At 44.2% G+C, this 125,417-nt stretch overlaps 3 protein-coding genes across 5 annotated transcripts in view; 2 read left to right on the forward strand and 1 right to left on the reverse strand.

The window, feature by feature from the left end:
- The window catches only part of LOC143293376 (BTB/POZ domain-containing protein 16-like), a 51,323-nt gene extending 35,874 nt beyond the window's left edge, over positions 1-15,449 (reverse strand). For both annotated transcript variants that reach the window (XM_076604187.1, XM_076604186.1), the window contains exons 1-3: positions 15,340-15,449; positions 12,121-12,187; positions 4,084-4,240 (exon numbers count right to left, since the gene is read on the reverse strand). In XM_076604187.1, coding sequence (XP_076460302.1) covers positions 4,084-4,240; positions 12,121-12,187; positions 15,340-15,440 — 325 coding nt within the window. In that variant the 5' untranslated portion in view covers positions 15,441-15,449. The remainder of the gene's footprint in view (positions 1-4,083; positions 4,241-12,120; positions 12,188-15,339) is intronic.
- A 3,236-nt stretch (positions 15,450-18,685) lies between these two features.
- Positions 18,686-38,405, forward strand: LOC143293379 (hydroxyacylglutathione hydrolase, mitochondrial-like). Of its 2 annotated transcripts, none has more exons than XM_076604189.1 (9): positions 18,686-19,128; positions 22,655-22,827; positions 24,218-24,282; positions 25,902-26,019; positions 27,949-28,054; positions 28,854-28,957; positions 31,016-31,117; positions 35,589-35,668; positions 37,194-38,405. In XM_076604189.1, the coding sequence occupies exons 2-9, from the start codon at positions 22,723-22,725 to the stop codon at positions 37,285-37,287; spliced, it is 774 nt and encodes a 257-aa protein (XP_076460304.1). In that variant the 5' UTR covers positions 18,686-19,128; positions 22,655-22,722; the 3' UTR covers positions 37,288-38,405. The 2 variants fall into 2 exon arrangements, with proteins under 2 accessions (XP_076460304.1, XP_076460303.1); XM_076604188.1 differs by having other exon boundaries at positions 18,709-18,792.
- A 7,168-nt stretch (positions 38,406-45,573) lies between these two features.
- On the forward strand, positions 45,574-116,421 carry LOC143293380 (cilia- and flagella-associated protein 43-like). Its single transcript, XM_076604190.1, has 39 exons — positions 45,574-45,731; positions 46,839-47,089; positions 47,794-47,887; positions 48,862-49,029; positions 49,528-49,789; positions 50,505-50,619; positions 51,890-51,972; positions 52,879-53,010; positions 53,504-53,620; positions 56,524-56,604; positions 57,975-58,123; positions 61,045-61,148; positions 62,176-62,319; positions 63,221-63,405; positions 67,560-67,709; positions 68,895-69,022; positions 69,624-69,807; positions 77,006-77,116; positions 77,777-77,854; positions 80,532-80,657; positions 82,853-82,957; positions 84,988-85,104; positions 85,609-85,656; positions 87,017-87,086; positions 88,924-89,015; positions 92,286-92,492; positions 96,821-96,991; positions 98,021-98,149; positions 99,107-99,226; positions 99,890-99,997; positions 102,190-102,365; positions 102,794-103,019; positions 104,089-104,201; positions 107,528-107,687; positions 108,451-108,524; positions 111,130-111,220; positions 111,812-111,892; positions 113,019-113,172; positions 114,638-116,421. The coding sequence occupies exons 1-39, from the start codon at positions 45,703-45,705 to the stop codon at positions 114,805-114,807; spliced, it is 5,103 nt and encodes a 1,700-aa protein (XP_076460305.1). The 5' UTR covers positions 45,574-45,702; the 3' UTR covers positions 114,808-116,421.
- The last annotated feature ends 8,996 nt before the right edge of the window (positions 116,422-125,417 follow it).

Below are 125,417 nucleotides of genomic sequence, written 5' to 3' on the forward strand. Positions count from 1 at the left end.
TACATTGATTTGGAATGTAATAGTCACTGATAGGTTTACATTGATTTGGAATGTAATAGTCACTGATAGGTTTACATTGATTTGGAATGTAATAGTCACTGATAGGTTTACATTGATTTGGAATGTAATAGTCACTGATAGGTTTACATTGATTTGGAATGTAATAGTCACTGATAGGTTTACATTGATTTGAAATGTAACAACCCATCAGGTACAAAGTTATATTCATTTGGAATGTAACAGTCAATTACAGGTTCACAATCATTTGAAATGTTCAAGTCAGTCAGTTACATGTTTACATTCATTTGGAATGTAACAGTCAGTCAGTTACATGTTTACATTCATTTGGAATGTAACAGTCACTCTGTTACATGTTTACATTCATTTGGAATGTAACAGTCACTCTGTTACATGTTTACATTCATTTGGAATGTAACAGTCAGTCAGTTACATGTTTACATTCATTTGGAATGTAACAGTCAGTCAGTCAGTTACATGTTTACATTCATTTGGAATGTAACAGTCAAACTACTGTGAGAATCTGCATGTCTTTTGCATTTGTTTGTTGCTTTACGGTCTTTGACTTGTGTTTGAGTTGACATCACTATGCAAGAATCTTTACAACCTCACAACCTGTGCTCTCCTGCGTGAGTTCTGTGGATTCATTATCTTTCAGTATCCTGCATGGGTTCATCGCCTTTCAGTTTCCTCCATGGATTCATTATCCCTTATTATCCTCCATGGATTCATAATCCCTCATTATCCTCTGTGGATTCATTATATTTCATTATCTCCATGGATTATCCTCTATGGATTCATTATCCCTTATTATCTCCATGGATTCATTATCTTTCATTATCCTTCATGGATTTTTATCTTCTGTTGTCAACAGACATTAAGAGAGGTAATTTATTCTTTCACATTATAAACACAATGTGATGTGGTGCAGTCTGTAAGATTTGTAAGAACTTATCCAACAATAACAGACTGCTGGAAAGAAACAAACCAAGCCAAAACCGCCACAACCAAAGCAACAGTAAAAACAAAACAAAATTTAAAAAAAAAAAAAAAAAAAAAAAAAAAAAAAAAAACAATCCAGTGTTTGCCAAACGCTTTGTGTTAGAGAACTAGAGAAGATTTAGCATCACACAGGCCAACTGTTATACACAAAACCACACAGCATTTTTCTGGTTATACACACAGTAGTTTATTTCCCCTCATTACAAACACCTTTCTGCAGCTGCACAGATACTGATAGCATAACTACTCCGATAACAAAATGTCACCCATTAAAGGCATGGTTGACATAACAACTGCATACAACAGCAGCGCATGTATTGCATAATATAAACTTTCTTTCCATAAAGTCTAAAGGTGTATCTTCAATTTTACTGATAAACATCCATTATACAAACTGATTTGAGATGATAAAGAGATTCTGAAAATAAATGATTCCATAACACATACAATGCTATCTTACATCATTCACAGTTGTCTTGAGTACATGACTTCTGTTTTCAACATACACTCTATGATCTACATATAGATTATAGCACTCCTAGTATGGTTTTGCATGTGTATCAAAAGTGTTTGAAAAGTGCCCAATGGATAAAAAGCGACAAAAAGAGAGAAACTAACCCACCTACACGCTACTGACATGTAAGAACTGGTAATGATCACTTGTGTGTGTGTGTGTGTGTGTGTGTGTGTGTATTTGTGTGTGTGTGTGTGTGTGTGTGTGTGTGTGTGTACGTCTGTGTGTATGTACATCTGTGTGTGTGTCTCTGTGTGTTGTTCTTGTTCTTGTTTTTGTTGTTGTGAAGTGCCTATTACCCTATTTAAAGAATAGGTGCTATATAAATTCACATTATTATCACTATCATTATGATTGTAAATATCCAAAAATAAACTATTGTAGCGGTCTGCATGAAGACAGATGAGTTTCCACCACATGTTTGACATCTAGAAAATGTACATGTCAAGTTAAATTGTTTCATGATATTGCAAACATTTTGTATTTCAGAAAGAAAAAAAAATACCTTGTAAGCATGATTTCATTTTTAAAGAAAGAAAAGAAGAAGAAGAAAAAAAAAAGAATCTGAATGTTTGATTAGCCACTGGCAGGTTGAGTTCTCTAGCACCACACAGCACAGCAATCTCCAGTGTTAAACACACCATGAGGGAATCTAGCACCAAGCTACCATGGGAACAGTGGGTTAGCAATAAGACTGGCACAACTGAGTCAAGGCACCTCACCATGCAGAATGGTGGTCACACACACACACACACACACACACACACACACACACACACTCACACACACACACACACACACACACACACACACACACACACACACACACAAAGGTCAGTCACTTCACACAGCTGGACTCACATCACACAGACAACTAGCAGAGACAGTTCCTCTCACACAGCGAAGTTCTATCACACACACACCTCACATCACTTTTTTCCCCTTTCACGCCAAGGACTGCATGTGAATAAAGCTTTACTGGAATGGTGACCAAGTGCTGATGTGTCCGCCTAAGGACCAAGAGAATCTTAGTGCACTGGTTCCAATCCCACACTCGCCAGTATTTGCTCTCCCTCCACTGGATCTGGAGTGGTGGTCTGGATGCCAGCCATTTAGATGAGATGATAAACTGAGGTCCCATGTATTGCATGCACATAGTGCACTTAAAAGAACCCATGCATGGCAACAAAAGGGTTGTCCCTGGCAAAATTATGTTAAAAAAAAATCCATTTTGATAGCAAAGCAAATACACTTGCAGGGAGGAAAAAAAAAAAAAAGGTTTCGCTCTCACTGTAGCAAGACGCTCTCCCTATTAAGAGCAGCCTGAATTTCACACTGAGAAATGTGCTGTGACAAGAGTGATACGATACAACCCAGTGCAAAACTTTGCTTATCTGTTACCCTGGTTAACAAGGAGTTGTGTTCTCTTGTCCACCAGCCCACATCTGACACAGCTGATGAGTTACTACAGTCTGTGATAAAAACTGACCTTCCAGGCCAGGGTGTCAGTCACCATTCTGTATCTGGACTTATTCTCTTTGGACTGCATGCCTTTTGTTCTGCAAGATCAGTCACACCACTTCTTCTTCTTCTTCTGCGTTCGTGGGCTGCAACTCCCACGTTCACTTGTATATACACGAGTGGGCTTTTACGTGTATGACCGTTTTTAACCCGCCATGTAGGCAGCCATACTCTGCTCTCAGGGGTGTGCATGCTGGGTATATTCTTGTTTCCATAACCCACCGAACGCTGACATGGATTACAGGATTTTTAACATGCGTATTTGATCTTCTGCTTGCGTATACACACGAAGGGGGTTCAGGCACTGGCAGGTCTGCACATATGTTGACCTGGGAGATAGGAAAAATCTCCACCCTTTACCCACCAGGCGCTGTCACCATGATTCGAACCCGGGACCCTCAGATTGAAAGTCCAACACTTTAACCACTCGGCTATTGCGCCCGTCGTCACACCACTTCAAAGTACACACAAAGTAGTGAAGGCACTTCAGATTGATGCCACATGGATCTTGCTTCACCAAACTCCAGCAGTTAGGGGGTTAAAAGAAGGGTGAAGCTAAACCACATGGCAGTACCATCAGTCAATAAATCATAAAAATAAACTTCTAACAAAATTTTTAAATCATAATTAAAGACAGAAGCAAAAGATAAAGAAGATGATGTGAACTTGTTTTCACAGTGTACTGATGTTAAAGCACACAAAATCACCATCCCAATCACCACACCTCCCCAGAACACCACTAACTCCCCCACCCCCACCCCCCCACCCCCACAGACAGGGTCATGTCTATACATACAACAGACAGTAAAGGAGGAAGGGGGAGGTGGAGGCATCGAGGGTTAGGTGGGGGGAGGAGGGAGGAGGTACCTAACACCCACTCCTCCCCACCACCCCGCCCACATGCACTGCGGTGGCCGCCGCCTCAGCGATGACCCCCGTGTAGCCCCGCCTGGAGGGGGTGGGTGGTGGTGGGTGTGGGGGCGTGATGGGGGGCAGGGACCAGGCTGGGGGGTGTGGGGGTTGCGTACCGGTGATGATGCGGACCATGGAGGGGTTGTAGGGCATGTGCAGGGCCTTCAGCGCCTGGGCGTTCCCCAGCAGGTCGCTGTACAGCGACTCAGGCAACCTCCACCGGTTCGTGCCCCCCACCTGGTGTCGCTCCCGGCAACGTGGCAACACTGGGTGCTGAACACACACACACACACATACGCATGCATTTTCATGTCTTGGCTTCACAAACAAAAAATTAGGAAGGGGTATGTCCACGTCTGCTGCAGACTTGCTGGTGGCTAACAAGGCCAGTTGTGGACAGGCATGTCCGTCTGCAGTGGCTGCAATGGAAAGTGTGTTCTGGGTTGGTTGCTTTGACGTCACAGGTTTTTCTCTTTTTCCTTTTTCCTCCAGCCAGTATCTGTGTGTGTCCTCATGCATGAACAGACACACACACACACACACACACACACATTTACATATATGCACACACACACACACACATACAAATGTGCATACATGCACACATACACATTTACATAACACATACACAAACACACATACAAATGTACATACATGCACACTTACACATGTACATAACACATACACAAACACACACACACATACAAATGTACATACATGCACACATACACATGTACATAACACATACACAAACACATACAAATGTACATACATGCACACATACACATGTACATAACACATACACAAACACACACACATACAAATGTACATACATGCACACATACACATGTACATAACACATACACAAACACACACACATACAAATGTACATACATGCACACATACACATGTACATAACACATACACAGACTTAGTTTTAAGTTCCAGTCAAGGAGGTTTAAATGCATGCAGACTGATCTATGTATGCTACACCAACTACATCTGCTGTTGAAAAAAAAAGAAAGAAAAAAAGAAAAAGGAAGTATATGCCAAATCTGCATATAAACCCAACACACTGATCAGCCCTTAATAAGAGACATACATATTTATATATACATACAAATATGCGCATACAAACACATATACATGCATACATAATCACACATACAGACACACACATACACATACATACACAAATACATACATATAAACATACATACACACACAAATAAATATATACACACACGCAAACACACAGAGACCTACAGACAAAAATAAACACACACGCTTACACACACACACACGCGCGCGCGCGCGCACACACACACACACACATTTCAAGTTACACTAATACTTTAACTACTACTATTGCATGGAGGATTCCAGCAAACAACATGCCCCTCTCATAAACATGTGCAAACAGCAAAATGTTGCCCGACAGTAATTAAATAATACTTCCCAACCTTATAAGTGCGCTTAGCTTCAATGTCTATATCATTACATGTTTGAAAAGATATTAAATGAAAGCATTACCACTTCTCTCTCTCTCTCTCTCTCTCTGTCTCTCTCACACACACACACATACATACACACACACACTAAACAAATGAGAGGGATTTATACCCAATATGTTAATAGGAGACAGTCCTGAGACGGCCTATATACTTGACACAATACAGTGCATGTACCGAAATGTGTTACTTTCCATGTGCTAATCCCCATGATTTTTTTTTTAATGCAAACCACTTAAGTGCCCACACTCATATCCACTCCCTGTGTGTTAATCCCCATACATGGCCTATATGTGTGTGTGTAAGTGTGTATATTCCACTTCAGATTGCTTCCTTGGGGGTGTGACGGGCCCTCTAGTGTGCACAGCAACACATGATTAGCTTTGCCGGCATGTTTCTCTTTGTTGTTCACAGCATAGCCCACCACACACAGGGCTCAACAAGTGAATGTCAGTCTACACAACCTGAAAAAGAAAGGCGCAAATACACTGTATTACACAGTCATATTCATGCACTTAAACCTAGGACACTGTATTGTGTTGTGTTGTGTTGTATTGTGTTGTGTTATATTGTATTGTGTTGTATTGTATTGTGTTGTGTTGTGTTGTGTTGTATTGTGTTGTATTGTATTACCGGTACTCATTTGTCACAACAGACTTCTCAATGTGGAAATCAGGCCACTCTCCCCAGTTGCTATTTGTTTTCCTATCAAAGTGGATTTTCTACCAAATTTTGCCAGGGACAACCCTTTTGCTGCCGTGGGTTCTTTTACATGCACAAAGTGCATACTGCACACAAGACCTCGATTTATTGTCTGATCTGAATCACTAGCATCCAAACCACCATTGGAGGGGGAGAAAAACTGGCGACTGTAGGATTTGAACCAGTGCGCTCAGATTCTCTCACTTCCTGGGCGGATGTGTTACCACCAGCCCAACGCTCCATTCCACATGCCTCTGATGGTGCCCTAGTGACCCTCTACAGAGTAAAGGGAGGATGAGAAGAAGAAGAAAGAAGAAGATGTCAATTTTTCCACCAGAGGATTGAAAAAAAACCAACCTAACTTGACATAAAAAGTAATTATACATTATACACAAAAATATATATAATAACTTAGCATTGAAAACCAAAAATAGTCAGCCAGTGGCACTTCAAATGTCCCAGGATGAAAAAAAAAGAGATAGGGCATAGTAAAAATGCCCATTTAATCAAGTCCAGAAAAAGAAAAAAAAAAGTATTTAAGGCTTTCAAGAAAAAATATAGCAGAATGAACTAGTAAAGCAGAAAGAAGATATAGAAGAGAGAAAATAAAGGAAAAGGCCATAAACAAAGGGAGCGACAGAAGAAAGAAAATTTGGGGGCATTATTTTAACGAGGTGTTCACTGGCCATTGCTGCCATAGGTTCTTTTACATGCGCTACATGCCTGCTGCACACAGGACCATGACAGTCAACAAGCACTCAGTTTCGGTTTCTGCATTCAGACAAACCCATATAAACTGCATCACATCTGCTAGGCAGATACCTGACAGCAGCATCACCCAACTCGTTCAGTCAGGCCTTGAGGGCATGCATATACATTAGTGGGTTTCTTTTGAACAATTTTGCCACAAGACAACACTTTCGTTGACATGGGTTCTTTTTCAGTGTGCCAAGTGCATGCTGCACATGGGACCTCAATTTGTTGTCTCATTCCAAATGACTAGACTCTCAATTTGAATTTCCAGCAAAACACGGGAGAAAGGGAAAGAGCGGGAATCAAAACCACACCCTCCCAGACACTGTACTGGCAGCTGAGCATCTTACCCATTCTGCCACCTTCCTTCAGCAAGCATTCAACATTAAAACACTGACTGCCGTTGTGTTGTATTGTATTGTATTGTATTGTATTGTATTGTATTTATTACACTTTGTCACAGCACAGCTGTGCTGACAGTACACTGCTTGTACTTATTGTATTGCATAGTATTGTATTGATCACACTTTGTCACAGTACAGCTGGGCTGACATTACACTGCTCAGGTGTGCTGATTGAGGCACCAACCACCTTGTTTCCACCTGACACAATACACCCTAGCCTGTCTCCCCTCCTCTCCCGCTCCCCTCCCCTCCACCACCCCTCTGGTTATTCTTACCCCCAGGACTGGATTGGATTACTCTGATGGTGTCATCTGCACTGGTGCTTTGCTTTTTCTCCGACATGGTATCAGGTGACTGTGTTGGTGAGTGTTCCTCTGTGTCCTTTCATTTCTCTCAGGCCTGGTCTCATCTCTCTCACACTTCAGTCACACACCTGCTCTCTCTGCTGTTGTTCATTTGCGCTGTGGCTGCATTCACACACACACACACACACACACACACACACACACACACACACACACACACTTATTCATTTACATACATGATTAGAGACTTTTTCCATCCCAAGCAAAATTTTTCTACCTATCCTCATCTAATATCACTTATAAAGTTACAGTGAAAAGACTATGAACTAAAGACTGAACACACACACACACACACACACACACACACACACACCCAGTGAGACAATATATGGAGAATAATACTAATACATTAATTTTCAACAAACTTTCTAATTCATTTGCTGATTTTCAATTCACCATCTCAGATCTCTTAAACATACAAAATATCATTCCATTCACTCCATATGTAACCGGGTGAGATGTAAAGCTTGTTTGTCAATATGTATGTGTGTGTGTGTGCACATGCATGTACATGTGAGTATGAGTGTGCACATTTGTGCACGTCAAAGTGTGCACATGCCTGTACACAAAAGTGTACAAATGTGTGAGAAATCATCATTTCTTCTCAGTCTGACACATATAAACCAAGTAATCTCTCAACAGTGCTGTTGACAACAATCACCCAAACATCTCATGCATGAAACTCCAGCCACTACTGCAAAGGGAGACAACGAAGGGATGTGTGTGGTGGGGGCTGGGGATGGTGGTGGTGACCATGCTTCTGAGTGGTGACAGTCCCCATCCTCCCCACACCCCCTCCCTCCAGAGTTAACCAGGAAGGTGGCAGAATGGTTAAGACGCTCGTCTGCCAATACAGACAGTCCCTGAAGGTCTGGGTTTGAATCCAGCTCTTGCCCTCTCACCTGACTGCCAGTGCCCTTCATGTGGTACTTCACACATCCACCTCTCCCCCCACACCCCTCCTCCCACCTGACTGTCAGTGCCCTTTATGTGGTACTTCACACATCCACCTCTCCCCCCACACCCCTCCTCCCACCTGACTGTCAGTGCCCTTCATGTGGTACTTCACACATCCACCTCTCCCCCCACACCCCTCCTCCCACCTGACTGTCAGTGCCCTTCATGTGGTACTTCACACATCCACCTCTCCCCCCACACCCCTCCTCCCACCCCCGTCCAAATCCACTGACGCCATGGGAAGTGTTCTCAATGATTTCAGTTCTGTTTCAGTTTAAGATTCTCAAGGAGGTGTTTCTGCATTTAGACATATCCATCTATGCTACACCGCATCTGCTAAGCAGATGCCTGACCAGCAGCATAACCAAACACACTGGTCAGGCCTTGAGTGCATGCATCACATATATATTTGTGTACTGTATAATTGTGTCAGAATGGATTTCTATTAATAAATTGTATCACAGAATTTTTGCCAGAGGACAACACTAATGTTGCTGTGGGTTCTTTTTCAGTGTGTCAAGTGTATGCTACATACAGGACCTTGGTTTATCATTTCATCCAGATGACTAGATGCAAAGTTTGTTTTTCCAAAAAGGACAGGACTGGGACTCCAACCTACACCCTCACACTCACAGACACTGTGTTGGTAGATACATTTGATAAGTGTCTTAACCATTGTCACCTTCAATGACTGTCAACAACTGACTATGTGGGTAAGGCTTGCTGTGTTCAGCACTGACCCACACAGCAACAGCAGACAGTTCTGCAAACAGTTTCACGCAGGAAGCAATCTGTGCACATTTTGTGTTTGCCAGTGTTGACAGGTATCATTCTTCAGGCAGTGTTTTTCATACAGTTCTTGAAAACTACTGGCGAAAAAAAAAAAGAAGGAATGAATCAAGGAGTGTGTGTGGGGGTGGGTGGGAGTGAGTGTGTGTCACTGACAGGGAACAAACCCAGCTGAACAAACTGACAACCAGCACTGGTACAGCGACATGACTCCAACCTTCCACACAATGACCCTGCTCCTGCCACCTCCTGTAAGTTGGAGTTTGATCAGAATTCTACCTATCATAAGTGTGCCCTGAAATAATTACGGTCCCACCCTTTGTTCCAACAAATACAACCCACCTTGTCATTATATATGTTTCTAAAAGACAGGATATGAAAGGTTCAAGACTGACTGACCCAGACAACTACTATGCACTCAAACCATTATTTTTTCTCAGGGCAAACTTCTATAGGGTAGAACTCCAATCAAACTTCAACATACAGGTACGTCTGGTTTAATCTTTCAGTTCTCTGAGTTGGGGTCTGCAGGAACAGCAATCTCTTTGTTGTCGCAGTATCAGGTAACACACACTCGCACCCCACCACATACTTGCAGGTCACAGAGAAACAGTTTGATTATAAGAAACGGAATGGCTGACACAGGGACAGACAGACTGGCAGACAGGCATTGCAACAGGGATGGAGACAGGCACAAAGGCAAATAAAGAAAAGTATGCACATACTTGACTGTGTGAGAGTGTGTTTATGTTTGAGTGTATACTAATCTAAATTAGTGTTCATGCATACATACATGTATGAATGTGTGAAAGACTGTGTGAGTGCATGCATGCATGTGCGCACATGTGTGTGTGTGTGTGTGTGTGTGTGTGTGTGTGTGTGTGTGTGTGTGTGTGAATGTGAAAAACCAAAATACAGAATAAAAAAAAATACTGTGATACAATGAGAGGGAGTGGAGAAAGAGTGAAGACAGAAGACAGACAGCCAGACAGACAGACAGGGGAGTTGGAAGTTGGGAGAATGGGCTGGAGGGTGTGTGGGGGGTGTGGGGGGGGTGGGGGTGTTCTGGGTTGAAGTGAGGGGGATGTAATTAATAGGGTCATTGATAGAGTGGTAAGGCAGTGGACAGGTGATAAATGGTTGTAGTGGGCATTGATCGCCTAATCTCCCCACAAGGAGGTCTCCCCTTTCTGCTGGCACTGCTTCTGTGGCCACCAGTCCCAGCCTCTCTCCCCCCTCCCCCCCCCCCACCCCCCGCCTCGCTTCTCCCTGCCCCCTCCTCACCCTCACCCCCACACCCTGCCAACAGTGCTACCTCAAAGTTCCTGTATGCACGCTGCCTGGAGACAATGCTCCAGCCGGCTTCCTGCCAAGTCAACAACTATGTAAAGGTCTGAACACGACTTTTCTCCACAGCCTGAATGGAGAGAGGTTTTGTGTTGACACAGGGTGGGGAGGGGGGGGGGGGGCAGGTTTCAATGAGGCCTGTATTATTTGTGACGCTGTGTTTCTCCACTATGACTGCACACATTATCCGTGTGACTGGTCGTGGTATAAGTGGGGGCATGGTTATGAAGTGTGTGTATGTTTCTTTTTGTGTGTGCGTGTTTTTTTGTTTTTTTGTCTGTGCTTTTTTTCTTTTTCTTTGTGTGTGTGTGCGTGTGTGCGTGCGTGCATGTCTGTGTGTCTGTGTGTGTCTGTGTCTGTGACTGTATGTGGTGTGTGGTGTATGTGTGTTAACAACTGTCTGTGTGTGGCATGTGGTTTGTGTGTGAGTGTGTGTGTGTGTGAGTGTGAGTGTGTGTGTGAGTGTGTGTAGAGAACTGTCCCTGACAGGACATGACTGACACAGCACATGAATTTCTCTTATTGAGATAATAAAGTAATCTGTATTTTGTATTCTGTGTGTGTTTGTTTGTGTGTCTGTGTGCGTGTGTGTTTGTGTCTGTGTCTGTATGTGTATCTCTGTGTGTGTCTGTGTGGTGTATGTGTCTGTGTGTTGTATGTGTCTGTGTGTTGTGTGTGTGTTGTGTTGTGTTGTGTTGTGTGTGTGTGTGTGTGTGTGTGTGTGTGTGTGTGTGTGTGTGTGTGTGTGTGTGTGTGTGGTTATGTGTCTGTGTGGTGTGTGTTCAGGTATAATACAGCCCAGAGTGAGAGGGAGGAAGAGAGACTGACAAACAGAGAGAGAGAGAGAGAGAGAGAGAGAGAGAGAGAGAGAGAGAGAGAAAGACAAAAAGATAATAAATACACAGAATTTTTGCTCAAGCTTGCAATTCTTTTCTTCCCCCCCCCCCCCCAACCCCCCCCCCCTCCCCCACCCCCACCCCACCCCAAATGTCCTACACTTACAGTAACAAGTTGTAGCTGCTGGGATCTTCAAATAATACAATTTCTTTTGACACGACAAGAGCACAGTGACATTCCACACACACTCCCCTCCCCCCTCTCAGTCGAAAATTTCTAGCACAGGGTTTCCAGAAGGTGTGGACACTATATTAGTATATACTGAAAGAGCCCCACCCCACCCCTGCACTCCATCCCCACGGCATTCCCAGTGGGGAAGACACCCTCTGAGCCAATAAGAAAAGACGTTCAGCTGAACACTGCCGTCACCAGCACCACAAGAGACAGTGAGACAGGACAGACTGACACAGCACAACTGACACACTCACTCTCTCTGGAGTCCGCCCATCCTTGACCACTCCAACCAGAGCTGAATATGGCGCCTCCTGGAGAGACCTGCACACCCATTACGACACCACCATCATCACTGGTCAGGATATCATGTAATCATATATGATGCATGAATAAATCATATGAACACATGGAACACACAAAAAAGTGCAAAGAGACAGACAATGAAACAAATCTAAAACATCTAAAACACTCACAACTGTGCAAGAACAAATGGTTATTGTACATTCATAACTTTGCACATTCATAATTATGATATAGTAAGAGAGAGTGTGAGACAGAGTCAGAGACAAAGAAAGAAGAGAGAGAGGGAGGGAGAGAGACAGAGACACAAAGAGTTAGAGAGAGAGACACAGAGAGAGAGAGAGAGTAACAAAGAAAAGCAGAAAGAAAATTAAACTTGTAAAACAACCCACTGAAATCAATGAAACATCCAACCAGGTCCAAAACAAAATGTAAATGAATGGAGCATCAGCCTGCTGGACAGAGCAGTGAAGTTCATGGGTTCAATTTTCTCAAGGACTTGAGCATAAATTCCCCTTCAGTTCTACATTAAGTGGTGATCTGGATGCTAGTTCTTCTGGGGAAATGATGTGATGAGGTCTTGTGGGTAGCACACATCAATTTAAAAAAAACAAACAAAAAAACAACACAACTCCTATCAAGTAGAGAACTGTCCCTGACAAATTTCTAGAAAAATATTCACTTGGATAAGAAACACACACACACACACACACACACACACACACACACTCATTCCAAGCGGACATGATTCAAACCCCCAAATAATGCTCCACTCTATCAACATTTTCTTCCTTGGAAGTGCAACCTAAAAACACAGAAATCTAAAGTAATAAATAATATAATTTACAATGTAATACAATATAAATACTATGCTGTACAATGCAATATAACACAATATAATTATGTATCATATTCTTTATAAATAAAAAGTACAATGGAAAACAAAAGTATATCACGAATTGCATACCATTTATAAATTATCAAATGTGCATATATATATATATTCAAACATTGTAAATTTTCAAGAGAGAAAGGGGAAAGAGTAGAAAGCGAAAAAAAAATCTTGAACAACGACAGAAAGAGAAGGGAGGGAAGAGAAGGTGTTTTTTTGTTGGTTTTTTTAACACACACACACACACACACACACACACACACACACACACACATATATACACAGAGAGAGAGAGAGAGAGTTTGGGAAGACAGAGTCAGTGACAGAGATAGAGAAAGAGACAGACAGGCAGGCAGACTGACATAAGATAGAATCAGAGACAGAGACAGACAGGCAGACAGATTGACACAAGACAGAATCAGAGACAGAGACAGACATACTGACATATGATAGAATCAGAGACAGAGACAGGCAGACAGACAGACATAAGATAGAATCAGAGACAGAGACAGACAGACTGACATAAGATAGAATCAGAGACAGACAGACTGACATAAGATAGAATCAGAGACAGAGACAGACAGACTGACATAAGATAGAATCTGAGACAGAGACAGACATACTGACATATGATAGAATCAACGACAGAGATAGGCAGACAGACAGACATAAGATAGAATCAGAGACAGAGACAGACAGACTGACATAAGATAGAATCAGAGACAGAGACAGACAGACTGACATAAGATAGAATCAGAGACAGTGACAGGCAGGTAGACAGACTGACATAAGATAGAATCAAAGACAGATATGAGAGGGAACAACAGGAAGATAGAATCAGAGACAGAGACACACAGACTGACATAAGATAGAATCAGAGACAGAGACAGACAGACAGACATAAGACAGAATCAGAGACAGATATGAGAGGGAGCCACAGAACGAGAACTTCATGCAAGAGAGTCAGAGAAAAGCATATGAGGGAAGTGAGCAGCAAGACATAAGTGTGACAGATATACTCTTCATTGAACTTTGATCACAATAAATAAATATGTTATAAACTGAACTGGATAAATGCAGTTAAGTAGAATGATATGATAAGAGAGAGAGTGAGAAAGAGAGACAGACAGTTTCAGACTTTACACATGATACAAACAGCACATGAAGTGGACAACTACATGTGTCAAACACTAAAAGGACAGAGACAGAGAGGGAGGAAAGGAAAGAGGGACAGACAGATAGGCAGACAGACAGAGACAGCAAAAAAAAAAGAACATTTCATTTTCAGATGTTAAGTTATAAGAACAGAATGTTTTGTTTAAACAGTTGCTTATTTCAACATCCCGACAATGGAGACAAAGCAATTGTGCAAACAAACAAATAAAACAATAAGATATGTTCACAACAGCAAAACATACATAATAATAAGCAATCACATAACATGATTTAAATTATATATGCATTTATGAATGAACAAGCCACAAGTAAACAATAATGGGGAAGAAAGATGAGATACAGAAAAAGCAAAAATGGGTGAGAGGAACTGAAGTACAATGAGAAATGCGGGAGAATAAGACAGATCGACAGGCAAACTGACTGACTCACAGACCCAGATAGAGACAGAGACAAGGAGAGAGGTGCAAACACATAGCTGAATTTCAATAAATACAGCATGGCTATTTATGAATTAGTATAATCACAGAATTTCTTAGAATGAAATAGGCATGCGCGCTATGAGTTTTCAATAACAGCTACGGATGCTGACAGAAACAAAGAGAGACAGACAGACAGAAAGAAAGAGAACACAAACTGAACATGTTGAATGTGGAAAGCAAAATAAGCACATACGCTTCTTTGCATTCAACCCTTGGGGCATAGAGGAGAATACACACTTATAATACAAGCACAAAAGTTAAAACATATGTGTGTGTGTGTGTGTGTGTGTGTGTGTGTGTGTGTGTGTGTGTGTGTGTGTGTGTGTGCATGCTGTACATTCATGATTCAATGTTGCATGCATTATAATTATGTGCATAGCCTAATGTGTTGATGTAGAGAGAGAGAGAGAGAGAGAGAGAGAGAGAGAGAGAGAGAGAGAGAGAGAGAGAGAGAAGTTTAAAACTTTTCTTGAGTTCTGGCCTTCATGCACTTTTCTGGAGTTCTAGCCAATCACTATCAGTTGTCAGTATTCAGCAGGCCTATTGCATATGACAAGGCTCAAAGAATTAAAAATTCAATAAACACCTCATTCAAAAATACAATAAACACACAAATAATTGTTCACCTTGAATATGATGATGTTGCCTTAGGAGGCTTTGGCGGCGATGTCGGAATATACGAGTTGGAAACACGCAGCTGAGGGAACAGATTTGACACATCCGCCATCTTTCCAATCTCCACAGATGGCGATTTGCAACTTGTTTGTCAGCGCCGTCGCCAAGTAGTTCTTTGAATGACAGCCACTGACACCTACGAAACTGAGGTGACTGAGGCAAAATGTTGTCTGCATTCTTAGATCTACTTCATCATGCCTCCTTTTAAATAATCCTATAGCTATTGATTTAAAAACAGGATTTTGTGGATGAACACACAGTTGCTAGGCAGCAAAAGTCGTCTGCTACAGGGTAGCGCGTGTTTCGAATGAGATATGAATCTGGAATCTGGAACGATACGTTTCAGGAACCCTTGCACATTATCGTCGCAACGGGTAATGGGAGCACATGGCTTGATTAGTCTATGAATTTAATCATTTTAGTGTGTATTAAGCTCAAATTATCCTCATCTATATTTACTTTACTAAGTTGACTTTATATATATATATATATATTATAACTATTTTAAACTTTATATTCTGCTCCAACTGTCACAGTTTTTCTCCAAGATGTCCTGGTTCAGCACTGTGTCTCCCTGGCTGAGGGTCGGCTGGGGTGGGGGTGGGGGGGTCTACTGCTCCAACGCCGGTACACCGACCCCGAGTATTTCGACGATATCAATAAATAGCAAAAGGAGAGGTGAGAATGCAAAATCTTCCAAGGTACGAGCAACAGTCGAATTTAAAATCATCTCTGGTTCTCATATTCCATCACAACAGTCAGAGACGTGAGTCATCTTAAGCACTGAGCAGTGTACTGTTGAATGCTGGGCTTATGTGCTCGCCGTGTGGGGATATCTACATCATTTGTATAATGCATTCGTGTGCCTGCAGCTCAAACAGTTTCAGTTTCAGTTTCAGTTGCTCAAGGAGGCGTCACTGCGCTCGGACAAACCATATACGCTACACCACATCTGCCAAGCAGATGCCTGACCAGCAGCGTAACCCAACGCGCTTAGTCAGGCCTTGAAAAAAAAAAAAAAAAAAAGGGGGGGGGGGGGGAATAAATAATAGATAAGCTTACATGAATAAATAAATAAATAAATAAATAAATAATAATTATAATATAGAAAAAGGTAGTAGTAATAATAATAGTAATACTAATAAAATGATAATAATAAAAAATAAATAAATAAATAAATAAGACAACAATGGTGATAATTAAGCTCAAACAACACACGCGACGTACACTACCAGATCCAGACCAGATCCAGATCCACACACACACACACACACACACACACACACACACAACTGTGACACCCGACAACACACACACTCACACACACACACACACACACACACACACACACACACACATACACACTATCATAAGGCATACTTGCATACTCGCATGCCACATCAGTACTCGCATGCCACGTCTAATGTCACTTAAATTGAAAAAGTGAGATGCAAAAGAGCTGATGATTAGAATAATGATATTCGAAAATAGTTGGGCATCGGCCTTTTTTTCTTTCTTTTCCCTATCGGAGTCAATGAAAATAACCGTAACTGACCACCTGTTGAAATACGGGCACAGTTATGTCCCTTATAAGGGACGGGCTTTTCGTCTTTTTTCAGTTCTTCTTCTTCTCCTCAGTGTTCTTTTTTTTCTTTCTTTCTTTTTCTTCTTTCTTTCTTTCTTTTTTTAAATTTTTTAAATCCAGTCCTGCCCTGAGCAGGGTCTACTCTCCACAATACAAGATAAAATAATAGGTATGGTGATTTTAAGATAAATAGGAAAAAAAACAAAAAAACACACCGTCACAAACACACTGTGACGCGCGCGCGCGCACGCACGCACACATACACACACACAACACATTGCCACACAGTGTGTGTGTGTGTGTGTGGGGGGGGGGGGGGGGGGGGGGGGGGGGGGGGGAGAGAGAGAGGATGCGCACTGTGTGTGTGTGTTTCATATGTATACATTATATATATATATATGTGTGTGTGTGTGTGTGTGTGTGTGTGTGTGTGTGTGTGTGTATTCAGTACATAAATATACTTTATGCAGGCCTACAACAATGGGTAACCGTATAGACTTACCATACAAGTCCTAAGGGTTATACAGTTTCGACCATCGTATGTCAGTTGTGTACGAAGCTCTGGAATGCATGTTTAAATCGTCAGTCCTGACGTGCGTGGAGCTGACCGCTGAACCGGCGTGTCACGTGTGCAGAAAAGTGTCGTGTGTGTGTGTGTGTGTGTGTGTGTGTGCGTGTGTGTGTGTATGCGCGCGCGTGTGTGTGAGTTCGGATCTGTTTATCTAAAGTAACTGCATAATTATGGCGATTTCTAAAAACAAAAACAAAAAAAAAAAAAAAAAAAAAAAAAAGGATAGGAGATAGGGGTAGGTATATTATCATGATGTACTGAAAGGTGTGAGGATTAATGGGTTGCTGGTGTGCCGTGTGTGTGTGTGTGTCAGTGGAGGGGGGGGGGGTAGGGGGGGGGGGGCGGAGGGGGGCGGGGGACTGGCGACTGAGGGAATCAGATTTGGAACTTGAAGCCTTCCGGCAGCCGTGAGGGTAGGGCTAACAAGGCCAACCTCAGCAGGAAGGCTGTTCCAATCGGATATTGTCCTGGCTGGGAAGAAGGCCAGTTCTGTCTGTAGGCTATAGAGTCCTGCAGTTCAGTTGGGGGGATGATACCGGTTGCTGGATGCGACCGTCGGGTTCCTTTGGGTGCAGAGGGGTTTTGGGAGGGTTTGTGGCACGTGTTGATGACGAGGCTTCCGTTGTGGATTTTGTAAAATTTCATCAGCCGCGTCCTTCTCCTTCGCTCTATGAGGGGGGGACCACTGTCTCCAGCGTATATTGTACTCTGATCTGGTCACTAGTGCATTTTCACGCACACGGATACACTGACTCACCATGCATGACAAAAAAGCTGTTTGTTTTGTAACTGATCAGTTCGAACGATTTCTCACTGGTGAGGTCAATCTCACAAACTCAGTGAAAATAAATCTACAAAAGAAGTCGTCAGTGCACAGGCTGCACTGACCCAAATGAGGGCGTGGGGTCAGGGGTGGGGTGGTCCTTCGGCGATACAACAGCGACTGATGCCGCCCAGAATATTTCCTGTATTACTGTGAAACTAAACGATATTGTCTGTGTGTGCTTCCAAGTTCTCGGAGCAGATAACTATGTGTTCCTCACACAACACATTCGATGCACATAAAAATAGCCGGGACGAACTTGTTACACCAATCGAGATCAAGGGAGAAAACTGCACGATGTGCGAAAGTTAAAAACGGAAGTTGCATATTGCTGCAGAACAAATTCTGTCTGCTTCGAACTTCTGCAATCCATACTTCGTTGATGTGGAACTTGCAAGGAGCCGCTTCCCGCATTGCTGTCATCGGTGCAATTTTAAAATCAGATACAGGCCCACGTACTCTATTTCGAGACGTGCCTTCCAAACGATGGCTTAAAATGCTGGATATATCAATGTTACATTTTTAGTGTAGATGGATCAAAAGGTAAAATTGCTGATTCATTGAGGTCACGTTTTGGGTTGAGAAATCGGCGTTATCCATGACGGACTGAGTTCGCAAGTTGAGTTAAGTTCTGTTACTCAAGGAGGTGGCAGTGCGACAAGTCCATATACGCGCAACACCATATCTGCCAAGCAGACGCCTGACCAGCAGCGTAACCCTGGTAACCAAGTAACTACAGACCAGATAGTCTTACATCTGTGGTATGTAAAACTTGCGAAGGTATTATCAGAGATAGGCTGAATAAGCATTTAATTGAGACTAATCTTTTAGCAAATTACCAGTTTGGATTTACATCTGTCATCGGTGCAATTTTAAAATCGGGTACAAGACCACGTACTCTATTTTCGAGACGCGCCTTCCAAACTATGGCTTAAAATGCAAGATACATCAAATTTACATTTTTAGTGTAGATGGATCCAAAGGTAAAATCGCTGATTCATTCAAGTCATGTATAGGGTTGAGAAATCGGCGTTATCCAGATACTTTACATCCAGATTTTTACATATATCCTCTGATAAAGTTTCGTTGCAGTAACCATAAGCTGCAGATCGAAATAGGAAGAAGAGAAGGCGAAAACAGAGAAAACATAATTTGCAAGGAATGTAATATGGGTACTGTTGGGGATGAATTTCATTTTGTTTTAGAATGCCCCCAAAATACTGTAATTCGACATAAATTGATACCACATGAATATAAATCACATATGTCAATGTTAGGTTTAGCTATGCAATTTATTCAGTGCTGGGGAAAAAAGACAATCTTAGTAAATTCATAAAACTTGGAAGGTTGTGTAACTTTTGTTACATCTAAAACATACTTCAACATATGTTTAAGTTTGATTTGTTTTGTTGCAAATCATCATTAGAGTGTGTGTGTGCGTGCGTGCGCTTTTGCGAGTTTTGGAGACATTGTTGGACTGAAGATGTGATCCATTGAGTATGTGTTGTTATTATATCCTCCACAAACCAAAAGGGGCAAAAAGATTCCATTTCTTTGAATCTTTGGAAGGTCTTGTGTTACACCATTATTAGATACTATTCAAGACTGGATGATTATGATAAACAACAATATGCCTATAGACAATTTATACCTTGACATTTAAAAGGCCTTTGATAAGGTTCCACATAAACGACTGATACACAAAATGGAGGGCTATGGTATAAGGGGTAGTTTACTTGGTTGGATAGAAGACTTTTTACATAACAGAAACCAGTATGTAAGCATTTCAGATGAGAGGTCAGACACATCAAATGTAACCATGCAGTGGAGTTGCTCAGGGACGTGTTATGAGGCCAACATTATTCATTTAGTGATTTACTTTATTAATGAGATGACAGATGTGTTGGAATGTTTTGTAAAAATATTTGCTGATGACACAAAGGCTCACTGTGGAATGAATAACTTAGAAAAACAAATTCTGCTCCAAGAAAGTATAGATAAACTACTCAAATGGACAGAGACATGGAAAATTAAGTTTAACAATGAAAAATGTAAAGTACTTCACATTGGTAAAGATTACCCAAAATATATTTATCATATGAACTCTGATGATATAGAATAAACTGAGTTAGAAAAGGATTTGGGAATTTTGGTGGATAAAAATTGAACTTTTGAACAGCATATTAATGCTACAGTAAAAAAAAAAAGAAAAAAAGAAAAAAAAAAGAGCAAATAAAATAGCAGGCATGATCACCCATTTTATCCAGTATAAAAATAATGATGTGATGGTGTCATTATTCAAAGCATTAGTAAAGCCTATACTGGAATATGGTAATGTGGTATGGTCCCCTTACCTTAGAAAACATATTGACTTGATTGAAAATGTACATAGAAGATTTACCAAACAAATTATAGGGATAGGTAGTATGTCCTATGAAGAGAGACTAACTAGTTTGAAACTCCCAACCCTGGAATATTGGGTGATAAGGGGTGATATTGAGACATATAAGATTCTACATGGACATCGTGATAAGAGCACTACACGAAACCTTTTCACTCTAAAGGACAGTAATCATGCCAGGGGACACCCACTAAAACTAATGAAGACATTCACCAAATCAAACCTTTTTTCACACTTTTTTACTGACAGGGTTGTTAACTTCTGGAATAATCAGCCTAGTAGCATTCTCACTGCAGGAATACTTAACAGTTTTAAGAATTAATTAGATAAACACTGGAAGGGTTATGGATTCCAAGTTAATTTCTCCATAGGAAGCTAGCCATAACATTAGTAATTGCGCACTCATATAAAGTATGAAAAAAAGATTTTTTTTTAAAGTCCTAATTGATCAGGCAAAAGGCTGATAAAGGTCTAAAAGCTTTGACACTTGATATATGATATGATAACAGGAAGAGTGGAGGAGGTTCCCCATTTAAACCCCCCAAATTTTTAAACTTATGAGAAATGACATGCTGTGTGCAATCGACAATTCTAATCAAGATTTTGACTTAATACATCTTAAAATAGCCCATAACATGAACCCGAACCAACTCTTGTCTCAAGCAGTCTCTTTGTAGTTTGCAGGCCGAGTTTTTTTTAAAATGTTGATAAAGGAAATAAAGATGAGAATAATAACATGATTGATAATATAAATAAATAAATAATGAATTAGATATACAAGACCAGAAACAATAAGAGTAAGATGGCACCACATTAGTTTACGAGTGAACCTGCATCAAAATTGAGTAAAATAACCCTCAAAATAGAATTAAAAACCACAGAAAATGGGTAACAACATCTACAAATGGTAACATCATTTTATCAATGCACGGAACTTCCTGAAAATGAATACCACATATAGTGATATACACAACGTGTCTGGTCAGGCACACTCAAAGGATTCATGGCGATTTACGTATGTTTAAAATTAAATAAAAATACATGCACATGTGCATTCAAGTGTGTACACACATAGACACACACACACACACACACACACACACACACACACACACATACACACTTATGGAAGGTTACAAATAATGTATGTGCATGTGTGCACAAAATACATAATACCTGCGCACACACACACCATTTCTGTTGAAAACTCACTAGAACTGACCATATGGATGTGAAAAAAAAGCAAAAGATATGTTTAGAACCCATTCTGTTAGCCATTGAATGAGCATTCTTCTATGTCCCAAGACTGAAACTTTGCTATTATTATAAGGTGTAAGCGTTTGCATGCATATGAGTGCAAGAGTGCATGCATGCATGTGCCATAGTGTGTTACACAGAACCACAGTTCATTGTCTGATCCAAAATACTAGCATCCAGACCAGTTCTCAAGGTCAAGTGGAGGGAAGAGTAAAAATCCTTGTCCATGCATACGGGAGTAGAAACTAGTTGGGTGCATTACCACAAGGCTACCTCTCCACTATGAAATGAACAGGACCATCTTTCTTGATAGGATGGTAAACTTACCTTTGTCAGTTGTGTTTTGTGACTGTCAACAATAATGTCAGAGACAACTCTTTGGTAAGGTTGGGCAAAGAGAGATGGATACATTTAGCGTACATTAAAGGAAAAAAGCTGAAACAACAGTGTCATTGAATCTAGCCAGTGTCAAGTGATGTGGCCATGAACAAGACATAACTCTGAATTATAGTATTGACTGTTTTTATTTTTTAAGGTAAAAGAGAGCATGTTCATAAAAAACGTGGAAGTTACAAATGCAATAGTTGTAAATCAAACATCTGTTTCACAGTTTTCTGCTGTGTGTTCAGGGGCTCTGTCAAGACTGCTTCAGGTGAACCACTGCCATTCGTCACAGAGTCTGACCAGACACATCGACATGCGTGTGAAGCTTCTCCCTGCGCTGGAAGACAATTACATGTACCTCCTCATTGATGAGGAGACCAAGGAGTGTGCCGCAGTTGATCCTGTAGAGCCTGAGAAGGTATTTCTCCAAGTGGTTAGAGCACTGTACGCGCAGTACTAGAGTCCTGGATTTGAATCTCAGTTGTGTTTGGTTGGTGAGGGGTGGAGATTTTTCCCCTCTCACATGTCAGCATATGTGCAGATACGCTTGTGTCTGAATCCCCTTTGCACATAAATGCTTGCTGAAGATCATGCACGTTTAAGATCCCATGATCCTTGTTGATGCTTGGTAGATTATGGAAACACAAACATACCCAGCTTGCACACCGCCACAAATGAAGTATGGCTGCCAAAATGGTCAGGTAAAAATGGCCATACACATCCCATTTGTCAATATGAGTGAATGTGGCATTTGCAGCCTATGAACAGGCTAAAAACCAAAAAGCTTCATTGCTATCTGAGGAATATAGTTTCATGGTGGTATGATCCAGTTTCCAAGGCACACTTATGCAGAGAAATGTGTGTGTGCCAGTGGATCTCTTCTTCTTCGTTGGTGGGCTGCAACTCCCATGTTCACTCATATGAATACGAGTGGGCTTTTTACGTGTATGACCGTTTTTACCCCGCCATGTAGGCAGCCATACTCCATTTTCAGAGGGTGCGCATACAGGGTATGTTCTTGTTTCCATAACCCACTGAACGCTGACATGGATTACAGGATCTTTAACGTGCGTATTTGATCTTCTGCTTGCGTATACACACGAAGGGGGTTCAGGCACTAGCAGGTCTGCACATATGTTGACCTGGGAGATCGAAAAAATCTCCACCCTTTACCCACCAGGTGTCATTAGTGAGATTCGAACCCAGGACCCTCAGATTCAAAGTCCAACGCTTTAACCACTCGGCTATTGCGCCTGTCTGCCAGTGGATCAACAATAACTGATTCAGTGAAGGGGACATGGGGTGTCACTGGATACAGCTGCATGATATGCTGTGCCGTGTCTGCAGTATTGGTGTGTCCGAATTACTGGGAGATAAAAAGCAGTTCAGAAAGGTGGCCTAATGTCTAATTGTTTGTTCTTCTACTGATAATTGGATTCTTTGTGTTCCATTTACCAGAACAGAATCCTTTGGTCAACATGTTCTTTCTTTTCTTTTTTTCTTTCTGTTTTTGTGAATTTGTTTTTATAAGCATTGGTTTTAAGTGGAGGATTCCAGTGTATATCAATACAAATCTATGGGTTTGAATATTTACATATTTTACAGACTTTCGTTCCAGCATTTTGGTTATTTTTTCTGTTTTATTTCTTTGTTTTACATTGTTTTAGTATTTAGACACACTTCAGTTAAGAGTTCCTTGACCCCAGTTGTAAATTTTTGAGTATCATTAAGATGGTAACTCCTACCCATGTAAGTCAGTGAATACTCAGTGTCGTTACTCTGTGTTTGTCCCCTGATTGCGGTGACAGGTTGTGAAGGCAGTTGAAGAAGAGGGAGTCAAACTGACATCTGTTCTCACCACGCACCATCACTGGTAAGCATCAGGTGTGACAACATCAACAGCAATGAAAACAATACTTATATAGATATGTTCACTCACAGCTATCCATTTAACATACACCTTTAGCTTTGCTTTTCCATTCCCCTGCAAACACACTTTTTTACTCTTTAACACTCAGGTGTGAACAGATTAGGAAGTGTGATTACTCAGGTGTGAACAGATTAGGAAGTGTGATTGTATAATCATGCACATTTAGTTGTGTGTGTGTTCATTTTGTGTGCAGCTATAATTTATACTAAGGTAATATTACTTGGAGAATCCATCAAATGGAATATAACAGAGGGAGGAGGGTTGGGGGGTGGGGGAGGTGGGGGGAAGAAGGAGGGGGCAGAAGACAATCATTGAAGTTTGGAAAAGCCTTACTAAGTTATACACACAGCAAAAGGTGTTTTTTTTCTGATTTGTTAAAAGTTTAACCAGTTAAGAAAAGTCAGGTATAGACTGATCTAATACAACATTATATTGTAAATGGCCACTTCATTGGCAGGTTCATTGTTCTGCCCTCCGGTAACAGAATTTCATTTCTAATAAATCCTTGAACAGAGTATGATATGATATTTTATGGGACTACAACTAGTACAGGGCACTTTGGATTATAAGGCTTACCCTCAAATGTTGTTCCCAAACTCCAATTTTAGTGATACAAAAGGCATAGCATGTTATTAGATACATATCAAAATGATGAAGATCAAAACTGAAAGAGCGGTTGATGGTTGGTCACTGTCACAGCCATGTTTGCTGCTTGTCAATCAGCCTCCACTTTCTTGAATCAGTGTGTGCTTGTTGTTATGGAAACTTGCCAGCATTTGTGAAAGAACATTCCCCTCCAGATATCAACCATGTTGTAAGTGCAGTTTTATTCATCATCACTCATGTCATACTTCGGGTTTGGAGGTTGACTGCATTAAGATTCTGATTCATTACATCATTTTTACAGATTTTAACCATACATTAGGCACACAGAATTATAAATGGCATGAGTGAAATTTGAGGGGAAAAAGAAGTGTCACCTTAGAGTCCATAAAATTCTATATAACAATGCACCTAAGTTGACATGGAGTGGGGGGAGGAGGTGTGGGGGGGAATATCACCTTCCTTATAGTCTGCAGACTTGGCATAAGATAAGATAAGATAAGAATAACTTTATTATCTCCAACTGGAGAAATTTGGTCAGGTGCATTATCACAACATAGACAAGTAAACAACATGGGGACCATAACTGTAAAAGTCAACAACAGCTTTTACGAATATTACGAAGATACAAATGTAAAAAAATATCACATACACCATTTCATACATACATCCACACACTTCAAGTAATAACTAGTATTCTAAATGTAAAAACAGAAAGAATTAAGAAACATTATTTGAATATAATTATAAGCATAGCCTAGTATACTGCACATTGATTATAATAGACAGATAAGATAAGAATAAAGATAAATTGTGGAAAACCGCAACCAGATAATCAGCACGCATCCGCACCCACCCACCCCACACACACGGATTACTTGATTAAACAAGAGTAATAAACATATGTTCTCGAATAAAATCATTTCACATATTCGCTTTTAAAACATTGCATGTTTCAGGGATCATGCTGGTGGGAATGAAAAGCTGGCAGGGCTGGTGGAAAAACTGACCGTGTACGGAGGAGATGAGAGGATTGGAGCACTGACCAACAAAGTCACACATGGTGATGTGCTTCACGTAAGTGATTGCTGGATGGCTGTGGAAGTTTGCAATTGTTTCAGAATTTTAAAAGATACAATGCAATACAGTGAACACAACATAATAACAATACATTTTTATTCATCCTACTGAAAGTTAATTGTACATCCACAGGCATGTCACTCATGCCAAACAATATCTCGGCCCACAGCGGAATCAGACACACACAAGACGTGGTAAAGCTTGGGCCAGAAGATCAAAAAGAAAAACATATCAAGCTAAATGCACACAAGCAAGAAATAACACACTGGTTTGATTTGTGGCCCCCCCTCCTCACACACACACACACACACACACACACACAAAAGTCTGTTGAATACGGTAAATTAATAATGCTGATAGTAATGATAATGATAATTTTAATGATAACAGTAATAGCAGCAGTAATAATGATACAATAATAACGATAATAATAAACATGTGTGTTAAGGAACAGAATTTCAGAATTAGAATTATCCTGATAAATTGTTAAATGGCAGATTCAGATATCAAAAAAAAAATTTTTAAGCATTCCAGCATGCAGTAAAGAGATCTGTTTTATGCTAACAAGGACATTAAAATAAACTGTACCTGGATAAGAAACTCTGTCAAAGATTGATCGTTTTAGATTAAATTCTTATATTGCTAGCATGATAGTTATGATGATGTAGAACAAGCATATAAACATCCACTTTTGTAATCTCCAAAGATCCACAACTACACACTGATTATGACAATGTTTGTGACATAATAAGGATGATGGTTAAGATGATTGTTGGATGGCTGTAGATGTTTCTGATTGTAAACAAATTTAAGAAATACACTACAAATGACAATGTTATGATATAGTGATGGTGATGGTGGTTGTGTGTTGAATGGCTGCACAGATGTTATGATATAGTGAGGGTGATGGTGATGGTGGTTGTGTGTTGAATGGCTGCACAGATGTTATGATATAGTGATGGTGATGGTGATGGTGGTTGTGTGTTGAATGGCTGCATAGATGTTATGATATAGTGAGGGTGATGGTGGTTGTGTGTTGAATGGCTGCATAGATGTTATGATATAGTGAGGGTGATGGTGATGGTGGTTGTGTGTTGAATGGCTGCACAGATGTTATGATATAGTGAGGGTGATGGTGATGGTGGTTGTGTGTTGAATGGCTGCACAGATGTTATGATATAGTGATGGTGATGGTGATGGTGGTTGTGTGTTGAATGGCTGCATAGATGTTATGATATAGTGATGGTGATGGTGGTTGTGTGTTGAATGGCTGCACAGATGTTATGATATAGTGATGGTGATGGTGGTTGTGTGTTGAATGGCTGCATAGATGTTATGATATAGTGAGGGTGATGGTGATGGTGGTTGTGTGTTGAATGGCTGCACAGATGTTATGATATAGTGATGGTGATGGTGATGGTGGTTGTGTGTTGAATGGCTGCATAGATGTTATGATATAGTGAGGGTGATGGTGGTTGTGTGTTGAATGGCTGCACAGATGTTATGATATAGTGATGGTGATGGTGGTTGTGTGTTGAATGGCTGCATAGATGTTATGATATAGTGATGGTGATGGTGATGGTGGTTGTGTGTTGAATGGCTGCACAGATGTTATGATATAGTGATGGTGATGGTGATGGTGGTTGTGTGTTGAATGGCTGCATAGATGTTATGATATAGTGAGGGTGATGGTGGTTGTGTGTTGAATGGCTGCATAGATGTTATGATATAGTGATGGTGATGGTGGTTGTGTGTTGAATGGCTGCACAGATGTTATGATATAGTGATGGTGATGGTGGTTGTGTGTTGAATGGCTGCATAGATGTTATGATATAGTGAGGGTGATGGTGGTTGTGTGTTGAATGGCTGCATAGATGTTATGATATAGTGAGGGTGATGGTGGTTGTGTGATGAATGGCTACACAGATTGGAAAGCTGCAAGTGAAGTGCATGTTCACCCCCTGTCACACCAAGGGGCACATCTGTTACTTCATCACTGGAGGCCCTGGGGAGGACCCGGCGGTCTTCACTGGTCAGTGTTTAGCATCAGTGCTCTTGATAGATGGCGGTTAGTGTGCTGATAGCTGCTTGTGTGTTTGTGAGAACACAGGCATTTATATCCACACTTAGGTTTGAAAATGGCTTAAGTTTTGTATGTGTTGTATATCCATTACTGCCAAAACTGTAAACTGAATCAGTGTCATGTGGTTCAGTGTTGTGCATGTATATCATAAACAGAACTAGATTTGTTTTTTCAGTGTGATGTTTTGGAAACGGCTTAATCATAGTATTTACTGCAGTAGGTAGTAGTAGTAATAGTAGCAGCAGTAGTAGTAATGAATTAACTTTCATATAGTCATTACAGCAGTAGTTAGTAGTAGTAATAGTAGCAGCAGTAGTAGTAGTAAATTAACTTTCATATAGGTATAGTATGTTAACTTTATTCAGAAAGTTGAGATTTTCTCTCAAGATATCTACTTCAGTTATTGGATGGTTGTGAGAAAGGTTTGTGCTTGTTTTCCTCTTCTCTGTGTGCATGCATGTTTCTGTGAGTGCTTAGGGATGTGTGTGTGTGTGTGTGTGTGTGTGTGTGTGTGTGTGTGTGTGCATGTGCGCGCGTGTGTAATTGTGCATATGAGCATCTATATCAATACCAGTGTCTGTACTGTCCTTAGGTTGTGGTTTTATGTGGGTCTGCTTATAATGTTTCTGTTAGAATGCATATGTATGGTGAATGTTCCAGGATGAGTGACAGTCAAGTCATTCATCACCATCTGTGTCACTAATATCCAGGAGTTATGAAGGAAGAAAGTAATGTGTGTCTGTTTTAGGTGACACATTGTTCTTGGGTGGATGTGGCAAGTTCTTTGAAGGAGGTCCTCAAGATATGTATAAAGCACTGGTTGAGATTTTGGGCTCTTTGCCTGGCAATACGGTAGGTTTGAAAGTTGTATTATTCATATTGTGTGTTCCTGTGTATGTTTGCTATTGCTCATGTGTGTGTGTGTGTGTGTGGATGCGCACACTTGTACTTGTTTTTGTGCATGCATGTGAAATGATTAAGGTGTTATTTGCATGCTTCCAATTCACTTTTGACTCAAGAAACAGGAATTTTCTTATTCAGAATGTAGTACAGATGTTTGAATATTTGAAACCTTGCAAACTTTTTAGCACAATTCCTCATTTGGTGAAGGTCATGAAACATCAAAGAAAATAGTTTGTGAAAAGAAAATGCTTTGATAGGATTAGCTTGGAAAACAAACAACTTTTCTCTGTGTTGTGAACTTACTAGATACCTTATTTTCTTCGTTTGATTGCCATGCGACTGCAGAAAAATTGACTGAAGACGGTAATGTGGACATTACTTCTGAACTAACCTGAGTGGTCGGAGACATTGTCAGAGGTGGTGGAGGCGGGGGTGGTGGTGGGGGAAAGTAGGAGGGGGGAGCAGAAATGACGCTTGTTGTGGCTGAAAGAGCTGGACCTGTGTGCCCCCCATGTCGAGATTGATCTGGGCTTCATTTTCGCCCGATTGCCTAAACAAGTGATGTAGTCTTGTGACCTGTTGGAAGTCATGATAATATGCCAAGCAAGAATGTCAAAAGTATTGATAGATAGAAAATGCAAAAAGACTTAGCCACTTGGAAGCACAGGACTGGGATGGAACGTGGCTGCCAGGAGAAGAGGGCGCTCTAGAGGCATGCACAGGGGAGGTAACCTATAAGGGGCAGGTAACTAGCTGTTTTTTCTCCCTTTCTCAGGGGTAGTAGTTTGCACAGGACAGGGAATCAGGCCCCTGCTGGAGTCTGCACCAGTGGGTCACGGCATGTTAGAACAAATGTAATTTTAGGAAGAAATTTTCCTGTTTGACTTATTTTATATTTTCAGTTGAAGCGATACCAGACATGTAATATTGAAGGCTATTTCTTTTTCAGTATAATGCTTGCTCCCATAAAATGTTGACTGGATGAAAAAAACAACAACAGATACTGCTTTGAAAGGGTTGGGTTGTGAATATGAAACCAATGTCTCACCAGTGTGAATATTTGGGGAGGGGGCAAATTTAGATAGTAAAATGATAGACATTTATTCACTAACAGTCACAGATGTTTTTATTGCCTTTGTTTGATTGTTGTTGATTTTTGGGGGGAGGGATGTTGGGGGTGGGAAGGGGGAGTGGAGGAGGAGATTCCTTGAAGTTTTCTTCAAAAAACACATTGCACAAAAATTTAACAACTGTTACTTGAGAAAAAAATGAAATCTCCAGGCACTGCAACTGCAGTTCACATTTTACTTGAAATATATTCTCAGAAGGTGTGGGTGTGGGTGGCAGGGAGGGTGTGAGATTGATGGTGTGAGTGTGGGTGGCAGGGAGGGTGTGGGATTGATGGTGTGAGTGTGGGTGGCAGGGAGGGTGTGGGATTGATGGTGTGAGTGTGGGTGGCACGGAGGGTGTGGGATTGATGGTGTGGGTGGCAGGGAGGGTGTGGGATTGAAGGTGTGAGTGTGGGTGGCAGGGAGGGTGTGGGATTGATGGTGTGGGTGGCAGGGGGGGGGGGTGTGGGATTGATGGTGTGGGTGGCACGGAGGGTGTGGGATTGATGGTGTGGGTGGCAGGGAGGGTGTGGGATTGAAGGTGTGAGTGTGGGTGGCAGGGAGGGTGTGGGATTGAAGGTGTGAGTGTGGGTGGCAGGGAGGGTGTGGGATTGAAGTTGTGAGTGTGGGTGGCAGGGAGGGTGTGGGATTGATGGTGTGAGTGTGGGTGGCAGGGAGGGTGTGGGATTGATGGTGTGAGTGTGGGTGGCAGGGAGGGTGTGGGATTGATGGTGTGGGTGGCAGGGAAGGTGTGGGATTGATGGTGTGGGTGGCAGGGGTGGTGTGGGATTGATGGGGTTGTGTATTGTATGTATGCATGCAGCTGTGTGTGTTTACATAAGTGCATGCAAGAGAATGACTCTTCCTTACTTTGTTTTATATGTATGTTTGTGAGCAGAAAGTATACTGTGGCCATGAGTACACTGTCAAGAACCTGAAGTACGCCCTGCATGTGGAACCAGTATCAGCAGATGTGAAAAACAAGCTTGAATGGGCAGTGGTAGGGGATTTACTTTCTGCTTTCACACACCTCTTCCCACACCAAACATTCCTTGTGACATGAGTGTATATTCACCAGGAAAGGTTGATTGATTTACTTTCTGCTTTCACACATTTCATCCCACACCAAACATTCCTTGTGACATGAGTGTATATTCACCAGGAAAGGTTGATTGATTGGCTTATCCTTCATTCTTTCTTTCTTTCTTTTGCGTTCGACAGCTACGCAGTCAGGGTCGAAGTCCGAGGGATGCCACAAACTCGGACGTCCGGCGAAGATTGGATACCGTCCCCCAGAGCTTGGTGTTGAGGTCAGCACCCCCAGGCCAGGACTGCTGCCACATCTTCTCATACGGGGGGCAGTCTTGGAGAATATGGGATGAGGTCTGGTCAGCCTGGCCGCAATCACATAGGGATGTGGCTGCCACTCCAATCCTCTTCAGGTGTGCTCGGAGGCCGCAGTGTCCTGTGCGAAGGCGGTAGATGGTAGTCTGGTGTCTCCTCTCCAGTGTCCTGATGGGATCCTGGTGTGCCTGGTAGCCTCCGTTCAGGGTGACCCAGCCTCTTCGGAATCTGCTGCGGAGGAGAGTTTTTGCTTCCTCATACGTGGCAGGAACGGTTGGCTGTGTGAGCTGGCTTCCTTCCTTAGCAAGGTGGTCTGCACGCTCGTTGCCTGGGAGGCCTACATGGGCAGGCACCCACTGGAGGGTCGTTGGAGCTGTTAGGGTAAAGGTTGCGAGGGAGGCCTTAAGGGACTGGATCAGTGGACCAAGATCAGGGGAGTCAAGGGCCTGGAGTGTGGACATGGAGTCAGTGAAGATGGAGATGCTGCCAAGGGGCTTTCCACAGGAGGAGAGGAATTCTGCTGCTGTTTTAATGGCCAGGACTTCAGCTCTGAAATTGGAATAGAGCTTTCCTCCAGGGAGTGCAATGCTGCTGTGCTCTCCATCGGGAAATCTGACGTAGACACCACTGCCTCTGTTGTATGTGGTTTCCTCCGCTGATCCGTCCGTGTATACATGGGTCCAGGAGCTGGCTGGGTAGGACTCCTCTATCATGGCCAGAGTCAGGATCTTGAAAGTAGCTGGTTGCTGGTCTTTGGTGGTGATGCCAGGAACTCTGAGGCTGATGGTGGCCTCTATCTCTTGGTTGAGCCTCCAGTCAGGCAAGGCAAGGTCAGTGCAAGACTCCCATTTTGCCGCCAGAACATCGCTGTGCTGTGCTCTGAGTGCTTTGTACTGGTGGTTGAGGCTCTGACGTTTGAGACGGTTCTTGGTGGGCTGCTCCAGTCTGTGGTGTAGGTGATGTGAGGGCAGTCTTCTGAGCTTCTCTCCCTGCATCAGGACTTTCAGGTCGCGTCTTCTCTCCAGGGGCTGAACGTTAGCAGTTTTCTCCATGTCATGGATCGGCGTGGACCTCATGGCTCCAAGTATGAGGCGTAGTCCCATATTTTGGACTTTGTCGAGCCGGCTCTTGTTGGTCTTGGAGGCTGTGTCCCACGAGGTTGAGGCGTACTCCATGGTGGGTCTGACTGCTCTCATGTAGACCCTGGTGAGAAGCCTGCTGTCTGCTCCCCAAGTCGTCCTGGCCAGCTTCTTCAGCAGGGCTAGCTTGCGGATGCCTCTCCTCTCCATCTCCTCAATCTGGGGCCTCCAGGTCAGGCGGGTGTCCAACTTGACTCCAAGGAATGTTGGTGTATCTGTCTGGGGCAAGACCTGTCCCTGGAGCTTCAGCTTGACTTGCTAGTTGGCGGTGGAGAGAGAGAAGAGTGTTGCGTTGGTTTTTGTGGTGTTGAGCTCAAGACCCCAGTCTTCTGTCCATGTAGTGATATTGCTGTCGACTTTCTGAAGCTGGTAGGAGGCCGTGCTGGTGTGTTCAGCGGATGTCCATACTGCCAGGTCGTCTGCGTGCAGACTGTTGGAGACGTGCTTCGTGATGTTGTCTCTGATGTCATTGATATACAACAGAAACAATGTTGGGGAAAGCTCTCCTCCCTGGGGGACACCCTCATGTAGCTTGACCTTTCTACTGTGGAAGCCGTCTAGTTTGACCCTTGCGGTCCTGCCGAAGAGGTAGTGTTGGATCCACATGTACATCTTGCTACGTACGCCGGCTTGGAGAAGTTTCAGGATGAGGCCCTCCTTCCGCACTTCGTCAAATGCTCTCGACAGGTCAAAAAAAACAGCCAGTGTCTTCTTCTTCTCCTGAAAAGAGTTTTCAATGTCCTGGACAAGGAGGGCAAGTTGATCTTCTGTGTTTCGGAATTTTCTGTAGCCAGTCTGGGTAGGTGAAAGGATGTTCTGTGTTTCCAGGCGGAAGGTGAGGCGGCGGTTGACCATCCTTTCCAGCAGCTTGCCAACACAGCTCAGAAGGCTGATTGGTCTGTAGCTGTGGGGGTCCTTCTTGTTCTTTCCCTTCTTTAGGATCAAGATGATCTCTGCCTCTTTCCAGATGGAAGGCACAACTCCTGCTTTCCAGCTGTTATTGAAGATCTGAAGCAGCACTGTTCTGGATGCTGGTCCCAGGTGCTTCAGCATGTCGCCAGTGACACCATCAAGCCCCAGAGCTTTCTTGGGCTTCAGCTTGCGAATGCCTTGTTTCAGCTCCTTATGGTGAATGGTTCGCTCGTACAGCTGTCATCTATGCCATGTGGGCATGTCTTGTCTTGCCAACTCTTGCGTGTTGCTTGCAGTTTTTCCTTTATGAACGCAGCTTTTCGCTCTGTTGGGTGTCTCTACATTTTCGCCAGTGGGGGAGCTCTCCATCGTGTCCCTGGCTTCACTGAGGGTCTTGTGCAGAGTGTCGAGCTCAGGTGTCCAGTAGGGACGGTAGTTCCTGCGTTTGCCTCGTGGAATAGCTGCCTGCGCCGCGTCTAATACTGCCTTATTAAAAATCTTGGCATTTTCGTTGATGTTGTGGTGCGACAGTGTCAGCGCAGAAGTCCTCTTGTCTGCCTCATGCTTGAACGGGTCCCATTTTGCCTTCTTGTAATTCCAGCTTGCTGGGAGCCTGGTGGGATGGGTTTCAAAATGTCTCTGTACTGTAATGATCACTGGCCTGTTGTCGCTGCCTCTAAGCTGGGGCGACACCTCCCTTTGGGTGTTGTCTGTCATGAAGGCCAGGTCAGGAGTGCTTGTGGTCCTCCATGCTCGTGAGTAGCACGTAGGTGGATCTTCTGGACTGTTGATGAGGATCAGCTGGTTACTGATTGCCCAGTTTTCCACATCTTCTCCCTTCTTGTTGAGATCTTGGTAGCCCCAGCTGGGTGAGTGGCTGTTAAAGTCTCCTGTGATGATCCAGCTGTGGGAGTCAACGAGGATAGAGTCAAGCTGTATTTGGTTTGTAGGTGAGTAGACATTGAGGACTGTCACTGACGTGCCTGGCAACACCAACTTGACTCCCAGAAATTCTGTGTCGAGATCAGCTTGACCAGAACTCTGGGTCTCTGCTGCTGGGATGTTGTTTCTTACCAGGGTGATGAGGCCTCCCTTTGGTCTGTTCTCTCGGTCTTGTCTAAACAACTCGTAACCTCTTATGAAAAAGCGGTGAGTGTTCTTGAGGTGAGTCTCTTGGATGCAACATACATCGATTGCATTTTCACACAGAAACCGCTGGAGTTCAACCTTCTTGCGCTGTACTCCTTCCGCATTCCAGTGGACGATACGAAGTGCTGCTTGCCCATGTGCTCCAATCTGTTCTCTCCAAAGAGTCTGGGAAGCATGGTGTCCGTGGTCGGTAGTAGTGGATGGGCCCCTTTGAGGCTGAGGGCCCGGCACCGTCTCCCCCCGGCCATGGTCCAGGAAGACGACACCACATCGGTCTAACGTTGTCTGCGTAGCCATGTGTCATAGAGTGCGTGCACAGCCAGTTTTGACTAGATCACACCCCTTAGAGAGGCCACTGTGGCGCCATCTTCGGTGATCTGTTCTGGTAACGGTTTACATTTGGCCAGGTTTTCTCTTGGGAGTTTTCCTTCTCTTGGAAGGACTGCCTGCTGAGGCTATCAGACTCCATCTGCCCGGGTTTGAAATCAGAGTTGTCCTTCTCCTAGACTATGTGGGTCCATGGCACCTTGTTCCATATCATTTGGTGCAACCCCCAAAGGAAGGGCTCCCCCATCCGCCACCTGGGGGACGCGCCCCTATGCCGTATAGTCCCAGCGCGAGGATCCTTCATTAATGTTCTTGTAAACAGTATTTTGCACATGGAAAAAATTTACCAAACACTTCGTCTTTTTTGTGTGATCATTAGCTTGCATCAGATCTCTTTAATTACTACTCAAAGATCATTTGGAGACAAAAGACAAACACAGTTAATGACTTCTTTCATAATGTAGATCTGAAATGGTTTTCATTTTTATATCATCATTTCCATGCTATTGGATATGACGAATAGACATGATGATGTGGATGTTAAATCATTTTATGAGCGAGTGAAGTTTTTGTGTGAACCCATTCTTGTTCTGTCATCAGAAACAGCGTTCCATTCATAAACCAACAGTACCATCCACCATCCAGGAGGAGAAAAAATACAACCCTTTTATGAGAGTTCGGTAATGTATACATGTGTTTGTGTGAGTGTGTGTTTGAGAGAAGTTGGTGTTTAATTTGTTTTATCTTGTGCATGTGTGTTTGTATAGTGTGTGAGTTGGTTTCTATACATGTGCAGCACATGTTCGTGAACGTGTGCTTGTGTTTGTCAGCAAGTGTCTCAGACCTGTACTGACATGCTGTCTCTCACACACACACTAGTTCACCAGTGATCATGCAGCAAACAACAGTTCCATTTGTTCCCATTTGTATTGCCTGTTGACTGGCAGTGTGACTGGGGTGATACATCTACACTTCAGACCTATGACCAAATATTTGTTGGTTTGTGTCATTACTGCTCACCATGAGGTCTTTGTCAAGTCGGTTTACGTCAAGCAACACATTCCCTGAAGTGCATTTCTGTGTAATTTCTCTGCAGTTTCCTTTCAAGAAGGTGTCAAAGCATGCAGGCTGATCCATGTACACAAAACATCTGCTGTGTTTAAACATTAAAAAACAAGAGAGGCAAGGCCTTCAAGACTCACTTCTGATACACTGAAAAAAAAATCCAAGCTTTTTATGTATTGAGTATAATTTCAGAATGTAATGTTTAACATGAGAAAGATCAGTTTAAAGCAAATTAAGTCCCCTAGCATTAATTACAGAGTAATTTCCCTTTTTTACCAGCTGCACCAAAACGTTTGCAAAATAAATAAAACTTCCATGCTTAGCAAAAGAAGTTCCTGTTTGAACAAAAAATGATAATAATGACTGCTCTTGTTGTTGGGTCAGAATATCAGATCAAAGTGCCAAGTTTAGAGAATACAAAAAATATAAATATAACAGTAAATGCCGTTTTGCATATAATTAGGCTTCATTTTTTTTTTTTTTGTGCCCATCCCAGAGGTGCAATATTGTTTTAAACAAGATGACTGGAAAGAACTGAATTTTTCCTATTTTTATGCCTAATTTGGTGTCAACTGACAAAGTATTTGCAGAGAAAATGTCAATGTTAAAGTTTACCACGGACACACAGACACACACACACACACACACAACCGAACACCGGGTTAAAACATAGACTCACTTTGTTTACACAAGTGAGTCAAAAATGAAGGAGCAGATGCCCACCTTTTACAAAAATCCAACATTGGTCAGGCCTTGGGTCTGCTGATCTTTAGAGAACCGTCATGAAGTCCATTGCTGCATGATCTGATTACTTTCACTTGTGGTCTCTCTCTTTTTTGTTGTTGTTGTTGATAAGATTCCTGGAAGGCTAGTCTGTGGTTTTGGAGAATATTAGTTGGACAGGTGTTTGGTATAATTTCTATACAGGTTGTTTTTATTAAACTAAAATATTGGACAGGCCCGGCGCTTCCTTTCTTAAGGAAGTGTCTGGGTTTGTTCCAATGTATCTTTTATTTACCTGTGTGCTAGCTGATTCGGTAGCGTAAGCATCACTGACTTGAAGTTGTGTACCTTGTGTAATGGAGAGAGTTACCACTCTTTGCTATTTGTTAGTCATGCTTGGCATGAATTGTGTTACAGAGAGATGGCTGTGCGAAAGCATACCGGGGAAGAGGAACCAGTCCAAGTGATGGGGTTTCTGCGAGAAGAGAAAAACAATTTCAATCCAAAGTAACATGTGCACAGAAAAACAGACTTGCATGTGCACACATACAGATACACACAGACATACCTGCAAGGCTGGACACACACACATACATACATGCATGCACACATAGCTGGCAGGCAGGCACTCAAGCATGCACAAATACACACATGCACACAAACGCACGCATATGCACACACACACACACACATACGCAATGAAGTATCACCCAGAACGCTTGCAATCTGAATTGGTTACTGCCTTTCTGTAGGAGTTGAGTTTGTTCCTTAAATCCAAGAGTCTCACCTGACTGCTGAGGTTCATGTGTGTCTCCAGAGAGCTGCAAATAATGTCTTGAAAAGAAAGGAAGGAAACAGGAAGTCAAAATGATTGTGAGTTTGTCAAAGAAGAAAAGCCTTTTCCACGAAATATGATAAAAGAGATCATATCCTTTAGGATACGTGGATGGCATTGCAAATGTTGAATTCAGATGTATGCAGATCTGCCAGTTGCTAATAAGACATAAGAGTAGCCTTTTCATTATTATGAGTGTCCTTTTTGTGAGAGTTGCAGCACTAATAATCAGTAACAGTTACACTGGCTTTCCATAAAAAGAAAGACTGAAAATGTTGCCACTTTTCCCATTTAACGCGAGAGGTTTTCACATGTCATAAAACTTCATTTCAGCAGTGTGACACTTTGAAGTCATGTTGACGCACAGGCCGAAAAGCGTGGTTTGAATTCAGTTATTCAGATATTCTTAGCTGTAAGCTTTGCAGTAACACTGTGTGCATGCTTCTTTCTTTGCTGTTGAGGTCAGTTCTTCGCTGGCTTTGCTTTCACACACGTTTTTTTTTTCTCTTTCTTTCTAACAAGATGGAGTGTTGGAGGAAATTGAGCACCAGAAGGGAATGAGAGCTTGGGGAACATCTTCAGGATGATGAGTGTGTGTTACATCAGAAAGATTTTTGTTTTTGCTCTTTCCAGATGTCTGTCTTTGCTTGCAGATTGATGAGGGAATTGCTTAGTTTTTATTTAAAAAGTTAATGAACTGAATAACATGTCTTCTTTCCTTTGTAATTTTTATTGATGACCTCAATGTTTTTTTAATTTTGTATATGAGAAAAAATAAAATATATCAGATTTGATTCAAATATTTTTGTTGTTTTTAATTTCATTCTTTTGGATAATGTGCCATCTGAAAGAGGATTTCATCTCATGCCGTTTTGTTGTTTGAGTTTGTGTGTGTGTGTGTGTGTGTGTGTGTGTGTGTGTGTGTGTGTGTGTGTGTGTGTGTGTTTCCTTCCTCTTTATTTGATAGCAGCAACTCAGATATTCATTTGTTGTTGTTTTTTTTAAGTGATTTTTTCGTGGATGACCATTTTTATACCGTTTTTTAGGCAGCATGCTACATTTTATGTTTTCATGGGTAAGTACGTGGTGGATTTCTTTGTGTTTCCATTCCTCATAAAATGCTGCCAAGGATCTTGAGTTTTCTTGTGCATATTTAACCTTCTGTGTGCCTATGGACAGGAAATTTAAACAAAACTCCCAAAGATGCATCCATGAAGTGGATGATCAACTATGTGGTACCAGTCTTCCCATTTGAACCCATGGCATACTCAGGTCTGGGTAGGAGCACCTCTGCTGGTGCTTGAAAATTTGCACTCAGTTGTCAGTCCTATTTCTGTAAGTTTCTTTATTTAAGCTCTACTTTCCCCTACCCATACATAGCATTCTGATCACACCATGCTGTTTCATACCGAGGAAGAGCATGCGTAACTACTTTGCTGAGGCAACAAAAGCTTTCAGTCTCACATTCAGCCGGATAAAAAGTGGCCATTGGTGTTCCCCCTCCTCATGAGACCTAAGCACTCCTCTGAGCAGTGTCGGTGGCATTCGTCTCAATGGAGATTGGATTTTACTTCCAAATTTGCCTGCTTTTTAACGGTCTGGCCAACTTAAAATCCTATTGAAAGTTTGACTGTTTGTCCTGTGTCACCTGTCGGCCATTCCAGTTTCACTTGTTCAGCCTCCTGCTTTCTCAAACACGTGCTCCCATGCACACACACACATACACACACAAACACACACACACACATTGGCCTGTGTTGCCAATCCGCCATTCCTATTTCGGCTGTTCAGCATCCCTTTCTCTTAACACTTGCACCCCATGCACTCTCTCTCTCTCTCTCTCTCTCTCTCTCTCTCTCTCCGTACTGGCATGGATGAGTGTTGAAATATAATATGTACATGTCACCAGCAGGAAAAAATAGGTGTGCATATGGATACAATTATGATCCTTCGGATCACCATTTCATATTAGCGGAAACAGGCAAATTGGGAAAACACCATCTGAATCCACTGATCAAATACATCGCTACTTCTTCTTCGTTCGTGGATTGCAACTCCCATGTTCACTCATATGTATGTACATGAGTGGGCTTTTACGTGTATGACCGTTTTTATCCCGCCATGTAGGCAGCCATACTCTGCTTTCGGGGCTAAACGTGACACAAATCCTGGTAACTGATAAAGTGACAACCACTGCTTATATGGACCGAACCAATCGCCCCACAGCTGAGGCCAAGCAGCCGCTATGTCAGTGTTCCCGTGCCCCATGTGCTGGCAGTGCAGCAAACGTGTGTGCAGGCACACACACACGCATTTGTATGTCTGTGTATGTGTATTCTGCTGAAGTTCAGAGGTGAAGTTAACAAAGTGAGTGCTGTCCACTACGTAACAGGCCTGTTATGACTTCCCTTACTTCAGTCTTTGATCATGGTGGCGTCGAAGCCGCCTCTGCCTGTGTGTGTGTGTGAGAGAGAGACCACATAATTAACAAGCCTGTTTATGACTTCCCTTATCTCAATCTTTGATCATGGTGGCGTGGAAGCCACCTCTGCCTCTGTGGGTGTGTGTGTTCGTCTCTCTGCATCTTCAAAAGCCTTTGTTTCAGTCGCTCAAGCTGTTTATGGGTAAATCTAAAAGAGGTAGAGAATTAAGAGAGAAAAAATCAGCTCAAGAAATTGCAAGTGCGTCCATGCATACACACATTTGCTTGTAGTGTGCAGACAAATACGCACACAAACACGGCATTCATGCAGACACATACACATGTGCGTACATTCGAGCATGATAGTGAAAATACATTTTTTCTTGCAATGCACAATATACTTTTATTTATAGAATAAGTGGTCATTTTTATCTTCTCTTACAAACATTTCTCTCGTCTCGGAAGGTTATATTTATGTGAAGAGAAAAGTGCACGCACACACATACACACATTTATACAGAGATATATATATATATATATTATACAGAACAGTGGGGCACAAAATGACATACAATGTGGTGTGTTTGTGCGCGCGCGCGCGTGTGTGTGTGTGTGCGTGCATGCCAGAATGGAAAACCCTAGCCCTCGAAGCTTCAATAGATCACTTGGATATGGAACGTTGGGAAAACTGATCATAAAAGAAAACAAATATTGCTATGGCTAGTTTTCCAATGCTGAAGGATTTTCAATAACTGGACCGGAAGTAACATTTTTCTTCTCTAAATCTTTTAGACAGATCCGTGATCAAGGTATTTCCTGCATAGAAGGATTTTGTTCTATAAATTAATTAAGTTGATTAATTTGTATGAATTCTGCTAAATTCCTATCTGTTTTATGACCAAAGAATACAGACAGGGAATGCTGTTTTTTAATTTGAATTAGTGGTCAATAAAAGAGTACATAGCATACTTTTTGCTTGAAAAAATGAACGTTTTCTTTCTTGTGAGGAATTTAAACGTGAAATATAGTTGACATAAATTTTATTGCTTTTTCTTCTTCTTTTTTTAAAGTCAGCAATAAAAGTGGCCTGCCGGAATGCAACCGTGATTTTCTTTTTTAAGCATCATTTGGAAACTGAAAAATGTTGGAAATGACCGGGCTGTGTCTCCAGTCTTAACAGGTACAGTATATTGGTTTAACTCGCTCAGTACGGCCAGTCCTCTCTTCTCCTCTACACAGCCACCTCGGATGTCCAGTGGGTGTCAGAATGACCCAACTTTTAGCTTCCGTCGTAAGAATTGTGGTATTCTTTGTCAACATTCACCTCTTCAGTATAAGAGCCTTCCTCTTGCAATATTTTGATGATGGTAATTGGGGTGAAACGCTGTTAACGTCGTCTCTTTCGCCGTTCGTATGGAGAGAGTTAACACACGTTGTGTGACTGACATGGAGAAGAGGAAAACAATCACAACATGCACAGGATCGACTCTCAACACATCCACACTAATGCCACCTCTTCCTGCTATATCAATCACTCGTTCTCGGTGTGACTGACTTCGGACTTGGGCTAACAACATCGTCTCAAAGCAGCCTCGTAAAATTAGAAAGAGTTCAAAATGAAGCTATGAGGCTGATCCTTGGAACAACAAAAGACACACCTACGGAAACCTGTGATACCTGCTTCAGTGCAGGCCAGAAACAAGTTAGAACAGGTTAAGACCTGCTTCAGAGCATTAGAAAGCCCTCAAAACCCACTGCATAACGCAGTCAAGGAACCAAAAGGCAGCCGTCTAGGACAAGGAAGATCATGGATGGGGCTAGCAGAAGACAATGCAGTTAGTATGCCGACTACAAGACCTGAAAGAAACAAAAGAATGGGAGGAAAACCCCGAAAACCTCAATCATCTATTCAACACAACCGTTTCACCCACTCTAGGAAGACATTGTCGCCGGGGAATGGCGGGAGGGCAAAACTGATGCGGAAGTGAAGCTACTCATAGAAGAGAACAGTAAAGAAGAGGACATCATCATATATACAGATGGCTCGGTCATCACAGGCCAGTCCGGTTGGGGATTCACAGCGAAACAAAATGGAAAAACAAGTAGGGAAGAGAATGCTGCCTACAAAGTCGATCACAACCTCCAGTTTAACGATGGAAGTTGAAGCTGTGACACATGCTCTCCTGTGGCTGCCATCTATTCATATGCCTGGAAACCAACATGCCATGATTCTAACGGGCTCAATGAACCTCATACAGAAAACTGAAAATGGAATGGGAAGTCCAGAGTGGCATGAGGCAATGCGCAACTTTCAGATTCAAAAACTTACATGGTCATATATACTGCCCGGGACATGCAGGTGTTAAGGAAAATGAGCGAGCTGACAGACTTGCTGGTAACGCAACAACAAGCGGCCTACATCAAGGAAAATGGGAAATCCTCAGAAAAGTCAAAGAATGCCAAAAAGAACAGGTACAAGGCCATCACACCATTGATCGTCTCAATGAAGTAAAGGTAGAGAGAGGAAACAGTCTAAGTCTAACATGAAAGAGCACGATGCTTTGCAAATCAAACGAACCGGCATAATTTCCAAACCAACATTGCGCAGATTTCTTGGAAACGGAACAGAGTCTCTCTCGGCTTTTCCAGAGTCTCTCTTGGACTGAGCAACATGCTACATCAGAGATCAGAGATCTTTTCCCACCGCTCTTGCGGCCAATCATCAGTGCACGGCAGCCTCTCAATGTGCGTGCATGTGGGTGTACGTGTCTCCTGAGTGTGTTTGTGTGTGTGTGTGCGAGTGTGTAAGTGTACACATGTGTCAGGAGAGCTGTGTGTGTGTGTGTGTGTGTGTGTGTGTGTGTGTGTGTGTGTGTGTGTGTGTTATCTTCAGTTTCATGTCTATTCACTTTTAGTGTTTTTAGACGTGTGTGTGTGTGTGTGTGTGTGTGTGTGTGTGTGTGTGTGTGTGTGTGTGTGTGTGTGTGTGTGTGTGTGTGTGTGGAGGATGAGGTACGATGTGTGTGTATGCATGTCTGTACTGCCGGTGGGAGCAACGGAGTATGATTGGAACGTGTGGGTGTGCATATATATATTTGTATATATGTGTGTGTGGTGGGTGGGTGGGAGTGGGGGATATATATGGGCGTATGTGTGTGTGCTTGTACAATTAAGTAAGTGTGCGTGCGCGCGCGCGCGCGTGTGTGTGTGTGCACTGCATGTTCGAGTTGTTACCATCCGCTGTTGTGCATGTGTGTAGTGTGTGTATGTGTGAATGTCCGTCTGCATGTTTTACATTTATTTGCTTATTTATCATCATTATTGCGGTCATTTTATTTTATTTTCATTTATTTTTTTATTTTATCAGGGTTTTTTTTTTTTCTCAAGGCCTGACTAAGCGCGTTAGGTTACGCTGCTGGTCACCGTGGCACATCTGCTTGGCAGATGTGGTGTAGCGCCACGTACGGTACTATATCGCATTTTTCCGAACGCAGTGACGCCTCTTTGATCGAGCTACCGATACCGATACCGTTACCACACTACTGTAAAAGAAATTAAGATGCAACAACCATGTTTAGTTCCAATGTAAAACTCGTCTGAAATAAATCATCACATCTTCTTTTTGTATATATACACTTATTGTATAGTAAACCTCAACACAAGAACTCTCTCTCTCGCTCTCTCTCCCTCTCTCTCTCTATCTCTCTCGAGCTCTCTCTGTGTGTGTGAGTCAAAAGGCCACTGCACCAATTTCTTTCTGTGCCGTTTAGTGATGATGTATGAATGGAAGTGTACTTTATTTATTTATTTTTTAATCCTATTTACAGCACATTTAATTTTGACACACTGAAACTAATCGTGATTTATATTGCAAAACAGGAACAGAAAAAGCTTTCGAGGGTAGAAAACAGACAAAAAACTGAGCTTGCGGTCACAGCTACGGGGGCTTAGAACGCAGAAAAATGTATTAATGAATAAAATGGATAAAGTGTGCGATGAACTGATATTTGGAAACGAGTTGATGTGTTTAAAAAAAAAGAAGAAAAAATAAATAAATAAAAGAGAGAATATTTAAACAGACACAAATACAAAAACGTCCTGTCTGTTGCCCCCTTGCACTTATGTATCAGTCCGCACACTTTGTCGCCTGTATGTGTGGGTCTGTGTTTTTGAGTGCGTTTATGCATGCGTGAGAGTGTAAGTGTACACAAGTGTCAGGAGAGTTCTGTGCATGTGCATGTGTGTGTGTGTGTGTGTGTGTGTGTGGGTGGGTGGGTGGCCGGGGTGTGAGGGGGAGGTGGGGGTGCGGGGAGGAGGTGGGGTAGAGGATGATTTATGTGAGTGTATGCATGCCTACACTGTGGGAGCAACAGGATACTGGAACGTATATATTATATATATATGTGTGTAGGGTTGGGGGTGGGAAATATGGGCGTGTGTGTGTGTGCTTGTACAAGCGTTTGTGTGTGTGTGTGTGTGTGTGTGTGTGTGTGTGTGTGTGTGTGTGTGTGTGTGTGTGCCGTGGAAGCTGCGATACATAGACCAGAAATGAGTATGTGGAGGAGGGGGGTAGAGGAGGTGCAGGGTAATATGTGTGTGTGTGTGTGTGTGTGTGTGTGTGTGTGTGTGTGTGTTGCAGCTCATGTACGTTTATATGTATTTGACTGTGCTTTCATAACTGTGAAACTGCATGTTTGGTGCATATCTGTTATGCATGTGTGGGTGCCAGTGTATGTGTGAATGTGTGTCTTCATGTTTTACATTTATTTGCTCAGAATATTTATCATCATTGTTGTCTTATTCATTTATTTATTTTTTTATTATTATTATTTTATTATTATTACCATTACTACTACCTTTTTTTTATATCATAATTATTATTTATTTATTTACTTATTTATTTATGTAAGCGTATCTATCAAGTTATTTATTCACCTTTTTTTTTTCTCAAGGCCTGACCAAGCGCGTTGGGTTACGCTGCTGGTCAGGCATCTGCTTGGCAGATGTGGTGTAGCGTATATGGATTTGTCCGAACGCAGTGACGCCTCCTTGAGCTACTGAAACTGAAACTGAAACTGTCGTCTCCTTGAACATAAAACTGAAACTGGTTCTGAGCAAACCATGCACGGCTTGCGATCTTTGCTGCCAGGTTCATGCGTACCAGTGTCTTGTACATTTGAGCCATTGTCATTCTAAGATTTATTTATTATGTTGTTTATTGCAGGAGCCCCAAGGAAAAATGTTAATTCTTCATAGATACTATCTACCAACACTGAGACGAATGCTTGCTGTGAAAAAGAATTAAAACTCAGAACTGGATGGAACTGTTTCAGTGCGCGGGCACAAGGCGATCGGACTCGGAAAAAACTAACCCAGACAGTATGAGAACAAGAGACAGCAATTTAGTAAAACTGTCTATTATTGATTAATCTCTTTGTATTTGTTAATCTGCAGCAAAAGTATACCAACAAAACAGATTTTATGCAAGACGCATAATCCAGCGAAAATGTATGTGTGTGCGAATTCTATTTTTGTCGTTCACGCCATGTATCGCGGGATTTGAAATCATAGCAACAACATAGACAATATGGCGTAGCGTTGTGTCTTCGATCGTGAAAACTGAAGTTGTGTCACGTTTGCAGTTTTTGATTCCGGAAAACAAGTGCAAAATGGATCAGTTTGGAAGCCTTGATCTTGCGTAAGGAGTGTTTTTATTTTGTATAACAACAGGTATTTTTGTAATAGAATTCGAAGACAGATCAAGCAGATGCTTTTCCGCCCAGGAGACGACGTTGCTACAAAACGATTCAGTTATTTATTGATTTCACCTCCCTTTAAAAGTAGATCAGCAACAGTAAGATTACACAGGAGAAGAAGCAGAATAATATATATATATATAAATCAACCTTGATAGGTATCCTCCAATATCTTTCTTTGGGTTTATGCAGCTAACCGTCATCGAGTTGACAAAGTTCTGGTTATGAAGTTTGAAATTCATTATGGTCGCAGTTGTAGTTTCAGTGCAAAGTGATGGGATTAATATCCATGATTCTTCCCACCACCTCCCGTTGATTTATACAGCATTTGTACCCCTTTAGATTAATGATTGGTTTGGCTTGTAACATCAACACCTGATGATGTTATGATTTGAATACACTCTACATTTCTCAAGATAAAATGAAAGACACCTTGAAACTGTTCATGTAACTTACAAAGTTACTGAGACATACATTTGGTCATTGATATTTGTTCAGTGTAGTTAAATGCAAGATACATTTATACGAACCCAGGCAGTGCATTTTTCCTCTTGCATTCTGACCAACAGCTATTTACTGATGTATATTTTTATGGAGTGCTTTTGTGTGTCTGTGACCCATCAAAGTCTGAGATGGATAACAGGGTCTTTAATGTGTATATTTAAACTTCTCTATACACGCTATACATTAAGGGAGTACCATAGAGCTTGTTAATCAAGGAATTCAAGCATTTGGTTTTGTTTGAGAGCTGATTAAATAAAAGTGAAATTTTCAAAAAACGTTTTTCACATGTGTGGACACTATACCTATCTCTCTCAGTCCTCCTTCCCTACTCTGCGGAGAAAGAGGGAAAAGACAAGCAGCAGAACAAAATGATAAACAAATCATTTGTTAGTGATATGATAATCTTTTCATATTTCATCTGCAGCTATGTATAGTAACCATATTAAAATGCTAAAATTTATTCATTTATTTGTTTATTTATTTATTTATTCAATGATTTATCGAATATCATATTACCATTACATATTTGTTTTTTAAACCACCAGATGGAGTCAAGGATACAATGGACAGAAACTGTTCTACATCGACAATGATGTGATCTGCTACCAGTGTGGAAGGAATGTGAAGTTCCTCAATGAAAATGGCGCACAGACAGTGTTTGCCTTTCGTGGGAGAGGAGTGGGACCATTTGCAGCTCATAAGATCAACAAGAGGTTTGCCATTGCTGAGCGCTGCATCAATCCCAAGATTTTCATCTACAGCTTTCCTGCTTTGGAGGAATCTGTTGTTTTAGAAGGTAAGTTAATTTTTGTGTGTACCTGTGAAGATTTTGAATCAGTACTTGAACTTCTGTTTACCTTTAAAGTAGTCAGATGATGCTAGAATTAGATGCTTAGAATTTTTACAAAAAGAAAATCTGTAGTTAATGTGTGTATGTTGTGTGTATGTGTGTATGTATGTATGTGTGTGTGTGTGTGTGTGTTCGTGGAATGTGTGTGTGTGTTTTGTGTGTGTGTGTGTGAGTGTGTTTGTGTGTGTGTGTGTGTGTGTGTGTGTGTGTGTGTGTGTGTGATCATTTTAATTGCTGTAGACAGATGTTTCTGTAATGTGTGTGTGTGTGTGTGTGTGTGTGTGTATGTGTGTGTGTGTGTGTGTGTGTGTTATCATTTTAATTGCTGTAGACAGATGTTTCTGTAAAGTCCTAAAAACTTAGGTTCCGCCAAAAATAATAATTATTCTTAAGTGTGTGTGTGTGTGCATGCGTGTGCACACGTGCACACGTGCACATTCGCAAGTGTTCGGTTGGTGTGTGTTTGTGCATGCTTTTGTGTTTAAGTTTTATGGAGCATTGTTTCATTGTTGTTTTTGTCAGTTTTTATACTTGTATCTTTTAATTGTCTTACTGTCATTGTTAACTGCGTAGTGCTCTATAGTCACGCTCTGCAGAAATACCCTTTAATAGTAATAAAGGATGTTCCCATGAATTTTTGCTGACTCCAGGTGGTGCCCAGATCCAATTCCAGACTCTGGTGTTTTCTGCAAGCAACTATCTGCTGAGTCTTTCCACGCTGCCAGAATATGAACTGGTCTTGTGGTGAGTATGATAACAAGGTTGGTGTTACAAGGTTTGTTCATTGCATCCACAGACTGACAGAGAACACCGGTTGGACTTTAATACATTTCATTCTGTTCAGCTTTAGACTACAGTACAGAGGGGTCTTTACACACAGAGATTCAGGATGGATGTGCTGTGAGGGGTCATTACATGCAAGGAACGGAGCAGAGAGCAGGGACAAAGAGACTGCTGGTACAGTGTGGGAAACAATGTTTTTCTTACAGTCCTTGACCAGTATTGCCAGTCATTTTTAGGGTTGCTGCAATCCTTGAGTTGGCCAAACTCTATAGTTAACTGTTAGACAAAACTGCAGTGAGTTGTGGCTGTCAGCACATTGTTGTCCGTGTGTCAGGGAATTTTCCTTCTAGGTTCATCTCTGAAATGGTATGCCAGCTTTGGCTCGGCATTATGATTGCAGCTGCCTCATCTACTGTTTGCTGCACTGAATGCTGATCATAAGATGATTATCTAGAGTTGAGTAGTGACCAATAGTTTAAAGGGAATATCATTTTTGGATGAAGAATGATTCTTTTCTGAAGTTTGTTTTTAGTTTATGAAAGATTTTTCACCACTGGAGAGCATGAGAAAAGAACCTTCATGCTGGATGTCATTCCAGAGATCAAGCAAACAAGATGGCACTGGATAGGACGTCATCCTTCAAACACCACCAGATGCTTTTCCAAGAGTAGCCTTTTGATGAACAACTCATAGAAAAGGAGCATGAAGAGGACCAAAGGAGAGGTGGTGCAGAACAGGTGAAAAAGAACTGAAGGAGAAGAGATATACCTTGGGGAAACTAAGTCAGCACAAAACAGATGACAGTGGAAATCTCTGATGACAGCTTTTTGTGCCACAGTGAACAGATTACTGTTTGATGAAAAATAATTCTTTGTCCAAAGTTGTTATTGAGAGTCATGAATAATGTGCTTCTGCTGTGTGCCTCTGTGGACCAGGGACTATGTGAAGGGAGAGAAGCTGACGTCAGTCAACTTGCCTCCCGAGGCACCGACCAGCATCGCCTTCAATCCGGCCAACTGGCGACAGATCTGCGTCACCACCAAGTCATCTCTCACCGTGTGGAACACAGAGCAGAGCAACAACAAGTTCATTCTTTTGCCTCAGTAGGTGCACTGGTGCTCTCACCACACATGGCACTGTGTTTGTTTGTTCATTTCTGTGATTGTTCTTTTTCTTGGTTAGTTTGTTTGTGTTTTAAGAATTTTTCACTTTTTGTTTCCATTTTCAAGATTAAAAAAAAAAAAGAGTTTCATGAATGTAAAATCTGATTATTTTGAAAAGTTTGATATAGTATTTTGAAAGGTTTGATATAGAAGAGATAAAGTGAAGAAGAAAGAGAAAGAAAAAAGTACATTTGTACTTATGAACACATGAACAATTCATCTAATCAGAAAACATACACACACATTTCAGGCATAGAACAACTGTAAATGATGCTAGCTGTAATTAGAAATACCTTTACATCAGCCACAGATAGTTTTGTAGTAAGAAGACTGAGAACAAAACAACAAAACAAATCCGGACATGAAGTGTTGTAGTTTACAGAAAAAGTTACATATTTTAGGTATGGCTAAATTTTTGACAATCTCTTGTGATTGCAGGAAAGTTCAGCTCCCTCCAGAAGAAAAATCAGTGTTCGTTGAAGACGAGAAAGAGCGTGACATGGCTGGCACACGATGCTCCACCCGCATGTCAAAGTTCACTGTCAAGGTGCCACGCACAGCCATTGCGGGGCTGACGGGCGAGATGGCCGACCGTCTGGGTGAGATTCAGGACACAACGGTACGGGCCTCGCCTGTCGCTCAGACCTGGACTCCCACAGGGGACCTGTATGTCAGCAGCTCCAAAGGCCACCTGATGAAGGTCAGCGTCTGTTGGGAGGAGATGTTGATGATGATTATGATGATGATATTCCTTGTGACCCTGGTACACTTGGTAATAAAGACATATTCTATTCTATTCTATAATAATGATAGGAAGGGGTAAATGATGGGCTAAAGCTGTGCTGGTCTGGATGATCCCCAGGGAACACTTCACTAGAGGTCTGAAGAAAAGAAGGCTACCTTTATATATATATATATTTTTTTTTAAATATTTTTTTTATAACTTGCACAATGTCCACACCCAAATCAGGTGGATGGAGTGTCTGAGCAGGAAGATTGCATGACTACTAGATTGAAGGTTGGAATAATGCTACTACTATTAATGATACTTATAATAATGATAATAATAATGTTAATAACAATAGTACAGTATTATTATTGATAATAGTAGCAGTAAAAATGATAATTTTGTTCTTGTCACAAGTAGCTCACATGCCATTAGGGCTAATAAGCCTGTTTGTTAGTTCAAAGTTCTCTCTTTTTGCCTGCCTGCCTCGTGCGTGCATGCGTGTGTGTGTGTATGTGTGTGTGTAAATATATGTAGATAATAGATATATTTAATCACACACACACACACACACACACACACACACACACACATTCATGAACACACACACACACACACATGCTCTCCCCTCAGCCCTCTTTCTTTCAACTCTATTTTTCATTAAAACAACAACAACATTGTACCCCAGGTTGACGGGGAGAGCTACAAGGCGGGCGTGATCTACTACCCGTCCACCTCTGACAGCTTCAGCAGCAGGGTGATGAGCAGTATGTCACGTCGTGACACCGACATGCCGCCCACAGGTCCGTACTGATGGCTGTGCGTGTGTATGTGTGTGTGAATGTGTGTGTGTGTGTGTGTGTGTGTGTGTGTGTGTGTGTGTGAGTGTGTGTGTGTGTGAGTGTGTGTGTGTGTGTGTGTGTGTGTGTGTGTGTGTTTGTGAGTGTGTGTGTGTGAATGTGTGTGTGTGTGTGAGTGTGTGTGTGAATGTGTGTGTGTGTGTGTGTGTGTGTATGTTGTCATTGTTATTCTTTTTTACATCATTAAAAAAATTCTTTATCTATTTACTTACTTATTTTTATTTTATTTTAAAATTTATTTATTTATCTATTCATTTATCTTATTTATTCATTAATATGGTGAATTATCCTTTGTTTTGTTTTGTTTTTTTCTCAGTGCCTGACTGATCATGTTGGGTTACGCTGCTGGTCAGGCATCTGCTTAGCAGTTGTGGTGTCGTGTATATGGATTTGTCCGTATACTGTGTGCCTCATTGAGTAACTGAACTGATGTCTGTGTCCACAAAGCTTGATTCAGGGCATACACAGTGATCCCTCAGTGCATTCCAGAGTCTCTCTCTTCTCTCTCTGTAAACTGCATCCCCCTCTTCAGGAAGTTCTTTGTGAGAAATGTCTTCTTTTTGTCGTGCTGTCATTGTTTCTAGACTTTTCCTTTTCTCTCTGTTGTTGCTTCCATTCATATTTCCTGCCTTGCTGGTCCATTCACCTATATGCTTAGAAAGCCTTCAATATGTTAAATAGTATCATCAGTGTTTTGTCAGCAAGTCATATGGTAGATGGTTGTGTTTGATGGTCAGTGTGTGTGTGTGTGTGTGTGTGTGCTGGATGAGGGCGAGATGAGAAAGACATTTGTGTTGTGAGTGATTTTACACTTTTTTTAAAAGAGTACTTTTAGCGAGTTTGTATTTTTTTATATTCTTTTAATATTCCTGTATCACATGAAATTGTTGAACGCACTTTGCTGGAGGGTAAGTGCAGTGTAAATGCACATCATTATTATTGTTATAATTTATTATTATTGTTGTTGTTAGTAGTTGTAGTAGCAGTAGTAGTAATATTGTTATTATTATTATGCTGATAACTGGTATCGGGGGGAAAAGTTTTTATTTGACTCAAGTATTGCTATGGATTAGTATTGTGGAAAAAAAGGTTTTCCTTGAAACGAAACACAATTACTACATTGCATTATATGTAACTATTCACATGTGTGGAGTTTTCCTGGTACCAGTTTTTGTGCCTGAATTAAAACAAAAATAAAATGCGTTACCTGCAGGTGATGAGGAAGAGAAGTTACCAGGTGCTGGCTCCTTGAACTGTCTGGGGCTGCACCGTACTGGTCTGTTCACGGTGGGGGAGGTAAGACTGCACAGTTAAATTTTTCTTTTTCTTTTTTTAGCACCTAGGATTTTGCAACATGTTATGTTTTTTTAATTTTTTTATGATGATGAATGATGATAGGGGTGATGATCTGCTTTGGGACTGCTTGACAATGCTGTACTCTCATCATATATTCTGGTGTCAGCTAGGCCTGAGAGAAAGAGACACCTGAAGTGATGGTCAGGAAATTTGAGCAACACCCCCAAAGATGCATTCGTCAGGTGGATGAACCTCGGCTGTGTGGTCCCAGTCTTCCCATTTGAGTGTATAGCACACTCAACTGTGGGTAGGAGCAGGCCACAGACAAAAAACAAAACAAAACAACCAACTCTAAAAGGGCTCAAACCTGGTCTCCCATCAGCCAGCAGTGCTGACCACTTTGCCACTGTTTGAAGTTTGGACATTGTTTACAGGTAGAGAGGTTATGAAAGGGAAGAAGGGCTTCCACTATGATGCACATTCACAACAGGGTCCACAGTGTTTGACGTGAGTGGCGATGAAGTGAGGGTGATGATGATGACAGTGATGACGATGTTGATGATTACAGGATGGAATGCTGAGGTGTTTGACGTGAGTGATGATGAAGTGATGGTGATGATGATGACAGTGATGACGATGTTGATGATTACAGGATGGAATGCTGAGGTGTTTGACGTGAGTGATGATGAAGTGATGGTGATGATGATGACAGTGATGACGATGTTGATGATTACAGGATGGAGTGCTGAGGGTGTTTGACGTGAGTGATGATGAAGTGAGGGTGATGATGATGACAGTGATGACAATGTTGATGATTACAGGATGGAGTGCTGAGGGTGTTTGACGTGAGTGGCGATGAAGTGAGGGTGATGATGATGACAGTGATGACGATGATGATGATGACAGGACGGAGTGCTGCGGGTGTTTGACGTGAGCGGCGATGAAGTGCAGGTGACCAGTACCTGTAACCTGGACGCCCCCATCACCTCCCTCACCTTCTCCTTCAACTACCTGTCTGTGGCCTTGGGCTCCTCTCTGGTCAGTGTGGGTGTGGGTGTAGGGGGGTGGGGGGGGGGGCTGTTTGTGTCTGGATGTCTGTGTTTGTGTCATTGTGTGTGTGTGTGTGTGATTGTGTGTTTTTGTGTATGAGAAGGGTGGTGGTGGTGTCATTTTCCATGTGTGTGGGTGTGGGTGTGGGATTGTGTGTGTGTGATTATGATTATGTGTACATTTGTGTGTGTGTGTGTTGTGTGTGTGTGTGTGTGTGTGTGTGTGTGTTGGAGAGAGGGGGCTGGCGGTGAGAGGAGGGTAGGTGTATATGTGGATGTATGTGTCTGCTTTGTGTGCATTTGGACACGTTTTGTTTAGTATAATATTTAATTTTATTTTATATGTGAGAATGCTCACACACACACACACACACACACACACACACACACACACACAAACCTATAATGATTTGGTGATAGAATATATTGATGACAACTATGATATAGTCAACAGACTGACATAATTATGTTGTAATTTTCAGGGCTCTGTCATGCTGATGAAAGTGGGGGACACAAAGAGCCTTCGCACCCTGTCGGACGTGTACCATGGAGACTTTGTGGGCATGGGGGTCCTGGCTGCCAGTGCCAATGTCTGTGTGGTGAGCATCCTGTGCTTCTTAGGGTGGATGGCGGGGTGAATAAACAGAAATGGTCATACACATGGAAATGTTACAAGTCTGTGTGTGTGTATGTGTGTGTGTATGTGTGTGTGTATGTGTGTGTGTGTGTGTATGCATGTAACTGAAATCTGATAGAATGACACAGGAAATGAATGATTAGTATGCAATAGCAGTGGTCAGTCGCTCACGTGTGTGTGTGTGTGTGTGTGTGTGTGTGTGTGTGTGTGTGTGTGTGTGTGTGTGTGTGTGTGTGTGTGTGTGTGTGTGTGTGTGTGTGTGTGTGTGTGTGCGCGCGCGAAAGTGACTGAAATCTGATTGAATGACACAGGAAATGAATGATGAGCATTCAGTGGCAGCTGTCAGTTGGCTGGCTGTACCCAGATAGGTGCCTTTTGTGCAAATGACTCTGAGTTTGTAAAGCGCTTAAAGTATGGTCTCTGATCGAGGATTGTCACTATATGAGTATCCATATCATCATCAGGTGCTACAGCCAAATGGATAAAGCATTGGACTTTCAGTCTTAAGGTCATGGATTCAAACCACTGTCACTGCACCTGATGGGTTACAGGTGGATATTTTTCCAATCTCCCAGGTTAATAGATCTGTAGATCTATATTTCTTGAGCCACCCTTTGTGTCTGTATGCATGCAGAAGATCAGATGCACATGGTAAAGATTCCTCAGTTCATCTCAGGGTTATGGAAACAAGAGCATTCCCTGCCATCTAATCAGCCATGCTGTTTTCAAGGGTGTGCACTTTGGATATGTTTCAGTGTAGCTGCCATGAACACTAACATGGGGTACAAGATCTTGATCAGGCTTTTTTCATTTTCTGCTGCATGTGTGAATGGTCACTCACTGTTCTGGACTTCATTCTAGCAGTCTACTGCCACTGGTTCTTATCTCAGACTATCTTAAATCTTTGAGCATTGTGTCAAAGAAGAAAAAAAGAAAAAAGGCGAAGGGGAACAGTTGAGAAAAAATAAAGTAGACAATAGATTTGCACTCATCATTCAAAAAATAAGTAAGTAAATGTCAAAGCAAAGATTTGAGAGTTAAAGAGGGAAGATCGGGAGAGAGAAAGAGGGAGAGAGAGAGGGAAGGAGTTGGGGGAGACATAGGGGGAGAAAGAGGGAGAGAAAGAGGGAGGGAGAGAGGGAAGGAGTTGGGGGAGACATAGGGGGAGAGAGAGAAAGAGGGAGAGAGAGAGGGAGAGAGAGAGGGAAGGAGTTGGGGGAGACATAGGGGGAGAAAGAGGGAGAGAAAGAGGGAGAGAGAGAGGGAAGGAGTTGGGGGAGACATAGGGGGAGAAAGAGAAAGAGGGAGAGAGAAAGAGGGAGAGAGAGAGGGAAGGAGTTGGGGGAGACATAGGGGGAGAGAGAGAGAGAGAAAGAGGGAGAGAGAAAGAGGGAGAGAGAGAGGGAAGGAGTTGGGGGAGACAGAGGGAGAGAGAAAGAGGGAGAGAGAAAGAGGGAGAGAGAGAGGGAAGGAGTTGGGGGAGACATAGGGGGAGAAAGAGGGAGAGACATTATTCAGAGACAAAGGCAGAGGTGTGTGAGTCTTGCTGTGTGTGTAAGTAAACATCAAAGCAAACATTTGAGAGAAGGAGGGAAGATGGGGAGTGAGAGACAGAGACACAGGGAGAGAGGAGGAGTAGAGTTGGGGTGGGGCGGTGGGGGGCAGAGGGGGAGTGAGAGACAGACACAGGGAGAGAGGAGGAGTAGAGATGGGGTGGGGCGGTGGGGGGCAGAGGGGGAGAAAGAGAGACAGAGACACAGGGAGAGAGGAGGAGTAGAGATGGGGTGGGGCGGTGGGGGGCAGAGGGGGAGAAAGAGAGACAGAGACACAGGGAGAGAGGAGTAGAGATGGGGTGGGGTGGTGGGGGGCAGAGGGGGAGAAAGAGAGACAGAGACATAGGGAGAGAGGAGGAGTAGAGTTGGGGTGGGGCGGTGGGGGGCAGAGGGGGAGAAAGAGAGACAGAGACACAGGGAGAGAGGAGTAGAGATGGGGTGGGGCGGTGGGGGGCAGAGGGGGAGAAAGAGAGACAGAGACACAGGGAGAGAGGAGGAGTAGAGATGGGGTGGGGCGGTGGGGGGCAGAGGGGGAGAAAGAGAGACAGAGACACAGGGAGAGAGGAGGAGTAGAGATGGGGTGGGGCGGTGGGGGGCAGAGGGGGAGAAAGAGAGACAGAGACACAGGGAGAGAGGAGGAGTAGAGATGGGGTGGGGCGGTGGGGGGCAGAGGGGGAGAAGGAGAGACAGAGACATAGGGAGAGAGGAGGAGTAGAGTTGGGGTGGGGGGCAGAGGGGGAGTGAGAGACAGAGACACAGGGAGAGAGGAGGAGTAGAGTTGGGGTGGGGCGGTGGGGGGCAGAGGGGGAGAAAGAGAGACAGAGACACAGGGAGAGAGGAGGAGTAGAGATGGGGTGGGGCGGTGGGGGGCAGAGGGGGAGAAAGAGAGACAGAGACACAGGGAGAGAGGAGGAGTAGAGATGGGGTGGGGCGGTGGGGGGCAGAGGGGGAGAAAGAGAGACAGAGACACAGGGAGAGAGGAGGAGTAGAGATGGGGTGGGGCGGTGGGGGGCAGAGGGGGGGAAAGAGAGACAGAGACACAGGGAGAGAGGAGGAGTAGAGATGGGGTGGGGCGGTGGGGGGCAGAGGGCGGGAAAGAGAGACAGAGACACAGGGAGAGAGGAGGAGTAGAGATGGGGTGGGGCGGTGGGGGGCAGAGGGGGAGTGAGAGACAGAGACACAGGGAGAGAGGAGGAGTAGAGATGGGGTGGGGCGGTGGGGGGCAGAGGGGGAGAAGGAGAGACAGAAGTAATTCAGAGAGATAGAGAGATGCAGAGAAAGACAGAGGTGTGAGTGTTGCTGTGTGTTTCAGAGTGCACGGTCCAATGGGATGATCCAGGCCTGGTCCATAGACAAGGGACTTCTCCTGTCCTCCCTGTCACTGGGCGAGCCGGTACGTTCACACCGCCGCCTGCTTCTGTGTCTTGTTGAAAGCCATTTCTGGCCTGTCACACACTTGTTCACTCCTGTCGCTTGCGTCACAGTGCATAGATGCAGTTGATATAACTATCACATTGTCTGTATATAGAGAAACATGAAATATCGCTGTGAGTATATAGAAATTTGACATATATTTGTCATGTTTAATTAATGTTTTTGTATTTTGTTTTGAGGAACCTGGTCTGTAATTTCTCTTTATGAGGTAATAAAGATTATATCTTCTTTTTTTTTTTTTAACTGAGTGGTGGTCTGGACGCTAGTCATTCGGATGAGATGATAAACCAAGGTCCTGTGTGCAGCATGCACTTAGTGCACGTAAAAGAACCCACTGCAACAAAAGGGTTGTTCCTGGCAAAATTCTGTAGAAAAATCCACTTTGATAGGAAAAAGAAATAAAACTGCATGCAGGAAAAAATACAAAAAAATGGGTGGTGCTGTAGTGTAGCGATGCTCTCTCCCTGGGGAGAGCAGCCTGAATTTCACACAGAGAAATCTGTTGTGATTAAAAAAAAAAGAAAAAAATATATATATACATGTGTCAACAATGTTGGCAGCATGACATGGTCACACACAAGGTAAAATTGAGCACAGGAACATTCCATCAGATAACAGTAGAATTAATGGAGAAGAAAAAACAACAACTCATGAGTGCTGTCCTGTGAGCTTTTGGTATGGATAGCATTTTGAACGGAATTCAGTTTGTTTTGACTCTGTGAAATGTTTATATATTTTTCAGTTTCTACTTGTAGCTCAGGTCTTTCTAAAAATTCTCCGTGTTTAGTTGTGTTTTATTCAGTTTGCATTTATAAACAGAGTATTTAGCAAAGAGGATGATCAGATGAACCTTTTCATCTGTTCCTATAGTCTGATCATTTCTGAACTTTGCCCTCCACATATCTTTCATTTTACTATGTTTTATTGTGTTGATTTTTCCCCAGTTTATGCGGATGCTTTATACAAACCTAGGGTAGGCCCTCAAGGCCTCATCAGTGCACTGGGTTCATGTAAAAATCAGGCGTCTGCTCTTTTCATTTTTATTTTTATGTGTTTTTTTTTACAGTAGACGTGGTGCAGAGTGTATGGATCAGTCCACACACTTTGACATCTCCTTGAAACTGAAACTGAAACATACTTCAGTTCAGTTCAGTTTCTCAAGGAGGCATTACTGTGTTCAGACAAATACATATAGGCTACACCACATCTGCTGAGCAGATGCCTGACCAGCAGCACAACCCAACACGCTCGGTCAGTCAGTGAGGGAACCTACAGTGAAATAGAACAGTGAAAGTGAAGTGCTGGTACAGTGACAGTGATGGTTTTCAGGCCAGCTGCATTGCGTGCAGCCCCCTGGCACACTTTGTGGTGGTGGGCAGCGTCGGGGGCCAGCTGTACTTTGTGGACTTCACAAATGTCGACAGGCCCCGTGTCGTCCAACGCCTCCGCCTTTACGGCAGCTACGTCAAGACGCTCGTGTGAGTATTGCTTCTGCTGTGGTCACTGCTCCAAGACAGTGGTGTGAGTATTTCTCCTGATGTGCTCACTGCTCCAAGACAGTGGTGTGAGTATTTCTCCTGGTGTGTTCACTGCTCTGAGACAGTGGTGTGAGTATTTCTACTGCTGTGCTCACTGCTCCGAGACAGTGGTGTGAGTATTTCTCCTGGTGTGTTCACTGCTCTGAGACAGTGGTGTGAGTATTTCTACTGCTGTGCTCACTGCTCCAAGACAGTGGTGTGAGTCATTCTCCTGCTGTGCTCACTGCTCCAAGACAGTGGTGTGAGTATTTCTCCTGCTGTGCTCACTGCTCCGAGACAGTGGTGTGAGTATTTCTCCTGATGTGCTCACTGCTCCGAGACAGTGGTGTGAGTATTTCTACTGCTGTGATCACTGCTCCGAGACAGTGGTGTGAGTATTTCTACTGCTGTGATCACTGCTCCGAGACAGTGGTGTGAGTATTTCTACTGCTGTGATCACTGCTCCAAGACAGTGGTGTGAGTATTTCTCCTGCTGTGCTCACTGCTCCGAGACAGTGGTGTGAGTATTTCTCCTGATGTGCTCACTGCTCCAAGACAGTGGTGTGAGTATTTCTCCTGCTGTGCTCACTGCTCCGAGACATTGGTGTGAGTATTTCTACTGCTGTGCTCACTGCTCCGAGACAGTGGTGTGAGTATTTCTCCTGATGTGTTCACAGCTCCAGTTACATCAAAACACCCATGTGAATTTTTTTTCTTTTTGGAATTGGTGTTTTGTTGGTAAAAAAAAAAAATCTGTATTGTTTGCTGCTTACAGGTTGGCTTGCTTCTTACATTCACTCCTTTCAGAATGTAAAAAACTTGACTGGTTCTCAGACAGAAAAGATCTGAGTCCATCACTCCTCTCTTTGCAGTCTGTCCATCGGCTCCTTGTCTCACTCAGAATATAGCACAAGATCAGCACTCTCGTCATGCCTATGTGACTGGCTTCACCTCTACATCCCATCTCTCTCTCTCTCTCTCTCTCTCTCTCTCTGTGTCTCTGTGTGTCTCTCAGTCAGGTTCAGATTCACTCTGTGTGTTCCCACAGTCAAACACTCCACAGTCGGCTGCCGCTCTTTCTGTCTCTGGACCATACACTTGAAATCATCTTCCTCTTCAGTTTCATGAAATTCATGTCTCCTGTCTGGCTATAAAAGATACCTGTTTCTAAAATAGCTTCTCCCTACCCTCCTTATTTCTCTTTCTGTAGTTTTTCCAGCCTTCTATGTAAACATTTTTGTAAGGGAAGTCCTTCATCCAGTGTTTGGGAGATATGTGTACTTGTCAAAGGTGGGTATGAAGGTGGTTTGGTTTGTCGCCACACAAATATCAGCGCTGTGTTACTACTGTTTGTCTTTTTTTTTTCATGTCTGGCAGTAGTGTTCACTCAGCAGTCCTGTAGTCATGTTGCTACATTTCATGTCTGTGACAGCAGTGTTTACTCAGCAGTGCTGTAGTCATGTTACTACATTTCATGTCTGTGACAGTAGTGTTCACTCAGCAGTGCTGTAGTCATGTTGCTACATGTCTGTGACAGTAGTGTTCACTCAGCAGTGCTGTAGTCATGTTACTACATTTCATGTCTGTGACAGTAGTGTTCACTCAGCAGTGCTGTAGTCATGTTACTACATTTCATGTCTGTGACAGTAGTGTTCACTCAGCAGTGCTGTAGTCATGTTACTACATTTCATGTCTGTGACCTGTAGTGTTCATTTGTGGTCATGTTGCTACATTTCATGTCTGTGACAGTTGTGTTCACTCAGCAGTGCTGTAGTCATGTTGCTACATTTCATGTCTGTGACAGTTGTGTTCACTCAGCAGTGCTGTAGTCATGTTGCTACATTTCATGTCTGTGACAGTTGTGTTCACTCAGCAGTGCTGTAGTCATGTTGCTACATTTCATGTCTGTGACAGTTGTGTTCACTCAGCAGTGCTGTAGTCATGTTGCTACATGTCTGTGACAGTAGTGTTCACTCAGCAGTGCTGTAGTCATGTTGCTACATGTCTGTGACCTGTAGTGTTCATTTGTGGTCATGTTGCTACATTTCATGTCTGTGACAGTTGTGTTCACTCAGCAGTGCTGTAGTCATGTTGCTACATGTCTGTGACAGTAGTGTTCACTCAGCAGTGCTGTAGTCATGTTGCTACATTTCATGTCTGTGACAGTAGTGTTCACTCAGCAGTGCTGTAGTCATGTTACTACATTTCATGTCTGTGACAGTAGTGTTCACTCAGCAGTGCTGTAGTCATGTTACTACATTTCATGTCTGTGACCTGTAGTGTTCATTTGTGGTCATGTTGCTACATTTCATGTCTGTGACAGTTGTGTTCACTCAGCAGTGCTGTAGTCATGTTGCTACATGTCTGTGACAGTAGTGTTCACTCAGCAGTGCTGTAGTCATGTTGCTACATTTCATGTCTGTGACCTGTAGTGTTCATTTGTGGTCATGTTGCTACATTTCATGTCTGTGACAGTTGTGTTCACTCAGCAGTGCTGTAGTCATGTTGCTACATGTCTGTGACAGTAGTGTTCACTCAGCAGTGCTGTAGTCATGTTACTACATGTCTGTGACAGTAGTGTTCACTCAGCAGTGCTGTAGTCATGGTACTACATTTCATGTCTGTGACAGCAGTGTTCACTCAGCAGTGCTGTAGTCATATTACTACATTTCATGTATGTGACAGTAGTGTTCACTCAGCAGTGCTGTAGTCATGGTACTACATTTCATGTCTGTGACAGCAGTGTTCACTCAGCAGTGCTGTAGTCATATTACTACATTTCATGTCTGTGACAGTAGTGTTCACTCAGCAGTGCTGTAGTCATGTTACTACATTTCATGTCTGTGACAGCAGTGTTCACTGAGCAGTGCTCTGGTCACCAGGTTTGATCAGGACGGCATGTATCTGTTCACTGGGGGCGATGACGGCATTGTCTTCATCCTTGATGGCCGTCCTTCCTCCAACTTTAATACCTTGGGTTTTACTGGTGAGTGTTTTATGTTCATCTTTTTTGTTAGCTCTGTTGTTTGCCCAGCTGACTACACTGAGCTATAGCTGGATGGGGGTGTGGGGGGGGGGGGGGGGGGGGGGGTGTAAATTTCAGTCCAGTAGAACCTGAATGATGTTTCTTTTAAGCAGGAAAATAAAATTAGGCACGAGTGCAGTCACACTGATGCACACAAACCCAGGATATGCTTCTGACAATTACCATTCCAATAGTTTTTCACCAGAGTTATAAAAAAAAAACCCATCTAACTTGAACATAAACATAATTACACACAGTACACAAAGTCATGTATGATTAAGGCCTACAAAACCAGAAGAGTGTGTGGAAGAGTCAGCCCAGTTCAGTGTAGTCACTCCAGTACAGGCCTGTCTCGTGTACTTGGTCCAAGGCCAGTGATAACCTTCTGTTACTTCTTTGAACAGAAGATGAATGATCAGGTTTCCAGTGGTGATCAGTAATCTATTTCTTGTTCTTGTTTGTTTGTTTTTTTGGGGGGAGGGGGTATTTTTGGAAAAAAAAAAAAGTCTTCAATTACATTTTTGGAGGAGAGTGCTACTCATCTATCAGAGACACTGAAAGCATTCAGAAAAGGAAGACCAGTGCCAACAAGTCACAGCAGATTTTCCTGATATTTCAGCTTTTGGCCTTCCTCAGGGGACTTTTGATGCCATCTGTCAATCTATCTTGACTATCTGTCTATCTGTCTACCTACCTATCTATCAGTCTGTCTGTCCAGGGGACTTTGATGTCTATCTATCTGTCTATGTTTGGGGCTTTGATGCCATCTGTCTCTCTGTCTCTCTCTGTCTCTCTGTGTATGTCTGTCTGTCTCTCAATTTATATATAAATATATATTTATATATGTATGCATATATTAATGTTTTTTGGAAGTGAATGTATGGCAGCAGTACTTAGCAAGAGACACAGTGCTCAGTGAGAACCTTCACAAAAAACACCAGGAACAAAACGCACCAAAAGCTGACAGCAGTGAACTTGTGCTGTACAGACATAGAGGGTCAAGTGATGGACATCTCCGTGGTGACCAAGAGCTCCATGGTGCGTGTGCTGGTTGCTGTGCATGCTGGGAAAGCTCCCAAGAACACGTCCAATCACATCGTCAGATTTGACATTACCGACACCCTCATCAAAGGTGATTTCAATCAATTTTCAGTCTCCCTGAGAGTAAGTGTTTGTCATCAATGAAGGGAGTTTGTTTGGGATGAAAGCATGTGTGTGCGATATGCAGTTTCATGGTAGCCCTCTTGTGTGTGACGTAAAATCTTTTAAGTGTGTATTGATACAAGTTACAGGATACAGGAATACTTTATTGTTTCTAAAAGATAAATAGTCCACATGTTTGCTCATAAAAAATCAACTTATTTATGAAAAAAAGGGAAGCTTAGTCCTACACACACACACACACACTCTCTCTCTCTCTCTCTCTCTCTCACACACACACAGGTCACACACAAACATTAGATTTTCTGCACGACACACATATACACACACATTCCATGCATATACCAACACACTTCATCTTTTATTCAGTATAATGATGGATGTTTATTTGCATGTGTTGGTTGTTCATTAATTTAACATCTGTTCACTAAAGTGATTTTAGATGGAAAAAGTGTCCAATGTGTGTGCATATGTGTATTGGAATGTGTTCGAACTGTGTACAATTACAAATGTGACTAGAAATAGAAACTCAGAATGGAGAAGGAAATTTGGGGGATAGAGACAAAGTAAAGAATCTGATTAATCAACTATGAAATATTCCTTGTATATTTTGTTTCGAAAGCGTCAGTTTTCCATCTGCACATAAGGATCTGTATATCTGTGTGTGTGTGTGTGCGCGTACATATGCATGTGCCACTGTGTGTGTGTATGTGTGCATTTGCCTATATTTATACGTGTGTGTTGCGTGTGCCTGTGTGTGTATGTGTGTGTGTGTTGTGCGTGTATGTGTGCGTGCGTGTGTGCGCGCGTGTGCCTGTGTATGTGCGTGTGTCTTTGCCTATGTGTGCCTGTGTGTGTGTGTGTGCTGACAGACCTGAAGTACAGCTACAACAGCGCGCGGTGTGACCTGAAGGAGGAAGCCATCCATAAGGTGACCTTTTACCTGATGAACCCGTCATACGGCATCGCCCTGGGGGAGGGGGCCGTGGCCTACACCCTGGGCTGTGGGACCCGCGCCGTGCACACCATCACCTTCCCTGCTGACATCCCCAAAAAGGTGTGTGGCACCCGTCATCATGTGGTCCGTCTGTCTTGGTGGTGACATCACGCCATCAAACCACGAGAGGCGTTTGCCAGTTTCTGACATTTAGTGAAGTGACACAAATAGCATTCAGTGCAGTAACAAGGACTGACATTAAGCCGTTAGGTGTTATCACAAGATAGAAGAGTGTGTGTGTGTGTGTGTGTGTGTAACAGAACGTCCAGAGCTGTATCTGTCTCTTGACAACAGTGGTCACCGTTCAGTACACAGTGCACTCCTCTGCTACAACAGCAACAACAAAAGTGGTCACTGTACAGTACACAATGCACTACTCTGCTACAACAACAACAACAATAGTGGTCACTGTACAGTACACAAAGCACTACTCTGCTACAACAGCAACAACAACAGTTGTCACCATACAACACACAATGCACTACTCTGCTACAACAGCAACAGTGGTCACTGTACAATACACAATGCACTACTCTGCTACAACAACAACAGTGGTCACCGTACAACACACAATGCACTACTCTGCTACAACAACAACAGTGGTCACCGTACAACACACAATGCACTACTCTGCTACAACAACAACAGTGGTCACTGTACAATACACAATGCACTACTCTGCTACAACAGCAACAGTGGTCACTGTACAATACACAATGCACTACTCTGCTACAACAGCAACAGTGGTCACTGTACAATACACAATGCACTACTCTGCTACAACAGCAACAGTGGTCACCGTACAGTACACAATGCACTACTCTGCTACAACAACAACAGTTGTCACCATACAATACACAATGCACTACTCTGCTACAACAACAACAGCAACAGTGGTCACTGTACAGTACACAATGCACTACTCTGCTACAACAACAACAGTTGTCACCATACAATACACAATGCACTACTCTGCTACAACAGCAACAACAACAGTGGTCACTGTACAGTACACAATGCACTACTCTGCTACAACAACAACAGTGGTCACTGTACAGTACACAATGCACTACTCTGCTACAACAACAACAACAACAGTGGTCACCGTACAATACACAATGCACTACTCTGCTACAACAGCAACAGTGGTCACTGTACAGTACACAATGCACTACTCTGCTACAACAGCAACAGTGGTCACTGTACAGTACACAATGCACTACTCTGCTACAACAACAGCAACAACAACAGTGGTCACTGTACAGTACACAATGCACTACTCTGCTACAACAACAACAGTGGTCACTGTACAGTACACAATGCACTACTCTGCTGCAACAACAACAACAACAGTGGTCACCGTACAACACACAATGCACTACTCTGCTACAACAGCAACAGTGGTCACTGTACAACACACAATGCACTACTCTGCTACAACAACAACAACAACAGTGGTCACCGTACAATACACAATGCACTACTCTGCTACAACAGCAACAGTGGTCACTGTACAGTACACAATGCACTACTCTGCTACAACAACAGCAACAACAACAGTGGTCACTGTACAACACACAATGCACTACTCTGCTACAACAGCAACAGTGGTCACTGTACAGTACACAATGCACTACTCTGCTACAACAACAACAGCAACAGTGGTCACCGTACAATACACAATGCACTACTCTGCTACAACAGCAACAGTGGTCACTGTACAACACACAATGCACTACTCTGCTACAACAGCAACAGTGGTCACTGTACAACACACAATGCACTACTCTGCTACAACAACAACAGTGGTCACCGTACAATACACAATGCACTACTCCGCTACAACAGCAACAACAACAGTTGTCACCATACAATACACAATGCACTACTCTGCTACAACAACAACAGTGGTCACCGTACAGTACACAATGCACTACTCTGCTACAACAGCAACAGTGGTCACCGTACAATACACAATGCACTACTCTGCTACAACAGCAACAGTGGTCACCATACAATACACAATGCACTACTCTGCTACAACAACAACAGTGGTCACCGTACAATACACAATGCACTACTCTGCTACAACAACAACAGTGGTCACCGTACAGTACACAATGCACTACTCTGCTACAACAACAACAGTGGTCACTGTACAGTACACAAAGCACTACTCTGCTACAACAGCAACAACAACAGTGGTCACTGTACAGTACACAAAGCACTACTCTGCTACAACAGCAACAACAATAGTGGTCACTGTACAGTACACAAAGCACTACTCTGCTACAACAACAACAGTGGTCACCGTACAGTACACAATGCACTACTCTGCTACAACAGCAACAACAATAGTGGTCACTGTACAGTACACAATGCACTACTCTGCTACAACAGCAACAACAACAGTGGTCACTGTACAGTACACAAAGCACTACTCTGCTACAACAGCAACAGTGGTCACTGTACAGTACACAATGCACTACTCTGCTACAACAACAACAGTGGTCACTGTACAGTACACAATGCACTACTCTGCTACAACAACAACAACAACAGTGGTCACCGTACAATACACAATGCACTACTCTGCTACAACAACAGCAACAACAACAGTGGTCACTGTACAACACACAATGCACTACTCTGCTACAACAACAACAGTGGTCACTGTACAGTACACAATGCACTACTCTGCTACAACAACAACAACAACAGTGGTCACCGTACAATACACAATGCACTACTCTGCTACAACAGCAACAGTGGTCACTGTACAGTACACAATGCACTACTCTGCTACAACAACAGCAACAACAACAGTGGTCACTGTACAACACACAATGCACTACTCTGCTACAACAGCAACAGTGGTCACTGTACAGTACACAATGCACTACTCTGCTACAACAACAACAGCAACAGTGGTCACCGTACAATACACAATGCACTACTCTGCTACAACAGCAACAGTGGTCACTGTACAACACACAATGCACTACTCTGCTACAACAGCAACAGTGGTCACTGTACAACACACAATGCACTACTCTGCTACAACAACAACAGTGGTCACTGTACAATACACAATGCACTACTCCGCTACAACAGCAACAACAACAGTTGTCACCATACAATACACAATGCACTACTCTGCTACAACAACAACAGTGGTCACCGTACAATACACAATGCACTACTCTGCTACAACAACAACAGTGGTCACCGTACAGTACACAATGCACTACTCTGCTACAACAGCAACAGTGGTCACCGTACAATACACAATGCACTACTCTGCTACAACAACAACAGTGGTCACCATACAATACACAATGCACTACTCTGCTACAACAACAACAGTGGTCACCGTACAATACACAATGCACTACTCTGCTACAACAACAACAGTGGTCACCGTACAATACACAATGCACTACTCTGCTACAACAACAGCAACAACAGTGGTCACCGTACAATACACAATGCACTACTCTGCTACAACAGCAACAGTGGTCACTGTACAGTACACAAAGCACTACTCTGCTACAACAGCAACAACAATAGTGGTCACTGTACAGTACACAAAGCACTACTCTGCTACAACAACAACAGTGGTCACCGTACAGTACACAATGCACTACTCTGCTACAACAACAGCAACAACAGTGGTCACTGTACAGTACACAATGCACTACTCTGCTACAACAACAACAACAGTGGTCACTGTACAGTACACAATGCACTACTCTGCTACAACAGCAACAGTGGTCACCGTACAACACACAATGCACTACTCTGCTACAACAGCAACAGTGGTCACCGTACAATACACAATGCACTACTCTGCTACAACAGCAACAGTGGTCACCGTACAATACACAATGCACTACTCTGCTACAACAACAACAGTGGTCACTGTACAGTACACAATGCACTACTCTGCTACAACAACAACAACAACAGTGGTCACCGTACAATACACAATGCACTACTCTGCTACAACAACAACAGTGGTCACCGTACAGTACACAATGCACTACTCTGCTACAACAGCAACAGTGGTCACCGTACAATACACAATGCACTGCTCTGCTACAACAGCAACAGTGGTCACTGTACAATACACAATGCACTACTCTGCTACAACAGCAACAACAACAGTGATAATGATAATACAGAACAGAGTGTTGTGATGGTGTGTGAGACAGAAGGATGCCCCAGAGCTGTACCTCAACACTGACAACAGCTACAGTGGTCACCAGCTGCAGGGAGGCAACGTCCTGCTGTCCCCTCACCTCAAGTGGCTGGCTTCCTTCGCCCCTGACGGAGCCCTCAGTCTGCGCACCATTGGCAGTATGGTGAGATGGGGGGTGGGGTGGTGTGTGTGTGTGTGTGTGTGTGTGTGTGTGTGTGTGTGTGTGTGTGTTCTTCCTTTGTCCCCGATGGAGCCCACAGTCTGCGCACCATTGGCAGTATGGTGAGATGGGGGGTGGGATGGGGGTTGGGGGTGGAGAGGTGTGCGTGGGGGAGGGTGTGTGCGTGGAGGGGGGGGGGGTGTTTGGGTGTGTGTGGGGGAAAGACTGGGGTGGGTGGTGTGTGTTTGGGTGTGTTGGGATGTGTGAGCATGTGCTTGTGTGGGGAGGGGGTGGTGTGTGGGTGTGTTGGGATGTGTGTGTATGTGCCTGTGTGGGGAGGGGGTGGTGTGTGTTTGGGTGTGTTGGGATGTGTGTGTATGTGCTTGTGTGGGGAGGGGGTGGTGTGTGGGTGTGTTGGGATGTGTGTGTATGTGCTTGTGTGGGGAGGGGGTGGTGTGTGGGTGTGTTGGGATGTGTGTGTATGTGCCTGTGTGGGGAGGGGGTGGTGTGTGTTTGGGTGTGTTGGGATGTGTGTGTATGTGCTTGTGTGGGGAGGGGGTGGTGTGTGGGTGTGTTGGGATGTGTGTGTATGTGCTTGTGTGGGGAGGGGGTGGTGTGTGGGTGTGTTGGGATGTGTGTGTATGTGCTTGTGTGGGGAGGGGGTGGTGTGTGTTTGGGTGTGTTGGGATGTGTGTGTATGTGCCTGTGTGGGGAGGGGGTGGTGTGTGGGTGTGTTGGGATGTGTGTGTATGTGCCTGTGTGGGGAGGGGGTGGTGTTTGGGTGTGTTGGGATGTGTGTGTATGTGCTTGTGTGGGGAGGGGGTGGTGTGTGGGTGTGTTGAGATGTGTGTGTATGTGCTTGTGTGGGGAGGGGGTGGTGTGTGGGTGTGTTGGGATGTGTGTGTATGTGCTTGTGTGGGGAGGGGGTGGTGTGTGTTTGGGTGTGTTGGGATGTGTGTGTATGTGCTTGTGTGGGGAGGGGGTGGTGTGTGGGTGTGTTGGGATGTGTGTGTATGTGCCTGTGTGGGGAGGGGGTGGTGTGTGGGTGTGTTGGGATGTGTGTGTATGTGCCTGTGTGGGGAGGGGGACATTGTAATGTCAATGTGATATATTGGCAGGATCGAACAGTGACCATCCAGGTAGTAAAGTATTATGTATTGTTTATTGTGTGTGGCGGTGTGTTGGCAGGAACGGACACTGACCATCCAGCCCCATGACTACAGGAGTGGAGGTGTGCACAGTGTGGCATTCTCGGATGACTGTCAGTCCATCTTCACCATCGGCTATGACGGGGTGCTCTGCTGCTACAAGTGGAAGTCAGTGTCTGTGTGGGGGTGTGGGGTGGTGACAGAGTGTTGGTGTACGTGTATACGTGTGTATGTGCGTATCTCTGTGTGTGGGGTGGAAGAACGTGTGGATAGGTGGGGGTATGGGGGATGTACATGTTTAAGTTTACAATATTATAAGGCACCTAGATTGAACTTGAAGTTATGAAAAAAAAAAGTGTCACATTAGTCTGTAAAATGCAATACATGTTGACATCAGTGTCTTCAAACACACGTCCGACACATTTGTATGTGTGCAGAGGTATGTGTGTGTGTTTGAACTGTGCATGTGTGCACTTGGGTATTTCATAGATGGGATCGGGTGTGAAGCCCTTGTTTTAGATATTTTGAGCAGTGTTCATTTTTATATCAATTTTTAAACATATCTTTCTATCTTCTTAGTATCATTGTAAAGCATGTTGTGCTCCATAGTTACACTCTTTGGAAATAATTTTTAATGATGAATAATAGTACCTTCCATGCTTGTGATGTATGTGATGACATACTTGTTCTTTTACATTTGTTCACTGTGTACAATCAAGAGGGGATACAACCCATGTTGACTAACCCAAGTTACCCCCCCTGCCTACAGCCTGGCCACAGGAGGAGGGCTGGGTGGCAAGGCCAGGTCTGGACTGGAGAGCTCCCGCAACAAGAGGTCGGAGATGATTGCCGAGATGGTGGGACCCCAGGATGACGCGCTGAGAGGGATGCCTGTCTGGCAGCCACCTGCCCCCCTCTCCCGCCCTCCCTCCGCTCTGGAGAAAGACAAGAAGGTAGTGTGGGGTTGGGGTTCGGTGCTGGGTTTGTCTGTGTTGTGATTGTCATTCACTTTGGTGTGCTTTACTCTGAAATATGAAGGACTGAGTGAGAAACATCAACATTTTGTTGATGAATTTGGAAAGGAAAAAAGATTGTAGAGACTGCCTTGTGCTCTGTGAAGGAGAGTAAGGTATGGGGACAGGGTTCTGTGATAGGTTGTCTGTGTTCTGGTTATCCTTCAGCTGGTACACTTGACTTCGTTTGTAAAAGATTGAATGACAAACGTCAACAATGTAGTTACAAAATGGTAAAAACTGTAGAGACCATCTTCCACTCAGAGAAGGAGCAAAAAAGTACATGGGTAATAATGTGATAGACTGTATGTGTATGTATGTTTTGAATGAGGATGCATGTCATTGTAAAGGACGAAAAATGGTAGAGACCACCTTCTGCTCTGGAGACGAAGAAGGTGAAGGGGTTAAGGCTGGTGACAGAGTTGTCTGTCTTGTCCTTGTCCTTCAGTTTGGTATGCTTTGCTGTGAAGTATGAAGGGTTGAATAAGGAACGTAAAATGAGATTAGAAAAGATGAAAAATTGTAGAGACCACCTTCTGCTCTAGGAAAGGTGTGGGATGATGGTGTGGAGAATGTCCTTTAGTTTGATATTCTTGACTCTTGATTTTGAAAGATTGAATGAGAAACGTAAAACGTTTTATACATTTTATCATTGAAAAGGACAAATAGACTGTAAAGACCACCTTCTGCTCTCTCTATGGAGATTGGGTTTGGTGATAGGTATTATATGTTGTGATTATTCTTCAGTGAGGTACACTTGACTCCGAAGTATGTAGGGTTGAACAGAAAATATTAACATTTTATAAATGTCATTGAATAGGATGAGAAAAAAAAAGAATTGTAGAGAACATCTTCCACTCTCTCAGTGGGGTTAGGGTCAGGTGGTGGTTTATGTATGTTTTGATTGTCCTTCATTGAGGTAAACCTGACTGTAAAGTATGAAGGATTGAATGAGAAACATGAACATTTTATTGATGAAATTAGAAAGGGGGGATGACGGACAACAGGAAGGGGGTGGGGGGCATGGTTTATACAGTTTGGGTTGGCCTGCTTTGTCAGTGTTATTTAGTGTTAACAAACCTACAGCCGTTAGTTTTGGATTTGACTTTTTTTTTCTTCTTCTTTTCATCATGTCTCTCTGTTGATGACAGTGATGTATATTATTTATTTTGTGTGTGAACGTTTTTTTTCATGCTCAAGTCTGGAAAAGTAAGTACAGATATGGGATGGGTTACTCATCTGCTTGTCACGATGCGTGGACACAGCGCCACAAAATGTTATATATACATACTACATCTATATACCTGGTTATTTTGGAATGACTTCACTTTGCATGCTATCACCGGTGAAGGGCAAAATGGGGGAAATATGTGCATTGTGTCATACTGTACTGTATTGTATTGTATTGTTTTACTTGTCACAACAGACACATTCCATATGCTCTCCCCAGGGAGCCACAGCGCAGCGCCAACCTTATTTTGTTGTTGTTTTCTGTCTGCAAGTGTTTTCAAAGTTGTTTTTTTCCAGAATTTTGCCAGGGAAATCCCTTTTGTTGCCACAGGTTCTTCTACATGTGCCAAAAGCTGCACACTGGACCTCAGTTTATTGTCTGATCCGAAAGTCTAACACCCAAACCATGACTGAAGGTGGAGTGAAGGGGGGGAGTAAAACTGGTGGTCCTTGTATGGGATTTGAACCCCTTGTGGTGGTGAGGCCGTTACCACCAGGCCTCTGCTGGGATTTGAACCCCTTGTGGTGGTGAGGCCGTTACCACCAGGCCTCTGCTGGGATTTGAACCCCTTGTGGTGGTGAGGCCGTTACCACCAGGCCTCTGCTGGGATTTGAACCCCATGTGGTGGTGAGGCCATTACCACCGGGCCTCTGCTGGGATTTGAACCCCATGTGGTGGTGGGACCTCTGCTGGGATTTGAACCCCATGTGGTGGTGGGACCTCTGCTGGGATTTGAACCCCATGTGGTGGTGGGACCTCTGCTGGGATTTGAACCCCATGTGGTGGTGGGACCTCTGCTGGGATTTGAACCCCATGTGGTGGTGGGACCTCTGCTGGGATTTGAACCCCATGTGGTGGTGGGACCTCTGCTGCAATGTCATATGATGACACAGGCTGTGTGCACATGGCACTGAAGAAATAGCTGCTGGAAAGGTGCTGGTGTCACTGATGTATTGAAGCATGCCTCTCCTCTCTCTGTGCTTTACCTCTCAGGGTGATCAGAGTGGCAGTGAGTGAGTGAGAGAGTGAGTGTGTGTGTGTGTGTGTGTGTGTGTGTGTGTGTGTGTGTGTGCATACTCAAATGTGTCAATTGTGTGTGTGTGTGTGTGTGTGTGTGTGTACTCAAATGTGTGAATGTGTGTGTGTGTGTGTGTGTGTGTGTGTGTGTGTGTGTGTGTGCATACTCAAATGTGTCAATGGTGTGTGTGCATACTCAAATGTGTCAATGTGTGTGTGTGTGTGTGTGTGTGTGTGTGTGTGTGTGTGCATTTCATGAATGCATTGTGCATATATGTATGCATAGGGATGAGAGAGAGAGCGAGGAAGAAAGAGAGAGAGAGAGGAGAGTGTGTCCAGGATAACTTCACCAGCTGTCTGATTTATCTTTGGGTGTGGTTTTTCTTCTCACTGATCACAGCTGTATACATTGTATGCATGAAGCAGAGGAGAGAGCACCGCTAAGGCTTTACTATTTTCTTCACTATCTACAGCGGTATGGCATGTCAGGCATCAAGGGCATGTCATATCTTTTATTTCCCTAGGCACTGTATATTCTTGTGTATATTTTTCATCTGGACACTTTTCTTTTGAGAAATAATGTACCAGTACATATTGCTTCATTGCACTGGGTATATCATTCTTTTGTTTACAGTGATCTTGTTTGAATGACAGCTGTCTTTTTGAATTTTTGCATTTTCAAATGATTGATAGACATTTGGAGATTTTAAAAAGAGAGAGAGAGAGAGAGAGAGAGGAAAAAAGCAGGAGACTTGTGATCTTAAGCCTGTGAATACATGAAGCAGACTCGGGCATCAGCAGATCAGAATATTTGTTAGACTGGACAGTGGAGAAAATGTTAACCTACCAGCCACCACCTGCAGATTTGAACCACAGACCTCAGATGGACAGAAGCCCTGTGGTCAAGCACTTGGATTTCTCCAAGATGGAAAATGGGGGAATGTGTGTATTTTGATTCAGTTGATGTGCACATGGCCCAAAAAGAAATGTTTAGCAGGAAAGCTGCTTGTGTCTCCTGCCATGGCAAATAATGTTTTTTGTTATCATCTGTTTACTTCTTACTTCTTGTCAGTATGTTTTTCTTTCTGCAGCGTGGTGGGGAATGTTGCATGTTTCTGTATGCTTCAGTTAGACTGTAGTCTGTGTATCTCCATCTCTTACCTTCTTCACAAAAAGTTTTTTTTAGCCATTTGCTTTTTGTGGTACAGCTTGGTATATAACATGCCAGCATGCAAAAAATGTATTCACACTTTGACAGGTTTAGGGGTTTTTCCCCTATTTTTTGTCCTTTTTTATATTCTAAAACATGAAAGGTTTTGGAATGTGTGAGAGAGAGAGAGAGAGAGAGTGTGTGTGTGTGAGTGTGTGTGTGTGTGTGTGTGTGTGTGTATGTGTGCATGTTTGTATGTGTGTGTGTTGCATGCAATTCTGCCTAACTGTAATTGTATTGCTCATGGTTTTGAGATTCTGAATCTCTTACACCTTATTACAATACTTCTGAAATTATCATGTGGAATGTACAGACATATTCACATGCACACATGTAAGTACACATGTGCACACACACGCACACACACACACACGCACATGCACACGCACACTCCACAAACAATGAAAGATTAGGTAACATTCCATTAAGCATTGTTTATGAATACAGTTACTGTTGTGGGAAGGGTTAGGGTAAAATTCCGATCAACTTTGAACATGAAGACAGTAAGGGTTGTTTCCACTTCTCAAAGAATAAAGAATTAAGGTCAGTGTCAGTTTCCAGGAGGTGTCAAAACATGCAGGATGATCCATATATGCTACACCAGATAGTTGTTCACCCTTGCATTGTGCTGCGCTGTGTGTGAAGACAGGTGTGTGAAGACAGGTGTGTTGTGTGTGAAGCCAGGTGTGTTGTGTGTTACAACAGGTGCGCTGTGTGTGAAGACAGTTATGTTGTGTTTGACAACAGGTGTGCTGTGTGAAGACAGGTGTGAAGACAGGTGTGTTGTGTGTGAAGACAGGTGTGTTGTGTGTGAAGCCAGGTGTGTTGTGTGTTACAACAGGTGCGCTGTGTGTGAAGACAGGTGTGTGTCTGTGAAGACAGTTGTGTTGTGTTTGACAACAGGTGCGCCGTGTGTGAAGACAGGTATGTGTCTGTGAAGACAGGTGTGTTGTGTGTTACAACAGGTGCGCTGTGTGTGAAGACAGGTGCGCTGTGTGTGACAACAGGTGCGCTGTGTGTGAAGACAGGTGTGTGTCTTTGAAGACAGTTGTGTTGTGTTTGACAACAGGTGTACTGTGTGAAGACAGGTGTGAAGACAGGTGTGTTGTGTGTGAAGACAGGTATGTGTCTGTGAAGACAGGTGTGTTGTGTGTTACAACAGGTGCGCTGTGTGTGAAGACAGGTGTGTGTCTGTGAAGACAGGTGTGTTGTGTTTGACAACAGGTGCGCCGTGTGTGAAGACAGGTGTGAAGACAGGTATGCTGTGTGTGAAGACAGGTGTGTTGTGTGTGAAGACAGGTGTGCTGTGTGTGAAGACAGGTGTGAAGACAGGTATGTTGTGTGTGAAGACAGGTGTGCTGTGTGTGACAACAGGTGCGCAGTGTGTGAAGACAGGTATGTGTCTGTGAAGACAGTTGTGTTGTGTTTGACAACAGGTGTGCTGTGTGAAGACAGGTGTGAAGACAGGTATGCTGTGTGTGAAGACAGGTGTGCTGTGTGTGAAGACAGGTGTGTTGTGTGTGAAGACAGGTGTGCTGTGTGTGAAGACAGGTGTGTTGTGTGTGAAGACAGGTGTGTTGTGTGTGAAGACAGGTGTGCTGTGTTTGACAACAGGTGCGCAGTGTGTAAAGACAGGTATGTGTCTGTGAAGACAGTTGTGTTGTGTTTGACAACAGGTGTGCTGTGTGTGAAGACAGGTGTGAAGACAGGTGCGCTGTGTGTGAAGACAGGTGTGAAGACAGGTATGTTATGTGTGAAGACAGGTGCGCTGTGTGTGAAAACAGGTGTTTGATGTGTGAAGACAGGTGTGCTACGTGTGAATACTGGTGTGCTGTGTGTGAAGACAGGACAGATGAACTGTGTGTGAAGACAGGTGTGAAGACAGGTGTGAAGACAGGTGTGCTGTGTGTGAAGACAGGTGTGCTGTGTGAAGACAGGTGTGCTGTGTGTGTTAGTGTGCTGTGTGTGTTAGTGTGCTGTGTGTGAAGACAGGTGTGCTGTGTGAAGACAGGTGTGCTGTTTGTGAAGACAGGTGTGCTGTGTGTGAAGACAGGTGTGCTGTGTGAAGACAGGTGTGCTGTTTGTGAAGACAGGTGTGCTGTGTGTGAAGACAGGTGTGCTGTGTGAAGACAGGTGTGCTGTTTGTGAAGACAGGTGTGCTGTGTGTAGACAGGTGTGCTGTTTGTGAAGACAGGTGTGCTGTATGTGAAGACAGGTGTGCTGTTTGTGAAGACAGGTGTGCTGTGTGTGAAGACAGGTGTGCTGTGTGAAGACAGGTGTGCTGTGTGTGTTAGTGTGCTGTGTGTGTTAGTGTGCTGTGTGTGAAGACAGGTGTGCTGTGTGAAGACAGGTGTGCTGTTTGTGAAGACAGGTGTGCTGTGTGTGAAGACAGGTGTGCTGTGTGAAGACAGGTGTGCTGTGTGAAGACAGGTGTGCTGTTTGTGAAGACAGGTGTGCTGTGTGTGAAGACAGGTGTGCTGTGTGAAGACAGGTGTGCTGTTTGTGAAGACAGGTGTGCTGTGTGTAGACAGGTGTGCTGTATGTGAAGACAGGTGTGCTGTGTGTGAAGACAGGTGTGCTGTGTGAAGACAGGTGTGCTGTTTGTGAAGACAGGTGTGCTGTGTGTGAAGACAGGTGTGCTGTGTGAAGACAGGTGTGCTGTTTGTGAAGACAGGTGTGCTGTGTGTAGACAGGTGTGCTGTTTGTGAAGACAGGTGTGCTGTATGTGAAGACAGGTGTGCTGTTTGTGAAGACAGGTGTGCTGTGTGTGAAGACAGGTGTGCTGTGTGAAGACAGGTGTGCTGTTTGTGAAGACAGGTGTGCTGTGTGTGAAGACAGGTGTGCTGTGTGAAGACAGGTGTGCTGTGTGTAGACAGGTGTGCTTCTGTGAAGACAGGTGAGCTGTTTGTGAAGACACGTGTGCTGTGTGTGAAGACATGTGTGCTGTGTGTGAAGACACGTGTGCTTCTCTCTGTGTGAAAACAGGTGTGCTGTGTGTGAGGACATGTGTAAAGACAGGTGTGCTGTGTGTGAAGACAGGTGTGCTGTGTGTGAAGACAGGTGTGAAGACAGGTGTGCTGTGAGAAGACAGATATGGAGACAGGTGTGCTGTGTGTGAAGACAGGTGTGCTGTGAGAAGACAGGTGTGAAGACAGGTGTGCTGTGAGAAGACAGGTGTGAAGACAGGTGTGCTGTGTGAAGACAGGTGTGAAGACAGGTGTGCTGTGTGTGAAGACAGGTGTGCTGTGAGAAGACAGGTGTGAAGACAGGTGTGCTGTGAGAAGACAGATATGGAGACAGGTGTGCTGTGTGTGAAGACAGGACAGATGAACTGTGTGTGAAGACAGGTATGGAGACAGGTGTGCTGTGTGTGAAGACAGGTGTGCTGTGAGAAGACAGGTGTGAAAACAGGTGTGCTGTGTGTGAAGACAGGTGTGCTGTGTGTGAAGACAGGTGTGAAGACAGGTGTGCTGTGTGTGAAGACAGGTGTGCTGTGTGTGAAGACAGGTGTGCTGTGTGTGAAGACAGGTGTGCTGTGAGAAGACAGGTGTGCTGTGAGAAGACAGGTGTGAAGACAGGTGTGCTGTGTGTGAAGACAGGTGTGCTGTGTGTGAAGACAGGTGTGAAGACAGGTGTGCTGTGAGAAGACAGGTGTGAAGACAGGTGTGCTGTGTGTTCAGGAAAGGACGGAGACGATGAAGAAGGAGGCTCTGGAGAAGGAGGAGATCTACCGCACCCCCACCCCCGAACCCCGCGCCAACAGCACCTGGCTGGAGGAGAGGGAGTTTGAGGTGAGAGGGGCCGACTGCAGGGAGAGTCCCCTCTGTTGTGGGTCTGCGGAACTTGTTTCTGGAAACCTCTACCACAAAATATCGGACACTGTTTCACTGTGGAATCTTTTCCATCTATCCTTGAACCGTATTTGTTCAAACAATTTTTTTTAACTACAGATCTTTCTTACCCACCTACCAGACCCCGGCCATTTTTGTGTGTGTGTGTATTTGTGGTGGGGGGATGGGGTGAATGGGTTCTAGTGGAAGAGGTGTATGAATGATGTTACACTATTTTTCAAACAGTATTTTTATTGAGTTTGCTCACTATGCTCCTGCCCCTTTGTCATGCCAGATGCATTGTTAAATATGCTACGTGGTAAGCACTATACAAATGCACATTGTCATTAGTATGATGGTTATCCTCATCATCATATCATCACATCATCATCATGACAAGTATTAGTAGTAGTAGTAGTAGCTATTTAAGGTTGATAAACTCCTCAAAATTTTCTGTTGCTTATTGTTATCCTAATGATGATAATGATAACAATAATGATGATAAGAAGAATTTTTTTTATTTATTTATGATAAAGATATAATGCCAATAATTTTTTTTAGATTTCTTCTTCGTTTTCTTCTTCTTGTTGTCCTTATTCTAATGATGGAGATGATTACCAGGTACTGAGGGAAGAGGAAAAGCAGTACGCCGACAAGAAGAAACATCTGCGAGAACAGATCCGGGACATCCGCAAAACAGTAAGTCAGAACTGCTGTCCTGTGTTGTCATGAAGCCAGCTCTCTTCTTGTCATAAGTCAGCACTGTTGTCATAGCACTGATGTCATGTGTTGTCATGAAGCCAGTTCCTTTCTTGTCAAAAGTCAGCACTGTTGTCATAGCACTGATGTCATGTGTTGTCATGAAGCCAGTCCATTGTCATAAGTCAGCACTGTTGTCATAGCACTGATGTCATGTGTTGTCATGAAGCCAGCTCTCTTCTTGTCATAAGTCAGCACTGTTGTCATAGCACTGATGTCATGTGTTGTCATGAAGCCAGTTCCTTTCTTGTCAAAAGTCAGCACTGTTGTCATAGCGCTGATGTCATGTGTTGTCATGAAGCCAGTTCCCTTCTTGTCATAAGTCAGCACTGTTGTCATAGCGCTGATGTCATGTGTTGTCATGAAGCCAGCTCTCTTTTTGTCATAAGTCAGCACTGTTGTCATGGCGCTGATGTCATGTGTTGTCATGAAGCCAGCTCTCTTCTTGTCATAAGTCAGCACTGTTGTCATGGCGCTGATGTCATGTGTTGTCATGAAGCCAGCTCTCTTCTTGTCATAAGTCAGCACTGTTGTCATGGCGCTGATGTCATGTGTTGTCATGAAGCCAGTCCCTTGTCATAAGTCAGCACTTTTGTCATAGCGCTGATGTCATGTGTTGTCATGAAGCCAGTCCCTTGTCATAAGTCAGCACTGTTGTCATGGCGCTGATGTGTTGTCATGAAGCCATTTCCCTTCTTGTCATAAGTTAGCACTGTTGTCATGGCGCTGATGTGTTGTCATGAAGCCAGTTCCCTTCTTGTCATAAGTCAGCACTGTTGTCATAGCACTGATGTCATGTGTTGTCATGAAGCCAGTCCCTTGTCATAAGTCAGCACTGTTGTCATGGCGCTGATGTGTTGTCATGAAGCCATTTCCCTTCTTGTCATAAGTTAGCACTGTTGTCATGGCACTGATGTCCTGTGTTGTCATGAAGCCAGTTCCCTTCTTGTCAGTCATCTATCTGTGATAAACTTTAGGGTTTGGGTCTCCTAATTCTTTGCTGGTACCCTTGTAGCCACAAGTGGGTGTTTTTGCTGGGTTTTATGTTTTGTTTTTTGTGTTATTAAAATTCACTGAGCCAGCTCTCTTTTTGTCATAAGTCAGCACTGTTGTCATGGCGCTGATGTCATGTGTTGTCATGAAGCCAGCTCTCTTCTGTCATAAGTCAGCACTGTTGTCATGGCGCTGATGTCATGTGTTGTCATGAAGCCAGCTCTCTTCTTGTCATAAGTCAGCACTGTTGTCATGGCGCTGATGTCATGTGTTGTCATGAAGCCAGTCCCTTGTCATAAGTCAGCACTGTTGTCATGGCGCTGATGTCATGTGTTGTCATGAAGCCAGCTCTCTTCTTGTCATAAGTCAGCACTGTTGTCATGGCGCTGATGTCATGTGTTGTCATGAAGCCAGTCCCTTGTCATAAGTCAGCACTGTTGTCATAGCACTGATGTCATGTGTTGTCATGAAGCCAGTCCCTTGTCATAAGTCAGCACTGTTGTCATAGCACTGATGTCATGTGTTGTCATGAAGCCAGTCCCTTGTCATAAGTTAGCACTGTTGTCATGGCGCTGATGTGTTGTCATGAAGCCAGTTCTCTTCTTGTCAGTCATCTATCTGTGATAAACTTCAGGGTTTTGGTTTCCTAATTCTTTGCTGGTACCCTTGTAGCCACAAGTGGGTGTTTTTGCTGGGTTTTATGTTTTGTTTTTTTTTGTTATTAAAATTCCCAAACAGTGACTTTCTAGCTTTGTATCTTTCTGGTGCATGTGTATCTCCTTATGAAGTGAGGCATTTTGGAAGTCTTATCACAAACACTCCTGATGAAGTGAGGCATTTTGGGAGGTTTCTTCACAAATACTCCTGATGAAGTGAGGCGTTTTGGAAGTCTTATCACAAATACTCCTTATGAAGTGAGGCATTTTGGAAGTCTTATCACAAACACTCCTTATGAAGTGAGGCATTTTGGGAGGTTTCTTCACAAATACTCCTGATGAAGTGAGGCATTTTGGAAGTTATCACAAACACTCCTGATGAATTGAGGCATTTTGGAAGTCTTATCACAAACACTCCTGATGAATTGAGGCATTTTGGAAGTCTTATCACAAACACTCCTGATGAAATGAGGCATTTTGGAAGTCATCACAAACACTCCTGATGAATTGAGGCATTTTGGAATCTTATCACAAACACTTCTGATGAAGTGGGGCATTTTGGAAGTCATCACAAACACTCCTGATGAATTGAGGCATTTTGGAAGTCATCACAAACACTCCTGATGAATTGAGGCATTTTGGAAGTCATCACAAACACTCCTGATGAAGTGAGGCATTTTGGAAGTCTTATCACAAACACTCCTGATGAAGTGAGGCATTTTGGAAGTCTTATCACAAACACTCCTGATGAAGTGAGGCATTTTGGAAGTCATCACAAACACTCCTGATGAAGTGGGGCATTTTGGAAGTCTTATCACAAACACTCCTGATGAAGTGAGGCATTTTGGAAGTCTTATCACAAACACTCCTGATGAAGTGGGATGCCAGTTAGGTTGTCAGATTTCTGCTTTGTTGTCTGTCATCTGATGTACTTCAACCTTTTTTTTTGTTTTGTTTGTGACCGCCAGATCCAGTTGATGATGAAGAACAATGAGGAGCTGCCAGACATTGAGAAACTTGGGCGTCATGAGTTTGACCTTGACCTTGATGAGCAGGCGAGACTGCAGGTGGAAGGAGAACAAGAGATTGAACGGGTGAGTGTTTCCATGGTGATAGCTGTGACTTGTTAGACTGAATGGGTGAGTGTTTCCATGGTGATAGCTGTGACTTGTTAGACTGAATGGGTGAGTGTTTCCATGGTGATAGATGCGACTTGTTAGACTGAACATGTGAGTGTTTCCATGGTGATAGCTGTGACTTGTTAGACTGGACGGGTGAGTGTTTCCATGGTGATAGCTGTGACTTGTTAGACTGAACGGGTGAGTGTTTCCATGGTAATAGGTGCGACTTGTTAGACTGAACAGGTGAGTGTTTCCATGGTGATAGCTGCGACTTGTTAGACTGAACTGGTGAGTGTTTCCATGATGATAGCTGTGACTTGTTAGACCGAACCTGTGAGTGTTTCCATGGTGATAGCTGTGACTTGTTAGACTGAACGGGTGAGTGTTTCCATGGTGATAGCTGCGACTTGTTAGACTGAACACATGAGTGTTTCCATGGTGATAGCTGCGACTTGTTAGACTGAACAGGTGAGTGTTTCCATGGTGATAGCTGTGACTTGTTAGACTGAACGGGTGAGTGTTTCCATGGTGATAGCTGCGACTTGTTAGACTGAACGGGTGAGTGTTTCCATGGTGATAGCTATGACTTGTTAGACCAAACAGGTGAGTGTTTCCATGGTGATAGCTGTGACTTGTTAGACTGGACGGGTGAGTGTTTCCATGGTGATAGCTGCGACTTGTTAGACTGGACTGGTGAGTGTTTCCATGGTGATAGCTGCGACTTGTTAGACTGGATGGGTGAGTGTTTCCATGGTGATAGCTGTGACTTGTTAGATTGAACGGGTGAGTGTTTCCAAGGTGATAACTGTGACTTGTTAGACTGAACAGGTTAGTGTTTCCAAGGTGATAGCTGTGACTTGTTAGACCGAACAGGTTAGTGTTTTCAAGGTGAAGGCAGTGACTTGTTAGACCGAACAGGTTAGTGTTTTCAAGGTGAAGGCAGTGACTTGTTAGACTGAACAGGTTAGTGTTTTCAAGGTGAAGGCAGTGACTTGTTAGACTGAACAGGTTAGTGTTTTCAAGGTGAAGGCAGTGACTTGTTAGACTGAACAGGTTAGTGTTTTCAAGGTGAAGGCAATGACTTGTTAGACTGAACAGGTTAGTGTTTTCAAGGTGAAGGCAGTGACTTGTTAGACTGAACAGGTTAGTGTTTTGCTGGCGACAACTCCAAATCTGGATGGACTGAATGTGTATCTTTGGCAGTTCTAGCTAGACTGTATGAGTAAACATATCCATAGCAATGCAACGACTTTAATATTGGATGATAGAAGATTTAAAAAAAAAAAATTATCTCATAAAGAGAAATTGCATCAGGTACAAGCACCTGTGTGTTGTCCCCCTCACTTCAGTTCCACTTCCTCAAGGAGGGGTCACTGCATTCGGATGAACCCCGATACGCCACACCACATCTCCTAAGCAGATGCCTGACCAGCAGCTCAACCCAACACACTTAGTCCAGCCTTGAGGAAAAAAACAGAAAGAAAGAATGGCCACTGGCTATACTGTGTGGATGTAAATATGACATTGTTGGTGCCAGCCAGAAGTCTTATCATGTGATGTGGTTTTTATATATCAGGAAATTGAGTGAATGAATTGGATTACTTTTTTTTTGTCACAAAGGATTTCTCTGTGTGAAATTTGGGCTGCCCTTCCTGGGGAAAAAAGAGCATGTCACTGCGGTGCAGCACCACCCTTCTACTCCCCGTCCCCTTCCCCCATTTTATTTCTGTCTTCAAGTTTATTTCTTTCGCTATCAAACTGAAGTTTTTCTACAAAATTTTGCAAGGGACAATCATTTGTTGTTTTTGTTTTTTAACTCTTTCACTGCCATAGACGACTTTCGTTGACTAGACAGTACACCGCCATAGGCGACTTTTGTTGACATCGAGGGGTAATGTTGATAAGACCATTTTTCACATTGTAACAAAGCTTGACAGCTGCAGCCAGTTTCCCGCTAGTAGAACAGTGACTGACCTTTACCCCCGGACCCAGTTTGCAGTGATCAAGTCCACTGTGTTGTTTTGACATGAATGGAAGCCTGTGACTGAGAGCATCATTTCTAAATATTTGATGCTGGGGAGCGTTTATCACAGAGAGACTTGGCACTGAAAGAGTTAAAGACGTGAAATGAGGGAAAATTAAGCATTTTGTGTTGCTGTGGTTACCAGGTGCGCGAGGAGATCCTGTACGACAACCTGGCCAAGCAGTTCCTGCACGAGATGATCAAACGGGAATGCTGGGACAACATGCAGGTCAAGGGCAGGTCACTGCAGGTCAGTGGGGCGGGGCTTCTTTATGGAGTGGGGTTTTTCCCTCTTTTTACAAAGAATATTCATTTCTTTCAAACTGAAACATTTCACAATAAATTAATCACAGTTGGGCATCATAACACATTACAAAGGATGGGTTGTTGTTGTTTTTTAGCAGAAAAACTAAGTGAACAAACAATGGAGTAACTAAATAAATGAATAAATAGATGAAAAAACAGATGAATAAATAAGTAAGCTACAAACTTTGATATTTACAGCATAAAAAGCAAAAATCAGAAACACTTGTACATCTGTTGAGTAGTTGTGAGGCAGTATCAGTTACGGGAATGGGGGCTTCCTTTATTGTTGGAGGTGATGGTGATATATGCATACCTTAACTATGACATGTCATTTTATGAACAGGCTGAAAATATGCTTCATGTGTGAGTGAGTGCATGTACTTGTATACATGTATGAATGAAGTCTTGACAAGAACACATTCCTGGAATCATTTCAATGATTTCAATTATTCTTATTTTCGTTTCTGGGTTATTCTTTCCAGTATTAAAGAATATATTCCTGAACTACAGGATGGATGTTTCAGCCGTGATATGGCCCTGTGTGGCTGGCTCAGGTGCAAGCATGTTAAACAACAATGATCAGTTACCAAGCGAGAGGCGCCATGGTCAAGTTGGTCAGCTCTGGACTTGTGATCCAGTGTTCACCAGTGATCAGGATTTGAGGCCCTGCTTCAGTGTGGTGCTTTGTGTCCCTGGGGAAGGCCGCTTTACTCTGATTCTCTTCACTCCACCCAGATGTGAATAGCACCCAACTTCATTTGGGTCAGGCTGAAACAGTGGAAGGAGAGGGTTGGGCCGCACCTTCCATTGCTGAGCCCTAGACACACTGGTTGGGCCGCACCTTCCAGTGCTGAGCCCTAGACACACTGGTTGGGCCGCACCTTCCAGTGCTGAGCCCTAGACACACTGGTTGGGCCGCACCTTCCAGTGCTGAGCCCTAGACACACTTGTTGGGCCCCACCTTCCAGTGCTGAGCCCTAGACACAATCATGCTCAGTGTGATCAACTACGGACTTGGGCTAACACCATCTCAAAGCAGCCTCCTCCTTCAGTGCAGGCCAGAAACAAGTTAGAACAGGTTAAGACCTACTTCAGAGCATTAGAAAACCCTCAAAACCCACAGCCTGATGCAGTCAAGGAACCAAAAGGCGGCCATCTAGGACGAGGAAGATCATGGATGGGGCAAGCAGAAGACTCAATCCAGCTAGTATGCCAACTACAAGACCTGCAAGAAACAAAAGAATGGGAGGAAAACCCTGAAAACCTCAACCATCTATTCAACACAGCCATTTCACTCACTCTAGGAAGACATTGTTGGGAATGGCCGGAGGGCAAAACTGATGTAGAAGTGAAGCTACTCATAGAAGGAAACAGTAAAGAAGAGGACATCATCATATAACTGTGGTTGTCATCAATCCATATGCCTGGAAACCAACATGCCATAATTCTAACGGACTCAATGAACCTCATTCAAAAAATTGAAAGTGGGATGGGAAGCCCAGAGTGGCATGAGGCAATGCGCAACTTTCAGATTAAAAAACTTACATGGTCATACTGCCCGGGACATGCAGGTGTTAAGGGAAATGAGCGAACTGAGAGACTTGCTGGTAACGCAACACCAGTGAGCGTCCTACATCAAGGAGATCCCATGTGCAGCACACACTTGGCGCACTGAGATAGGGCCCATGGCAGCATGTTGTCCACTTGCAAAACTCCACAGAAGAAATCTGCTGTGATAGGTACACTCTGATATGAGTGCACTGAAGGCCTGTCAAGTGTACTGAAGGCCTGTCAGGTGCACTGAAGGCCTGTCAAGTGCACTGAAGGCCTGTCAAGTGCACTGAAGGCCTGTCAAAGCACGTTGGGTTATGCTGCTGGTTAGGCGTCTGCCTCACAGATCTGGTGTGGCATATATAGATTCACACAGACTGATGCGTCCTGGAGAAAGTGAGGGTGATGGTGTGTGGTGTGCAGGCCTTCAACTCCAACCTGGAGGTGGCCAACTTCCCCCTGAAGGAGCGCAGCAGGGAGGTGATGAGGAAGCTGGAGGTCGTCACCGCCAGACGCAAGGTGGAGAAACTGGAACTGGAGGTGAGAGCCAACTGATTGCTTTCCTCACTTGGGTGTGTGTGTGTGTGTGTGGTGTGTGTGTGTGTGTGTGTGTGGTGTGTGTGTGTGTGTGGTGTGTGTGTGTGTGTGTGTGTGTGTGAGGGGACTTGTGTGTGGTGTGTGTGTAGAGGGAGGAGGGGGGGGGGCTGTGTGTGTGTGTGTGTGTGTGTGTGTGTGTGAAGTGGGTTGTTTTTGGGGTGGGGGGATTGAGTGTGTGTGTGGGGGGGGTTGGGGGGAGGGGAATGGGGGATTGTGTGGGAGGGATGGGGGAGGGGTTGAGTAAGTGTGTGTGTGTGTCTGTGTGTCTGTGCATGATTGTGTGCATATTTACATGCAAATAAGTGAGCATGATATAGGGACTGAACATATTCCATCTGATAGCTTCCTTCTGAATCCACCCTGATCAGAACCCATACTTACTTTTGTCAAATGTATTCAGTTAAAAGAAAAAAAAAGATATGTGAATTATTTTGTTGTGCTTTACAGATCAGGAAGAAAGAGGTGGATCTTGGCTCAAAGATATCGTCAACAGGGGTAAGTGAATCGTCTCCAACCGCTGTTGATGTCTTACGTATTTGGTTTGGATAGGAAGAGAAGGAAACGACGTCTTGATATTTAGTATATCTGGATTGTTTTTAGTCCAGCATGTGAGCACTGTCCTCTTCATCATATGCACAGAGACCTTGCGCCATCTGTCCAACACATGTTCTGTTTCGTCTCAAGCGCGCTCTTGTTTGTTATGTCCACAGCGTAACTGGTGAAAGGAATAGTGTGTGATCTGTTTATTTGTCAGATAAGTAAAATTCTGCTTTAAAACAGACGATTTTTATACTGTAACGTGATCATGATTGTTAGAAAAGGTGCTTTGTCAAACATGTGAAATGTCAGAATATGACTGGTGTCCTGATTAATACATTCTGGTGTGACTGCTCATGGAAGTGTGATGTTAAACTGTTGTGTGCCTGGGTAATTTAACCCATTCAGTCCTGAGGAGTTTACAGACCTCAGCAGGCTTCAGACCAGAAAGATGTGTAAAAGGTAAATGATTGAGAAGAATGTTTTAAAATATACTGCTGATGAAAATAAAATGGCTGCACATACATTACAGTATTACAGTAAATCATTCAGTGCCAATTACACAACTACCATTCATACAACTGACTAAATGGCAATGATATTAACCCATTGAAGCCTGTGTTGAGCATTGCTCTGGCATCAAAATTCATCTCTTTAAAATGTTTTTCACAGTCCTACACATGCATGAACCACACAGAAAGAGAACTAACTCCTACAGTATTTCTGGAAGTGTTCACAAGTAACGTGGAGGAAAAACACTATATTGTCCGCATTTTTACCGCATCATTATGGCATCTTTCATTTCATTATAGTTTAATGTATTGACTTGTTTGTTTATTTGAGTAATTCATTTTACTGATTTTTTTTTTTTTTTGTCAGTGTTTTATGCAACCTTAGAGATTTTAGTTATTCATTTTACTGAGTCTTTTGACAGTGTTTTATACATACTTAGAGATTTTAGTTATTCATTTTACTGAGTCTTTTGACAGTGTTTTATACAAACTTAGAGATTTTAGTTATTCATTTTACCGAGTCTTTTGACAGTGTTTTATACAAACTTAGGGAAGGCTCTGACCAGTGTGTTGGGTTGTGATTTTCATTCATTATGATTTTTCCAGCAGATGTGGTGTAGTATATATGGATCAGTCTGCATGCTTTGACACCTAAAAACTGAAAATGAAAGCAGTTTGATATACATATTTTGTCATATATTGTAAAGCATTTTGATTTTTGTAATTTTCTGAGTAGTGAAAGGGAGGCTGCTTCATAGTTGTCATGACAGGTCATGTGACTAACTGTCTGTTCTCTGATTGGTTAGGAGGAAGACAGTGGGGATCAAGAGGAGGAGGAATACAACAGTGAGCAGCCGTCCATCACAGGGAGTCTGGGTCAGTGACTTGTCTCCCTTGTGTCTCTCTCAGATCCACTCTGATTCCATGTTCCCACATTCCCACACTCCACAGTCTGTCGCCGCTCTTTCTCTGTCTCTGGACCTTGCACTGACAATGAGCTCCCTGTCTCTGGACCTTGCACTGACAATGAGCTCCCTGTCTCTGGACCTTGCACTGACAACGAGCTCCCTGTCTCTGGACCTTGCACTGACAACGAGCTCCCTCTTTCTCTGTCTCTGGACCTTGCACTAACAATGAGCTCCCTGTCTCTGGACCTTGCACTAACAGTGAGCTCCCTGTCTCTGGACCTTGCACTGACAATGAGCTCCCTGTCTCTGGACCTTGCACTGACAACGAGCTCCCTGTCTCTGGACCTTGCACTGACAACGAGCTCCCTCTTTCTCTGTCTCTGGACCTTGCACTAACAATGAGCTCCCTGTCTCTGGACCTTGCACTAACAGTGAGCTCCCTGTCTCTGGACCTTGCACTGACAAAGAGCTCCCTGTCTCTGGACCTTGCACTAACAGTGAGCTCCCTGTCTCTGGACCTTGCACTGACAAAGAGCTCCCTGTCTCTGGACCTTGCACTGACAAAGAGCTCCCTGTCTCTGGACCTTGCACTGACAATGAGCTCCCTGTCTCTGGACCTTGCACTGACAAAGAGCTCCCTGTCTCTGGACCTTGCACTAACAATGAGCTCCCTCTTTCGTTTCGTCAAATCTCTGCTCTCTGTTCGTTCGAGTCGGGCTTCAAACCTTCCTCTTTCCAGAATGTCCTTAAAACCTGCCTCTATTCAGAATGGCCTTAAAACCTGCGTCTTTGAACTCTGGCCTTAAAACCTGCCTCTATCCAGAATGGCCTTAAAATCTGCTTCTTTGAACTCTGGCCTTAAAACCTGCCTCTTTCAAGTTTGGACTTACACCGCCCCCCCTGCCCCTTTTCCCAAACTAGCTGTCCTGATCCCTGCGCTGTGTGTGAGGTACACTACAACTTGCTGTCTGTTGACAGGAATGTCTGTTTTGTCTTTCATCCTCCAGAGTCAGTGATACATGCGTGGGAATAATTGGTGTGGGAATTCTTTGATTTGCCACTGGACAAGATTAATTAAGGACAGAATTAATGCCTTTGTAATTAGTAGTAGTAGTAGTAGGATGCAATACAGTGCAATGCATTTTGTCTTTATTAATCCATTTGCCATTGACGAGAATGAAATGTGTATTGTTTTAGTGACAGTTTCAAGTCTTTATTTCAGAAATGATCACTCTACCGTGAGCATGGTTTGTTTTGTGTTTTTTTGGGGGGGTGGGTGGGGGGGGGTGTGTGTGTGTTCTTTTTCTTTGTTGTTGTTGTTTTGTAACTTATCGTTTTGATTCTGTTACGAATCTTGAAAATAACGTAAGTTATATTCGTAGATGATAACGTGAATATAACCAGAATAGTAATAATTTTATATCATTGCCGCTTTTTGTAGAGTTTCCATAATCCTCATCCCCCAGAAAAGAAACAATACCTCCTCCCCTCCACCCACCCAACACCTCTTGCCCTTCCCCCAACACACACACACATACACACACACACACACACACACACACACAAACCCAACAACAGCCAAAGGAAAAGCATGGATCAGGAGAGGCCTCAGTGTCACAAACATCACAGACAGGTCAACATGAACACTTTGGCAGTCAGGGAGATGTCAGCACGACAAGTGTGTGTGTGTGTGTGTGTTATCAGGTGTGGACTGGTCCATATACACATGTGGTGTTGTGTATAGCTGGATCAGTCTGCACACTTTCACACCTCTTTGAAACTGACAGTGAAAGTGGACCTTTCAGGGGCCAGTTATGGAGGGGGCAGTGACCTGTTCTACAGCCAGTTTGAGCTCCATCTGCGTCACGCCAAGATCAACCAGATCGTTCTGCTGGAGGTCAGTCAAACTGCCTTGCTGGTGCACATGCACTGGCTTGCTGGTGTGCATGCACTTGCTTACTGGTGCACATGCACTGGTATACAGTGGCTTGCTGGTGTACATACACAGGATTGCTGGTGTAAGGCACCAGCTGTGTCTAGTATTTTGTGTGTTGACAATGATCTGGTTGGTGTGTGTGCACCGGCTGTATTCCATATTTTTGTATCAACAATGATCTGGCAATTGAAGGGAACTTCCTTTGCCAGTATTCATCAAACATTTACCTCTATCAGTTGGATTGACCTTCCTTACACTGGATCAGACATTTACCTCTATCAGTGGATTGACCTTCCTTACACTGGATCAGACATTTACCTCTATCAGTGGATTGACCTTCCTTACACTGGATCAGACATTTACCTCTGTCAGTTGGTTTGACCTTCCTCACACTGGATCAGACATTTACCTCTATCAGGTGGATTGACCTTCCTTACACTGGATCAGACATTTACCTCTATCAGGTGGATTGACCTTCCTCACACTGGATCAGACATTTACCTCTATCAGGTGGATTGACCTTCTTACACTGGATCAGACATTTACCTCTATCAGGTGGATTGACCTTCTTACACTGGATCAGACATTTACCTCTGTCAGGTGGATTGACCTTTCTTACACTGGATCAGACATTTACCTCTGTCAGGTGGATTGACCTTTCTTACACTGGATCAGACATTTACCTCTATCAGTGGATTGACCTTTCTTACACTGGATCAGACATTTACCTCTATCAGGTGGATTGACCTTCTTACACTGGATCAGACATTTACCTCTATCAGGTAGGATTGACCTTTCCATACACTGGATCAGACATTTACCTCTATCAGGTGGATTGACCTTCCTTACACTGGATCAGACATTTACCTCTATCAGGTGGATTGACCTTCCTTACACTGGATCAGACATTTACCTCTATCAGGTGGATTGACCTTCCTTACACTGGATCAGACATTTACCTCTATCAGTGGATTGACCTTCCTTACACTGGATCAGACATTTTTCAGTGAACTTAGTTTATTTCTCAAGTCATATGCGATGGACATTTCATATGTAATAATTCTTTGTGAATAAGTTTTTATATATGAAAAATTATTTTTACAGTATAAAACTTTCACGGGGATCTTATCCTTGGTCTGGTCTTGAAATCAGTTCACAAAACTGTAAGCTTCAGTGTGTTGGTACTGTGACGCTGAAAAAGCTTAAAACGTTTTCCTTTTCTTCACTATGGTTTGGGTACCTCTGGGAACAGATAATGATCTGTTTCCTTTTTTTCTTTGTTTGTTGCATGTGTTAGCAAGGCCTGAGCTTTTAGGAAATGTTAACCATGTGTATATGATGATACAAGTTTGTTTGTTTTATTAGTTGCATAATAATTTTCATTCTAAGTTTACAAATGATTGATTGGGCTTCAAACAAAGAGTACAAACTGAGCACACTTCAAGCGAGTCAGCCCTGTTGTTACAGGATGGGGTCTGCACAGCTGTCTTTCAGACTGTCTGTGTGCATGTGTGCACAGTGAATGGTGACCTGGTCAGAGAGAAGTTGTCTGTGTGCATGTGTGCACAGTGAATGGTGACCTGGTCAGAGAGAAGTCTGTGTGCATGTGTGCACAGTGAATGGTGACCTGGTCAGAGAGTTGTCTGTGTGCATGTGTGCACAGTAAATGGTGACCTGGTCAGAGAGAAGTTGTCTGTGTGCATGTGTGCACAGTGAATGGTGACCTGGTCAGAGAGAAGTCTGTGTGCATGTGTGCACAGTAAATGGTGACCTGGTCAGAGAGAAGTTGTCTGTGTGCATGTGTGCACAGTGAATGGTGACCTGGTCAGAGAGAAGTCTGTGTGCATGTGTGCACAGTAAATGGTGACCTGGTCAGAGAGAAGTTGTCTGTGTGCATGTGTGCACAGTGAATGGTGACCTGGTCAGAGAGTTGTCTGTGTGCATGTGTGCACAGTAAATGGTGACCTGGTCAGAGAGAAGTTGTCTGTGTGCATGTGTGCACAGTGAATGGTGACCTGGTCAGAGAGAAGTCTGTGTGCATGTGTGCACAGTGAATGGTGACCTGGTCAGAGAGTTGTCTGTGTGCATGTGTGCACAGTAAATGGTGACCTGGTCAGAGAGAAGTCTGTGTGCATGTATGCACAGTGAATGGTGACCTGGTCAGAGAGAAGTCTGTGTGCATGTGTGCACAGTAAATGGTGACCTGGTCAGAGAGAAGTTGTCTGTGTGCATGTGTGCACAGTAAATGGTGACCTGATCAGAGAGAAGTCTGTGTGCTTGTGTGCACGGTGAATGGTGACCTGGTCAGAGAGAAGTTGTCTGTGTGCATGTGTGCACAGTAAATGGTGACCTGGTCAGAGAGTTGTCTGTGTGCATGTGTGCACAGTAAATGGTGACCTGGTCAGAGAGTTGTCTGTGTGCATGTGTGCACAGTAAATGGTGACCTGGTCAGAGAGAAAGAAAAGAAAGCAGCTCTCAAGGCACAGTGTACCTCACTGGTCCACCCATCCCCCCTTCCCCTACCCCCCTCACCCCCCTCCAAGATACTATTCCCCAAGTCTGACCACCTGTAAACAGGTGCCCCAAGGATTGCCAGGGTGGGGGAGGGAGGGGGCTGGTGTGCCTCAGGGAACCCCTATGGCTGCAAGAGCTGATGCTGCTGGTAGGACTACCCAAACGTGACAGGTGGAAGGGTAGAGGTGGGACAAAGCGCGATCCATTGGTCCTTCAGGCTGGGGTGGGGCACAGGGCTGACAGCCTGGTGCTGTGAAAAATGCTGTGTTTGGGAAACAGCAAGTACCACAAAACACCAGGATTCAGTTCCCCACTGGGAAGACCAGGTTTTTTTAAGGAGAAAGGTGGCAGAATGGTTAAGACACTTATCTGCCAATACATTGTCCATAAGGGTCTGGCTTCAAATCCCGATCTCGCTCTTTCTCCCAAGGTTGACTGGAAAGTCATGTACGTCCAGGACTTATTTTCAAGATTGGGTGTAAATGCTCATGATAATGACAATATATATATAGATATCTATGTGTGTGTGTGTGTGTGTGTGTGTGTGTGTGTGTGTGTGTACTCAAGGCCTGACAAAGTGCATTGTGTTATGCTGCTGGTCAGGCATCTGCCTAGCAGACATGGTGTAGTACATGGATTTGTCTGAACGCTAAGACGTCTGGCTGAGAAACTGAAAGTGAAAGTGTGAAGCCACAAGACCCTGCGTCCTGTCCACAGGACGCCATCCACAGGATCAAGGTGTCTTTCAACAAGGACTTTGACGACGTCTTCGCCAAGAAGGAGCAGGAGATCGGCAAGATCAAGGAGAAGAACAAGCGCATCTCCAAGATCCTCAACGACCTTGACCTCAAGGAGACCATTGTGGAGCCACAGCTGAGTGTGCACGAGAGGCCGGAGCAGCTGCTGACCGTGGATGACAGTGAGGTGAGTCAGGGGCATGGGTTCAATTCCCACACTCCCCAGTAAACAAGTACATTTCCAGGTAGGGAAAAAAAAGGGGGGGGGATGGGTGGGGGGTGGGGGGGGGGGGGAGAAAAAAGAGTGGTACTGCACTGTGGTGACACATTCTCCCAGGGGAGAGCAGCCTGAATTTCACTGAGAGAAATCTGATGTGAATAAATGTAATACAACTTTTTTTTCTTTTTTTGTTGTTGTTGTTGTGAAGCATTTATTGATTATTTGATACAGCCGATGTGGTATAGCATTTATTGATCAGACTGCATGCTGAGCACCTCCCAGGTGTTATAGGTTACGGTGGAGAGGTATCTGACAGAGGACAGGTGTTACAGGTGATGGTGGAGAGGTACCTGACAGAGGACAGGTGTTACAGGTGATGGTGGAGAGGTACCTGACAGAGGACAGGTGTTACAGGTGATGGTGGAGAGGTACCTGACAGGACAGGTGTTACAGGTGATGGTGGAGAGGTACCTGACAGAGGACAGGTGTTACAGGTGACGGTGGAGAGGTACCTGACAGGACAGGTGTTACAGGTGACAGTGGAGAGGTACCTGACAGGACAGGTGTTACAGGTGACAGTGGAGAGGTACCTGACAAAGGACAGGTGTTACAGGTGACAGTGGAGAGGTACCTGACAGAGGACAGGTGTTACAGGTGATGGTGGAGAGGTACCTGACAGAGGACAGGTGTTACAGGTGACAGTGGAGAGGTACCTGACAGAGGACAGGTGTTACAGGTGACAGCGGAGAGGTACCTGACAGAGGACAGGTGTTACAGGTGACAGTGGAGAGGTATCTGACAGGACCGGTGTTACAGGTGACAGTGGAGAGGTACCTGACAGGACAGGTGTTACAGGTGACAGTGGAGAGGTACCTGACAGGACAGGTGTTACAGGTGACAGTGGAGAGGTACCTGACAGAGGACAGGTGTTACAGGTGATGGTGGAGAGGTACCTGACAGGACAGGTGTTACAGGTGACAGTGGAGAGGTACCTGACAGAGGACAGGTGTTACAGGTGACAGTGGAGAGGTACCTGACAGGACAGGTGTTACAGGTGACAGTGGAGAGGTACCTGACAGAGGACAGGTGTTACAGGTGATGGTGGAGAGGTACCTGACAGGACAGGTGTTACAGGTGACAGTGGAGAGGTACCTGACAGAGGACAGGTGTTACAGGTGATGGTGGAGAGGTACCTGACAGGACAGGTGTTACAGGTGACGGTGGAGAGGTACCTGACAGGACAGGTGTTACAGGTGATGGTGGAGAGGTACCTGACAGGACAGGTGTTACAGGTGACAGTGGAGAGGTATCTGATAGAGGACAGGTGTTACAGGTGATGGTGGAGAGGTACCTGACAGAGGACAGGTGTTACAGGTGACAGTGGAGAGGTACCTGACAGAGGACAGGTGTTACAGGTGACGGTGGAGAGGTACCTGACAGAGGACAGGTGTTACAGGTGACAGTGGAGAGGTACCTGACAGGACAGGTGTTACAGGTGACAGTGGAGAGGTACCTGACAGGACAGGTGTTACAGGTGACAGTGGAGAGGTACCTGACAGGACAGGTGTTACAGGTGACAGTGGAGAGGTACCTGACAGAGGACAGGTGTTACAGGTGACAGTGGAGAGGTACCTGACAGGACAGGTGTTACAGGTGACAGTGGAGAGGTACCTGACAGAGGACAGGTGTTACAGGTGACAGTGGAGAGGTACCTGACAGGACAGGTGTTACAGGTGACAGTGGAGAGGTACCTGACAGAGGACAGGTGTTACAGGTGACAGTGGAGAGGTACCTGACAGGACAGGTGTTACAGGTGACAGTGGAGAGGTACCTGACAGAGGACAGGTGTTACAGGTGACGGTGGAGAGGTACCTGACAGAGGACAGGTGTTACAGGTGATGGTGGAGAGGTACCTGACAGGACAGGTGTTACAGGTGACAGTGGAGAGGTATCTGATAGAGGACAGGTGTTACAGGTGACAGTGGAGAGGTACCTGACAGAGGACAGGTGTTACAGGTGACAGTGGAGAGGTACCTGACAGAGGACAGGTGTTACAGGTGACGGTGGAGAGGTACCTGACAGAGGACAGGTGTTACAGGTGACAGTGGAGAGGTACCTGACAGAGGACAGGTGTTACAGGTGATGGTGGAGAGGTACCTGACAGGACAGGTGTTACAGGTGATGGTGGAGAGGTACCTGACAGGATAGGTGTTACAGGTGACGGTGGAGAGGTACCTGACAGGATAGGTGTTACAGGTGACAGTGGAGAGGTACCTGACAGGACAGGTGTTACAGGTGACAGTGGAGAGGTACCTGACAGAGGACAGGTGTTACAGGTGATGGTGGAGAGGTACCTGACAGAGGACAGGTGTTACAGGTGACAGTGGAGAGGTACCTGACAGAGGACAGGTGTTACAGGTGACAGCGGAGAGGTACCTGACAGAGGACAGGTGTTACAGGTGACAGTGGAGAGGTATCTGACAGGACCGGTGTTACAGGTGACAGTGGAGAGGTACCTGACAGGACAGGTGTTACAGGTGACAGTGGAGAGGTACCTGACAGGACAGGTGTTACAGGTGACAGTGGAGAGGTACCTGACAGAGGACAGGTGTTACAGGTGATGGTGGAGAGGTACCTGACAGGACAGGTGTTACAGGTGACAGTGGAGAGGTACCTGACAGAGGACAGGTGTTACAGGTGATGGTGGAGAGGTACCTGACAGGACAGGTGTTACAGGTGACAGTGGAGAGGTACCTGACAGAGGACAGGTGTTACAGGTGATGGTGGAGAGGTACCTGACAGGACAGGTGTTACAGGTGACGGTGGAGAGGTACCTGACAGGACAGGTGTTACAGGTGATGGTGGAGAGGTACCTGACAGGACAGGTGTTACAGGTGACAGTGGAGAGGTATCTGATAGAGGACAGGTGTTACAGGTGATGGTGGAGAGGTACCTGACAGAGGACAGGTGTTACAGGTGACAGTGGAGAGGTACCTGACAGAGGACATGTGTTACAGGTGACAGTGGAGAGGTACCTGACAGGACAGGTGTTACAGGTGACAGTGGAGAGGTACCTGACAGGACAGGTGTTACAGGTGACGGTGGAGAGGTACCTGACAGAGGACAGGTGTTACAGGTGACGGTGGAGAGGTACCTGACAGGACAGGTGTTACAGGTGACGGTGGAGAGATACCTGACAGGACAGGTGTTACAGGTGACAGTGGAGAGGTACCTGACAGGACAGGTGTTACAGGTGACAGTGGAGAGGTACCTGACAGGACAGGTGTTACAGGTGACAGTGGAGAGGTACCTGACAGAGGACAGGTGTTACAGGTGACGGTGGAGAGGTACCTGACAGAGGACAGGTGTTACAGGTGATGGTGGAGAGGTACCTGACAGGACAGGTGTTACAGGTGACAGTGGAGAGGTATCTGACAGAGGACAGGTGTTACAGGTGATGGTGGAGAGGTACCTGACAGAGGACAGGTGTTACAGGTGACAGTGGAGAGGTACCTGACAGAGGACAGGTGTTACAGGTGACGGTGGAGAGGTACCTGACAGAGGACAGGTGTTACAGGTGACAGTGGAGAGGTACCTGACAGGACAGGTGTTACAGGTGACAGTGGAGAGGTACCTGACAGAGGACAGGTGTTACAGGTGACAGTGGAGAGGTACCTGACAGGACAGGTGTTACAGGTGACAGTGGAGAGGTACCTGACAGAGGACAGGTGTTACAGGTGACGGTGGAGAGGTACCTGACAGGACAGGTGTTACAGGTGACAGTGGAGAGGTACCTGACAGAGGACAGGTGTTACAGGTGACAGTGGAGAGGTACCTGACAGGACAGGTGTTACAGGTGACAGTGGAGAGGTACCTGACAGAGGACAGGTGTTACAGGTGACGGTGGAGAGGTACCTGACAGGACAGGTGTTACAGGTGACAGTGGAGAGGTACCTGACAGGACCGGTGTTACAGGTGACAGTGGAGAGGTACCTGACAGGACAGGTGTTACAGGTGACAGTGGAGAGGTACCTGACAGGACAGGTGTTACAGGTGACAGTGGAGAGGTACCTGACAGAGGACAGGTGTTACAGGTGACGGTGGAGAGGTACCTGACAGAGGACAGGTGTTACAGGTGATGGTGGAGAGGTACCTGACAGAGGACAGGTGTTACAGGTGACAGTGGAGAGGTACCTGACAGGACAGGTGTTACAGGTGACGGTGGAGAGGTACCTGACAGGACAGGTGTTACAGGTGACAGTGGAGAGGTACCTGACAGATGACAGGTGTTACAGGTGACGGTGGAGAGGTACCTGACGCCGGAGCAGCGGAAGAAGCTGGAGGAAAAGCAGAAGGCGGATGAGGAACGGCGGCTTCGAGAGAAGGGAGACAACCAGCGAGAGAGGGCGCTGGACATGATGATGGGTGGAGTGCTGGAGATCCGCAAGGAGGACGAGCTGAAAAAGGTGACGCACTCTGCAGGGCCCAGTGGTCAGTGCATTATAGTCTGAGTGTTCTGGGTTTAAATCCCGGCACATTGGAACTTAAGTACGAAAAATAAATTGAAAGTGATGCACAAGTTCAATTACAGCCTGGATGGAGATATGTATTCAGATGCATATCCATACACACACACACACACGCATGCACACATACACACACACACACAGAGGCTGCATTCTCATATACAGGTGCATCCACACATAGCACACATGCACACCCACACAAACACAAGCACACACACACACATAAAAGCAACAATGATAAATAACTGTCTAAACAAAACCTGAGTTCAGGGGAAGCAGAGAAAGGGCAACACAGAGATGGAGGACAGACAACAGCACCATGTGAACTGGAAGGAGTTTTGCTCAAACCCAGACACTGACACACAGCAGTGAGCAATGAAGGTGAAGAGATGAAGTGAAGAGGTGAAGGTGAAGAGATGAAGGTGAAGAGATGAAGGTGAAGAGACGAAGAGATGAAGGTGAAGAGATGAAGGCTTGTGGTGTGGCTTTCTGCTGTGCACTGGCCCTGTGACCGTGGAGGGTTGTGGAAGCAGTCATGGTTAAGATGCTTATTTACCAATACAGTGTCCATGAGGGTCTGGGTTTGATTCCCTCTCTCACCCTTTCTGCCAGGATTGACTGGAAAATCACACTGAGCGTCTGGTCATTGGGATGAGATGAGATGATAAACCAAGGTCCCATGTGCTGCATGCACTTGATACACTGGAAAAGAACCCATGGCAACAAAATGTTGTACCTCTGGCAAATTCTGTAGAAGAAGTCCACTCTGATTGGTACACAAATGTATGTGCATGTACCCAAGGCCTGAATAAGCACGTTGAGTTATACCGCTGGTGAGGCATCTCCCCAGCACATGTGGTGTAGTGTATGGAGGTTTGTGGGAACGCAGTGACGCCTCCTTGAGAACCTGAACAGAGAGCCCAACTAGAAGAGTCAGTGAGTGAAGAGAGCGTGGTGGTTGTGCTTCAGGACGTGCCAGTGCCGCTGTTCATGCAGCAGAAGGCAGAGACGGAGTGGACGGAGGACGAGCAGAAGATGGCCAAGGAGTACGAGCGTAAAGTGAAGGAGCTGAACGAGGAGAGGGAGAAGTTCAGGAAGGTGAGAAACGAAACGAAACGAAACAAAGCCAATGTTGATGTCATGAGGGTTGTGGAGTAAGCATAGCTGCTTTTTTAACATCCAGCCCTTAGCAGTCTGTTTTCTTGGTGGAGGAGTTGTGTTTGACGACCGACTGCCTCCTTCCTTTAACCCTGTGGCTGCTGATGATGACTACACTCGTCACTAAAGGGCTGTCATCTCACTCAGATTTAAAAAAAAAAAAAAAAAATGATGTGTGTGGGGCTGTGAGTCCCACATTTACTCATATGTACGAGTGGGCTTTTACATGTATGACTGTTTTCACCCCACCGTGTAGGCAGTCATACTTCGTTTTCTGGTGGTTGCATGCCAGGTATGTTCTTGTTTCTAAAACCCACCAAATGCTGACATGGATTACGGAATCTTTAACATGCATATGTGATCTTCTGCGTGCGTACACACGAAGAGGGTTCAGGCGCAAGCAGGTCTGCCCATCTGTTGACCTGGGAGATGGGAAAAATCCCCACCCTTTATCCACAAGGTGCTGTGACCAAGATTCGAACCTAGGACCCTCAGATTAAAAGTCTAACACTTTAACCACTCGGCTTTGGTGCCCATCATCTCATGGAGATAAAGTAGGTCATGATGTCAGGTACCATTCTGTATTTGGACTTCTTCCTCACGGGAGGGTGGCAGGATGGTTAAGACCTTCATCTGCCAATACAGCCTGGCAAAGTGTGGTGCTCTCAGTGTAGTGACGCACTCTCCTTTGGGAGAGCAGCTATAATTTCACACAGGGAAATCTGTTGTAACAAAAAAGAGTAATACAATACAATACGATACGATACAGTACAATACGATACAATATAATACAATACAATACAGTACAATACAATGCCATGCAATACAGTACAATACAATACAGTACGATACGATACGATACAATGCAATACAATACAATGTTGGTGACCCTGGCAGCAACTGGAGACCGAGCTACGGAAGCTGCAGGGACTGATCACAGAGAGCATGGCCAACTTTGACGAGTCGCTGAACCAGCTGTTCCTCAAGAAGATCAAGGTCATGATGGTCCTTTACCAGGTACGTCATGTGCCTGTGGTCAGTGTGGGCTGGGCTTGGGGTGAGAGGGGTAAGGGGGGAGGCAGGGGTTTGTGTGGGAGGAGGGGATGTTGAGTAGGGTGGATGTTGGTCGTGAAAGTGTGTGGTGTTTGTTGGGGAATGGCGGTGGTGGTGGTGAAGTGAGTGTGCATTTTTGTGCGTGTGGGGGTCAAGTTTGCAGTTATGTGTGTGTGTGTTTGTGTGTGTGTGTGTGTGTGTTTGTGTGGAGGAGGTGTGGGGGTTGTGTGTTAGGGGTTGGGATTGTTGTGTGTGTGTGTCTGTGTGAGTGTGTTTCAAGGCCATCATCACCCCACTCACCTTCTCCTTCAACTACCTGTCTGTGAGCCTGGGCTCCTCTCTGGTCAGTGTGTGTGTGTGTGTGTGTGTGTGTGTGTGTGTGTGTGTGTGGAGGGAAGGGGGGATCTATATTTGTGAATGTGTGTTTGTTTGTATAATTGTGTTTTGTATGTATGTGTGTACAGTTTGTCAGGTGGACTTGTGTACATGAAAACACTGGTGTTGGTAAGTAGAAAATTATGTGTTTTATAGAGCACCTCAAGCATTTTGCTGGTTAGAGTGCTGTATCACTATCCATTGTTAATACTGTTTGCATATGTGTTTCACCATTTTGCCTGTGTGCATCAGGAGGAGCTGAAGATTCTGCGTCTTCGTCGTGCACTGCTGACAGAGGAGGAGCTGGAGATTCGCGAGAGGGAACTGCTCTTCAGAATGGAACACAAGAAGAAACTCAAGGTCTGTTTGGGTGGTGGTGTTTCTTTGTGTGCCCCTGAACTTGGGACGTCTTGTTTGTGTATTTCAGTGATGATGAATGACGATGATGGGGTGATGATGATGAATGATGATGATGGGGTGATGATGATGAATGATGATGATGGGGTGATGATGAATGATGTTGATGGGGTGATGATGAATGATGTTGATGGGGTGATGATGATGATGATGGGGTGATGATGAATGATGATGATGGGGTGATGATGATGATGGGGTGATGATGAATGATGATGATGGGGTGATGATGATGATGATGATGGGATGATGATGAATGATGATGAATGATGATGATGGGGTGATGATGATGATGATGAATGATGATGATGGGGTGATGATGATGATGATAGGGTGATGATGATGATGATGATGGGGTGATGATGAATGGTGATGATGGGATGATGATGATGGGGCGATGATGAATGATGATGATGGGGTGATGAATGATGATGATGAATGATGATGATGAGGTGATGATGAATGATGATGATGGGGTGATGATGAATGACGATGATGGAGTGATGAAGATGATGATGGGGTGATGATGAATGATGATGATGGGGTGATGAAGATGCTGATGTGGGGGTCCATTTAGGGTTGAGGAATACTTAACAAAGCTGTACTCTTCATGATTTATCCTGGCCTCACTCAACATGAGGGATAGAGAGGGAGAGGGTTGGGGAATACTTAACAAAGCTGTACTGTCATGATATATCCTGGCCTCACCCAGTCTGAGGGATAGAGAGGGAGAGGGTTGGGGAATACTTAACAAAGCTGTGATGATATATCCTGGCCTCACCCAGTCTGAGGGATAGAGAGGGAGAGGGTTGGGGAATACTTAACAAAGCTGTGATGATATATCCTGGCCTCACCCAGTCTGAGGGATAGAGAGGGAGAGGGTTGGGGAATACTTAACAAAGCTGTGATGATATATCCTGGCCTCACCCAGCCTGAGGGATAGAGAGGGAGAGGGTTGGGGAATACTTAACAAAGCTGTGATGATATATCCTGGCCTCACCCAGTCTGAGGGATAGAGAGGGAGAGGGTTGGGGAATACTTAACAAAGCTGTACTGTCATGATATATCCTGGCCTCACCCAGTCTGAGGGATAGAGAGGGAGAGGGTAGGGGAATACTTAACAAAGCTGTACTGTCATGATATATCCTGGCCTCACCCAGTCTGAGGGATAGAGAGGGAGAGGGTAGGGGAATACTTAACAAAGCTGTACTGTCATGATATATCCTGGCCTCACCCAGTCTGAGGGATAGAGAGGGAGAGGGTAGGGGAATACTTAACAAAGCTGTACTCTGATGATATATCCTGGCCTCACCCAGTCTGAGGGATAGAGAGGGAGAGGGTAGGGGAATACTTAACAAAGCTGTACTGTCATGATATATCCTGGCCTCACCCAGTCTGAGGGATAGAGAGGGAGAGGGTAGGGGAATACTTAACAAAGCTGTACTCTGATGATATATCCTGGCCTCACCCAGTCTGAGGGATAGAGAGGGGGAGGGTTGGGGAATACTTAACAAAGCTGTGATGATATATCCTGGCCTCACCCAGTCTGAGGGATAGAGAGGGGGAGGGTTGAGGAATACTTAACAAAGCTGTGATGATATATCCTGGCCTCACCCAGTCTGAGGGATAGAGAGGGGGAGGGTTGGGGAATACTTAACAAAGCTGTACTGTCATGATATATCCTGGCCTCACCCAGCCTGAGGGATAGAGAGGGAGAGGGTTGGGGAATACTTAACAAAGCTGTACTCTTCATGATTTATCCTGGCCTCACTCAACATGAGGGATAGAGAGGGGGAGGTTTGGGAACCAGGAAGAGATCAGGAGCAAGGGGTGTTCTGACGTTTTGAAAGCAAGGTCTTGATCATTTGTCTTGACAAGATTTAGGAGTTAGCAGTGTTCGCTGGCGTCATTACTGACACTTACTCAGCATCAGAATAACAATTATGGTTATATAATGTGGGGTTTGATTTTGTTAAAAACATGTCTACAAAACTAGGATTTATCAGTATTACAATAGTCATCATACAGTGTTCTGTTTTACTGAATGACAGCATGTGTGTGGGCGTATGTGTGTGTATGTGTGTGTGCATGCGTGTGTGTGCATGCGTGTGTGTGTGTGTGCATGTATATGTGTGCAGCAACTGGCAAATGAGGCAGTTTTGGAATCCCGCAGCAACCTGGACGAATTCCGGAACCAGTACGACATTCTGGTGGCGGAGGACAAGGTCATGGACAAAGCCTTCAAGCGGGAGTTCCACGATGTGTCTGCCATCATGGCCGATCATCTCTACAGGCTTTTCCGAAAACGACCTCGGTGTGTGTGTGTGTGTGTATGTGTGTGTGTGTGTGTGTGTGTGTGTGTGTGTGTGTACAACACAATACAATACGATACATTACAGTACTGTACAATACAATACAATACAATATGATACAATACAACACAACACAACACGACACATAACAACACCACACCACACAACACAACAATACACACAACACAACACAGCAACACAACACAACACAACACACCACTACGCTACACAACACAAACACAACAACACAGCAACACAACACAGCACACCACTTCTCACCACACCACAGAACACAACAACACACAACACAGCAACCCAAGACAACACACCACACTGCACCACACCACACCAGAACAACAGCACAATCGCACAGGTATGCATCACAGGCAAGAGAGAGAAACGAACCCAAGACCCTTCTGTGTGTGTGCAGAGGGCAGAAGTTCAAAGGGGCAGACACCCCACTGCTGGACGGGCGGAACCCGAACCCCTTCGCCGAGCGACCATCCACGGCCAGACAGAACGCTCAGGCCCAGTCTGCCCTGGACGCTGCCTTGGCTGACCTGGACAAGCCGGTCCACATGCCTGAGGGGCTCGAACCCAGCATCTGGCAGCGCATGTGTCAGTACCGCCGGACCAAGATCGAAAGTGAGAACATGGTGAGTGCATCTTCGCATGTCTTTCGCTTTTCTTTTGGTTTGGGTTTTCTGTCGGTGCGCTTGTTGGGTTTAGGTTCTGGAGTCGGGAAGGTGAACTTGTCATCAAAGTTGTTGTGGTTTTATATACTGTACCACATTAAAGTGGTGCATATTAAGTCTATCGTTTAGCTCTGGCGTACAAGTTTGACATTGTAAATGTATTTAACCAAACGAGGACTGTTATAAAAATTCCCCATTTAATTCCTTTTGGAGCAGCATTTCTATCAAGGAGACTGTTGAGCTTTTGGAAAAGAAAATTGAACGAAAAAAACAACAGACAAGGATGGTATGGCAGTGATCTTGAAAAATGCATGTTTGACTGTTTATGTGTTTGTGATGTGTGTGTGTGTGTTTGTGTGTGTGTGTGTATGTGTTTGTGTGTGTGTGTGTGTGTGTGTGTGTTCATGCACATGTGTGTGTGCATGTGTGTAAAGTGTGTTTGTGTGTATGTGTGTTTCTTCCTTGTAGTCAGTATATTTTCTGGTCATGCTGACATGTTCTAGAGTATTGTATTGTATTGTATTGTATTGCATTACCCTTTTTCACAACATATTTCTCTGTATGAAATTCAGCCTGCTGTCCACAGGGAGAGCGCATCAGTACACTGAGAGTGCCACCCTTTTTTTTCTTCTTTTTTTCTGCCTGGAATTCTATTTGTTTTCCTGTTGAGATGGAATTTTCTACAGAATTTTGCCAGGGACAACCTTTTTGTTGCCATGGGTTCTTTTACGTGAGCTAAGTGCATGCTGCACACGGGACCTCAGTTTATAGTCTCATCCTAATGACTAGTGCCCAGACCACCATTGAAAGTCTAGTGGAGGGGGACGATAAAAATGGCAAGTATGGGATATGAACCAGTGGGCTCAGATTCTCTTGCTTCTTAGGCATACGTGTTACCCCTAGGCCAACACTCCACTTCATGCACTCGACTCAGGTACTGTGTGCCATGAAACAGTTGGCAGACATATGAAACAGTTGGCAGACAGAGGACGGACAGCCAGAGGTAACCAGTGGCGGCTGTGTGCTGCAGGTGAAGGTGAAGGCACTGATGCTGGCTGACATGCAGGCCTTCCTGCAGAAACGTCAGGACGAGGAGGAGGCTCTGAAGAATGAGATCGAGGACATCGACACACAGCTGAATAAGTCAGTGCTTCATGTTTGTCACATCCCTGTTTCTGTTTGCCTGTGTCTCTGTGAACCTGTTTCACCCATTGCTCTGTTTTGAAGAGGCAGGCCCAGCGCTGTGAAATTACTTGCTGGACACAGGGCCAAGTCCCGTGGTTTCCCAACATTTTGCACACATTGTCCTCGGTTCTGGAAATCTCTTCCACAGAATATCAGACACTGTTCTTCTGTCACATCTTTCAAATCTAATTTTGAAACGTATTATGTGTTCAACCAATATTTTAAATCTGAAGACTTTTCCCTCCCCCACCCCCGTAGGTGTGTTATTACCTGTATCTCTGCTGACCTGTTGGTGTGTTATTACCTGTATCTCTGCTGACCTGTTGGTGTGTTATTACCTGTATCTCTGCTGACCTGTTGGTGTGTTATTACCTGTATCTCTGCTGACCTGTTGGTGTGTTATTACCTGTATCTCTGCTGACCTGTTGGTGTGTTATTACCTGTATCTCTGCTCACCTGTTGGTGTGTTATTACCTGTATCTCTGCTGACCTGTTGGTGTGTTATTACCTGTATCTCTGCTCACCTGTTGGTGTGTTATTACCTGTATCTCTGCTGACCTGTTGGTGTGTTATTACCTGTATCTCTGCTGACCTGTTGGTGTGTTATTACCTGTATCTCTGCTCACCTGTTAGTGTGTTATTACCTGTATCTCTGCTCACCTGTTGGTGTGTTGTTACCTGTATCTCTGCTCACCTGTTAGTGTGTTATTACCTGTATCTCTGCTGACCTGTTGGTGTGTTATTACCTGTATCTCTGCTCACCTGTTGGTGTGTTATTACCTGTATCTCTGTTTACCTGTTGGTGTGTTATTACCTGTATCTCTGCTCACCTGTTGGTGTGTTATTACCTGTATCTCTGCTCACCTGTTGGTGTGTTATTACCTGTATCTCTGTTTACCTGTTGGTGTGTTATTACCTGTATCTCTGCTGACCTGTTGGTGTGTTATTACCTGTATCTCTGCTGACCTGTTGGTGTGTTATTACCTGTATCTCTGCTGACCTGTTGGTGTGTTATTACCTGTATCTCTGCCCACCTGTTGGTGTGTTATTACCTGTATCTCTGCTCACCTGTTGGTGTGTTATTACCTGTATCTCTGCTGACCTGTTGGTGTGTTATTACCTGTATCTCTGCTCACCTGTTGGTGTGTTATTACCTGTATCTCTGCTCACCTGTTGGTGTGTTGTTACCTGTATCTCTGCTCACCTGTTGGTGTGTTATTACCTGTATCTCTGCCCACCTGTTAGTGTGTTATTACCTGTATCTCTGCTCACCTGTTGGTGTGTTATTACCTGTATCTCTGCTGACCTGTTGGTGTGTTATTACCTGTATCTCTGCTCACCTGTTGGTGTGTTGTTACCTGTATCTCTGCTGACCTGTTGGTGTGTTATTACCTGTATCTCTGCTCACCTGTTAGTGTGTTATTACCTGTATCTCTGCTCACCTGTTAGTGTGTTATTACCTGTATCTCTGCTCACCTGTTGGTGTGTTATTACCTGTATCTCTGCTGACCTGTTGGTGTGTTATTACCTGTATCTCTGCTGACCTGTTGGTGTGTTATTACCTGTATCTCTGCTGACCTGTTGGTGTGTTATTACCTGTATCTCTGCTCACCTGTTGGTGTGTTATTACCTGTATCTCTGCCCACCTGTTGGTGTGTTATTACCTGTATCTCTGTTTACCTGTTGGTGTGTTATTACCTGTATCTCTGTTTACCTGTTGGTGTGTTATTACCTGTATCTCTGCTCACCTGTTGGTGTGTTATTACCTGTATCTCTGCTCACCTGTTGGTGTGTTATTACCTGTATCTCTGCTGACCTGTTGGTGTGTTATTACCTGTATCTCTGCTCACCTGTTGGTGTGTTATTACCTGTATCTCTGCTGACCTGTTGGTGTGTTATTACCTGTATCTCTGCTGACCTGTTGGTGTGTTATTACCTGTATCTCTGCTCACCTGTTGGTGTGTTATTACCTGTATCTCTGCTGACCTGTTGGTGTGTTATTACCTGTATCTCTGCTGACCTGTTGGTGTGTTATTACCTGTATCTCTGCTGACCTGTTGGTGTGTTATTACCTGTATCTCTGCTGACCTGTTGGTGTGTTATTACCTGTATCTCTGCTCACCTGTTGGTGTGTTATTACCTGTATCTCTGCTGACCTGTTGGTGTGTTATTACCTGTATCTCTGCTCACCTGTTGGTGTGTTATTACCTGTTTCTCTGTTTACCTGTAGTAGTTCTGTTATTACCTGTAGGTGTGTTGTTACAGTTTGTGTACCTGTTGGTGTGTTATTACCTGTTTCTCTGTTTACCTGTAGTAGTTCTGTTATTACCTGTGGGTGTGTTGTTACAGTTTGTGTACCTGTTGGTGTGTTATTACCTGTTTCTCTGTTTACCTGTAGTAGTTCTGTTATTACCTGTGGGTGTGTTGTTACAGTTTGTGTACCTGTGGGTGTGTTGTTACCTGTTTCTCTGTTTACCTGCGCAGTAGACTGAACGAGGACCAGCAGTGGTTCTCCCTCAACCTGGAGGTCTGGTATTACATGTAGGTGTGTTGTAACCTGTATCGCTGTGTACCTGTAAGCGTGTTTTTACCTGTATATATGTGTACCTGTGCAGCAGACTGAAGGACCCGCAGTGGTTCTCCCTCAACCTGGAGGTCTGTGACTACCTGTTGGTGTGTTATTACCTGTATATCTCTGTACCTGTGTGGCAGACTGAAGGAAGACCAGCAGCAGTTCTCTATTATCCTGAAAGTCTGTTATAACCTTAGGTGTGTTATAACCTGTAGGTGTGTTATTACCTGTAGGTGTGTTATTACCTGTGGGTGTGTTATTACCTTTATCTCCGTTGACCTGTTTTTCTGTTTACCTGTGTGGCAGACTGAAGGAGGACCAGCAGCAGTTCTCTATTATCCTGTAGGTGTGTTATAACCTGTAGGTGTGTTATTACCTGTAGGTGTGTTATTACCTGTAGGTGTGTTATTACCTGTGGGTGTGTTATTACCTGTAGGTGTGTTATTACCTGTAGGTGTGTTATTACCTGTGGGTGTGTTATTACCTGTGGGTGTGTTATTACCTTTATCTCCGTTGACCTGTTTTTCTGTTTACCTGTGGGGCAGACTGAAGGAGGACCAGCAGCAGTTCTCTATTATCCTGTAGGTGTGTTATTACCTGTAGGTGTGTTATTACCTGTAGGTGTGTTATTACCTGTGGGTGTGTTATTACCTGTGGGTGTGTTATTACCTTTATCTCCGTTGACCTGTTTTTCTGTTTACCTGTGGGGCAGACTGAAGGAGGACCAGCAGCGCTTCTCTCTCAACCTGGAGGTGCAGCTGTTGCTGAAGCAGGGGCAGGTGGAGGTGGACGCTGGTCGGTTTGTGCGGGATTACCGCGACAGCGTCCTCATCAACCGCTCTGTGGTGGAGGAGCTCAACACCACCATCAAGGTACACACCCCACGGCCACCACTCCTGCTGTGTGTTCCAGGGAGGGAGGGTTTTTTGTTGTTGAGTAGTATCAGGACTGGGGGTACTGGACCACTTTGAATAACTGTCCAGTACCCCAAGTCCTTGTACTACGTGTTGTTTTTTGGTTTAGTTTCAGTTTCTCAAGATGTCACTGCATTTCAGACAAATCCCAGTGTGCATGGTCAGACCTTTAGTGCGTGTATATAGATGTATGTACCTATCAGAGCGGATTTCTTCTGCTACAGAATTTTACCACAGGACAACACTTTTGTTCCCATGGGATCTATTTCAGTGTGCCAAGTGCGTACTGCATGTGGGACCTCGGTTTATTGTCTCAACCGTCAGGACTGGTGGTGTGAATAATTAGGTGGATGCCTGTATATCCATCTGTCTGACATCCACATTGACGGCAGTATGATTCATAGTACTCTACTGGACAGTTGATGTACAGATCATTCTGTTATTTTTGTTGTTGTTTGTTGTTATTTTTGTTATTGGTGGTATTCTTTGATGATGTTGTTTGTTGGTGCTGTTGTTGTTGATGTTGTTGTTGATGTCGTTTTTGATGTTGATGATGATGATACTGTTGTTGTCATGGTCATCATCATCCTGTCTGTTGTTGTTGTAGTCATTGTTGTTGTTGTCGTTGTTGTTGTTGTTCCTGTGGACCTTACTGACTGAAATTTCTGTGACCACCTGCAGTACTGACCAGTACATTGGAGGGTCTGACTTGTTTTCACAGCAACTTGGAGAGAGCAAGATCAACAGCATGATTGAGAGCAAGGACTTCAGAAAGGGCATCATACAGCTGGAGTGGTGAGTGCTGCTGACTCCACACGACACTCAGCATTTCTTCAGGGCAGGCACACACCTTCCTCACACCTGTACACTCATCACTTGTTCAGGGCAGGCACACACCTTCCTCACACCTGTACACTCATCACTTGTTCAGGGCAGGCACACACCTTCCTCACACCTGTACACTCATCATTTCTTCAGGGCAGGCACACACCTTCCTCACACCTGTACACTCAGCACTTGTTCAGGGCAGGCACACACCTTCCTCACACCTGTACACTGAGCACTTCTTCAGGGCAGGCACACACCTTCCTCACACCTGTACACTCATCACTTGTTCAGGGCAGGCACACACCTTCCTCACACCTGTACACTCAGCACTTCTTCAGGGCAGGCACACACCTTCCTCACACCTGTACACTGAGCACTTCTTCAGGGCAGGCACACACCTTCCTCACACCTGTACACTGAGCACTTCTTCAGGGCAGGCACACACCTTCCTCACACCTGTACACTCAGCACTTCTTCAGGGCAGGCACACACCTTCCTCACACCTGTACACTCAGCACTTCTTCAGGGCAGGCACACACCTGCCTCACACCTGCACACTCAGCACTTCTTCAGGTCAGGCACACACCTTCCTCACACCTGTACACTCAGCACTTCTTCAGGGCAGGCACACACCTTCCTCACACCTGCACACTCAGCACTTCTTCAGGTCAGGCACACACCTTCCTCACACCTGTACAGTCATCACTTGTTCAGGGCAGGCACACACCTTCCTCACACCTGTACACTCAGCACTTCTTCAGGTCAGCACACACCTTCCTCACACCTGCACACTCAGCACTTCTTCAGGTCAGGCACACACCTTCCTCACACCTGTACACTCAGCACTTGTTCAGGGCAGGCACACACCTTCCTCACACCTGTACACTCAGCACTTCTTCAGGTCAGGCACACACCTTCCTCACACCTGTACACTCAGCACTTCTTCAGGGCAGGCACACACCTTCCTCACACCTGTACACTCAGCACTTGTTCAGGGCAGGCACACACCTGCCTCACACCTGCACACTCAGCACTTCTTCAGGGCAGGCACACACCTTCCTCACACCTGTACACTCAGCACTTCTTCAGGTCAGGCACACACCTTCCTCACACCTGTACACTCAGCACTTCTTCAGGTCAGGCACACACCTTCCTCACACCTGTACACTCAGCACTTCTTCAGGGCAGGCACACACCTTCCTCACACCTGTACACTCAGCACTTGTTCAGGGCAGGCACACACCTGCCTCACACCTGCACACTCAGCACTTGTTCAGGGCAGGCACACACCTTCCTCACACCTGCACACTCAGCACTTGTTCAGGGCAGGCACACACCTTCCTCACACCTGTACACTCAGCACTTCTTCAGGGCAGGCACACACCTTCCTCACACCTGTACACTCAGCACTTCTTCAGGGCAGGCACACACCTTCCTCACACCTGTACACTCAGCACTTCTTCAGGGCAGGCACACACCTTCCTCACACCTATACACTCAGCACTTCTTCAGGGCAGGCACACACCTTCCTCACACCTGTACACTCAGCACTTGTTCAGGTCAGGCACACACCTGACACACCTGCAAACACAAAAACTCCTGTGCAGACATCAGAATCAGAATCACTTTATTATCTGAGAGTGATTGAGAGAGGTGAGGTCTGTGATAGATACAGATTACAGCAGAACAGTTAAAGGTGGCATACATCATTATATATATAACAAAATCCCACACAGCAAAGTTAAAGCCAAGCAAGCCCAATAAAAACTTCAACATGTGTGTATACAAAAAACACACACACACTCTTTCTCTCTCTCTCTCTCTCACACACACACTCACACACTCACTCACTCACTCACTCACATTCAGGCACTAACACACATTCTTTCACTCTTTGTTTCTCTGACCTACACACACACACACACACACACACACACACACCACACACACACACACACACACACACACACACACACACACACACACACACACATATACACACTCTGTCTCCCTCTCTCCCATACTTACATACTTGCACACACACACACACACACACACACACACACACACACACACACACACACACATATACACACTCTGTCTCCCTCTCTCCCATACTTACATACTTGCACACACACACACACACACACACACACACACACACACACACACACACACACACACACACACACCACACACACACACACACACACACACACACACATACACACTCTGTCTCCCTCTCTCCGATACTTACATACTTGCACACACACACACACACACACACACACACACACACACACAGATAACTAACACAGACAGACACACACACACACACACAGATAACTAACACAGACAGACACACACACACACACACACACACACACACACACACAGATAACTAACACAGACAGACACACACACACACACACACACACACACACACACACACACACACACACACACACACAGAGATAACTAACACAGACAGACAGACAGACACACACACACACACACACACACACACACACACACAGATAACTAACACAGACAGACACACCTGATGTTTCAGGGAGCACAAGAAGATGTCCATGCAGATGGAGGACCTGGAGAACAAGATGAAGGACATCCAGTTCATGAAGGTCACCAGGGAGATACAGGCCGTGAGTGTACCTCCGTCAGCTTATGGACTAAAACCCAGTAGAACAGAATGTCTTCATTGCCCAGTGTACCTGGGCCACAAGGAATAATGGGATAGTACATCAGGAGTCAGAAATCATGTGCAAAGTATTGCAGTAGGATTTTTTATGACACATATCCATATACATTTAAGTGCATGTGCACGCTCACACACACCCACACAAGCACCAATGTTCACAGTTTGTAGAACGCTATCAGAGAAAGGAGTGGGCTTCCTTCCTTCTCACATGTATCACAGCACTAACCACACTCTCCATGTGTCCCCTCAGTAATGTACAGTATCTTGCTCACTGATGCTACATGGATGTGAACATACATACAAACATGAAATTAAAAAACAAACCAGGAAATGAAAGAGGAAAAAGAAATGAGATGGAAAAGCTGTATCCCATTTGTGCTCATCCCCCTACTTTATCTTCTGATACACTGTTCTTCACCTGTTGTTGTTGGTCGATGGTGTCTGCATGTCGTTCACATCCAGACACCAGGGCAAGGAGGCTGGAATGTGTGAAATAAACATGATAAGATGTACCTGGTGCTCTGACCTTTTTCAGTACCTGAACGAGAGTGACTACGAAGCCAAGAAAGCCCAGGAGATCTCCACTCTGGAACAGACCATCCTGCTGCAGAAAAAGGTAATCTGACGCCACGGCACCACTGGCTTGTTTTATTGCATTTTATTTATTTTTTTATTTATTTTATTCTGTTCTGTTTTATCTTATTTTATTTTGTTTCTTTTTATTTTATTTTATTCATTTATTTCAACCATTTGCCTTTTATGTATCATTCATTTTTATTGCAGTTTTAATGTGTTTACTTATCTGTTTACTTTGTTTACCTGTCTGATTTCATTGTTATTTTATTCATTTATTTCAACCATTTGCCTTTTATGTATCATTCATTTTTATTGCAGTTTTAATGTGTTTACTTATCTGTTTATTTTGTTTACCTGTCTGATTTCATTGTGGGTGGATGTTTGATTGTACATAGCAGGCTCCAAGGCTCTGACTAGTGTGTTCGGTTAATGCATAGGTCAGGCATCTGCTTCTCTTTGTTTATTCATTTTTAAAGCAGATGTGGAGTAGTGTTTATGGATCACTCCGCACGCTTAGACACCTTGAAACTACACTGCAGATACAATACCTTACAGTTTGGAATTTGTGGGTAGGAGCCATCTCTCTGATTAATACATAATGTCTTATATGTCATTTTTGAGGTGTCTCATTAGTCAACATGATATCCAAAGTGTGTTTGAAGGTGAGAGTTTAAATGCATCTTGAATTTTATGCCATTGATTAGGGAGTCTGCCATGGGTTCATCTCTGTTTTGTGTTTCAGATGATGCTGTTATTTGAAAACAAATAGCATCTCTTATTTGACAGGGGCTCTAACCATTTGTTATAGTCCCCTGAAGTCATATGTAAAAGGTTTTTATGTCATGTCAGCTTCTCAGAAGATAAAGATAAACATTATCCTCTGAGAAAATGTTGTGTGTTCATTCATGGTGAACATGCTGACATTTAGTTGCTAGCCTTTGCATTGGAATCAAGAGGAGCACACAGGTGGGAGTGAACATTGTAATACTGGAAAGGTTGTGGCCAAAGTCCTGAAACGCATGTCTGAATATTGAATCAGGGTAAGATAAAGGGGAGGAGGAGGAGGAGGGAAACTGCCAAAACGCCTGTACAGAAAATCGGTGCAGTACGGAAATACTCCCACCCTTGGAAACCAAGTTGCTGATGAGTTGTTTGTGTTGCCACAGCACCACGAGAAGAACGTGACAGAGAAGAAGCGAATTATGTCAGATCTGAAGACGACCATGAAGCAGAGAGACGTCAACAACCTGGAGCTGGATGAAGAACTTAAGGAACTGAACGTGGCTGTCAATGAACGACGCCACATCGACGAAGTCAATGGTGAGACGCTTTGTATTCATTTATTTTTCTGTTTATTTATTTTTGGTTGCACAGACCAGGAATTTTACTCCCTCCTCCACTACACCTGAAGTGGTGGTCTATGACCTAGTCATAAGGATGAGAGGATAAACTGAGGTCCTGTGTGCGCTCTCACTTAGTGCAGGTAAAAGAACCCATGGCAACAAGAGGGTTGTCCCTGACAGAACTCTACAGAAAAAACTCATTTTGATAGTAAAACAAACACACTTGTAGACATCCCCCATAGTTTACGTTATCATCCCCTGAAGTTTACATCATTGTACCATACAGTTGACATTATCATCCCCCACGGTTTACATTATCATCCCCTGAAGTTTACATCATTGTACCATACAGTTGACATTATCATCCCCCATAGTTTACGTTATCATCCCCTGAAGTTTACATCATTGTACCATACAGTTGACATTATCATCCCCCATAGTTTACGTTATCATCCCCTGAAGTTTACGTCATTGTACCGTACAGTTGACATTATCATCCCCCATAGTTTACGTTATCATCCCCTGAAGTTTACATCATTGTACCATACAGTTGACATTATCATCCCCCACGGTTTACATTATCATCCCCTGAAATTACATCATTGTACCATACAGTTGACATTATCAACCCCCACGGTTTACATTATCATCCCCTGAAGTTTACACTGCTGTCATCCAGTGCAGTGTGTAATAATAACAATATTTTTGCTGTAAGATTTATCCATTTCATTCAGAGGGAACACTGGTTGGACATTTCAACAACACTGGTTGAACTTTTCAACACTGTTTTTTTTTTTTATTCAGCTACAGTACACAGAGGTCTGCACAGAAAGGCCACCAGAGTGGAAGTGCTGTGAGTGGTCAGTGCATGCATGGAAAAGGGGCAGAGGCTAACGGAGTGGTGCTGTAGAGTGGGAAAGGGAAGGTTGTTTTCATTCCGTGACTGCTGGTGCCAGACTTATCTCAAAGGTTGCTGCCTTGCTTGCAGTGGCCACACACATGTATTACAAAACTCGATCATACATGATGACCACAGTTACTATGCTTGCAATGGCCACATACCTCCATTACAAGGGCTAGATCATACATAATGATGACCATACGATGCCATGCCTGCACTGGCCACACACCTCCATTACATTCTACACAGTGATGACCATACGATGCCATGCCTGCACTGGCCACACACCTCCATTACATTCTACACAGTGATGACCATACGATGCCATGCCTGCACTGGCCACACACCTCCATTACATTCTACACAGTGATGACCATACAATGCCATGCCTGCAGTGGCCACACACACACCTCCATTACACCCTACACTGGCCACACACCTCCATTACAAACCAGACCCTACACAGTGATGACAACATGATGCCACGCCTGTACTGGCCACACACCTCTGATAGAAACCAAACAATGACGTTATGTTACAGCGGAGCGGAGGCAGGACACGGGTGCAGAGCGGCGATACCAGGAGATCGTGCAGCGGCGCAAGCTGGTGGACCTGGCCAAGGCCCAGGCCCAGGAGGTGGCTGTGCTGAGGGCGGAGGTGGAGCGACTCCGCATGCGCACCTTCCCCGCACTGGTGCAGGTGGAGCACTGAGGACTGGAACCCCGCAGTGCACGCTGGACCAACTGCCTCCATCATGTGGACATTGCCCACCCCACCCCTCCCCCACACCACCCCCACCCTGCTTTCAGGACATTCCTTGTGAACGGAAATGTGTGTCCGCAGTCTGAGGGACAGAAATCCAGGTTTGCAACATCACATGACACTTTGTTTCTTGGCATCCTTTTAGGGTTGGTTTAAGAGGCACATGAATAGGGTGTGAGTTTGATTCATCAGTTCTGAGAGAATGCCCACAGTCAAATAATGTTGTTTTTGGGTTGGTTTTTTCCCCCATTCATTCTTATCCATGGTTTGGTTAAGAAAGTGCCCCGGATGATAATACCAATAAGAAACCCGACCTTAAAACTCAGCGGTCATAATTGGGACACAGACTCATAGATTATTGTTCAGTATATTTTTCGAGAGCTCTTGTTAATCTTACCACAGTTTGACATTTATTGATTTTGCATTGTTATCAAAAGTGAAAAGATGTTTGAAGGATCCTTTTTTTCAGGTTTGTGTTGTGTAGAACATTAATTATAAATCAGCTGGCAGTGACAAATGAAGAAGGCAGAAATCAGTCATAGTACTGCAGCCTGCAACTGGACAGGCAAATTTTAAGTTGGTTTGCTATTTTGGAGGATACTGCAAGAAATGTATCGCTCATTTACTGTTTTTGTTGCTGCGATTACTTGTTTTACGTGCATTGATTCTTTGCATAATGACCATATGTGATGCATACTTTATAATTCTTTCTATTTGATATAAATACTTTTTTTAATTGCCCTTTTTTTGGTTTTGTTTTTGGTTAAAAGTGTGATATTATATTTTTTCTAGAGTGTAAACACTGTGATAACTGCTCTCTGTTTCTTTCTGTGCACAGATTTTGGTCATGAGAACAGGGAAAGACTATCAGATGTTCGGGAATTCAGTATTCATATTGTAGAGATATTCCTTGAGAGTTTCTTCAAAGTTAACACATAATTCCTTCTCTTTTTTTGATTTTTAAAAGTGTAAAGTATAAAAGTAAAAGCTTCAGCCAAGCCATAGCTATCTGCTGATACCAAGCAAAAGTCAAAGTCACAGTCACCAGTCTGATAACATTGACTTACACAGTTTTCAATTGAGTTGGACGAACAATACACCTGTATTTTTGTTTAGTTTCTTAAAAACAGCTTTGCTATTTTAAGACAAGTACCTTCACCAGTTAGTATTGTTTATCTTTCCACCACTTTCTATATGACTGCTCTTTATGCTGTTTAGTAATGAATAGATAATCAGTCTTCTGGAATTTGACGAAGGTGTTTTGTCATAGATATCTCACATACTGCTCTGGAGTTATATCCCCTTGTGTAAAAAAAAAAAAAAGATGCAGAGATCAGTGTGCAGAGTGAAAATCAAATGTATTTTTATAGAAAAAAATATTTTATGACATAAATATTACATGAGTTTTATGAGCCTGTGGTTTTATCAGTGCATTTGTCCATCCTGAATGTATGTCCACATGGACTGATTTTTTCTCTAGAAGTACAGTTCATCCTCCGTCCATTTTGTGAAGTCATTTCAAGGATTTGTATAAATAAAGGGTTACATACTATGTTGCAATAATGTGTGTGTGGCTTCTTTGTCTGTCTTTGTGGAGAGATTGAGGCCGTGATGGTGATGATGAATGTGTGTGTGCATGCATTTGTGTGTGTGCATGTGCATATGTTTGTGCATGTAATGTGTGTGTATGTGTGTGTGTATGTGAGTGTGTGTGTGTGTGTGTGTGAGCATGCGTTTGTTTCACTTTGCCATACACTGGAAAAAGTTTGTTTTTGTCAAAAGGGGCATATACATCAACACAAAACAATTTGTTGTTCATTATTAATTTATCAACAATTTAAAAAAATCATGAAGGATGAACTTCTGAGCTGCTGGTGTACATTGAAATAAAACAACAGAAAGTTTAAACTGAATTTAGATGATGCCATTCATCAAACTGAGCAGCATCGAGATCTGTGTGTGAAGTGAGTGAGGCATGCTTGCTTCATGATTGGAGCATAGATATCATACATTGTGAAGCTGGGCATCCAGGTGTACCACACCACCAAGCAGCACGTTGGACCGTATCAAGATCTGCTGTCATCACTTCAGAAAATCACATTGGACCATATCAAGATCTGCTGTCATCACTTCAGAAAATCAAATTGGACCGTATCAAGATCTGCTGTCATCACTTCAGAAAATCACATCGGACCATATCAAGATCTGCTGTCATCACTTCAGAAAATCACATTGGACCGTATCAAGATCTGCTGTCATCACTTCAGAAAATCACATTGGAATGGCCACACAACAAGACCCAGTGGCCTTGCTAAAACAATATTCCAAGAAATTATTGAGGGAAGGAGCTGGAAGGACAGACAAAAGATATGTTGGGCTGACAACATTGAAGAATGGACAGGAAAACTGTCTGTGACAGAGACCCCAGGCTTTGACAGACAACTGACAGACGTGGAGGAATGTGGTGAACAGTTCTGTGTGATGCCCCCATTGACTGTTCACTGTGTGATGTGATGCCCCCATTGACTGTTCACTGTGTGATGTGATGTCCCCATTGACTGTTCACTGTGTGATGTGATGTCCCCATTGACTGTTCACTGTGTGATGTGATGCCCCCATTGACTGTTCACTGTGATGCCCCCATTGACTGTTCACTGTGTGATGTGATGTCCCCATTGACTGTTCACTGTGTGATGTGATGTCCCCATTGACTGTTCACTGTGTGATGCCCCCATTGACTGTTCACTGTGTGATGTGATGCCCCCATTGACTGTTCACTGTGTGATGTGATGTGATGCCCCCATTGACTGTTCACTGTGTGATGTGATGTCCCCCCATTGACTGTTCACTGTGTGATGTGATGTCCCCATTGACTGTTCACTGTGTGATGTGATGCCCCCATTGACTGTTCACTGTGTGATGTGATGTCCCCATTGACTGTTCACTGTGATGTCCCCATTGACTGTTCACTGTGTGATGTGATGTCCCCATTGACTGTTCACTGTGTGATGTGATGTGATGTCCCCATTGACTGTTCACTGTGTGATGTGATGCCCCCATTGACTGTTCACTGTGTGATGTGATGTCCCCATTGACTGTTCACTGTGTGATGTGATGCCCCCATTGACTGTTCACTGTGTGATGTGATGTCCCCATTGACTGTTCACTGTGTGATGTGATGTCCCCATTGACTGTTCACTGTGTGATGTGATGTCCCCATTGACTGTTCACTGTGTGATGTGATGCCCCATTGACTGTTCACTGTGTGATGTGATGCCCCCATTGACTGTTCACTGTGTGATGTGATGCCCCCATTGACTGTTCACTGTGATGTCCCCATTGACTGTTCACTGTGATGCCCCCATTGACTGTTCACTGTGTGATGTGATGTCCCCATTGACTGTTCACTGTGTGATGTGATGCCCCCATTGACTGTTCACTGTGATGTCCCCATTGACTGTTCACTGTGTGATGTGATGTCCCCATTGACTGTTCACTGTGTGATGCCCCCATTGACTGTTCACTGTGTGATGTCCCCATTGACTGTTCACTGTGATGCCCCCATTGACTGTTCACTGTGTGATGTGATGCCCCCATTGACTGTTCACTGTGTGATGTGATGTCCCCATTGACTGTTCACTGTGTGATGTGATGTCCCCATTGACTGTTCACTGTGTGATGTGATGCCCCCATTGACTGTTCACTGTGTGATGTGATGCCCCATTGACTGTTCACTGTGTGATGTGATGTCCCCATTGACTGTTCACTGTGTGATGTGATGTCCCCATTGACTGTTCACTGTGATGTCCCCATTGACTGTTCACTGTGTGATGTGATGCCCCCATTGACTGTTCACTGTGTGATGTGATGCCCCCATTGACTGTTCACTGTGATGTCCCCATTGACTGTTCACTGTGATGCCCCCATTGACTGTTCACTGTGTGATGCCCCCATTGACTGTTCACTGTGATGTCCCCATTGACTGTTCACTGTGATGCCCCCATTGACTGTTCACTGTGATGCCCCCATTGACTGTTCACTGTGTGATGTGATGCCACCATTGACTGTTCACTGTGATGCCCCCATTGACTGTTCACTGTGATGCCCCATTGACTGTTCACTGTGATGTCCCCATTGACTGTTCACTGTGATGCCACCATTGACTGTTCACTGTGTGATGTGATGCCACCATTGACTGTTCACTGTGTGATGTGATGCCCCCATTGACTGTTCACTGTGTGATGTGATGCCACCATTGACTGTTCACTGTGTGATGTGATGTCCCCATTGACTGTTCACTGTGTGATGTGATGTCCCCATTGACTGTTCACTGTGTGATGTGATGTCCCCATTGACTGTTCACTGTGATGTCCCCATTGACTGTTCACTGTGTGATGTGATGCCCCCATTGACTGTTCACTGTGTGATGTGATGTCCCCATTGACTGTTCACTGTGATGTCCCCATTGACTGTTCACTGTGTGATGTGATGCCCCCATTGACTGTTCACTGTGTGATGTGATGCCCCCATTGACTGTTCACTGTGTGATGTGATGTCCCCATTGACTGTTCACTGTGTGATGTGATGCCCCCATTGACTGTTCACTGTGTGATGTGATGTCCCCATTGACTGTTCACTGTGTGATGTGATGTCCCCATTGACTGTTCACTGTGTGATGCCCCCATTGACTGTTCACTGTGTGATGTGATGTCCCCATTGACTGTTCACTGTGTGATGTGATGCCCCCATTGACTGTTCACTGTGTGATGTGATGTCCCCATTGACTGTTCACTGTGTGATGTGATGTCCCCATTGACTGTTCACTGTGTGATGTGATGTCCCCATTGACTGTTCACTGTGTGATGTGATGCCCCCATTGACTGTTCACTGTGATGTCCCCATTGACTGTTCACTGTGATGTCCCCATTGACTGTTCACTGTGTGATGCCCCCATTGACTGTTCACTGTGTGATGTGATGTCCCCATTGACTGTTCACTGTGTGATGTGATGTGATGCCCCCATTGACTGTTCACTGTGTGATGTGATGTCCCCATTGACTGTTCACTGTGTGATGTGATGCCGCCATTGACTGTTCACTGTGTGATGTGATGCCGCATTGACTGTTCACTGTGTGATGAGGTCCCCATTGACTGATCTACCTGTGCTTGACTGATTCATGTGTATGTCCTATTGAACTGATTCCCTGGGTGATTTGAATGCCCTCCATTGATGTTCACTGTGTGATGTGATGCCCCCATTGATGGTTCAGACTGTGTGTGATGTGATGCCCCATTGACTGTTACTGTGTGATGTGATGCCCCATTGACTGTTCACTGTGTGATATGTGTTGCCCCCATTGACTGTTCACTGTGTGACTGTGATGTCCCCATTGATGTTAACTGTGTGATGTGATGTTCCACATTGACTGTTCACTGTGTGATGTGTGATGACACATTTACTGTTCACTGTGTGATGTGAGCCCCATTGGACTGTTCCCTGTGTGTGTGATGTCCCATTGATGTTCACTGTTTGATGTGAATGTCCCATTTGATGTTCACTGTGTGATGCCCCATTGTCTGTTCACTGGTGATGTGATGCCCCATTGACTGTTCACTGTGTGATAGTGATCCCCATTGACTGTTCACTGTGTGATGTCCCCATTGACTGTTCACTGTGTGATGTGATGTCCCCATTGACTGTTCACTGTGTGATGTGATGCCCCCATTGACTGTTCACTGTGTGATGTGATGCCCCCATTGACTGTTCACTGTGATGCCCCCATTGACTGTTCACTGTGTGATGCCCCCATTGACTGTTCACTGTGTGATGTGATGTCCCCATTGACTGTTCACTGTGTGATGTGATGTCCCCATTGACTGTTCACTGTGTGATGTGATGCCCCCATTGACTGTTCACTGTGTGATGCCCCCATTGACTGTTCACTGTGTGATGTGATGTCCCCATTGACTGTTCACTGTGTGATGTGATGTCCCCATTGACTGTTCACTGTGTGATGCCCCCATTGACTGTTCACTGTGTGATGTGATGCCCCCATTGACTGTTCACTGTGTGATGTGATGCCCCATTGACTGTTCACTGTGTGATGCCCCCATTGACTGTTCACTGTGATGCCGCCATTGACTGTTCACTGTGATGTCCCCATTGACTGTTGACTGTGTGATGTGATGTCCCCATTGACTGTTCACTGTGTGATGTGATGCCCCCATTGACTGTTCACTGTGTGATGTGATGCCCCCATTGACTGTTCACTGTGTGATGTGATGCCCCCATTGACTGTTCACTGTGTGATGTGATGTCCCATTGACTGTTCACTGTGTGATGTGATGTCCCCATTGACTGTTCACTGTGTGATGCCGCCATTGACTGTTCACTGTGATGTCCCCATGGACTGTTCACTGTGTGATGTGATGCCCCCATTGACTGTTCACTGTGTGATGTGATGCCCCCATTGACTGTTCACTGTGTGATGTGATGTCCCCATTGACTGTTCACTGTGTGATGTGATGTCCCCATTGACTGTTCACTGTGTGATGTGATGTCCCCATTGACTGTTCACTGTGTGATGTGATGCCCCCATTGACTGTTCACTGTGTGATGTCCCCATTGACTGTTCACTGTGTGATGTGATGTCCCCATTGACTGTTCACTGTGTGATGTGATGCCCCCATTGACTGTTCACTGTGTGATGTGATGCCCCCATTGACTGTTCACTGTGTGATGTGATGCCCCCATTGACTGTTCACTGTGTGATGTGATGTCCCCATTGACTGTTCACTGTGTGATGTGATGCCCCCATTGACTGTTCACTGTGTGATGTGATGCCCCCATTGACTGTTCACTGTGTGATGTGATGTCCCCATTGACTGTTCACTGTGTGATGTGATGCCCCCATTGACTGTTCACTGTGTGATGTGATGTCCCCATTGACTGTTCACTGTGTGATGTGATGTCCCCATTGACTGTTCACTGTGTGATGCCCCCATTGACTGTTCACTGTGTGATGTGATGTCCCCATTGACTGTTCACTGTGTGATGCCCCCATTGTTCACTGTGTGATGTGATGCCCCCATTGACTGTTCACTGTGTGATGTGATGTCCCCATTGACTGTTCACTGTGTGATGTGATGCCCCCATTGACTGTTCACTGTGTGATGTGATGCCCCCATTGACTGTTCACTGTGTGATGTGATGCCCCCATTGACTGTTCACTGTGTGATGTGATGTCCCCATTGACTGTTCACTGTGATGTCCCCATTGACTGTTCACTGTGTGATGTGATGTCCCCATTGACTGTTCACTGTGTGATGTGATGCCCCCATTGACTGTTCACTGTGTGATGTGATGCCCCCATTGACTGTTCACTGTGTGATGTGATGTCCCCATTGACTGTTCACTGTGATGCCCCCATTGACTGTTCACTGTGTGATGTGATGCCCCCATTGACTGTTCACTGTGTGATGTGATGCCCCCATTGACTGTTCACTGTGTGATGTGATGTCCCCATTGACTGTTCACTGTGTGATGTGATGCCCCCATTGACTGTTCACTGTGTGATGTGATGTCCCCATTGACTGTTCACTGTTCACTGTGTGATGTGATGCCCCCATTGACTGTTCACTGTGTGATGTGATGTCCCCATTGACTGTTCACTGTGTGATGTGATGTCCCCATTGACTGTTCACTGTGTGATGCCCCCATTGACTGTTCACTGTGATGTCCCCATTGACTGTTCACTGTGTGATGTGATGCCCCCATTGACTGTTCACTGTGTGATGTGATGCCCCCATTGACTGTTCACTGTGTGATGTGATGCCCCCATTGACTGTTCACTGTGTGATGTGATGTCCCCATTGACTGTTCACTGTGTGATGTGATGTCCCCATTGACTGTTCACTGTGTGATGTGATGCCCCCATTGACTGTTCACTGTGTGATGTGATGCCCCCATTGACTGTTCACTGTGTGATGTGATGCCCCCATTGACTGTTCACTGTGTGATGTGATGTCCCCATTGACTGTTCACTGTGTGATGTGATGCCCCCATTGACTGTTCACTGTGTGATGTGATGCCCCCATTGACTGTTCACTGTGTGATGTGATGCCTCCATTGACTGTTCACTGTGTGATGTGATGCCCCCATTGACTGTTCACTGTGTGATGCCCCCATTGACTGTTCACTGTGATGTCCCCATTGACTGTTCACTGTGTGATGTGATGCCCCCATTGACTGTTCACTGTGTGATGTGATGTCCCCATTGACTGTTCACTGTGTGATGTGATGCCCCCATTGACTGTTCACTGTGTGATGTCCCCATTGACTGTTCACTGTGTGATGTGATGCCCCCATTGACTGTTCACTGTGTGATGTGATGTCCCCATTGACTGTTCACTGTGTGATGCCCCCATTGACTGTTCACTGTGTGATGTGATGCCCCCATTGACTGTTCACTGTGTGATGTGATGCCCCCATTGACTGTTCACTGTGTGATGTGATGCCCCCATTGACTGTTCACTGTGTGATGTCCCCATTGACTGTTCACTGTGTGATGCCCCCATTGACTGTTCACTGTGTGATGTGATGCCCCATTGACTGTTCACTGTGTGATGTCCCCATTGACTGTTCACAGAGTTCAGGGTGATGAAGATGAAGGAGAAAGCTGGGGATCCTCATTTCTTTCTCTTCTGCTGATTTCTTTTTGAATGTTTCTCATAACACATGCAACATCATACAAACATTAGAACTGAAGGTAAAGTGTGCCTCTTGAGAATCGGAAAAAAATGCTGCAACATGTTGTAGGCAGAATGTAGAGATGCTTCTAATCAGAAGGTAAATCTTAGAAGACATGCAGATGGACTGCTTATAATGTTTAGCTGCTTCTTTTTAGCTACCACCGACTATAGATTTATGGCTTCCAAAATGTGAACAAATATTTCCTATGCAGTGCTAGGTCTACTAAGCTTCTGTGGTCTCTACTCTCATGGAATCAGAATGATATTATTATTGTTTGTTTTTTTTCTTTTTGCTCACAATTTTTAAAAATCATCTTAAACACTATTTTTAACATTTGTAGACACAGGGTGAGCACTTTTCATACACATATTGGACTTGGAATGTGTTTCTCCTTCTGCTTACCATTATTATGATGATAATTGTCATTATTATGATCATTATCATCATCACCTTCATCAACATCACCTTCATCATCATCATTGTTATCATTCAACTCAATATTTTAAAGATATTATCCATAAACATATATATATTTCCCATGCATGGATAACAGGCAATTTTTTTTTTTTTTTTTTTTTTTTTTTTTTTTGCCATGGCAGTTTTGCCTGCTATGCAGATCTCTGTCTTTTGCTTTTCAATTATTCAGGATCGTCAGGCCTCATATGGTCTCTGTTTTATGTGTTGCTAGCTGAGAATGTAATGTCTCATTTCCAAGGAGGCTCTGTGGGATGAAGGGGGTCTCTCAGTATAAATGGCATCCCCGCCTTCTGGAAATTCTGTGCTAGAAATTTCCTCTTTTCTATTGCTCTCTTTATTTGTCCCTTTCAACTTCTTTCACTGTTGTCTCCCTTTTTCGCCTTCCTATCCCATTCCATTTTTTTAGCAGGCTTGGCATTTTTGTCTCTTTTGCGCAGTCTGTGATGTACTATATCTGTGCAGTTCTGCTCTGGCCATTAGGAAGTGAAATTGTAAACACTGGGATGGGTACTAGCTGTCCATTCTGCAGGTTTTTTGCCTATGGCTTTTTATGTATTTTTGTTTGACTTTGAAGTATTGTTTTTGGGTGTTTTTTTTCCCCTTTTCTATCATTTAAAAAAATCTGGGAATGATAATTAAGTGCAAGGGCTGACGTCCTCAGCACACCCTAATCTTATTTGCTCTAAGGAGCTCAGTGGTTACGATAATGTGTCAGGAACTGTGTTTTGTAGGTTTATCTTAACGATTTTTTACAGTATGTGACAGTTTTGTGTTTAGTGTGGTTTGACATTGATGTTGTGTGGTTGGGCAGTCCTGATATGGCCCTGTGCAGTCGGCTGGACTATAAGCAACAATGATAAATGATGAATTTCCAAGGAGGTATTATAGCATGCACACTTGTTGATACACTCCACTCCCCATGTGTTATTACTCCTCACGTGTTATTACAAAGTCATTAATTGTCTTCTTTTTTTAATGAATAACTTTTTTTAAGAAAAAGAAATGACTGCCCAGTGCATGAACCCAGTGCCATGCTTTGTGGCCAGTGCAGAGAATGCTGTACATGTGTGGGTGTGTTCTGTGGCCAGTGCTGTACATGTGTGTGGGTGTGTTTTGTGTCCAGTGCAGAGAATGCTGTACATGTGTGTGGGTGTGTTTTGTGTCCAGTGCAGAGAATGCTGTACATGTGTGTGGGTGTGTTTTGTGGCCAGTGCAGAGAATGCTGTACATGTGTGTGGGTGTGTTTTGTGGCCAGTGCAGAGAATGCTGTACATGTGTGTGGGTGTTTTGTGGCCAGTGCAGAGAATGCTGTACATGTGTGTGGGTGTGT

This window comes from Babylonia areolata, chromosome 19 (assembly GCF_041734735.1).
Source record: "Babylonia areolata isolate BAREFJ2019XMU chromosome 19, ASM4173473v1, whole genome shotgun sequence".
Lineage (NCBI taxonomy): Eukaryota > Metazoa > Mollusca > Gastropoda > Neogastropoda > Buccinidae > Babylonia > Babylonia areolata.

Excerpts from the sequence above, each read along its gene's own strand:
- LOC143293379 (XM_076604188.1), top strand. The coding sequence starts at position 18,750 with ATGTGGAACTTGCAAGGAGCCGCTTCCCGCATTGCTGTCATCG. Across the intron at positions 31,118-35,588 it reads ACAAGCTTGAATGGGCAGTG|AAACAGCGTTCCATTCATAA; the intron begins GTAGGGGATTTA and ends TTCTGTCATCAG. Across the intron at positions 35,669-37,193 it reads AACCCTTTTATGAGAGTTCG|AGAGATGGCTGTGCGAAAGC; the intron begins GTAATGTATACA and ends ATTGTGTTACAG.
- LOC143293380 (XM_076604190.1), top strand. The coding sequence starts at position 45,703 with ATGGATCAGTTTGGAAGCCTTGATCTTGC. Across the intron at positions 58,124-61,044 it reads AGCTACGTCAAGACGCTCGT|GTTTGATCAGGACGGCATGT; the intron begins GTGAGTATTGCT and ends TCTGGTCACCAG. Across the intron at positions 107,688-108,450 it reads AGCTCAACACCACCATCAAG|CAACTTGGAGAGAGCAAGAT; the intron begins GTACACACCCCA and ends TTGTTTTCACAG.